The sequence below is a fragment of the Molossus molossus genome, unplaced genomic scaffold (genome assembly GCF_014108415.1).
Source record: "Molossus molossus isolate mMolMol1 unplaced genomic scaffold, mMolMol1.p scaffold_m16_p_13, whole genome shotgun sequence".
Lineage (NCBI taxonomy): Eukaryota > Metazoa > Chordata > Mammalia > Chiroptera > Molossidae > Molossus > Molossus molossus.
Window position 1 is genome coordinate 20,367,469 of NW_023425348.1, and position 144,179 is coordinate 20,511,647.

At 37.6% G+C, this 144,179-nt stretch overlaps 1 pseudogene; it reads right to left on the reverse strand.

The window, feature by feature from the left end:
* Positions 1 to 40,236: 40,236 nt before the first annotated feature.
* Positions 40,237 to 41,353, reverse strand: LOC118628232 (annotated as a pseudogene).
* Between the last annotated feature and the right edge of the window lie 102,826 nt (positions 41,354 to 144,179).

Sequence of the window (144,179 nt, forward strand, 5' to 3'; positions counted from 1 at the left end):
TTATAACTAGAAGTTTGTACCCTTTGATCAACTTCTTATTCTCAGCCCCTGGTAACTACCGATCTATAATCTGTTCTTTGAATTTGACCTTGTTTTTAGATTCCATATATAAATGAGATCATGCAGTATTTGCATTTGACTTATTTCACTCAAGCAGAATCTCCTCAAGATTCATCCTGCAAATGGCAGGATTTCTTTTATTTTTTTTTATGGCTGAATAATATTCCACTATGTGTACACACACACACACACACACACACACCATAATTTCTTTATCCACTCATCTGTTTATGAACACTTAGGTTGCTGCAACAGACATGTGAGTGCAGATCTGGATAGTGATTTCATTTCCTTCCAATATATTGTTTGAGGAACGTCCATACTGTTTTTCATAGTAACTGTACCAATTTACATTCCCACCAAAAAAGAGGGTTCCCCTCTTCTCCACATCCTCTCCAGCATTTGTTGTCTTTTTGATAATAGCTGTTCTTAGCCATTGATTCTCAATTTCAAAAGCTTCCCTGGGACTTTTAAGCCTTGTTTAATTGAAGTCAGAATCCCTGTTTCTCCCTGATGGTTGGCACGTGTCTCATTTCCTCAATTCAGTACTTCAAAAGAACAAAGCACTAAAATTTGTGAGCTCTGAAGCCTGTCCCTTGTTGTATTGAGTAATATTCTGTTATTGTAGTGGGGATGAGATTGCAAAAAGAGTTCTGATCTCCAGTTATTCTTAGGCCTCCTCTGGTTCCTCTTTCTTTCTGTCCTTCTTTGTTTTTCTTCCTGGGTTTCCATTACAGTGGTTCTGCATGAACCCCCTTCTCCTGGGTGTCCATTCCCTTTGGTCTGGAGGGAGAATTCCTTTATGACCCTGTGTCATATCTGCCTACTGTTCTAAGGCGATGGTTTATTTTGGGTGGTGGACTGGTGGTCAATTATGGCTTCTGTGAGCTGCCAGATTCCCCGCTGCACTGATTCTCTCTCTCCAGGCCGGAACCTCTGCAGAGAGGCCATTCCTCGAGCTGTGGGCAGGGACAGAGGCCTGTGTGGGAGACTCCTATTCAAACATGGGATCTGGAGGCCATTTAATTTTAAACATCTTCCACCAGCATATCTGATCTACAGAGAATCACTCATCTAGTACTTTTAAAATGCTGGCAAATTTCTCCCCTATGTACTGATGGAGACAATGTGCCTTCTGAATTCTCTAATAGAATATAATTGAGGACAGATAGTGATCATCTAATTTCTGTTATAAATCCACTCAGAATTTTTATCCTGTGAAGTCCTTAATTGAAAAAAAATTCTTGTTTACAATAAAGAAGCCAGAAGTTAGATGGGGCCACCTTGGAGTTTAAATTTCTATCAATTAGCTGAGAAAAAAGAAAGCAGCAGCTACTTGCTTTGGCTTTCTTTAGTTGAATTCATAATCTGGTAATTATACCCACATCACTACATAAACCTTGAGATAAAAATTAGTACTTGCATGGTCTAGCAGCTTCACATTTTTCAGTCCAATCTTATACACATTTCCCATATTTTGCCAACTTCAGGTAGAAATAATCCTTCAATTATCTTGGCAGATAAATTTTCCTTTCATAATCTCAGTTCAGTTCTTCCTCTACTGCCACCATGTGGTAGACATAGAGATGTGCGCCCCCCCATCACTATGTAAGGATTTACAGGCCAGTTGTGGGGAGTGCTGGACACAGAAAGCTTCACCAGCTCCTTCAGAGTTTGCATTTGTGATCTCTCAAGTCACACCTTGGGTCATTCCTCACCCAAGGTCACTCATTTGTTGGGGAAACTCACACCCATTGACTGAATAGGGCAGGGTATAAAGATCATTGCAATAAAGATCATTGCAGTTTGATCACACATGTAGGCTCTCTTCTTGGGATAACAAGGGTTACTATAAACATAAAAATAAAACCTAATTCATAATTTATTAAATAACAGTATTCTCGGCTCAAAGTTTATTTAGGCTTTGTCTTTATGTAACTTACATTAATACTTATAAATATTAAGTATCCCAATTTGTATCAATCAATACATGTGAACTTCATCACTGAACATATACCTAAAAATTGGCCCAAAACACTAGTAGCTGCCCATGTTTTATTTCTAAAGATAATAAACGGTTCATAAAGTTATACTGGTGGCATCTAATCTGTGATGTAGTCTGTGTGAGTGTCTTTAGAGCAGTAGCAATGCTGTAAGTGCCTTGTCAGAATTCTAAGAGGGTGGTACTACTTTTTGAAAGCTGGGACACATGTCAGCCCCTTCTATGGGTTCCACATGATTATTTCCTTAGGAATAGGAATCCAACCACATCCAGAGGGCTATAATGATCTCTCTCTCTCTCTCTCTCTCTCTCTCTCTATATATATATATATATATATATATAATTTTTAAATCTTTATTGTTGAATGTAGAATGTATTACAGATGTTCCTCATTTTTCCCCCATTGACCCCCTCCTCCCCACTCCTGCCCCCCTCCCGCCTTTTCCCACACTATTGTCTATGTCCATTGGTTATGCATATAAGTTCTTTGGTTTATTTCTTCCCACCCCCCAACCCCCTTCCCTTTGAGGTTTGTCAGTCTAGCAACAAATTTGTACTTCTTAATCCCTTCACTTTTTTCACCCATTCCCCCAACCCTCCTCCCATCTGGCAACCAACAAAATGTTCTCTGTATCTATGAGAATGTTTCTGTTATGCCTGATCATTTTGTTTGTAGATTCCATTGTCGATAGATATGTATTCATTGCCATTTTGTTTGTTCATATATTTTATCTTTTTCTTCAAAAAGACCTTTCATCATTTCATATAACAACAGTTTGGTGGTGATGAACTCCTTTAACTTTTTCTTGTCTGGGAAAGTTTTTATATGTCCATCGATTCCAAATGACAGCTTTGCAGGATAGAGTAATCTTGGTTGTAGGTTCTTGCTTTTCATCACTCTGAATATTTCTTGCCACTCCCTTCTGGCCTGCAAAGTTTCTTTTGAGAAATCAGCTGACAGCCTTATGGGAACTCCCTTGTAGGTAACTAGCTGCCTTTCTCTTGCTGCTTTTAAGATTCTCTCTTTGTCTTGATGATGATGTGTCTTGGTGTGGGCCTCTTGGGATTCATCTTGTTTGGGACTCTCTGTGCTTCCTGGACTTGTATATTTGTTTCCTTCACCAAGTTAGGAAAGTTTTCTGCCATTATTGTTTCACACAGGTTTTCAATTTCTTGTTCTCGCTCTTCTCCTTCTGGCACCACCAAGGTGCGAATGTTGGCACGCTTGAAGTTGTCCCAGAGGCTCCTTACACTATCCTCATTATTTTGGATTCTTTTTTCTTTTTGCTGTTCTGATTGGGCGTTTTTTGCTTCCTTATATTCCAAATCGATGGTTTGCTTCTTGGCTTTACCTACTCTACTATTGAATCTGTGTAAATTATTCTTTATTTCAGTTAATGCCTCCTTCATTTCAATTAGTGCCTCCATCATTTCTGACTGGTCCTTGTTTATGCTCTTGAGGCCCTCACTAAGTTCACTGAGGTTCTCACTGAGTTCATTGAGCATCCTTATTAGCAGTATTTTGAACTCAGCATCTTTTAGGTTGCTTATCTCCATTTTGCTTAGTTCTTTTCTTGGGGTTTTGTTCTGTTCTTTCATTTGGAACCTGTTTCTTTGTCTCCTCATTTTGGCTGCCTCCCTGTGTTTGTTTCTGTGTATTACTTAACAAGAAATATGGGGCTAGCTGAGACCAGATGCTGCTTGTTTGAAAGAATTTAGGAAAAACCTGAAGCAGGATCCAAGACAGCCCAATCCTATGGTTAAGCAAGTGGCAACAACTTGGGTGGGCCTGAAAGTTGGGTGGGGCGGGGCCTCAGGGAATCACCAGGGTGGGGCTACCTGTGTGAGCCAGGTTGCTGGAGTCCCAGATATGGCGGCTGTCTGCTGCCCCAGGGAAGGGCTCACCAAGGAACAAAGGCCTCTGACAGCACGTTTGTCCCTGAGAAAGCCCCCTCTCCAGCCCTCGCTTCAGTGCCAAACAACTCAGTTCTTCCCTGTGTGTCTCTGGTGCCCCTCGAGCTGCCTCCCCTCCAAGCTTAGAGGGAGTGAGTCCAATAAGTCTGTGCATGGGCTCTTTAAGGAGCTGCCTGGGGCTCCAGCTGCGTCAGCTTCCCTGAGCCTCAGTTTCCCTGAGCCTCAGTTCCTGCTGGTTTTTCCAGCCAGAAGTTATGGGGACCTCTCTTCCTGGCACTGGAACCCTGAGCGGGGTACCTGGTGTGGGACGGGGACCCCCTCAGTCCTCAAGGAGGACCTTCCCAGCCGAGGTACCCTCCTGATTTTTATCCGCCACACTTGGGTGTGGGACCAGCCCATCCCCTCCGCCCCTCTACCAGTCTGGATGTGGCTACTGCTTTAATTCCGTAGTCGTAGGACTTCCATTCAGCTTGATTTCAGGCCGTTTTGAATGATGGCTGTTCTGTAGTTTAGTTGTAACTTTGATGTGGTTGTGGAAGGACGCGATACTGCGTTTACCTACGCCGCCATCTTGACCGGAAGTTGATCTACCTTTTTCTATACAAGTCCTAACCTTCATATATGTATGCACACATATTTTCATTTTTATGTGAACAGAAAGGCAGAAAGACATAGAATTTATATATGTGTATACAAAACAACATATACACTACTATAAAGCCATATATATATTTCCATATATATATACATATATATATATATATATATAACTTTCTCTTTCTCTCTGCCTTTCTTTCTGTTCTGCCACTAGATGTTTTCAAGTGAGCAGTACACTTTTATGATTCCCAAGAATCCTGACTTGTCTGCTTCCTCTGCTTCAATACCTTTGCCAAAGAATACATCTGTCTGTGGTTGCTGACAACTGTAGCTTTAGTGACATAGCTAAGTATCCTGTAGTCTTAGAGCCGAGGACGACAAGGGTCAAATGCTGCATGCAAATGAATACTCCATACAAACTCCAGTTTGTGTATTTTCCCAAAGAATATTTTGTAATATACCTTAACTATGTTCCAGATTTATATGATGGAACACTATTTCTTTCTTATTAGTTAAAAAATTTAATATGTGGAGAAAAGGGGACTCTAGTACACTGCTGGTGGGAATGCAGACTGGTGCAGCCACTATGGAAAACAATATGGTGTTACCTCAAAAAATTAAAAATTGACTTGCCATTTGACCCAGTGATCCCACTTCTAGGAATATACCCTAAGAAGCCTGAAACACCAATCAGAAAGAACATATGTACCCCCATGTTCATAGCAGCACTATTTACAATAGCTAAGACCTGGAAACAGCCCAACTGTCCATCAGTAGACGAATGGATAAAAAAGTGGTGGTACATATACACAATGGAGTACTATGCAGCTATAAGGAAGAAAGATCTCTTATCCTCTGAGACAACACGGAGAGACCTGGAAAGTATTATCCTAAGCAAAACAAGCCAAACAGAGAAAGACAAGTATATGATCTCACTTATTTGTGGAATATAATGAACATAACAGTCTGAGGAATGGGGTAGTCCCAGAGACGTGGAAGTGGGGTACAGACTGACAATCCCCAGAAGAAGGGGTGGTGGTGGGGAGATAAACCTCAGAACTTATATGCATGTGTGCATGAACAATGGACATGGACAACAAAGGGGGACAGGGCGGGGAGAGAGGAGGAGGGGGTATCAGTGGGGGAAAAAGGAGAAACATCTGTAACAAAAATAAATAAATTAATTAATTTAAAAATAAATAAAAAAAATTTAATACGAAACATACTTTCATTGAAACCAGTGGAAAAAAGTAGTTTAACTTAAAATAAGCATCACATCAATATATCATAATCTTAAAACATCCACCAGCAGGTGGCAACATAATCTTAAATATTACTGGTAATAGATGATTAAATATGGAAGATGGAAATAGTATATTAAATTGATTGATTCAACTCAATTTTACCCATATAGTTTTCCGGCACCAAGACATTTATTGTCTTTTCTTTTAATGTCTATGTAAAAGCTATAAAAAGTCATTAATTTTAAGACTTTAAAAATATATAGTGTCACTAGAATACATCATTAGAATACCAAGTCAAACTTAATTATATATACTAGCTCTGAATTCACACAGTTCAGATATGGTCTGTATGAAAGTATTGATTTATAAATTTCCAATATCCTGTTTTAAATGTCATGACCTTATTGGTTAAGGAAATCCTTCTAATATCAGGTGCTTTCTCAACTAATTACAACCAGCTGCCAAATTTGAGATATGAACACTTCTATAACATGAAGAACTTGCTATATTGTTAAATTCTATTGCTTCTTTCTATAATATATATTATAAACTAAGCATGTGCACATGTATACAAAATGAAGTAAATTAGCAAAAAGATTAATTTATTGTAAAACTCTATAATTTACCTCAAATTTCTTCAATTACATTTAAAAATTTTGGGGATCTAGTTAAAAGTTATCAAGGAGTCCATATTACTTTAGTGTGTCAGGAACACCTGGAATTTTCTTAGAACAGTGATTTGCAAACTTTATTGCCTATTATAATTACCTAGGAAGCTTTTAAAACTCCCACATGCAGGCCGCATCATACAAATTAAATAAGAATCTGAGGTTGAGATTCAGGTATCAGTAATATTTAAAGTTCCTCACGTCATTCTAATGTGAAAGTATGGTTAAGAGTCATTGGTTTAGATCTGTTTTTCTAAAATTAAATGTCCATATGAATCACACGAGGGTCTTATTAATCCACAGATTTTCATCCAGTAGTTCTGCTGTGGGTTTTGATTCCCCACATTTATAACCAGCTCTCAGGCAATGATGCTGGTGGGTATGAGCCACACTCTGAAAACAATTGGTTTAGCTCTTTTAAGGCAGTGGCTCTCAATATTTTGTGTGTATCAGAATCACCCGGGACATTTGGTAAAAATAGTTTTAGACCTTAGTACACTTCAAGTTAACATTGTTAACATTGTCTTCCTTTCCTTTGAAAGGTCCCTCAATAAGATTTGATCCCCCTTTTCATCTTTGTCTCTATTGTTGCCCCTACTTGAAGGCAGAAAAATTTATGCTTCCATAAGTGGGGTAAAGAAATAGATGAATAAACATTCTGGAGAAGACTTCCGGTCAAGATGGCGGGTAGGTAAACGCAGTATTGCGTCCTCCCACAACCACATCAAAGTTACAACTAAACTACAGAACAACCATCATTCAAAACCACCTGATATTGAACTGAGTGAAAGTCCTACAACTATGCAATTAAAGAAGAAGCAACATGGAGACTGGTAGGAGGGGCGGAGGCAGAGGGGCTGGTCCCACACCCACATGTGTTGGATAAAATCAGGAGGACACCTCAGCTGGGAAGGTCTTTCCTGAGGTCTGAGGGTTCCCCATCCCACACCAGGCACCCAGCTCATGGTTCCAGTGCCAGGAAGAGAATCCCCATAACTTCTGGCTGGAAGAACCAGCGGGAACTCAGGCTCAGGGAGGCTGAGGCAGCCAGAGCCCCAGGCAGCTCCTCTTAAAAGGCCCGTGCACGAACTTACTAGGACTCATACCCTCCAGACTCCAGCATGGGGGAAGCAGCTTGAAAGGCACCAAAGTCATATGGGGAAGAACTGAGTTGTTTGGCACTGGAGCAAGGGCTGAAGAGGCAGATTTCTCTTGGACGGAAGTGCTGTCAGAGGCCTTTGTTCCTTTGGTGAGCCATTCCCTGAGGTGGCAGAAAGCCACCATATCTGGGACTCCAGCAACCTGGCTCACACTGGTAGCCCAGCCCTGGTGATTTCCTGAGGCCCCGCCCCACCCAACTTTCAGGCCCACCCAAGCTGTTGCCAGTTGCTTTACCATAGGATTGGCCTGTCTTGATCCTGCTTCAGGTTTTCCTAAATTCTTTCAAACAAGCAGCATTTGGTCTCAGCGAGCCCCATACCTCTCGTTAAGTAATACACAGACACAAACACAGGGCAACAGCCAAAATGAGGAGACAAAGAAACAGGTTCCAAATGAAAGAACAGAACAAAACCCCAAGAAAAGAACTAAGCGAAATAGAGACAAGCAACCTAACAGATGTAGAGTTCAAAACACTGTTTATAAGGATGCTCAATGGACTTGGTGAGAACCTCAGTGAACTTAGTGAGGGCCTCAAGAGCATAAAGAAGGACCAGTCAGAAATGAAGGAGGCACTAACTGAAATAAAGAATAATTTACACAGATTCAATAGTAGAGTAGGTAAAGCCAAGAAGCAAACCTTCGATTTGGAATATAAGGAAGCAAAAAAATGCCCAATCAGAACAGCAAAAAGACAAAAGAATAAAAAAAAAATGAGGATAGTGTAAGGGGCCTCTGGGACAACTTCCAGTGTGCCAACATTCACATCTTGGGGGTGCCAGAAGAAGAGAGAGAACAAAAAATAAAAAACCTGTTTGAAACAATAATGGCAGAAAACTTCCCTGACTTGGTGAAGGAAACAGATATACTAGTCCAGGAAGCATAGAGAGTCCCAAACAAGATGAATCCCAAGAGGCCCACACCAAGACACATCATCATCAAAGTGCAAAAGGTTCAAGACAAAGAGAGAATCTTTTTTTTTTATCCTCACCGAAGACATTTTTCCATATTTTGTTCAGATAGAGTGGGAGGGAGGGAAGGAGGGGGAGAAAGAGAGAGAGAGAGAGAGAGAGAGAGAGAGAGAGAGAGAGAGAGAGAGAGGGAAGCATCGATGTGAAAGGGACACATCGAGTGGTTGCCACCCGCACGACCCAACCAGGGCCGGGGACAAACTCTAACTGAGGTATGTGCACTTAGCGGGAACCGATCCCAGGTTTCTCTGGACCGCAGGCTGACGCTCTAATTGCTGAGCCAAACCGACCAGGGCCAAAGAGAGAATCTTAAAAGCAGCAAGAGAAAAGCAGTTAGTTACCTACAAGAGAGTTCCCATAAGACTGCCAGCTGATTCAAAGAAACTTTGCAGGTCAGAAGGGAGTGGCAAGAAATATTCAGTGATGAAAAGCAAGAACCTACAACTAAGATTACTCTATCCTGCAAAGTTATCATTTAGTACCAATGGCCATATAAGGAGTTTCCCAGACAAGAAAAAGCTAAAGGAGTTCATCACCACCAAACCATTATTATATGAAATATTGAAGGGTTTTCTTGAAGAAAAAGATGAAAAATATGAACAAATAAAATGGCAATGAATACACATCTATTGACAATTGAATCTACAAAAAAAAAAAAAAAATGAACAAGCAGAACAGAAACATTCTCATAGATACAGAGAAATTTTGTTGGTTGCCAGATGGAAGAGGGTTTGGGGGAATGGGTAAAAAAGGTGAAGGGATTAACCAGTACAAATTGGTTGATAGACTGACAAACCTCAAAGGGAAGGGGGGGTAGGGGGTGGGAAGAAATAAACCAAAGGAGTTATATGTATACATGCATAACCAATGGACACAGACAACAGTGTGGGGAAAGGCAGGAGGGCAGTGGGAGTGGGGAGGAGGGGGTCAATGGGGGAAAAATGAGGAACATCTGTAATACATTCAACAATAAAGATAAGTTAAAACAAAAAACATTCTGTCCAGGAAAGAGTTAGTGCTCGATAGTAACTGCGGCTTGTTGCATAGGCTCCATGAACATGGGTGATGTGAGTCTTGCTTACTACCATGTCTACTCTCCCTGGTGTGTAGTGGATATGCAAATGCGGCTTTTGGCTTAATGAATGAGAGGAAGGGAAAGAAATGAGTGTCGAGTTATATAGGCATTTTATGGTGAGATAAGGATCTGTGAGTTGATGTAATAAGTACTGTGATATAATGTTTCAATAGGGAAATGATGTAATTAGTTTGTTTTTGTTTTTGAAATATAGGAGCTTTGGATTGAAGAGAGAAGTGACAGAAGACAGAATCCCATTAGGAGAATGTCATATAATCAAGTTTAGATTAGACGTTAAATATGAAACACAAGTTAACCACCACTTTATTGAGCAACTACTTTTTTTTTTACTACTTATAATGCTAAGTATTTTCTCTGCATTACCTTTTATCTTTATAAATATGCCATATAGTAGATATCATTTTAATAGTTAAGTCACTTGTAAAAGTCACACTTGAGAATTTGAATCCAAGACTACCAAGTTTTATACTGCAGTCATATTAATGATAGGGATGGAACAAAGAAGGCAGGTTCTGGAGACACTTATTTTGGGGAGAATTGGTTCACTGGGATTACTAATTTAAGCTTGTAAAAATCAGGATGAGGCAGGAAGAAATGAGATTGTGTAACATCACATAGTTATTTGTCCTTTGGTGTCAGCTGTGATAACAAACGCCATTATGCAGTGAACGCTGATGTAACACAGTTTGGCTGCTCAAGATCTTGGTCACAAGCCGCTAGATCCAGGAGAAACACAGAGCATTTGATGATTATATACAATTCTAGCTCAGATCCTCCTGTTCTTTTTCTAGTTTTCTTAGTGCAATTTTCTGGTAGCTTGGACATAAAGAATAAAGCTGAGTGGCTGGAAAAAAGAGCTTCTGCTGGTATTGGGTGCGGGAGGTGGGTACAGAGGTCATCTCTCATGACACCTCCACTTTTACTAAACCTATTAAATGCAGTGCTTTAAGAAAAATGTAGTCAATACTTGTGCCTACTAGGATGTATTCAAATCATGAAATTAGAGTTGCAGTTTGAAAGACTAATCAATAACAGGGAATTTGTTCATACTGCATAAAATTGAAAAAGCTCTACTTACTTTCTGCTTGCACAGTCCAAATCAAGCTAGTCCTGTTAAAGCAGAAGGCACGATATATTTCCCGATGTGAATGAAAACAGATGGAATTTTATGAGCATTATAGTCTGGCTCTAATTTACGATATACTACTTTAATTTCATGGGCTTTTATATATTCAGCTCTTATAGAACAGGACTACAAATGGTCTCCTAGGGATTTTTTTTTTTACATCTATTGTATTATGCCCATTAGCTGTTTCAGTATAGTACTTCTGTATAGTAACTGGAGCTTTATATAGTCATAGAAACTAACAATAGGAAGAAATGTTTCATGCTGCTTAAGGGTATTGTGTATCCTTTCCAATGTGCTTATCTGTCATCACTTTTATTTTTATTTCTTTCAATTTTTTTCTTTATTGATTTTAGGGAGAGAGGAAGGGAGAGAGAGAGAGAGAGATAGAAACATCAATGAGAGAGTACATTGACTAGGCACCTCCTACATGCCACCCTCCCCACACTGGGGATTGGCCCACAATCTGGGCATGTGCCCTGACCAGGAATCAAACTGGCGACCTCTTGGTGCATGTGTCAACACTCAACCACTGAGCCACACTGGCTGGACATCACTTCTATTTTTTTAAAATTATTTTACTTATTATAAATAAAAGGTCTCAGAACATATTTAAAATCATAAAGAAAAAGTCTCCTATAATCTCATTGCTCAGTGCCAACCACAGGTAACATACTCTAAGTAGCTTTGGAGTGCAAATATATGCACCTGCTCACTCAATTTTGTAATGGAGTACATAATATCAAATTTTGTAATTGACAATTTTTAGGAAAGTATTAAAAGATGCAGGAAATGGGGCATGCTGAAATGGGTGTGTTTTGTGGGGCCAGAAGACTCAACAGGGAATTTTATAATTTCACTGGAGGGCCCGAGGGATGCATTCACTATGAGAAATGCACCAGTGAAAGGTAAATGAGCGTTCCCTACAAATGTGATGACTCTTCTCTGCAGGCCAAGGTTGACAGTTGGAAAAGCAGTCATAGAGCTAGCTTGTTGATTGCAATGGAAATGATGGGACCACAAAGCAATAGAATTTGGTGGTGCCTAACTTCCAGGAGCCAGATGGTTCAATTACTGGGAGGGTAAGATAGGTTGGAAAGGCAGTCATAAAAGTGGCTTGACCTTGAGGAAATTGTGGAAATGGTTAAAGAACATGGTATCTTCAGGGGCAAAGCAGGTTTTCCCCTACATGTTAAAAGCAGAAGAAAGCAAGAATACCTGGGCAGGAGACTGAGGTCAGTCACCCCCAAGCCCAATCACATATCTTACTCAGCACCCAGACCTAATTTATTTCTTAGACCCAGAACCTGTTGACTGAAGAGGTGGCCAGAGCAGGGTTGTTCCCTAAGATACTGGACACCCAAGTCAATATGAACTTCATATAAATAACAAGTAATGCTTTAGCATAAGTATGTCCCATGCAGTGCTAGAAAAACACATGCTAAGAAATTATTTGTTGTTGATCTGAATTTTGAGTGTCCTGTATTTTTATTTGCTAAATTTGGCCACTTTATCCCTGAAGAAAAGATCCTGCAATAACACAATAAATATATATTGTGATGATTCTTTGAATTTCTTTTCCCAAAGGAACCTATGGCTATTTACTTGGGTGATGGTGCACTAGATGTTCTCAGGAATACTGGACACAGGATTTGAGTTGACATTGTAGCTGGAGAGCAGAAGCATTACTGTGGTTCTTAATGGGTAATAAATGGAGCAGTGGCCAAGTTTCAGCTTATGGTGGGTTTACTGAGTCCTAAACTGAGTACTGTGATGATCATTTCCTTGGTTCAGGAATATATAAATGGGATTGATATACATAGCAGTTGGAGTAACTACCATCCTGGGCCTTGGCCTGTAGTGGGTAAGGCCAAGCTAAAAGTGCATTCATTCTTCACCACTCTATTTTGCCAAGATAGCACATAAAAAACAGTATTACATCTCACATCTTAAGAGATATGGCAGAGATTAGCCCCACCCTTAAGGATCATAAAGATGTAGTGGTGGTGTTCTCTATCATCTGTCTAATTCACCTGTTTCTCTCCTGCAGAAGCTGGATGGATCCTCAAAAGAGATCTAGATTACTACAAACTCAAATAAGTATTAGTTCCTGTGATGGCTACTGTGCTGGGTATGGAATCATTGCTACAGTATGTTAATAAGATCTTGGGCACATGGTATACAGACATTAATTTAGTAAATGTGTTTTTTTCTGTCACAATCAGGAAAAGATATCAGAAATTGTTTTCATCCATGTGGAATGGGCAAAAATATACATGACAGGTTTGCCCTAGAGCTGTCTGTCATAATGCAGTCAGAAGAGAGCTGGACCATCTGAACAACCCATAGAATGTCCCATTGATCCATCAGATTGATTAAATCATGTTGATTAAGTCAGATGAACAAGATGTGGCCAGTATGCTGGAGACCATGGTAAGAAACTTATATTCTAGAACATGGGAAATACACCTTTCAAAGATTCAGTAACCCTGCCACTCAAGAAAATCTTTTATGGGTCAGTGGTCAGGGTCATGCTGGAACATCAATTCCAACATGAAAGATAATTTGCTGTGTCTTGCCTGCTCTACCACAAAGAAAGCCACACAGAATCTTTTAGGTCTCTGGGTTTTGAAAGCAACATATTTCATACCTAGACCATATACTAGGTGATCAGAAGGACCCTAGGTTGAGTAAGGCCTGAGAAGGAAACTGCACAAGGACCAGGCTGTGGTGCTATTAGCTATGTTGCTTAGTCAGTAAGATTTAGCTGACACTGTAGTATTGGAGATGTACGCTGTGGGAAAAGATGCATTATGGAGTTTATGGCATACCCTAGTGGGACAATTACAATGCAATTCTCTGGAGCAGGACCGTGCTTTCTCCAGCAGAGATTTATATGCCTTTTAAGAAACAGCTCCTGGGGTGTTGCTGCACCCTCATAAAGGAGAAATACTTGACTCTTTGCCAAATGACCATACTTCCACAACTGGCCATTATAATTTTATTCTCTTGGATCCACCAAGTGGTAATATTGAGTGGGTCTAGCAGCAGTCCCTCTTAAAATGGATAATGGCACATCTGGGATTGAGCCTAAAAAGAACATGACTCAGTTGCACAAGCAAGTCACTGTTGAAAGAGGCCATCAAAAAGACACAACCTCAGGTTAACCCATGAGCTGAACCCAGGTAATCAGCCTCTCCTTATCCCCTTCCCTGTCTTTGGGATGTACTTTTCAGCTACTGCTATTCTTATGCAAGCAACTGTTTCAAGGATGTAGCCTTGAGAGTGTTAGGCATCCTTGAGAACATCTGGACTGATTATGTGACTGAATCCAGCAAAGGCTTCTATATAAATTTTTAAGATTCTGATGCAGGTGCAGAGATCTACTTGTCTTGTGTAGAATAAGTGGCTTGAGGTGAGAATAGAAATGTGTATGTGTGCGTGTGTGTATGCATGTATACATACATACATACTTTTGGACAATGGTTTGGCTGGTTGGTCAGAGCCTAAAAGGAAAAGAACTAAAAGAGTGTGTACAAGGAAGTTTGTGACAGACTTGTGAATGAGCATATGAGAGTGGGTATGAAGTGTGAAGATTATATACAATGCCCCCATGGAAAAGACACTGAAAATAAAGTAGATACAGGTACCCCTTGTTTTATTGTTTCATTTTGTTGTGCTTCACAGATGTTGCATTTTTTACAAATTAAAATCAAGACCCTCCACCAGCAAAAACATTATGATCCAATTTGTTGTGGTAATCTGGAACCACACCTGCAATATCTCTGAGGTATGCCTGTAAAATGTTTTGATACGTTACATCAGCCAGCCTTGCCATTGGTCACCCTGAACTGGATGAAGTGGTCATGGGGGCAGGGATGGTTGCAGATGGGATAAATAGCATGACTCCTATTTACCAGTTTCTCCATGAGTGAAGTAGATGGTGGTGGCCACAGAGTTCTACTGCTTAGATCAGCCTTTAAGCAAAATTTGTTGATCAGTTGTGAGGAGTTCAGTTAGCTCACAGTTTCCAAAGGTAGCATCTTCTGGGTCTAGCACAGCACTTGAACGGCAGTCACTCCCTCTTCAGGTAGCCCCAGGCAATGACTGATGCCTGTAGGGGTAGCAGGGCTTGACCATTTTCACTCTACACGCAGCTCTTTTACCAGCAGTCTTTGCTCTAGGGCTCCTAGTGGACAAAGTGAGACCCTCACAGAGCTGAACCACAGTCTGAGGCTTTTCCTACTCATTGTTCCTTCCTCCTTCCTCTCTTTTCACAAGTTTCACAATAGCATCAGTCTGAAGACTTTCCTTGCTTACTCCAGCTCCCTTCCCCCTTTATTTTAATAGACACTATAGCCAGTAAGTCTCTTGATCTTCTACCTGCTCCTGGGCATCTGCTTTGTAGAGAACCCAACAGAATTTCATGTGTGAATAAGTCTGTTTCCTGTTGTTTGCCTCTTTGCATTAAGTATTTTATTACACAGTACTTATTTCATCCTAAACCTGAAATGTACTTGAGTACTTACACAAATCATTTATAGAATATTTAGTGTGTAAATATTAAGTGGTCAAAATATCCAGGAATTGCAGAGTGCCCTGTGGAAACTTTAAATGCAGTCTCAATGTAGTTGGAATACATTTATAAATCTTTGGCTATCTGTATGCCTAGTATAGTAGCTATTCAGTAAATTATTTGCTGAATGAACTAGTGAATAAAATAATTAGTATACAACTATTAGCTAAGTAATTGCTTAGAAGTGTTAATGTAGAAATAGGTTTAGAAATTATTTTACTGAAATTATGTAATAATTATAATTTATTATTAAAAAGTACAATAATTCTCAGCATAATTATCTCAGCAGCTCTTTTCACGCATATCTATTTGTCTCTGGTTCCAATTACCTCTTTTTCACACTTTCAGGCCTCTGGGGGTTTCGTATAATTTCCTGTTGATTTTAGACTCAGGGTACTGAATTACCCTTCATTGATTTACTTACAGCCAGCCCAGCCTTTATACAAAGCCTTTATTTTTCTTTTTCCTAATTACCCAGTTTGAGTGTGCCATCTATTTCTTGCTAGCTTGGTTTGATTTACCACTGAAAGAAAGCAGAGCAGCCAGAAAAAATTCCACCATGCTGTCAGGAAAGATAGAAAGGTGTGCATCAGTTTTCAGGAAGTCCAGGTGGAAGGAATTCACATTCTGCCAAGGTAGGATAGGTAGAATGTACCCAAGATTTTTAAAAAATATGTTTTTATTGATTTTTTTAGAGAGAGGAAGTGAGAGAGAGATAGAAACATCGTTGTGTGAGAGAAACATTGATCAATTGCCTCTTGCACAACCCCCACTGGGGATCAAGCCTGCAACCCAGGCATGTGCCCTGATGGGGAATCAGACCAGGACCTCTCAGTCCTTGGGATGACGCTCAATCCACTGAGCCACACCTGCCAGCCAGGCCCAAGGCAAGGATTTTGAGGTATGTGGCAAAGAAAGTTCCTGAAGAAACTATGGGATTGTAATTCTACAGTGTCACAGTTGGGTTCTCTGCAAGTATACATGGAAACAGAGTGTTGGGTGTAGATATATATTAGGGGTCAACACATCTGAAAGGAAGAAAGAGGAAGCAGAATTGGGTGGAAGGAAAAATAAAGCCTACATTACAATTCAGCACAGCTGTGGTCAGTGCAGAGCGGAGGGAGGGGTGGGGCTAGGGGTGGGATGGGAGTGCTGGAACAGGTTCTCGATCGAGTGCTGTTCCTCAGTATGACCAGGTCAGGTCAAAATGGTTGGGCCTTTGCACTCCAGCCTTAGTCATGGAATGTGGGTTGCTCCAGGAGGAACCAAACCAGTTCAAATTTATATGTATAAGTTTGCTTTTTATTTTCGTAATGGTTTCTCGAAAAATTCCTTAAGGTTCTCTCTAATTTCGATCTGCAATGGTTTCTAGATTTTAGAGTAGATATTTTGCACATTTTGGGGGGTTAAGTTTATTCCTATATATATCATGTTTTTTGATGTGTTGTAATTATATTGTTTAACATTTATTTTCCGGTGTTTGTTGCTAGTACATATATAGAAATGCAATTGATTTTTGCCTATTGATCTTACATCCTAAAGCATTCCTTAATTCACCCATTAGTTCTAGCAGTTTTTTTGTTGTTGATTCCTTAGAATTTTCTACATAAACAATATCTTTTATAAATAATTAGAGGTTAACTTTTTATTTCTAATCTTTATTTTTTATTTCTTTCTCTTGCTTTATAAAGAAGCTCAGACTTTCTTTCTATACAGTACTAGATAGAAATGGTGATAGCAGCCATCCTTGCCTTGTTCCTGATTTTAGGGGAACTACATCCAATATTTTACCTTTAAGAATGATGTTAGTTATAGGTTTTCATAGAAGTCTTTAATTATGTTTAGCTGAATTTTTATCATGAAGGTTTTTTTTTCTCGTCTGAATCTACTGAAATGATCATTTTTATGTATTTTTCTCCTTTATTTTTTCTTTTTTAAACTTTATTGTTAAGAGTATTATAGATGTGCCCTCCTTTTTTCCCCCCATTACTCCCCCTTCCTGCCCCAGGCCTTTTACCACCTTATTGTCTGTGTCCATGGGCAATGTATGTATGCATATAAGTTATTTGGTTAATCTCTTCCTACTCCCTCCCCTTCCCTCTGAATTTGTCAGTCTGTTCCATGTTTCCATGCCTCTGCTTCTATTTTTATTTATCATTTTATTTTGTTCATTAGATTCCACATATAAGTGGGGTCATGTGATATTTGTCTTTCTCTGACTGGCTTATTTCGATTAGCATAATCATCTCCAGGTCCCTCCATGCTGTCTCAAAGGGTAATAGATTCTTCTTTTTGACTGCATAGTATTCCATTGTGTAAATGTACTACAGCTTTTTTATCCACTCATCTACTGATGTGCACGTAGGCTTATTCCAGATCTTAGCGATTGTAAATAATGTCGCTATGAACACAGGGTGCATCTATTCTTTCTGGTTGGTGTTTTGTGATTCTTAGGATATGTTCCTAGAAGTGGGATCACTGGGTCAAATGGCAGCTCCATTCTTAACTTTTTGAGGAAACTCCACACTGTCTTCCATAGTGGCTGCACCAGTCTGCATTACCATCAGCAGTGTATTAGGACTCATTTTTCTTCACATCCTCACCAGCACTTGTTCGTTGATTTACTGAAGGCCGCCATTCTGGCAGGTGTGAGGTGGTATCTCATTATTGTTTTAATTTGCCTCTCTCTGATGATTAGTGACATTAAGAATTTTTTTCATATGTCTCTTGGCCATTTTTTTTTTTTTCATCCTTACCCGAGGACATTTTTCCATGGACATTTTTCCTTTTTTTTTTGGTTCAGATGGAGTGGGAGGGAGAGAGAGAGAGAAACATCAATGTGAAAGGGACACATTGAGTGGCTGCCACCCACACGACCCAACCAGGGCCGGGGACAAACTGCAACCGAGGTACATGCCCTTAGCGGGAACCGAACCCGGGTCTCTCCGGAACACAAGCCAACCTCTAACCGCTAAGCCAAACTGGCCAGGGCGCTCTTGGCCATTTGTATGTCCCCTTTGGAGAAGTGTCTATTCAGGTCTTCTGCTCATTTTTAAATTGGATTGTTTGTCTTCCTTTTGTTGAGTTGTATGAGTATTTTATGTATTTTGGAAATTAACCTCTTATCAGATTAACCATTGGTAAATCACTTTGAATAATTTTTGAGTATTAAAGTAGCCCTGTACTCCTAATACATATCTCATTTTATTTTGATACATTGTCCTTTATATGTATTGCTGGAATTGATTTGGTCATATTTTGTTAAGATTTTTTCTTATATCTTTCTGAGGGATATTGTTCTGTAAAATTCTTTCTAAATGTCCTTTTCAGGTTTTTGTATTGAGATTCTGCTGATCTCAGAAAATGAGTTGGAAAGTGTTCCTTTTTCTTCAATTTTCTTAAAGAATTTATTTAAGATTGACATTTCTTTAAATATTAGATAGAGTTTATCAGTGAATTTACTCATGGTTGGTGTTTTCTTTGTGATAAGGTTGTATTTACAAATTTATATTTTATTGGTAGAATGTTCAGATAGATTTAGTATTTGTTTTTGTATATTTGTCTTTTTCCTTTAGAATGTTCAATTAAAGTTATTTTTACTTTCTATTTAATATCTGCAGGATCTGTAGTTTTGTCCCTCTTTTATTTCTAATACTGGAAATTTTTTTTCTTTCTTTTTACTTTTATCAGTTTTATAAGAGGTGTATCAATTTTATTCCTTTTTTCCAAGGAACAACTTTCATCTTTATTTATTTTCTCTGTTGCTTCTTTGTTTTCTATTTTATTTATTTTCAGTGTTTTTATTCCTTTGCTCCTGTTTTGAATTTGATTGTTATAACCTTTTAGGGTAGAAGCTTAGTTCATTAATATTAAACTTTCTTTTCTATAATGTAGCTTTTAAAGCTTTAAATTCCCTTCTCAGGATTATGATGTGACTTAGTTTAATTTTTTTCATGTTTCTTGAAATTTGCTAAACTTCCTAGATTTGTGAATTTATAGTTTTCATCCAATTTGGAAACTTTGGTCATATTTTGTCAACTTTTATACCCATCCCCACTTTGGAAACTCCAATTACACAGCAGTATATAAGTCCACTCTAAGTTGTCCAGGACTCTGTGATGCTCTGTTCATTTTCTTTCAGTGTTTTTTTTTTTTTTTCCCTTTTCTGTTTCATGTTAGTTACCATCCAGGACTATATCTCCAAACTCATTAATCTTTTTCTTCAATGTCTAATCTAGTATTAATTAATTCCATCCACTGTACTTTCTCTCACAGATATTAGAATTATCATCTTCAGAAGTTCAAATTTGTTCCCATGTCTTGACAATTGTAAATACTGCTTCAGTGAACATTGGGGTACATGTATCTTTTCGAGAGAGTGTTTTTGTTTTCTTCAGATGAATACCCATAAGTGGAATTAATTGCTGGATCATATGGTAGTTCTACTTTCAATTTTTTGAAGAACATCCATACTGTTTTCCATCATGGCTGCACCAGTTTACACTCCCACCAACAGTGCACAAATGCTTCTTTTGTTCCATATCTTCCCCAACACGTTTATCTCTTGTCATTATGATACTCATTCTAACATGTATGAAGAGATATCTTACTGTCGTTTGACTTTGTATTTTCCTGATGATTAGTGATGTTGACCATCTTTTAATGTACCCATTGGCCATCTGTATGTACTACTTAGCAAATGTCTATTAAGATCCTCTGCCCATTTTTAAATTAATTTTTGAGTTACATGAGTTATTTATATATTTTGGAAAGTAAGCCCTTATCATAGGTTGCCTTTTTATTTTGTTGTTGGTCTCCTTTGTTGCACAGAAGCTTTTTAGTTTGATGTAGCCCCAGTTATTTATTTTTGCTTTTGCTGACTTTGATTTTGGTGTCAAATCCAAAAAATCATCATGAAGACCCATGTCAAGCAGTTTACTGCCTATGTTTTCTTTTAGGAGTTTTATGGTTTAGGTCTTAAATTAGGTACTCTCAGGTCTGTAATCTATTTAAGTTAATTTTTGTGTATGGTGTAAGATAGTGGTCTAATTTCATTCTATGGCATGTGGCTGTCCAGTTTTTCCAACAACATTTATTGAAGAGACTGTCCTTTCCCTGTTGTATATTTTTGGCTCCTGTATCTTAAATTAATTGTCCATATATATGTGCATTTATTTCTGGGCTCTCTATTCCGTTCCCTTGACCTACTTGTTTGCTTTATGCCAATAGCTTACTGCTTTGGTTATTATAGCTTTCTATCATTATTTAAAATCAGGCAGTGTGATGCCTCTAGCTTTGTCTTTCTTTCTTTCTTTCTTCTTCTTTCTTTCTTTCTTTCTTTCTTTCTTTCTTCTTTCTTTCTTTCTTTCTTTCTTTCTTTCTTTCTTTCTTTCTTCTTCTTTCTTTCTTTCTTTCTTTCTTTCTTTCTTTCTTTCTTCTTTCTTTCTTTCTTTCTTTCTTTCTTTCTTTCTTTCTTTCTTTCTTTCTTCTTTCTTCTTCTTTCTTTCTTTCTTCTTTCTTTCTTTCTTTCTTTCTTTCTTTCTTTCTTTCTTTCTTTCTTGTGGTACATGCCCCTAGTGGGAACCGAACCCGGAACTCTCTGGTCCACAGGCCGATGCTCAACCACTGAGCCAAATCGGCTAGGGCTGTTTTTCTTTCTTAAGACTGTTTTGGCTATTTGGGGTTCTTTTGTGATACCATACAAGTTTTAGAATTATTTATCCTATTTCTGTGAAAAATGGCATTGACGTTTTGATAAGGATTGCATTGAATCTGTGGATGGCTTCAGGTAGTATGAACATTAATCCAAGAGCACAAAATATCTTTCCATTTATTTGTGTCTTTTTCAATTTCTTTCATCAGTGTCTTACAGTTTTCAGAGTATAGGTCTTTTATCCCCTTGGTTAAATTTATTTGAGGTATTTTATTTTTTCAATGCAATTATAATGGGATTGTTTTTTAAATTTCTCTTTCTGATAGCTTCTTATTACTGTATAGCAATGCAACAGATTTTTTTTTGTATTTTGATTTTGTATCCTGCAACTTTATTGAGTTCACTTAATACTTCTAATAGTTTTTTAATGAAGTCTTTAGGATATTCTGTATATAATACATGTCATCTGCAAAGAGAGACAGTTTTACTTCTTCCTTTCCAATTTAGATGCCTTTTATTTCTTTATCTTGCCTATTTTTCTTTGGCCCTGATTATATCTGGGACTTTCTTTAATCCATCTCTAGTCTAAGGTTTTGGCAGATGGGGGAAATGAAGAAGATTTGATTTCTTACTTTCTTATTTTTATAACAGGGGAAATTGAGACATGGACAAGGTTAAGCAATTTTCCCAAAGAAGACAGATATACTCTTAATCTCTCATGATTTGTGTCTTGTTCCTATACCAAATTTAGTTTATTTGGGTTTGAATTACTTATGTTTTTGTTTTAAAAATGGGAATGACCTAGTACAAACTGGGTCATTTATAAAAATAGGCTATAAATGATGATGCACAGCTTGAGAATCCATGGCTGGAAAGCAGCATTTTAGTGTGTGAAGGGGTGATGTGGCCTTCCTGGATGGAGCACGTTTGCAGGTTGTGCTACACTGCTCTCTACTGTAATATACATTTCATTCAGTCTCTGAGCTCTAAAACGCAGTGATCCAAAGCCAGAAAAGAAAAATATTTATTTTAGCATTTTCTTAAAAATAGTAGTTAATTTCTTTCTTTCTGAAGTTTAAAATAGTATGTATTACATTTCAATCCATGTTAATTATGAAATATTTGACCACAAAATTTAGCTATTTATAATTAGCAGATTTAATCATAGAATTTTAGAATGGAAGGAGATTAATAGATCAATTATATCAATGGTTCTTACTCTTTTTTAGGATTTGGGGTTACTATGTGTATCTTAAAATGTTGGATCCTATTTTTCAAGAGATATTCATATGTTCGCATTTTTTATTGTATGTTTGTGTGTGCATGTGTATTTATGTATTTTAGTCATCTTACAGATAGCTGAATTTTATTAGTAGGTCTCCTTCTTTGACTTCTAAGAATATCTGATATATTTTTTATTTTGGAAATTCATTAACACACAGGTAGTCCTGTCCTTGAACCATTCAAATAACTTTTAATCTTTACTTTCTTTCTTCTTCTCTTCTCCTTCCTCCTCCTCCTCCTCTTCCTCCTCCTCCTCCTCTTCTTCTTCTTTCTCTCTCTCTCTCTCTCTCTCTTTTTCGTTTTTTTTTTACCAATATGGTGTAAGAGAAAGAATATAAGAATAAAAGTCAGAATCAATTGATCCTGCAAATAACTAGTTGTTTGGTTTTGATCTTATCACCACTTCTGATCCTTGTTTTTTTTTGTCAATAAACGGAAAGGCTTGTGCAGCTAGAAGACATGTTGAAAATCAAGTTCAAGTGCTCAGAACTAGTAACTTCCTGTTGTTATATAAGCATATCTTTGAAATCTCAAATATTAATTTACATATTGATTTTTCAATAAAATTTAACAATATTCATCATTTACTTCAGAATTTTGTCAGATGCAAAATCTATCATTTAGCTAAGGGGCAAAATTAACACATGAACATGTAACAATGTGGAAAACACTGCTTTGTTAAATTGTGTGGGTATATGAGTTCCCTCATAAATGCAGACTGAGTCTTGTTCTAAGCTCATGAAGCTCATAAATAGTAGAACTGGATGTGAACTCAGCTAGCTGGGCTTCAGTGTCTGTGCTCTTCACCATTATATAACTGACTCTTAAAGACAAGATCAGTGGGAGCAGAGTGGCTGGCGAAGCTCTTTGCTGGTGCTGGTGCTTGAGGTGCCCCTTAAAGGACAGAGGTTAGTGGGGAAAAGTGGACTTTTCAGGTGACTCAAGATCATGGGATGATTTCACGAGGAACTTAACACTGATCACATTAACACAGGCAGTATAACAACAGATACTTAGAGTCTCTTTCTGACATTCAGTTTTCTCTCATAGGAGTTGTGTTAATTCAAGCCATCAAACCACTGTCTGGATCTGGGCTCTCCCTAGTATCCATTTCCAACAATATGCTGATACCTCCTCTATTCTCCATCTAGCATAGCAAGTCCCAACTCGAGTCTCAAGTAAAACTCTATGCCCTTTTGGCTCCACTTAAGTCCCTAACTTTTGTGGAGATCTAGAGGAGGGTGGTGTTGTTAAGGCTCCTTCCAGCTCTAAAAGTCTACAAGCATATAAAATTGGAAAGAGCAATGGTCACAACACGTTCTTCTTTTTGAATGATGTTCCTTATCCAAGTTACAAAAAATATAGTGCAATCTTTGACTTTTTGTGGCAAACATTCTATGTCTGGTCCTATCACTGGCTGTGAAAAATTGCATCACCATGGGTTTCCTATTTGGGTAAATTTCATGTGACTATGTCATTTTTAATATCAATTCTATTTCTTTTTATCACTTTATATGGAATCTTTTTATAATATTACATAAAGTCCACTTATGGAAAACACTAAAAACCACTGTATTGTTCATTGGAAATACACAATGGCAATATTGGTGCTTTGTCCAGAATTTTAAACAGTACTTCAAATGTCAAATTTAAAAATGAAAAAGGACTGGCAAAAGTACATTAAATATATAAATAAATGTTTATAGTGACTTCTTTTTGTAGGTTCTAAGCTCTTTGCTCACATTCTGTAACATTTTTTTCAAATTATGTTACTTTTCTCTGAGTCTCCTCCCCTGTGCATGAGCCCCTAGGGAGTAGGGAGTGTCTTAGCTGTCTCAGCCCTTGATTTGGTCACAGCCTATAGTCAGGAGGCAGGGATGGATGAATGAGTAAATAAATAAAGAATATGAAAGGTGAGAGGAAAAAATTAATTTGCTTAGCAAAATTAACTTTTAGGTAAACTTATTTTAATAATATATACACACAAATATGTAATGTTTTGCATATTGCAGTTTTCCATGTTGACTAAATGAGTATTAAAATAAATTATTTAAGACACAGTTTGCAAGGTACAAACATATATTTGAATTACCTTATGGAGAAGGATGTTTATTTTCAGAATATTAAGTGGAAAATTTCCATTTATCTAAAATAAGGAGTTATAATACCTTTTACCCTGAAATTTAAAAACACCCAAATAAATGTAGTTATAAATTATAGACCTTTTAATATATTTAACTAATGGTTACCCCAAACCCAGTATTATTTAATATTCAGTCTTTTTTTTTTTAATCCTAACACAAGGATATTTTTTCATTGATTTCCAGATAGAGTGGGAGGGAGGGATGGAGAGAGAGAGAGGAGAACATTGATGTGAGAAAGACACATGGGTTGTTGCCTCCCCCATGACCCTGACCAGGGTCAGGGATCAAATTGCAACTGAGATACGTGCCCTTGACCAGAATCGAACCTGAGATTCTTTGGTCTGCAAGCCGATGCTCTAACCACTGAGAAAAACCGGCCAAGGCGATTATTCAGTATTGGACAACTTTTAAAAATTCTTGAGCTTCTGTTTCCTCATTTAGAGATTATGTATATACTTCATTTTTGTTGTGAGATTTAAATAAGAACTTAAAAAATAAAATAAAAGCTCAGTTACTTGCTAATAGGTGCTAAATTATATTATTAATTTCTCCATACCTCTACTTAAAAAATGAGAATAATTATGTTTTGCCTGTGCAACATTAGTTTTTTTTCTCACAGTAATAAATTATGTGAATAGATTGTGAAACTTAAAAGAGCTTCACAGCCTGGCCGGTGTGGCTCAGTGGTTGAGCGTTGTCCCATGCACCAAGATCACCAGTTTGATTCCTGGTCTGGGCACATGCCAGTGAGGGGCATGCAGGAGGCAGCCAATTGGTGTTCTCTCTCATCGATGTTTCTATCTCTCTTTCCCTCTCCCTTCTTCTCTCTCTAAAAATTAATAAAGGAAAAATTTTTAAAAGAGCTTCACAAATATTTACTTGGTATTGATATCAACCACTCAAAATAATAGTTAAAAAAGTAGGACCCAGAAACATTCAGTAGTGCCCACCCCCCCTTTTAAATCAAGTTAAGGATATAAATTAATTTGAGTGCCCAAAGGTAGAGATTAAATTCAGTCACACAATGAAATGTAAATACAATCTAGAATCAAATATTTAAAACAAGTCATTAATGAATTTTAAAAATAGATGAAAAGTTGTTATTTATGTTTGCGGCTATTTCTGTAACAGTTCACTTAGTTTTTGATTTCTCAAAAGGAAGTTGTCTTTCTTTGCTTACTTCAGAGCAAACAGAAAATTCCATTTCCAATAGTGAGTCTTTATAAATAGCTTCATAATTGTTTCCAGTTTATATTTTTAAAAAGGGTCCACTAGAATAATGTGAATTATTTCTATAATTATTTCATGTTGTTGGAGTTTGTGCAAAGTGAAGAATATTTAATGAGCAAGGAGGAGTGCCTAGAATAAAAATAGTAGAGCTAGAAATAATCTTATGCTTTAGAGATCATTTTTTTCAAACTTCTTTTTGAAATATCTTTTCCAATTGTAGCTGAGGTATCTTACAATCGAGAATTGTTTGAGTAATTAAACCATGACCACATGACCACAGTTCATAAGAAATTTGGAACTAGAACTCAGCTAGTAGGCTCCAGTTCTGAGGCAGTCTTTAAATCAAGAAGAATCTATCATTAGTATTTTGGTCACTGTCAGAAGTCGGCACATGTACTGATTAGTGTAGCAGGCAAACCACTGATTTTTGAGCAGGAAAAAAAAAAGCCACCATTCAGAAATATCTTCATGTTTCTGAGCAGGTTGTAGTTTCCATGCTATAAACAATTGTATGAGCCATACTTGATGCAGAACATTTTAGAACACAGTAACTAAAGGAAATTAAATTTATATTCTTTAAAGAGTAGATATTGGAATATTGGCCTTTTCATGAACAGAAACATTGTCTACTAAACCCCAAATAAAAGCAGACAAAATCCCACACATATTTTGTTCATTTATTTTTAGTAAGCAAGTATTATATCTAATAGCACCCTAATAGCCAAAAAGTTTCTTTTAATAAAATAATGTGTCTCTCTTGACAAAGTGGTCAGTCCCTATTCACCATAGATAATTTTCATGGAAAAAATGTTTTTGTGAAAAGGAGTTGAATTATTATTATTATTTTTTTAATTGATTTTTAGAGAAAGAGGAAGGGAAAGGAAGAGAGAGAGATAGAAACATCTATGAGAAAGAACATTGATTGGCCACCTCCTCCATGCCCTGACTAGGAATTGAACTGGCTACCTGTTGGTGCATGGGTTGATGCTAAACCACTGAGCCACATCGGCTGGGTGAATTAAATTATTTTATTGAGTATTTCCAGTTATCAATTCAGATAATATTTTTTATTGTTTGTGGACTAAGTGAGATCTTACTATCCTGTGAACACCTGGCCTAAACAATTTATTTTTATGTAAAAATAAAATGAACTTTTATTAAATTATCAAATGTTTTCATGATCTTTTATGGAATAAAATTTATCTTTATAACTATTTAAAAATATTAAAATTATTTAAATTTTGTTTATATTATAAAATTTATACAATTTATTAAAAATCTGGACAAATAAACATTAAATAATTTTTAGTTTGTAGATAGTGAAATTATAGTTTAATATTTTGGTGTTTCTTACCTTTCACATGTTCTTTTTTTAATTAAATTATTCTTGTTACAGATATTTCTCTTTTTTTCCCCATTGACACCCTCCTCCTCATCCCCTCACCCCGTCCCCAGCTTTGTTGTCCATGTCCATTGATTATGAGTACGTGCATATAAGTTCTGTGGTTTATCTCTTCCCTCCACCCGTCCCCCTCTTCTGAGTGTTGTCAGTCTGTATCCTACTTCCATGTCTCTGGGTCTACCCCATTCCTCAGACTGTTATGTTCATTATAATCCACAAATAAATGAGATCATGTGATATTTGTCTTTCTTTGCTTGGCTTGTTTCACTTAGAATAACATTCTCCAGGTCCCTCCATGTCATCTCAAAGAATAAGAGATTTTTCTTTCTTACAGCTGCGTAGTACTCCATTGTGTATATGTACCACTGCTTTTTTATCCATTCGTTTACTGGTGGACACTTGGGCTGTTTCCAGATCTTAGCTTTTGTCAATAGTGCTGCTACAAACATGGGGGTACATATATTCTTTCTGACTGGTGTTTCAAGCTTCTTAGGGTATATTCCTAGAAGTGGAATCACTGGGTCAAATGACAATTCAATTTTTAATTTTTTGAGGTAACATCATAGTGTTTTCCATAGTGGCTGTACCAGTCTGCATTCCCACCAGCAGTGTACTAGAGTCCCCTTTTCTCCACACCCTCGCCAACACTTGTTGTTTGATGATTTGTTAATAATGGCAGCCATTCTGACAGGTGTGAGGTGATACCTCATTGTTGTTTTAATTTGCATCTCTCTGATGATTATCAAGTTGAGCATTTCTTCATTTGTCTCTTGGCCATTTGTATATCCCGTTTGGAGAGGTGTCTATTTAGTTCCTTTGCCCATTTTTTATTTGGGTACTTTGTCTTCCTTTTGTTGAGGTGTATGAGCACTCTATATATATTGGAAATTAACCCCTTATCTGATGTATCATTGGCAATGATGCAATCCTATACAGTGGGTTGCCTTTCCATTTTGATGGTGGTTTCTTTTGCTGTGCAGAAGCTTTTGAGTTTGATGTAGTCCCATGTGTTCATTTTCTCCTTTGTTTCTGTTGCCTTAGGTGATGTATCAGTGAAAATTCTGCTGCGTATGATGTCCGAAATTTTGTTGCCTACATTTTTCTAGGATTTTTATGGATTCACAAGTCACATTTAAGTCTTTTATCCATCTTGAGTTTATTCTTGTGCATGGTGTAAGTTGATGGTCTATTTTCATTTTTTTGGCATGTTGCTTTCAATTTTCCCAACACCATTTATTATAGAGGCTGTCTTTATGTCTTTACTCCATTTTATGCTCTTGCCACCTTTGTCAAAAATTAATTGAGCATATGTGTTTCTAGAAATTTCTCCATTTTGCTTAGATTGTCGAATTTGTTGCCGTATAATTGTTCGTAATATTTGTTAATGATCCTTTGTATTTCTGTGGTGTCAGTTATTATTTCTCTTCTTTCATTTCTGATTTTGTGTATTTGGGTTCTCTCTCTTTGTTTCTTGGTGAGTCTAAGGGTCCATCAATCTTCTTTATCTTTTCAAAGGACAAACTTGTTGTTTCATTGATCCTTTGAATTAGTTTTTTGGTCTCCATGTCATTTATTTCTGCTCTGATCTTTACTATTTCCTTCCTTCTAACTTCTCTGGGGTTTTCTTTCTGTTTGCTTTCTAGTTCTTTTTTTTTTTTAATCCTCACCCGAGGACATTTTTCCATTTTTTGTACAGATAGAGTGGGAGGGAGAGAGAGGAAGAGAGAGAGAGAGAAACATCTATGCGAAAGGGACACATCGAGTGGCTGCCACCCGCACGACCATCCAGGGCCGGGGACAAACTGCAACCGAGGTACATGCCCTTAGCGGGAACCGAACCCGGGTCTCTCTGGAACGCAGGCAGACGCTCTAACCGCTGAGCCACACCGGCCAGGGCTGCTTTCTAGTTCTTTAAGTTGTGAGGTTAAATAGTCTATTAGAGATTTTTCTTGCTTCTTGAGGTAGGCCTGTAGTGCTATGAACTTCCCTCTCAAAACTGCTTTCGCTGCATCCCATAGGTTTTGTGTTGTTGTGTGTTCATTTTCAATGGTTTCCAGGAAGTTTTTAATTTCTTCCTTGATCTGCTTGGTAACTCATTCATTGTTTAATAACGTGCTATTTAGCCTCCATGTTTTCAAATGTCTGCATGTTCTTGTTGTAATTGATTTTTGGTTTCATGCCATTGTGATCTGAGAAGATGCTTGATATGATTTCAATCTTCTTGAACTTAGTTTGTGTCCTAACATGTGGTCTATCTTTGAGAATGTCCCATGTGCACTTGAGAAGAGTGTGAATTCTGCAGTTTTGGGGTGTAAGTCTCTGTAGATAATCTATGAAATTCATTGATCTAGCGCTCCACTTAGAGTCTTTGTTTCCTTGTTAATTTTTTGTCTAGATGATATATCCAGTGATGTCAGTGGGGTATTGAAGTCTTCTGCTATGATTGTATTGCTGTTGATTTCTCCTTTGAAGTCTTCCAGAAGATTTTTAATATATTTTGGTGCTCCTATATTGGGTGCATATATGTTTATCAAGGTTATATCTTCCTGTTGGATAGATTCTTTCAATATTATGTAGTGGCCTTCTTTGTCTCTAGTTATGGCCTTCATTTTGAAATCTACTTTATCAGATATGAGTATTGCTACCCCAGCTATTTTTTGTTTTCGTTGCTTGAAAGAGTGGTTTTCCACCCATTCACTTTCAACCTATGTGAGTCTTTTGTTGTGAGGTGGGTTTCTTGTAAACAACATATATGTCAGTGATGCTTTCTTATCTAGTCAGCTACTCTGTGTCTTTTTATCGAAGCATTCAAACCATTCACATTTAAGGTGATATTGATATGTACTTATTTATTGCCATTTTTGTTTAGTGTGGTTCTATGTTTCTTTCTATTTCTTCTACTAATTACAGCAGTCCTTTTAGCATATCTTGCAGTGCTTGTTAGGTGTTAATATATTCCCTTAACCTTTTTTTGTCTGGAAAACTCTTTATTTGACCTTCTATTTTGAATGATAGCCTTGCTGGATAGAGTAGTCTTGGATTCAGATCCTTGTTTTTCATGACCTTGATTACTTCACTCCCTTCTGGACTGTAGTGTTTCTGTTGAGAAGTCAGCTGAGAGCCTTATGGGGTTTCCTTTGTAGGTAACCTGTTGCTTATCTCTTGGTGCCTTTAGGATTCTCTCTTTGTCTTTAATTTTTGGCACTTTGATTACTATGTGTCTTGGTGTGGGCCTGTTTGGGCTCTTGTTACATGGGGCTCTCTGTGCTTCTTGAACTTGAATGCCTTCTTCTTTCACCAAATTAGGGAAGTTTTCTGTCACTGTTTCTTCAAATATATTCTCTAACACTTCCCCATTTTCTTCCTGTTTGGGGACTCCAATTTTGTGAAAGTCATTATGTTTCCAGTTGTCCCACAGTTCTCTTAAGCTGTCTTCCTGCTTTTTAATTATTTGTTCCTTTTGTTTTTCTGATTGGTTGATTTTTTCTACCCTGTCTTCTAACTCACCGATTTGGTCCTAAGCTTCCTCTATTCTGCTGGTTAGTCCTTTCAATGTGTTCTTTATATCTGCTATGTCTTTCTTCATTTCCTCTTGGTGGTTTTTTATTTCCAATATCTTTATTTTTAATGTTTCTATATCTTTACTCATGGTGTTGATGTCCTTACTTATGCTGTTTAGCTTCCTCAAGATCATGGCTCTGAACTCTACCTCTGATAACTCTATTAACTGCATTTTATTTATCTCATCTTCAGTAGAGGTCTCTTGTTCTTTCATTTGGGATTTGTTTCTTTGTTTTATCATTTTGGCTATCTCAATGGGCTTTGGAGCCTGCCAAATTTTCCCTGTGGGTGTTGGCGTTCTTCTGTTTGTGGCTCCCTCTACTGAGTTTGTATGAGTGTGGTAGGACCCACATGCAACACCACTGTCAGCTCCTATTTTCCTGGGTAGAGTTGCAAGCCCAGGAATGGTTCAGTTATCCTCTAGCTTTTTGCCTGGAGGCTAGTAGTCTCAGTTACTTGAAGAGCTCTGGGTTCTTAGTTGAATGAAAAACTTCTTTAGGTGTTCAGTGTATGAGGATTTCCTGAGGATGTGTCCCATGCTGGTTGTTAATGAGCCTCAATTTGCATTTCAATGGCCCACCTGGGTGGGGTTGAATCTCTGAGGGAGTGGCCATTGCCTCTCCCCAGAGCCCTGGGTTGGAGTAAGTTGGCCACCTTCCTGCATGGCCACAACTCAACAAAAGCTCTGAGTGCCCTCCAAATCCAAATGTCCCCACACAATTCTAGTTTTGTTCGCCCTCCCTTTGCAGGAGCCCAAGGTGAGTGACTGTGGCTATTTTAGTGCCCTGTCCTGGCTCTCTGTGCTGTGTAGTGGGCTTGGGGTTTCAACCTTGAGGGCACTGCTCACAACTAACACCACTGCTGTCTGTGGGCTCCCAGCCCATCTCTAATGCCTCAGCAATCCTATCAGGATTGATTCAGTGTCCCTGGTTATGTGGTCCTCGCAAGCTGCTTTTTTGTTGGTTTTTCCTGATGATTAATGTTTATTTTAGTTGTAATTTCAGTATTGTCCTGGGAGATGGTGTGCATAGCTTCCATTCACTCTGCCGCCATTTTAGAAGTCCTCACATGTTCTTAGACACATTTTTCCAAAATAATAATTTAGAATATTTTATTAGGACTTTTAAAAAAATATAATACTATATATCTTGAATATATGCCAATTAGAATTTTTCTATGCCAGTTAAAATTTTGTCTATAATATTAAAGTGGCTTATATTAATGTACCATAGATTTAAAAAGATTACATAACTAGACAAGTTTTTTTCAATGTTTTAAAAACAAGCACTTCTCTGATGCATGTTTATCCTAGTAAGTGTTTGAAGATACATTATTGCTAATTTCCCTCAGGATAAATGGTAAGAGATGGATTTGCTGGGTCAAAAAGAATATACTTTTTAGAAAGCTTTTGGTTTATACAGTCAAATCGCCCTCCAGAAATGTTATAACATGAATTCTCTTCATATCAAATTCTATGAAAGCTATTACTTTTTGTGGCCTGGATGGTGGTCTTATTTAATTAAAAACACCTACCTGAAGTTTCCACTATTGGGCAGGGGAAAGAAAGGAAGGAATAAGATGATGGTCACAAAGCAAAGACTGCAAAGATTATTTTCAATATCAAGCCAAGATCTACTCTTATAGTTTGGAAAAGACATTCTTTAGCAGACTAGGCAAATTGTCATAATAACATACATTGCTTGTCTTTTCTAAACCTCACTCACTCATAGTCCTCCTTTCCCCCCACTTTTCTCAATTTGTACTCCCAGTCACTCCTGTTCAGATATTATTCCCCCGAAGTGCCAGTAGTGATATTTGGTGGGTTATCCTCTGAGGATCTTTTCACTGTGAAGTTCATGCCCTAGTTCAGATCATAGGTCAGGCACAGGGAAAACTAACTTGCCACCTTGGGACAGTACAGTGCATGGCATCATACTATTTCATTAGCTGATCAGGTATAGAAATTATACATCATTTTGTATTTTGAAAGAGCTAATTTTTTAGTCGCTGAATACAATTTTTTCTTATATGAGGACATAATAGGAAATATTTCTCTTCTCCACTTAACTGTTAACTTCTTATCACAAAAAATGATCAGTTTTAGAGAATGATTTCGTAAATGTACTAGCCTATTATTTAAGCCTTCTGTCATCTCAAAGTGTGATCCCTGAATCAGCAGCAGCTGCGTCACTTGACACTTGGTAGGAATGTAGACTCCCAGGTCCCATTGCCCTCTGACTAAATCAGAAACTCTGGGTGTAGGGCCCAGCACTATGCTTGTTTTTTTTTTTTTTTTTTTTTTTGTAAATCTTCACCCAAGAATGTTTTTTCATTTATCTTCAGATAGAGTGGGAGAGAGAGAAACATAGATGTGAGAGAGACATATTGACTGGTTGCCTCCAGCATTACCCTGACCAGGCCCTGGGACTGAACTACAACCAAGGTACATGCCCTTGACTGGAATTGAACCTGTGACTCTCTGGTCCGCGAGCCGATGCCCTAACCACTGAGAAAAACCGGCCAGGGCCCAGCATCATGTTTTAACAAGCCCTCCGGGTGATTTTGAAGCATGCTAAAGATGGAGAGACACTGATCTAAGACAGTATACTGGAGTTTTCAGGAGCCGTTGTTAAGTCAAGAAATATCTTAGAAGAATGTAATATTATAGTGGGAAAGACTTCTTTTCTCATCTCTCCAAGTATTTGAATTAGTTGTGGTATACAAACCTTAAAAAGATAACTTTAAAATATATGTAGGATCAACCACTTTTCCCAGGAAAATAACAGAAAAATTGTTACTTCTAAAATTACTGAGACTGGAAAGTCCCGTTTCTTAGGAACGTTTTGATGAGTTATTCCTTATTTAGCTGGGTACAGCTGGAAGGTTGTTTCCTGTTAGTTGTCCTTATTTTCCCCAGGGGTTAGATGTAATTTCCCAATCAGATTTCTGGTTGGAATGAGTAAAAGCTTTGACATCATCATTAATTCAAGTGATTTCACTCCCAAAAACGTACAATGTCACGAGTATTATCCAATTAAGGCAATGGGATGATTCATTATTTTTGTTTTTTGAGAGAATCTTCGCTTGGGTTAAGAAACCCAGTGGTTAATAAAGATTTTAAATCTTTAAAAATCTCATGGAAAAATGAAGTTACTGCTATGTAGCTTAGACTGTAAAGATAAAAAAACTTAATGTATATGAGACATAAAATGTATGTGGCTGCTGCTTCTTATTAGTCAAGCATGGATTCTATTATCAGGGCTGATTTTTATAATCAGAACACAGTGCGGTCATACATTCAACAAAAATGTAACAAGTGTGGACATGTAGAGAAAGAAATGCATTTAAAACTAAGGGTTCTTTACAATATTTAATTGTTTTACCGAAAAAAAAAAGAGATTGATTATTTTTTAAAATTATGAATCCCAAACTTGGAGTCAACTTTACCAGTCAGAAAAGGACCGAAAACAAGTGACATAAATCACTCACACTGTAGTAAACCACTAACTGTTAAGAGTTGTGAGTAGAGTTAGTTCAGGAAGAGCAGCAGTCTCTAAATAATACTTGACTTGTGGCTACCACTATATTTCATTTTAAGCATAATCTACATTGGGGAAAATCATTGATAGAATTATATAGAAATCATTAGATAATGAAAAGGATACATTAAGTATTACACTTCAGAGAATAGAAAAACACATTTGAAAATAATGTTAAGAGAAAAATCATATTTCTGAGAGGACATTAATGATAATATTCAAAATAGATCTTGATACACTGATGTTGGGACTGATTCTGGTATCAAATTAGAAATTTCCAGTTACTCTATTAAAGTGTTTCTATTTGCTGAAGAACTGCTTAATTTTATATTTTTTAGGGTGAAAATATGCAAATAGAGCTTAACCCTGTTATATTATTCTTTCTGAATACCAAGTAATAGTTATATAAAACTCTATGGTTGATTTTAATAATTATTTACTGGAATTTAGCTGATCAGGAGTAAAGGGAAAGAAGATGAATATTTATAGAAAAAAGCTTCCCAATATGTTTTCCCACCACATTTAGCTCTTAAACCAGTATTATGTCCGTGTTTATTTGTGGTGTAGGAAGTTGCCTTGCAGGATGCATTAAAATTGTTTGACTGTCTACAGTAAGTTGGGAATTTTTTTTTTTTTTTTTTAATCCTCACTCGAGGATATTTTTCCATTTTTTTGTACAGATAGAGCGGGAGGGAGAGAGAGGAAGGGAGAGAGAGAGAAATATCGATGTGAAGGGACACATCGAGTGGCTGCCACCTGCACGACCAACCAGGGCCGGGGACAAACTGCAACCGAAGTACGTGCCCTTAGCGGGAACCGAACCCGGGTCTCTGGACCGCAGGCTGACGCTCTAACCGCTGAGCCAAACTGGCCAGGGCAAGTTGGGAATTTTATTTATTCTGAAAGATGAGTATTTTTTTAGCTTTTATTTCTTTATTTATTTTTAATTAATTTATTTTTGTTACAAATGTTTTTCCTTTTCCTCTCTTTGACACCTTTTTCCCGATCTAGTGCCCCTCCTCCAGCATTGTTGTCTATGTCCATTCGTTCTGCATTTATGCATATAAGTTCTTTGTATTATCTCATCCCTTCTCTCCTCCCCACTTCCTCTAAGGTTTGTCAGTCTGTTCCCTACTTCTATGACTCTGGATCTGTTTTGTTTGTCAGCTTATTTTATTCATTATATTCCACAAATAAGTGAGATCATGTGATACTTGTCTTTCTCGGATTGGCTTATTTCGCTTAGCATAGTACTCTCCAGGTCCCTCCATGTCATCTCAAAGGATAAAAAAATCTTTCTTTCTTACAGCTGCATAATATTTTATTGTGTATATGTACCACACCTTTTTTACCCACTCATCTATTGATGGACACTTGGGCTGTTTGTTTCCAGATCTTAGGTATTGAAATAGTGCTGCTATGAACATAGGAGTATATTCTTTCTGATTGGTGTTTCAGGATTCTAAGGATACATTCCTAAAAGTGGGATTACTGGGTCAAATGGCAGATCAATTTTTAATTTTTTGAGGAAACACCATATTGTTTTCCATAGTGTCTGCACCAGTCTGCATTCCCACCCTCAGTGTACTAGAGTTCGCATTTCTCCACACCTTCTCCAGGACTTGTTGTTTGAAGATTTGTTGATGGCAGCCATTCTGGAAGGTGTAAGGTGATACCTCAAAGTCATTTTAATTTGCATCTCTCTGATGATTAGTGACGTTGAACATTTTTTCTGAAAGATGAGTATTAAGATGAGCATTTTTTCTTCTCAGTAATTTTGAGATGCAACCCTTTCTATTAAATAATTAATAATTTATGAATATATGGACTAACAATATCCTTGGAGGATAATAACACAACAGTTATTTTTAGAACTGTCATGAAGATAAAAGTGAGAAGGCATGTACAATGTCTAGAATAATGCCTGTCATGCAATAAAGGCACAATAAATTCTTCCCTTTGACATCGCTCCTTCCTTCCCCTTGAGGGGCAGATACCACTCCTTCTATGACTTTCGTCTTGTGCATTTTGGAAATTATATGAAAATTTGTTATTGATGGTGACATTATTAAAGAGTTTTGCATTCTAAGTTATTCAAAAAGGAATCACAAGGGCCTAAAATCATGCAGAGCCTGAAGTAAAATGATTGCATGTGTAGTTTTGGCAACTTAGATGGTTTAGATATTTGGGTAACTATTTAGCATCTGAAGCTTTGGCCAAAAACAAATTCCATAAACTCATGGGATTCTGGCAGTTATATTAGTCATTTTTGGGGCTGTGGGAATAAAATGTTTTCCCCAACCCCTCCCCTATCTTTAATATAGTCTCATGATCTTCTCTTCCTATTTTCTACTGAGAAAACTCCTAATCCACATACCCTAATGACACAAATATAAGCACACATGTATAAATAAAATATATTTATGAATTATATATAAATTATGTATATAAATGATATATATAAATTAAGTATATTTCTAAATACATAAACTAAATGTATACTACATATATATTAAATATTTAGAATTATACATATAAACTCTAATATACCTGATAAAGGGTTAATATAAAAAATTTATAACAAACTTGTAGATGTCAACCCCAAAAAAACCCAAACAATCCAATTAAAAAATGGGCAAAAGACCTAAATAGACACTTCTCCAAAGAGGACATACAGATGATCAAAAGACACGTGAAAATATGCTCAATGTCACTAATTATCAGAGAAATGCAAATTAAGACAACAGTGAAATATCACCTCACACCTGTCAGAATGGCTTTCATCAGTAAATCAACAAACAACAAGTGCTGGCGAGGACGTGGAGAAAAGGGAACCTTTGTATACTATTGGTAGGAATGCAGATTGGCACAGTCACTGTGGAAAGCAGCATGGAGTTACTTCAAAAAATTAAAAATAGAACTGCCTTATGACCCAGTGATTCCACTTCTGGGAATTTATCCAGAGAAACCTGAAACACTAATTCAAAAGAATATATGTACCCCTGTGTTCATTGCAGCGTTATTTATAGTAGTCAAGATTTGGAAGCAGCCCAAGTGTCCATCAGTCGATGATGGATAAAAAAGCTATGGTACATTTACATAATGACATACTACCCTGTCATAAAAAGGAAGAAAATTTTACCCTTTGTGACAGTACGGATGGACCTGGAGAACATTATACTAGGTGAAATAAGCCAGTCAGAGACAGACAAGTACCATATGATTTTAGTCATATGTGGAATTTAATGAACAAACTGAATTACCAGCAAAATAGAGACAGACTCATAGTTAGAGAGCAGGTAGCTACATTGGGAGTTGCAGGGGGGTGGAGGGATTGAGCAAAAAAGAAAAAAAGAGAGAGAGAACTCATGGACATGGACAAGAGTATGGTGATTACTGCAGGGGAGGGAGATGGGCGAAGGTGGAAGAGGGTGTGAGGGATAAATGGTAATGGAAAAAATAAAATAAAATATACCTAAATAAGTGATGTATACAATATAAAAGTATCAATATCTATATCCATATTCATATTTATATCTCAATTATAACCATGTCTTGACTAGGTGCTAGAAATTATGCTAGGGATATAAAATGAATAGAATACAGTTTGTGTCCTTATGAAGTTAATATTTTATTTGGTGAAGTAGATAAAGAAATATATATTGTAGTGTTTATATCTGAACAAGACTTTTTAGGTCAGATGACAACTGACTTTTTTTTTTTTAATCCTCACCCGAGGACATTTTTCCAGTTTTTGTTCAGATAGAGTTGGAGGGAGAGAGAGAGAGAGAAACATTGACGTGAAAGGGATACATTGAGTGGTTGCCACCCACATGACCCAACCAGGGCCAGGGACAAACTACAACTGAGGTACGTGCCCTTAGTGGGAACCGATCCCAGGTCTCTCTGGACCACAGGCTGATGCTCCAACTGCTGAGCCAAACCGGCCAGAGCGACAACTGACATTTATGATGATTCAACAGGAGGAAAAGAATTGGGAGAAATCAGAGGAACAGTATGACAAAGTCAAAGTAGCACGGCAGCGTTTGGTTTCATCTGGAGCGAGGTGCGTAAGTGTGGGTAGAACCAAGGACTTTGGGTTGAGAGAGTTGTTAAAAGCAGAAGATGAACCTGAAAGTGAATTCAAAAATTGCCTACACTGAATGAAGGGAGTTTGGAACTATATTCCGAGGTAAATGTGCTATAGAAAACATAAATGAGAAATTATCTCTTCCTTTGGAAGTTTAAATTGGAAATTGAAGGAGATAAAAACGAGCAAATTTAAAGTTAAGACACATGGTGAACAGAATTCTAAACTGTTGCTTCTCAAACTCTAATGTGTACACAGTCAGCTGGGGATCTTGATACAATGCAGATTCTGACTAGGGAAGTCTGGGGAGGCCCCAGACTCTCCCAGGTATGGCCTAGGCTTCTGGTTTGCAGACTCCCTTTGAGTAGTGAGGGGCCACGCCTGAGAGGACTGAGTAGAGGAAGGGTCTGGGGTGGGTCCACTGGGGGCTGTCTCTGCGTAGACCAGCAGAACCTTCTAGACTGCTTGGGAGGTGGAGCTGGACTGGCAGGAAGCATAGGCACAGAGGCCTGCTGGGCTGTTTGAAGAAAAGTTAATTTGGAAAAAAATATTAAAATGTCACGGTGGGAACAGTTCCATGTAACCAACGACTCACCATAATTTTGTGTGTCTTAAAATAACATAGTGAGGATTAATACATTTATTTCCCCAAATACATAAATGTTCTGTGGGATAAAGCAATGTTTACATGTTGTACTTCCCCAAATGAAAAACGATTACTAATCTTATTACAAATGCCCAGTGTTCTGAAAGTCAAGCTTTGATCTGTTTTTTGTTGAGATTTTCTTATCCTTTGAACGTCAAAGTCTTCCCATGGCCCTGCATGCTCAGATAACTCTACCACTCATCATTCCTCTTCTTCACTTATTAAAGTCAACTGATATCTTAGCACTTTGCATTTCATTCTACTTCAATCACGCCCCGCGGCCCTCCCCCCCTTTTTTTAAGTCCTCACTCGAGGATATTTTCCTCAGATAAAGTGGGAGGGACAGAGAGGGAGAGAGAGGGAAACATTGACATGAGAGAGACACATCAACTGGTTACCTCCTCAGCACTCCAACCAGGGCTGGGGTCAGAACTGCAATCGAAGTATGTGCCCTTGACCTGAATGGAGCCTGTGACTCTTTGGTCTGTGGGCTGATGCTCTAACCGCTGAGCCAAACTGGCCAGGGTTCAATCCTCTTCTTGATATAGCAAATGTCTTGAAATGGCTGGCCTCTTTCTGTCTAAGGCAAATCCTCCCCAGGGGTACTGTGACTTCCATCTTTCTTCCCCCCTTTCAGGGATTTAATTTCTTTAGTACCTCATCTTCTTATAACTTAAATCTCTCTTTACATAGGAACTTTGCCATCTCCATTTAAACATGCTCAAATGTCTTTTTTTTTCTTAGTTCACAAGTTTATTATGATAAACACTGCAGTGCTCTTGTGCAGTTAACATTGTCTTACAGGTGGGGGATAAAAACAGCTCTGTTCAAAACAACTCACCAGGTTCTGATAATAACAAAGAACAACATGGGGCTGAGATTTGAGAAGGGGGGGGAAATGAGTGCAGACAAATCATACAATTAAACAGTATCCCTGAAAATAAACAGAACAATTTCAAAACTCACAAGTAGAGAGGAAGCCTTGGTATTTATTTTTAAAAATGTTCATTAAGCTCCAATGATTGTTTGTTGCTATCCTTATCTACAGTCATGCTGAGTAAAGCTATAGCTAAATGGAAGTTAAATTGTATTCATGAGGTGTTAATGTTTACATCTTATTATCTGTAGTCTTTCAGAGAAAGCAAAAGTAACTACAAATAATGTCATGCCAGAAACTGGTTTCTTGACCAACAATGTCGCATGCAATGAACTGGTTCATTCTGAAGTGGTCACGGCTGTTGATGACAAGAGGCTTTGTATTTTTATCTGGCACATCTTTTGGTCCATGTGAAAACAAGTTTTTTGAACATTAACTATTCTCTGACACTTTGGAGTTACTGTTGCTCTTCCCATTTCCATTAGGTCAATATATATATATTTACCTAATATATACACACACACATATATATACAAAATTTTCATATATGGTTCATGGCAATACTGTACAAGTTTAAAATTTCATTACAGGAAATAGTCTGGGGTACGACGGGTAACATGTGGCTCGCCCCTGCGAGGTGCTGGGTCAAATTGCAAGAAAGAGTATTTCAGAGTATCGTCAAGTTCCATGATTGCAGCCTGGTTACCACAAAGATAACAATAGTTTAGAGCACTGAAAATCGTCACTGCATTCCTGTCATGGCACCAATTATATCCCTCCATCACCAGCTGGTGAGCTCTAGACACCAACATGAGGCCATTGGCATGATTTAAATGTATCAGAAATATCTTGCCAAAAGGTGTAACCAGCTCCTCGAGGAGATATACCACAACCACCACGTTCATCTGGATCTGACCACAGCAAGTCACACATTGGACTCTCATGGGGAACTTCTTGTAGGCGATCAAGTGCTCTGATGTGATCCAGTGTATCTATGGATGGTGAGAGGCCACCATGTAGACAGAAGATCTGCCCATCCACCAAAGCAGTGAGAGGAAGATAGTCAAAAAGATCTGTAAAATATTTCCAAACATTTGCATTTCCGTATTTCCTTAAACACTCATCATAGAAACCATATACTTGTGTGATCTGTCTTCTCTCGTGATTTCCTCGAAGAATAGTGATGTGTTCACGGTAACGAACCTTAAGAGCTACAAGCAGAATAACTGTTTCAACTGAATAGTATCCTCTGTCAATATAATCTTCCATAAACAAATAATTTGTATCTGGTGACTTGCCACCAATTCTAAACAGTTCCACGAGGTCATGAAATTGCCCATGCACATCTCCACAGACGGTGACTGGACAGCGAACCTCCTGCACATTGGATTCTTTTGTCAGGGTTTCTTAAGCCTTCTCGCAGAGGCTCTTGACCTGCAGCTTGGAGAGCTGTTTGCACTCATTCAGCTGCTCGATCCACTGGTCTAATTCCTTGGTGAACATCTTCCTGTCCATGACGCCACCCACCCAAATAGGCTGCCACTCCGCGCTACTCCCGCGCTGCCGCCGCCTTCCCGGGGTACTTGTGTGGTTACTGGCAGTTGCTAGGCACTAGCTCTGCCCTGTTGACAGTGCTCCTCAAATGTCTTTATGTTAGAAATAATATCTTAATTTATGTTCCCCTCTAGCTGCTGCCCTCTTATCTTCATTTACACTATACTTCACACTTCACATTCATTCACTAAGCTATGGCAGTCTAATTTCTCTCCCCTCCCCAAAATGGTTTAACTGAAAAGACCCTTGCCAAGTCACAGATGAGCTATTAAATGAATACCTTATTTAATTTAATTTAATTTAAATATCTTATTTACCTGATGAGTGCATTATTTTCATGCCAATGCTCTTTTCCTCTCTTCTACGAGGCTCCTTTTTTTGGTTCCTGTGAGACTATTTTCTCCTGTTCCTCTTTTGACTTTGACAAAAGTTCTTTCTCAGGCTTTTAAAAAAACTTCCCACTTAGTCTTTAAAAATTGGCTTCCCAGTTTAAAGTATACTATTATATCTTTTCTATGATTCTTAGGAATAGTAAGAATTGTGTGTTATAGAGTGATCCAGCGTCTTGACACAGTTTGGATTCAGTAACTAGTGGTTAGTAGAGGTAGTGTGGTGGCTAAGACTTTAGTGTCTGGACTCTGCCACTTTTCAGCTTTATGACTTTGGGAAATTCCTCAATCTTTCTCTTTCTTTTTTTTCTTTTTTCCTCACCTGAGGACATTTTTCCATTTTTTGTTCAGAGAGAGCGGGGGGGGGGGGGGGGGGGGAGGGGGAGAGAGAAACATCGACATGAAAGGGACACATCAAATGGCCACCACCCAGGGCCGGGGACAAACTGCAACTGAGGTACGTGCCCTTAGTGGGAACCTAACCCGGGTTTCTGGACTGCAGGCTCACACTGTAATCACTGAGCCAAACCAGCCAGGGCTCTCTTTCTTTTTTTTTTTAATATATTTTATTGATTTTTTTTAGAGAGAGAGAGGAAGGGACAGAGAGAAACATTGATGTGTGAGAGAAATATCAATCAGCTGCCTCCTGCATGCCCTCATTGGAGACTGAGCTTGCAACCTGGGCATGTACATGACCGGGAATTGAAATGGGACCTCACAGTCCATGGGACAACGCTCAATCCACTGAGCCACACCAGCCTGGCAGCCTCCCTGCTTCTTTATTTCCTCATCTGTAAGATGGAGACCATAACTGTACCTGCTTAAAGTACTTAGTACAGTACAGTGCCTTGTAAACAATAAGCCCTCATTATTATTACCTATTAATAAAAGAAATCTAATTTTATTAATTCAACTTGGTCATAAAATGTCCCTAAACAAGCGTTAACTTTCTGTTTGTCATACAGTGACCTCTAGCCTTTCCAACGTTTCTTTAATTTTAATTTTTTTTCCTTTGAGGAGTTTTAATTGATCTTCTGAAAAGAATTAAAATTACATGAACATATTTGCTTCTAGCGTTTCTAATTCACATGCTGAATGAAGGCCATCTCTTTATTCTACTGCTTAGCTTGGTAAAGAGGCCAGGTATACTATCATTTTTGAAATTTTGAATCCACTCAGGTGGGACTGGGAACTGGAAGTCAGAGATTCACATCCTGGCTCCTGCACCAACTTTTTATATGACTTTGACCTACGCCTTTGAGCTTTAGTTTCTACATCTGAAAATGAAAATATCTGCTTTAAATTGAAGAACATATAAAACATCCAAAATTATGAATTGTAAACATTTCAAGTGCAAAATTATAAAGCCTTATGTAAATATAAAATGTAACTAAATTGTTTTATTTATAATATCCCTTAGTTTCTCAATAATCTAAAATTTGGTTATTGTCACAAAACGAGTTTAGATGATTTATAGCTCATTTAATGAGGCTGAGGTAGTTTTCTGTCTCACTTAACCTGGGCTCCTGTTTTCAAGTCTATGATTGTCCCTATTTCTCTACTCCCGGTGGTTTTGGGGTTTTTAATCTCAAGTTTTCAAAATGTTTCAAATAAATGATTTGCTCTTCTATCATAATGGCATAGTGAAAGAAAAATAAACAAATACTAACTGTTCCTAGAGACATGTAACTAAAACAAAAACAAAAAGCAATAAAAACCATACCTAATAGCTACAACCATTACCTTTTGAAAACAAAACCAGGTCTCTTCTTGGTTCCAGTGTAATCTTTAAAATTGGAAGAAAACTTGACATGAAAAGCAAACAGACTAGTTGATGTAAATACTCTGTTGGTGAACACATCAGTATTAATAGGACAGCATGGTTTGATGAGTTTCTGCCTGGTGTGCAAGTCAAGCATATAACCATAATTGCATTGACACTAAGGATAGGTTGATAGTCGATTCAAATTTGGATTGTTCATGACTGTACCACTTTTTTTTTGGTGTGTTATGTATAGTCAGAGGCAACAAAATATCAAATCCGCTTAACACATGCAGTTTAACCAGGAGGAATACAATTCTGTCAGCACTGACTAAGATTGATCTCTGATGGGTTTTCAGTCAGTTATCATGGTAAACTTATAATTTTCTATCAATTTAGACTAAATTTTTTTCCAATGGGAGTGTGTTGGGGTGGATAGATGGGGATCCTCTATTAACAGCATCTACAGCTTGCCAGCATAGGGATTTATGCACATATATTTTATGTTCAATTTTTTTTTTTTTATCCTCACCGGAGGACATTTTTCCATTTTTTGTTCAGATAGAGTGGAAGGGAAAGAGAGGGAGAGAGAGAGAGAGAGAGAAACATCGACTTGAAAGGGACACATCGAGTGGCTGCCACCCGCATGACCCAATCAGGGCCGAGGACAAACTGCAACCGAGGTATGCGCCCTTAGCGGGAACCGAACCCGGGTCTCTCTGGACCGTAGGCCAACGCTCTAACCGCTGAGCCAAACCGGCCAGGGCTCAATTTTTTTTGTGTGTGTGATTGCAAGAATAATGTTATCAGCTTTAAATAGGTCATAGTTTTCTTTTATCTTTTCCTTAGGCTGTAATTCACCAAAATAATGAGATGTTTTGCACAGGTCATTAAATTAAATTTTTTTATATTTTAGTCATATATTCCTAATGTCTTATTTCCAGAAAATCTAACTTGCTCTTTCCCTAGCTGCAAGTGATCTCTCTAACATACTTTTATTTTTTGATGTCTTTAATGGCATAATTCACTTTCTGTTTTAGCTTATAGAAATATCTGTGGTTTATTTTTCCCATTAGAATGCAAAACAGCCTTGAGAAAAGGTGCTTTATACACTGTATTTTCAGTATCTTGAAGAAATGAGGTGCTTAAAAAATAAACACATAAATAAATTAATAAATAGCTGCCTTAAACAATAACAGCAAAAAACTTTAGAGTTCCTGAAAGTAGACAGAGAGATCCAGTAGAAAGTGTCCCTGACTTGGGTAAAAGAACAATTATTAATGTTTTCTGGCTATCAAAGAGTGTAGGAGATGGTGAGACCTTAGGCAACATGCTTATTCTCTCTAAGCCTGAGTTTTTTCATCTGTGAAATGCAAATATTTTATGTCTACTTTACAAAGTGATGAGAAACTTCAAGTTAGAGAATCGATGTCAAGGTGTATTTTGAACTACAAAGTGCTATCTAAATGTATGAAATCAAACTATATGTGCTAGGGAATCTGGACCTTTTGCTAATTCCCACATTTAACTGAGTCTGAAGTTCTTAGGAGAAATTTATGAGGATTAAGTATCTGGAAGAGTACCTGCCTCATTGTAGGTACTCAGTACATGTTTGATAAACTGATTGACTGATAACTTCAACCATTGAAAGGGTTTCCTTGGAGAATCAAGAGCCTGTGCTCTGAGCTGGCACACAGAAAGAAAAAACTGACAGCTAGCCATGTGACTTTGTGACTGACCTTTGTTGGATTTGTGCTCAGATTACAGTTCTATAGCACTTTGGATCTATTCCTTATGATAGCTGTATAAAAGTGCTGTGAAGGTTTTACTTCGAGGGCTCAATAGGAGCTATTTCTTGAATTGCTCAGCAGAAGTAGTGCTCAGAAGTTACCCTTGAGCCATACAACTACTGGAAATCTAAGAGCTGTTCCAGAGGCAAGAATTACCTGATACTGAGTGGTTGAGGCAAGCAGATGTTGAAGGCAATTTTCATTAGTCATTGCTGCCAAATATTCACAGCAAGTTGCTAAGATCTAACCCATCATTTAATTTATTTAAAAAACTATTTATTGAATGCCTGCTTTATGCCAGCCACTGTTTAGATACAAAAATTCAGGTGAGGAAAGGAGAGATGAAAATTTCAGCCATCATGGGTAGAACTATTCAGGAATAGCTATGCTTTTTGATGCGCAATATTATTTTATCTTAGTTTCAGGTGTATAACAGTGGTTAGACAATTTTATAAATTACAAAGTGATCCCCTCAATAATTCAAGTACCCATATGGCACCATACATAGTTATTACAATATTATTGACTATATTCCCTATGTTGAAATTTACATTTCCATGACTATTTTGTACCTACCAATTTGTACTTCTTAATCTCGTCACCTTTTTCACCCCCTCCCCCCAAGCCACCTCCCCTCTGGCAACTATCAGTTTATTCTCTGCATCTATGAGTCTATTTATGCTTTTTTTGTTCATTTATTTTGAACTTTAGATTCCACATATAGGTGAAATCATATGGCATTTGTCTTTATCTGTCTGACTTATTTTACTCTGCATAGTACTCTCTAGTTTCACCCGTTATTGCCAAATTCAGATTTTATTCTTATTTATGGTCCAGTAATATTCTATTGCATATATTTACCACAACTTTTTTATCCACTCATCTATTGATGTGCACTTGTGTTGCTTCCATATCTTGGCTATTGTAAATAAATGTAGTGGTGCAATAAATGTAGTGGTGAATATATCTTTTCATATTAGTGTTTTGGGTTTCTTCAGATAGACACCCATAGTGGAATTGCTGGGTCATAAGGCAGTTCCATTTTTAATTTTTGAAGAACCTTCATACTATTTCACACAGTGGCTGCACCAATTTGCATTCCCACTAACACAAAGGTTTCTTTTTCTCCACATCCCTAATCATCAGAGAAATGCAAATTAAAACTACAGAGAGATATCACCTCACACCTGTCAAAATGTCTGTCATCAAGAACAGCTTTTGAAGGTACTGTTACCAGAAGCTGGTGTCAATAGATAACTCACGAATGGCAGCAGCTATGACCCTGGGATTGATGGATGTTGCACACTGACAGAAGTTTCTCCACCATCCTAATATGAAACATCCTGATATTCAGGGAAAGAATGGAAGTCATTGATTTTTAAAAAAGAAACATTTTTCTATAAGAAAAGTTATGGCTTGATTCCCATGTCTACTCTTACTAATTCCTTATATCTGTGTACAAGTCTCCTCTCTAGTACTTATCACTTTCTAGCTTATATTATGGTTAACTTTTCTTAAAGAGAAGATAGATTAAAAATAAGCAAAATTTTCATCACTGCTGGAAAATCTATATACAAATATAGCCATGCTTTAATAAGAAGTCTAAAATAGTTTTTAAAAAGTTGGGTGACTCATTATTAACATTCTCTCCCATGGCCTCTTGACAAATTATTTTGACCTATGGTTGACTCTCTAGTACTTTTAGACATCATCTTCTAGTATTCACTAAAGTACTTTAAAGTAATGCCAAAAATTTAAAGAGAGCATAGACATTTTTATGAGATGAAAACACAGTATATATACTTTAGAATGTCATTGAGAGAAGTTGAATATTTAGACCTTCAGAATGATTGCCTACATCTTACAGATTTATTGGCAATAGCTTCAGATTAAAAGCATGGCCCTGGCCAGGTTGACTCAGTAGTTAGAGTGTTGGCTCACCAGAGTGTCCAGGGTTTGGTTCCCACTAAGGGCACATACCTCAGTTACAGTTTGTCCCTGGCCCCAGTTGGGGTTGTGTGGGTTGCAATCACTCGGTGTGTCTCTCTCATATCCATGTTTCTTTCTCTCTCTTTCCCCTCTCCCCTTCACAGTCTATTGTTTTAAGTTGATTAATTTATTTTTGTTACAGATGTTTCTCCTTTTCCCCCCATTGACAACCTCCTCCCCCTCCCTCCCCACCCTGTCCCCAGCTTTATTGCCCATGTCCATTGTTCATGCATACATGCATATAAATTCTGTGGTTTATCTCCCACCCCCCATCCCATCCTCTGGGGATTGTCAGTCTGTAATCTATTTCTACGTCTCTGGGACTACCCTGTGCTTCAGACTGTTATGTTCATTATATTTCACAAATAAGTGAGATCATATGATACTTGTCTTTCTCTGTTTGGCTTGTTTCACTTAAGAAAATAATTTCCAGGTCCCTATATGTCATCTCAAAGGATAAGAACTCTTTCTTTCTTATAGCTGCATAGTACTCTATTGTGTATATGTACCACAGCTTTTTTATCTATTTGTCTACTGATGGATTTTGGGCTGTTTCCAGATCTTAGCTATTGTAAATAGTGCTGCTACGAACATGGGGGTACATATATTCTGATTGGTGTTTCAGGTTTCTTAGGATATATTCCTAGAAGTGGGATCACTGGGTCAAATGGCAATTCAATTTTTATTTTTGAATTAACAACATATTATTTTCCATAGTGGCTGCACCAGTCTGCTTTCCCACCAGCAGTGTACTAGAGTCTCCTTTTCTCCACACCCTCACCAACACTTGTTGTTTGATGATTTGCTGATGGCAGCCATTATGACAGGTATGGGGTGATACCTCATTGTTGTTTTAATTTGCATCTCTTTGATGATTAGTGATGTTCAGCATTTCTTCATATGTCTCTTGGCCATTTGTATGTCCTGTTTGGAGAGGTGTCTATTTAGGTCCTCTGCCCATTTTTTAATTGGGTTCTTTTTCTTCCCTTTGTTGAGCTATATATTTTGGAAATTAACTGCTTATCTGATGTATCAATGGCATTTATGCTTTCCCATAGAGTGGGTTGCCTTTCCATTTTGGTGGTTGTTTCTTTTGCTGTGCAGAAGCGTTTTAGTTTGATGTAGTCCCGTGTGTTCATTTTTCCCTTTGTTTCTGTTGCCTTAGGTGATTTATTAGTAAAAATTCTGCATATGATGTCTGAAATTTTGTTTCCTAAATTTTCTTTTAGAATTGTTATGGATTAATGAGTCATATTTAAGTCTTTTATCCATTTTGAGTTTATTCTTCTGTAGGGTGTAAGTTGATGGTCTAGTTTCATTTTTTTTTTTGCATGTAGCTGTCCAATTTTCCCAACACCATTTATTAAAGAGGCTGTCTTTACTCCACTGTATACTCTTGCCCCTTTTGTCAAATATTAATTGAGCGTATTGCTTTGGGTCCTTTTCTGGGTTCTCAATTCTGTTTCATTGATCTACCTGCCTGTTCTTGTGCCAGTACCAGGCTGTTTTGATTACAGTGGCTTTGTAGTACAACCTGAAATTTGGTAATGTGATTCCTTTTTTTGTTCTTTTGTTCTTTTTTTTCAAGATTGCTGTGGCTATTCGAGGTCTTTTTTGGTTTCATATAAACTTTTGAAGTATTTGTTCTAATTCTGTGAAGTATGTCGTTGGTATTTTGATGGAGATTGCATTGAATCTATAGATAGCTTTGGGTAGTATGGACATTTTAATGATGTTAATTATTCCAACCCATGAACAAGGTATGTGCTTCCACTTTTTTATATCTTCCTCTATTTCTTTTATCAATGTCCTGTAGTTTTCTGTGAATATGTCCTTTATTTCTTTGGTTCAATTTATTCCTAGGTATCTTAATTTTGTTGCTGCGATAGTAAATGGGATTTTTTTTAAAGTTTCTCTTTCTGTGAGTTCATCATTGGTGTATAAGAATGCCATCAATTTCTTGATGTTGATTTTGTATCCAGCTACTTTGCCAAATTCATTTATTACGTCTAGTAAAATTTGATGGAGTCTTGGGGATTATCTATGTATAATATCATGTCATCTGCGAATAATAACAGGTTCACTTCCTCCTTCCCAATTTGGACTCCTTTTATATTTTCTTCCTGTCTGATTTCTGTGGCTAAGACTTCCAGTACTATGTTAAATAAAAGTGGTGAAAGTGGCCATCCTTGTCTTGTTCCTGTTCTTAAGGGGAATGCTTTTAGTTTTTGCCCATTGAGTATGATGTTGGTTGTAGGTCTTTCATATATGGCCTTTATTATGTCTAGATATGATTCCTCGATTCCCACATTGCTGAGCCTTTTTATCAGAAATGGATGCTGGATTTTGTCAAATGCTTTTCCAGCATCTATTGATATGATCATATGATTTTTATTTCATTTTGTTTATGTGGTGTATCACATTTATTGATTTGCAAATATTGTACCAGCCTTGCATACCTGGCATGAATCCCATGTGGTCATGGTGAATAATTTTTTTGATGTATTGCTGGATTCGATTTGCTAGTATTTTGTTCAGGATTTTGGCATCTATGTTCATCAGAGATATTGGCCTGTAGTTTTCTTTTTTTTTGTAGTGTCATTTTCTGGTTTTGGAATTGGAATTATGCTGGCCTCATTAAATGAGTTTGTTAGTCTTCCTTCTTCTTGAATTTTTTGAAATAGTTTGAGGAGAATTGGTATTAGTTCTTCTTTGAATGTTCGGTAAAATTCACCTTGAAATTGTCTGGGCCTGGGCTTTTGTTTGCTGGGAAACTCTTGATTACATCTTCAATTTATTTTGTTGTTATTGGTCTGTTCAAGTTTTCTATCTCTTCCCTGTTCAGTTTTGGGAGACTATGTGTTTCTAGAAATTTGTCTATTTAGCTCAGATCTTCGAATTTGTTTCGGTATAATTGTTGATAATATTTGTTAACAATCCTTTGTATTTCTGTCATGTCAGTTATTATTTCTCCTCTTTCATTTCTGATTTTGTGTATTTGGGTTCTCTCTTTGTTTCTTGGTGAGTCTAGCTAAGGGTCCATCAATCTTGTTTATCTTAAAAAAAAACAGCTCTTTGTTTCACTGATCCTTTCAATTGTCCTTTTGGTCTCCATGTAATTTATTTCTGCTGTGATAATTACTACTTCCTTCCTTCTACTTGCCCCGTGGATTTTCTTTTTGTTTGCTTTCTAGTTCTTTAAGTTGTGAGGTTAGATAGTCTATTAGAGATTTTTCTTGTTTCTTGAGGTAGGCCTGTAGGGCTATGAACTTCCCTCTCAGAACTGCTTTTGCTGCATCCCATAGATTTTGTGTTGTTGTGTGTTCATTTTCATTGGTTCCCAGGAAATTTTTAATTTTTTCCTTGATCTCCATGGTAACTCATTCATTGTTCAATAACGTGCTATTTAGCCTCCATGTTTTCAAGTGTCTTTGCATGTTCTTGTTGCGATTGATTTGTAGTTTCATGCCATTGTGATCTGAGAAGATGCTTGATATGATTTCAATCTTCTTGAACTTGTAGAGACTTAGTCTGTGCCATAACATGTGTTCTATCTTTGAGAATGTCTCTTATGCACTTGAGAAGAATGTAAATTCTGCAGTTTTGGTGTGTAATTTTCTGTGGATATCTATTTAATCCATTTGATCTAGTGCATCATTTAGAGTCTGTGTTTCCTTGTTAATTTTTTGTCTAGAAGATGTATCCAGTGATGCTAGCAGGGTGCTGAAGTCCCCTGCTATGATTGTATTGCTGTTGATTTTTCCTTTGAAGTCCTCCAGAAGATTTTTAATATATGTTGGTGCTCCTATATTGGGTGTATATATGTTTACCAATGTTATATCTTCCTGTTGGATAGATTCTTTCAGTATTATGTAGGGGCCTTCTTTGTCTCTATTTATGGCCTTCATTTTGAAATCTATTTTATCAGATATGAGTATTGGTACCCCAGCTTGTTTTTTTCCTTTTTGTTTGCTGGAAGATTTTTTTCATCGCTTCACTTTCAAGCCATGTGAGTCTTCTGTTGTGAGGTGGATCTCTTGTAAACAACATATATGTAAGTCATGCTTTCTTATCCAGTCAGCTACTCTGTGTCTTTTTATTGGAGCATTTAAACCATTTACATTTAAGGTGATAATTGATATGTACTTATTTATTGCCATTTTTTTTTAGTGTGGTTTTATTTTTATTTCTATTTCCTCTACTAATTACCGCAGTTATTGTAGCATATCTTGCAGTGCTGGTTTGGTGCTAATATATTTCTTTAGCCTTTTTTTTTGGTCTGGGAACCTCTTTATTTGACCTTCTATTTAGAATGATAGCCATGCTGGATAGAGTAGTCTTGGATTCAGATCTTTGTTTTTCATGACCATGATTACTTCATGCCATTCCCTTCTGGTCTGTAGTGTTTCTGTTGAGAAGTCAGCTGATAGCTTATGGGGTTTTCTTTGTAGGTAACCTGTTGCTTATCTCTTGCTGCCTTTAGGATTCTCTCTTAGTCTTTAATTTTGGCATTTTAATTATGTGTCTTGGTTTGGGCCTATTTGGGTTCTTCTTACTTGGGGCTCTCTGTGCTTCTTGAACTTGAATGCCTTCTTCTTTCACCAAGTTAGGAAAGTTTTCTGTCATTATTTCTTCAAATATATTCTCTCACCCTTGCCCATTTTCTTCCTCTTCTGGGACTCCTATGATGCTAATGTTATTACGTTTCCAGTTGTCCCACAGTAGTTCTCTTAAAGTGTCTTCCTGTTTTTTAATAGTTTTTTCCTTTTGTTTTTCTGATTGGTTGATTGTTTCTACCCTGTCTTCTAATTGACTGATCTGGTCCTGAGCTCCCTCTACTCTGCTGGTTAGTCGTTCCAATGTGTTCTTAATTTCTGCTATGTAATTCTTTATTTCTACTTGGTTGGTTTTCAGTGTTTTATATCTTTACTTATGGTGCTGATGTCCTTACTTATGCTGTTGAGGTTCCTCAAGATCGTGGCTCTGAACTCTACCTCTGATAATTTGCTTAACTAACTGTATTTCATTTATCTCATCTTTGATAGCGTTTTCTTGTTCTTTCATTTGGGATTTGTTTCTTTGTTTCACTCTTTTGGCTATGTCAGTGGGTTTTGGAGCCTGCCAAATTTTCCCTGTGGGTGTAGGTGTTATGCTGTTAGTGGCTCCCTCTACTGGGTTTGAATGAACCTGGGTGGGCCCACATTAAACACCACTGTCAAGTCTTACTTTCCTGGTAGATTTGCAAGCTCAGGAAAGGTTCAGTTGTCCTCTAGCTTTTTCCTGGAGTTAGTGGTCTCAGTTAGTCAGGGTCTTGGAATGAAGCCCTGGTGTTCTGTAAAAGAGGATTTCCAGAGGATGGGATGCATGCTGGTTGTCAATGATCCTCAATTTGCATTTCTTTGCCTCACCTGGAATAGGCTGAATCTCTGAGGGAGATGCTGTTGCTTTTCTCCACAGCTCTGGGAAGAGCACACTTGCCACTGTCCTTTGTGGCTGAGACTCAGCAAAAACTCTGAGTGCCCTCCAAATCTCATGTCCCTTAGAGTTCCAGACCAGTCTGCCCTCCCTCTGCTGGAACCCCAGGTGAGTGGCTGTTGCTATTTTAGCGCTCTGTTCTGTCCCTCTGTGGCTGTGGAGTGTGCTTGGGAGTTTAACCCCGAGGATGCTGCTCACAGCTGAGAACTTTGCTCTCTGTGGTCTCCCTGTCCTCCAACCTCTTATGCCTCCGCAGATGCTACCAGTGTCCCTGGTTATATGGTTCTGTTCCACTGCTTTTCTGTTGCTTTTTTCTGAAGGTTTGTCTATATTTTAATTGTAATTCCTGTTTGGTCCTTGAAGATCATCTGTGAGGCTCCCATTCATTCTGCCGCCATTTTACCATCCCCCCTTCCTGGTCTATCTGATGATAAATGCAAAAATGTCCTTGGGCGAGGATTAGAAAAAAAATGCATGGACTTTGAAGTCAGCTTGCTTGGATTTCAACATTTACTGGTTAAATGATCTTGAAAAATTGCATATCTCTCTTCTACTTATGAAGGATCTGAGGCTCAGAACAATCATTTTTGGTGCCTACCTTATAGGTTGTTAAGAGAATCAAATAAAATAATGCATGTAAAGCCCTTAATATAGTGCCTACATCTTAACAAGCATATATAGATATTTGGTAATAGCTATATTATTCCTAATAATTTATATTTAATCATTCATTGATTAATTCCCTGCCATACCAGTTTTATTATACTATATTTTAGCTCATATACAATTTAAATGATTATGAACAGTGGTGTTTTAAATCTAAACTTTAAAAAAACTATTTAAAATCTTTTAATGGCTTATTTAAAGGGCTTCTGATTCAAATGAAGACCTATTATGTGTTAAATATTTTTATAGACTTTTGAAAGAAAAAGGTGAAAGTGAAGTTAAGCTTGCAAAAGACATTTCTTTTAATGGTACTCAGTAAACCAATTTGACTATCAATCTTAACTTTCATATAACATTGTAAATATAAATCCTTACATATAATATGTTGATCAACTTTTAGAGTGTTCTCTGCATGCTAAACATGGTTATGTACACAGCAGAGATGTTCTTAATTTAGCAGTGGACAAAAAAATTGGCCCCAGGTTCAAAATTAGTTGATGGTTGCAGAATACAAATAGTAAGCTTTTTCTTCATTTTAGTGGCACCCCAAAAGTAAGAACACATCTATTTGATGTGCCAGTTAGCTGACTTCTATTTGCAAGTTACAGGAAAACCAACACTCATTGGCTAAAGCCAAAGCAAAAACAAAACCACAATAAAAATTAAGAAAATTATGGTCTCACTCAACAGAAAATTCCAAGTGTAGCATAATTCAAAGGGTCAAATTATGTCCTTGAAATCTGTTTTTCTCCATCTGTCATTTCTGCTTTCCATTTTATTGGCTTTATTCCCTGTCCCACAGTATATAAAGAAGGTTTTAAATAGCCACCAGTAGCCCAGATCTATATTTTCCCAAGTATAAGTTGGTAGAAAAGGGGAGCTCTCTTCCCAGTATTCTTGAAGAAGTCAGTTGCTGTTACTGTGCCTAGGGGTATTTGATATCCAGAAGAATTAGTCCTAGATTATTATTGTTATTTTTAAAATTTTTTAATTTATTTTTTTGTTACAGATATTTTACCTTTTTTACCCCATTGGCACCCCCCTCCCCACCCCCACCCTGCCCCGTCCCCGGCTTAGTTGTCCAAGTCCATTGATCATGCATACATGCATATAAGTTCTGTGGTTTATCTCTTCCCACCCCCCCACTCCTCTACCGAGGAATGACAGTCTGTACCCTACTTCCATGTTTCTGGGTCTACTGTATTCCTCAGACTGTTATGTTCATTAAATTCCGTATATAAGTGAGATCATGTGGTATTTTCCTTTTTCTGCTTGGCTTATTTCACTTAGGATAATACTTTCCAGATCCCTCCATGTCGTCTCAAAGGATAAGAGATCTTTCTTTCTTACTGCTGCATAGTACTCCATTGTGTATATATACCACAACTTTTTTATCCATTCCTCTACTGATGGACACTTGGGCTGTTTCCAGATTTTAGCTATTGTAAATAGTGCTGCTATGAACATGGGGGTACATATATTCTTCCTGATTGGTGTTTCAGGCTTCTTAGGGTATATTCCTAGAACTGGGATCACTGGGTCAAATGGAAGTTCAATTTTTAATTTTTTGAGGTAACACCATATTGTTTTACATAGTCGCTGCACCAGTCTGCATTCCCACCAGCTGTGTATTAGAGTCCCCTTTTCTCCACACCCTTGCCAACACTTGTTGTTTGATGATTTGTTGATGGCGGCCATTCTGACAGGTGTGAGGTGACACCTCATTGTTGTTTTAATTTGCATCTCTCTGATAATTAGTGATGTTGAGCATTTCTTCATATGTCTCTTGGCCATTTGTATGTCCTGTTTGGAGAGGTGTCTATTTAGGTCCTCTGCCCATTTTTTAATTGGGTTCTTTGTCTTCCTTTTGTTGAATTGTATGAGTACTCTCTATATATTGGAAATTAACCCCTTATCTGATACATCATTGGCAATGATGTTCTCCCATACAGTTGGTTGCCTTTCCATTTTGATGATTGTTTCTTTTGCTGTGCAGAAGCTTTTTAGTTTGATGTAGTCCCATGTGTTCATTTTTTCCTTTGTTTCTGTTGCCTTAGGTGATGTATCAGTGAAAATTCTGCTCCGTATGATGTCCGAAATTTTGTTGCCTACATTTTCTTCTAGAATTTTTATGGATTCACGGGTCACATTTAAGTCTTTTATCCATTTTGAGTTTATTTTTGTGTATGGTGTAAGTTGATGGTCTAGTTTAATTTTTTTGCATGTAGCTGTCCAATTTTCCCAACACCATTTATTAAAGAGGCTCTCTTTACTCCACTGTATGCTCTTGCCACCTTTGTCAAATATTAATTGAGTGTATTGATTTGGGTCCATTTCTGGATTTTCAGTTCTGTTCCACTTGTCTATATGCCTGTTCTTGTGCCAGTACCCGGCTGTTTTGGTTACAGTCACTTTGTAGTATAATGTGATATCTGGTATTGTGATCCCACCTACTTTGTTCTTATTTTTCAAGATTGCTGTGGCTATTCAGGGTCTTTTTTGGTTCCATATGAACTTTTGAAATATTTGCTCTAGTTCTATGAATTATGTCGTTGGTATTTTGATGGGGATTGCATTGAATCTATAGATTGCTTTGGGTAGTATGGACATTTTAACTATGTTAATTCTTCCAATCCATGAACAGGGTATGTGCTTCCACTTTTTTATATCTTCCTCTATTTCTTTTTTCAATGACCTGTAGTTTTCTGCAAATAGGTGCTTTACTTCTTTGGTTAAGTTTATTTCTAGGTATCTTAATTTTTTTGGCGCGATGGTAAATGGGATTGTTTTTTCAGTTTCTCTTTCTGTGAGTTCATCATTGGTGTACAAGAATGCCATCGATTTCTTGACGTTAATTTTGTATCCTGCTACTTTGCCAAATTCATTTATTAAGTCTAGTAGATTTTTGATGGAGTCTTTAGGGTTTTCTATGTATAATATCATGTCATCTGCAAATAATGACAGTTTCACTTCCTCCTTTCCAATTTGGATCCCTTTTATTTTTTCTTCATGTCTGATTGCTGTTGCTAAGACTTCCAGTACAATGTTAAATAAGAGTGGCGAAAGTGGACATTCCTGTCTTGTTCCTGTTCTTAATGGAAATGTTTTTAGTTTCTGCCCATTGAGTATGATGTTGGCTGTAGGTCTTTCATATATGGCCTTTATTATGTCGAGATATGATCCCTCTATTCCCACACTGCTGAGCGTTTTTATCAGAAATGGATGCTGGATTTTTTCGAATGCTTTTCAGCATCTACTGATATGATCATGTGGTTTTTATTCTTCATTTTGTTTATGTGGTGTATCACATTTATTGATTTGCGAATATTGTAACAGCTTTGCATCCCTGGAATGAATCCCACTTGGTCATGGTGAATAATTTTTTTGATGTATTTCTGGATCCGATTTGCTAATATTTTGTTCAGGATTTTGGTGTCTATGTTCATCAGGGATATTGGCCTGTAGTTTTCTTTCTTCGTAGTGTCTTTTTCTGGTTTTGGAATTAGAATTATGCTGGCCTCATAGAATGTGTTTGGAAGTCTTCCTTCTTCTTGAATTTTTTGAAATAGTTTGAGGAGAATGGGTGTTAGTTCTTTTTTGAATGTTCGGTAAAACTCCCCCATGAAGCCATCTAGGCCTGGGCTTTTGTTTGCTGGGAGAGTCTTGATTACCTCTTCAATTTTCTTATTTGTTATTGGTCTGTTCAAGTTTTCTGTCTCTTCCGGGTCCAGTTTTGGGAGTCTGTGTGTTTCTAGAAATTTGTCCATTTCGCTTAGATTGTCAAATTTGTTGCCATATAGTTGTTCATAGTAGTTGTTAACGATCTTTTGTATTTTCGTAGTGTTGGTTGTTACTTCTCCTCTTTGATTTCTGATTTTGTGTATTTGGGTTCTCTCTCTTTGTTTCTTGGTGAGTCTAGCTAAGGGTCCATCAGTCTTGTTTATTTTTTCAAAAAACCAGCTCTTTGTTTCATTGATCCTTTGAATTGTTTTTTTGGTCTCTATGTCATTTATTTCTGCTCTGATCTTTACTATTTCCTTCCTTCTACTTGCTCTGGGGTTTTCTTTTTGTTTGCTTTCTAATTCTTTAAGTTGTGAGGTTAGACAGTCAATTAGAAATTTTTCTTGTTTTTTGAGGTAGGCCTGTAGTGCTATGAACTTCCCTCTCAGAACTGCTTTTGCTGCATCCCATAGATTTTGTGTTGTTGTGTGTTCATTTTCATTGGTTGCCAGGAAGTTTTTAATTTCTTCCTTGGTCTCCATGGTAAGTCATTCATTGTTCAATAACATGCTATTTAGCCTTTATGTTTTCAAATGTCTTTGCATGTTCTTGTTGTAATTGATTTCTAGTTTCATGCCATTGTGATCTGAGAAGATGCTTGATATGATTTCAATCTTCTTTAACTTGTAGAGATTTAGTTTGTGTCCTGTCATTTGGTCTATCTTTGAGAATGTCCTATGTGTACCTGAGAAGAATGTGTATTCTGTAGTTTTGGGGTGTAATTCTCTGTAGCGATCTATTAAATCCATTTGGTCTAGTGCTTCATTTAGAGTCTTTGTTTCCTTGCTAATTTTTTGCCTAGAGGATCTATCCAGTGCTGTCAACGGGGTGTTGAAGTCCCCTGCTATGATTGTATTGTTGTCGATTTCTCCTTGAAAGTCCTCCAGAAGATTTTTAATATATTTTGGTGCTCCTATATTGGGTGCATATATGTTTATCAAGGTTATATCTTCCTGTTGGATAGATCCTTTCAATATTATGTAGTGGCCTTCTTTGTCTCCAGTTATGATCTTTGTTTTGAAATCTATTTGATCAGATATGAGAATTGCTATGCCAGCTTTTTTTTGCTTTCCATTTGCTTGGAAAATTTTTTTCCATCCCTTCACTTTCAACCTATGTGAGTCTTTTGTTGTGAGGTGGGTCTCTTGTAAACAACATACAGATGAGTCATGCTTTCTTATCCAATCAGCTACTCTGTGTCCTTTTATGGGAGAATTCAATCCATTTACATTTAAAGTGATTATTGATATGTACTTATTTATTGCCATTTTTGTTTAGTGTGGTTCCATTTTTATTCCCATTTCTACTGCTAATTACAGCAGTCCTTTTAACATTATTTGCAGTGCTGCTTTGGTGCTAATGTATTCCCTTAGCCTTTTTTTTTTTTTTGTCTGGGAAGCTCTTTATTTGACCTTCTATTTTGAATGATAGAGTAGTCTTGGATTCAGATTTTTGTTTTTCATGACTTTGATTACTTCATGCCATTCCCTTCTGGCCTGTAGTGTTTCTTGTGAGAAGTCAGCTGAGAGCCTTATGGGGTTCCCTTTGTAGGTAACCTGTTGCTTATCTCTTGCTGCTTTTAGGATTCTCTCTTTGTCTTTAATTTTTGGCATTTTAATTACTATGTGTCTTGGTGTGGGCCTGTTTGGGTTCTTCTTACTTGGGACTCTCTGTGCTTCTTGAACTTGAATGCCTTCTTCCTTCACCAAATTAGGGACGTTTTCTGTCAGTATTTTTTTGAATATATTCTCTATCCCTTGCTCATTTTCTTTTTCTTCGCGGACTCCTATGATGCGAATATTATTACGTTTCCAGTTGTCCCACAGTTCTCTTAAGCTGTTTTCCTGTTTTTTAATAGTTTTTTTCTTTTGTTTTTCTGATTGGTTGATTTTTTCTACCCTGACTTCTAATTCACTGATTCGGTCCTCAGCTTCCTCTACTCTGCTTTTTAAACCTTCCAATGTGTTTTTCATTTCTGATATGTCATTTTTTATCTCTTCTTGATGGTTTTTAATTTACAGTTGGCTTATTTTCAGTGTCTCTATGTCCTTACTCATGCTGTTCAGCTTCTTCAAGGTCATGGCTCTGAATTCTAGCTGTTAACATGCCTAATTGCTCCACATTGATCTCATCTTCAGTGGAGGTCTCTAGCTCTTTCATTTGGCTTCTGTTTCTGTGTTTCACCATTTTGGCTATCACTGTAGGCTTTGGAGCCTCTCAAGTTTTCTCTGTGGGTGTTGGTGTTCTGCTGTTTGTGGCTCCCTCTCCTATGTTTAGATGAGCGAGGGAGGACCCACGTTAAACACCACTGTCAAGTCTTACTTTCCTGGTTAAAGTTGCCAGCCCAGGAAAGGCACTGTTATCCTCTAGCTTTTGCCTGAGGCTAGCAGTCCAGGTTACTTGAAGAGTTTTGGGTTGTCAGTTGATTGCAAATCTCCCTCAGGTGCTCAGCACAGGGGGCTTTCACAAGCTGGGGCAGATGCTGATTGTTAATGAGCCTTAATTAGCACTTCAATGGCCCACAGAGTGGGGTTGGATCTCTGAGGGAGGGGCTGCTGCCTCTCCTCAGAGCCCTGGGAAGGAGCAATGTGGCCACTGTCCTGGGTGGCTGGCACTCCGCAAACGCTCTGGGTGCCCTACAAATCCCGAGTGTCCCCACACAGTTACAATCCAGTCTGCCCTCCCTCTGCCGGAGCCCAAGGTGAGTGGCTGTGGCTGTTTTAGCCTCTGTTCTGCTCTGTGCTTTGGAGCAGCCTGGGAGTGTAACCCGAGGGCGCTGCTCCCAGCTAAGGCCGCTGCCGAGCTGCCCACCGTGGGCTCCCAGCCCCCGACTCGCGCCTTCGCTAGCCTACTGGGATGGAGTCAGTGTCCCTTGTTATATGGTCCTCGCAAGCTGCTTTTCTGTTGCTTTTTCCCGTCAATTTGTCTGTGTTATAGTTGTAATTCCAGTTTGGCTCTGGGAGACAGTCTGTGTAGCTCCGTTCACTCCGCCACCATTTTTCGATCGCTGTCCTAGATTATTTATTTTACCACTGGGACAGGGTCCTTCCCAAGAGGCACACAAGGTGAGAAGAGTTAGAAGAGGACCCTGGAAGAAAAGTATGGGCACTTTTGCCAAACCAGAGAGGATATATGCTCAACAGGCAAAATTATAAAAGTCCGTCACATGGGAGGCATTTAAATTGAGGATGAATCTACCATGGATATTATACTACAATGTAGAGTTAATTCTGCCCTGAATGGGACTTGAATTATATGACTGTGAATGCCCTTTTCCACTCTAAAATCTGAGTTTGTGATTCCATGATGAGATAGTGTTCATAAATGGATACCTGTAAGGAAAAGGAAATCATTTAAAATGGTAGCAAGATTCTGGCAGATTAAAAAATCTATTCTTAAATTTATCAAATCACACTATAAATGTGATTGGAAAAGTATTTTGCCATATTATTCCCATAAGAACAAAAAGAGAAAACCGTACACTAGTTTGTCATAATGAGTAAGTTATGATAGTCACATTAGTTATTGGCAAATCATAGCCTATATGTAAAACATACAATATCAGCGTTGAAGATAAACTGCTGTAACTCTGTCCTCAAGCATCTTTGAATGTGTCTTTACTGTTAGTGAGAACAAAACAGTAATAACTAACATTTACTGTGTACTTCCTATGTGGTAGCCACTGTCCTTAGAGGTTCACATATGTTACTCAGTGAATCCTAACTACAACCCTATGAATAGAGTAGTATGATTATTCTTGTTTCATGGATGAAAAAACTAAGGGATAGACAGATTAAGTAATAAGTAATGTGGCTTGAAAATTACATAATAATGTGATATATATATATTTTTACCTATTTATACTGATATTTAATATAATAGTAGTTTATTGACCAAGAATAAATAGAAATGTGACTTATGATTTAATCAAGATTAACAATTAATGTTTTATCTATTATTTTGATTAACATTTTTATCAATAGAAGAATATATTAATATATGTTGTCATTTTTTAAAACTTTATTTTACACCTGTTTAATTACTTTGTATTTAACAGCTTCACACCAAGAATGCCACAACATGTATCTGTAGTCTTCAGGGACTCATAAATAGTTTTAAGAGAAAACGGTTGGCAAATCAGTTCCTGAATTTTACAAATTGTGCTAAATATTTTTGATGACAGTATATTTTTAACTATGAGATACAAATGATGTTGAGATAAGATGGCTTGAAAATAACAGTCTTGTTACTTTTCTGTACATTGCCATTCGGTTCTTTATTCTTTGTATGCATTCCTTCAGTTTGATTTCATAATATTCTAAAAATTAATATATAGAAAAAAGTTAGGACTTTGAGATTCTTTTGAAAACAAAATCAGGGAGCACACACAGATGTGGGCCAAGTTGTAAAGCCCTGGAAGTTATGACCTAAATGGTTTTAATTTGGTAATTGGGTCAAGGGAGGTGTGTGTGCATGTGTGGCCATGTGCTTACATCTTGGTGTTTTAAGATGTCAGATTCTGAGCATTCTATGTTTAGAGAAAATAACCAGTGAAATAAGAGAAGTTGACAGTCCAGGAAAACAGGTGGAACCAGTGTCATTGAACACCTGTGCGATTCTCATAAAAATGTATGTGATTTAAAACCACAAACCAAAGGATAATTTACTTTATATTTGTGGTATAGAGCCTCAAATACTTTAATGCTTCCAATCCTCCTGGATAGATAATAATGATAATTTTCTGGAAAATGGATGAACAGGACCTTAAAAAAATAATAGGTTGCTGATTGCCTGTTGTGTGCCATATAAAATGTCTTTCCTGTTGCTAGGTTTCAGATGTGATAAACTACATGGCAAATGATGTCTGCTATTTTAGGAGTTTACAATTATTTAAAAGCAAATGGATAATGTAGTCAAATTGGGAAGGATAAGGCAACAAAAATCTGGATATGCAAAAAAAGGACTAGATGAGAATTTGAATGCTTAAAATTCATTTAATGTAAACTCATAAGCAGTCTACATGTGGTAGGTGCTACTAAAAAGTTTAGACAATGAGCTCTCTCCCAATGACACTGTCATTCTTATATAATTGAAATCCTTATCTTAAGGTCTAAAAGTTATTTATAGCAGTGCAGGCTCATCATGTAAATGCTTCCTTCTCATTTTTTTAAAAAAGTCTACAATTGCCAACTGTTCATAGTGATCACTCATCTTATTCTCTATCTTCTCCTTTTTATTTTTCAGAGTCTGTACTCTTAGATTTGGGAACTTTTGGCTATTTGCACACTTTCATTTGTTGGCTGAATTCAAGAAATTTGCAGATTGACAATTCTTCATCATGCTGAGCTCCTCCTATTTGCAACAATAAATGCAAGTAGATGATTAAGCACTGGCTCCGAGGCCAAGAATGAGGTACCATCATCCAGTCTGAAATGTGGCAAGAATGATTAACTTCATGAGGATTCCTCCTGTAATCTTTATACCCCAGGATGTCAATTCACTTTTGTTTTGTCCTTGGTACTTCCATTACGTTTTATTTAGAGGAGCAAGTGTGAGGAGTTAAAAGGCATCTGGTTCGCAAGCTCCTGGCAATGGCTTGATCTGAAATGCAAGTTTTGTACTTTGCTTTGTGGGTCAACTGATTCTGACTCTATAAGGCCCCATTGGGTTAGTCATTTAAAAGGCCACATTCTATCTGTGAAGACTGTTATCCTTTTCTGCTATCATCTCAATACAGAGGCCATTCAGTGTGGCCTGTATTAGAGATGATCTTTCTATGACAGTCAAGTCTGGTAATTGTTTCCCTTATTCTTTATAATAAAAATAATGATTAGTGAGTATGAACCTTTGTGAAGATACTATTTCTATTATACATTCAGCCATGAACCTTTTGTTGCTAAATGTTTTTACTCAAAGTGTGATAGCCAAGAATAGCTAATGCTCTGTCACCAACTCTGTGGTCCCTTTCTAAATCCCTTGCTTTCCAGAAGTCATTACTTGTTATCTTCAAATATCTGTAGGAGTAAAAACCTTCCATGTGTAAACAAGCCTCATCGGAGGTGCCATATAAATGCATACCACGATGTCAGGAATTCTAGATTTTTGGCTTGCCAGAAAAGCAGACATATCTTCAGAGTTACTCAAAACATTAATGAGAATGTATGTTAAAACTACAGTATAACTAATTCTGGTAGATATGGTCACCAAATAGCCAACCAAGAAGCTATAATAATTTGGCAAAACCAGTTTATCTTTTGCACTTCTCCCTTTTCCCTATCCTCAACCCTCCCTCTTTTCTCATCAATTGTATTTCTGCTTGAACCAGCCTGTGGTTTCTGACACAGAGTTGAATGAGAGGTCATTCTGCTCTGGCCGTTGTGGCTCAGTTGGTTAGAGCATCATTCCACACACCAAAAGGTTGAAGTCTTGATTCCTGTTCAGGGCACATACCTAGGTTGTGGGTTTGTTCCTGACTGAGGCATATATGTTTTTATCTCTCTTGCCACCTCTCTCCCTTTGACTTTTAAAAGGAAGCAATGAAAACATATCCTCAGGGGAGAATTAAAACAAAAGTTTTCTTCCTCATCTTCAGAGACCTAGATATATTGTGAAGATGTATTTTGTAAATAAATAACCTAAATGACCACAGGCCAATGTATTAAATGTACTGAAACAGTAAGTGTATGGTGCTCCATACTGAGACTGAGACCATCAAAGAAGAGAAATAAAGTCACTAGTGATGAGGTGGGGGCATTCTCTTCCTGAATTTAAAACTCAACTGTTCACTGAGTCATTCAAATGGCAGTAGACCCACTTTATCTGTGGTTTCACTTTTCGTGGTGTCGCCTTCCATGGCTTCATTTATCTGCAGTCAACTGTCATTGGAAAATATTAAATAGAAACTCCAGAAATAAACAATTCATAAGTTTTGAGTTGCATGTTGTTCCAAGTAGTATGATTAAATCTCGGAGTCCTATTCCATCCAACTGGTGGAGACCCATCCATTTGTCCAGCATCTCTATACACTCCCACCTCATTCTTAGCAGTCGATTTGGTTATCAGATCAACTGTGGCAGTATTGCAGGGCTTGTGTTCAAGCCAGCCTTATTTTATTTAATAATGATTTAAAAGTGCAAGAATAGTGATGTTGGAAGTTCGGATAGGCCAAAGAGAAGCCATCAAGGGCTTCCTTTCAGTGAAAATGTGGAAGTTCTTGACGTAAGAAAGCATTATACCTTGACACAGCATCACAAGGAGAAGAAGGGTGAATACAGTGCAGTAAGATTTTTAGAGAGACCACATTCACATAACTTTTCTTACATAGAGCAGGTCTTACACAGTGTCATTTGTTCAATGTTATTTTGTTATAATGTTGATGAGAAAAAAGAATCGATTCCTAACCAGGGCCACTGTCTGTGTGGTGTTTCCACATTCTCCCCATGTCTGCATGGGCTTCTCTGGGTGCTCCAGTTTCCTCCCACATCCCAAAGGTGTGCACGGAAAGTGAACTGGCCTGTCTAAATGTTCCCGTCTGAGTGAGTGTGGGCGGGTGGGGATGCACCCTGCAATGGCAAGACGTCCTGTCCAGGGTGGGTTTCCACCTTTCACCCGGTGCTGCCAGGACAGGCTCTCAGGACCCTGAACTGGAACAAGAAGGTTAAAAACAACTGTTTTGCTTTTATTAATACTTCTTAAATGTATGTACAGCTCACGTTTATTTCAATGTTCAATATTAGAAGTGTTACTGGGTCTTTTTTAAATTTTATTAAATTACTTAATTTATTTCTGTTACAGATGTTTCTCCTTTCCCCCCCACTGATTCCCCCCTCCCTCTCCCTCCCCGCCCAGTCCCCAGCTTTGTTGTCCATGTCCATTGTTCAGGCATACATGCATATAAGTTCTGTGGTTTATTGTTCCCCCACCACCCCCTCTTCTGGGAATTGTGAGTCTGTACCCCACTTCCACGTCTCTGGGACTACCTCATTCCTCAGACCACTATGTACATTATATTGCACAAATAAGTGAGGTCATATGATACTTGTCTTTCTCTGTTTGGCTTACTTTGCTTAGGATAATACTTTCCAGGTCCCTCCATGTTGTCTCAAAGGATAAGAGATCTTTCTTTCTTACAGCTGCATAGTACTCCACTGTGTATATGTACCACACCTTTTGCATTCATTCATCGGCTGATCGACATTTGGGCTGTTTTCAGATCTTAGATGTAAATAGCACTGCTACAAACATGGGGGTACATATATTCTTTCTGATTGGTGTTTCAGGCTTCTTAGGGTATATTCCTAGAAGTGGGATCACTGGGTCAAATGGAAGTTCAATTTTTAATTTTTTGAGGTAACACCATAGTGTTTTCCATAGTGGCTGCACCAGTCTGCATTCCCCCCAGCAGTGTAGTAGAGTCCCCCTTTCTCCACACCCTCGCCAACACTTGTTGTTTGATGATTTGTTGATGGCGGCCATTCTGACAAGTGTGAGGTGATAACCTCATTGTTGTTTTAATTTGCATCTCTTTGATGATGAGTGATGTTGAGCATTTCTTCACATGTCTCTTAGCCATTTGTATGTCCTGTTTGGAGAGGTGTCTATTCAGTTCCTCTGCCCATTTTTTAATTGGGTTCTTTGTCTTCCTTTTGTTGAGCTGTATGAGCTCTTTCTATATATTGGAAATTAACCCCTTATCTGATATATCATTGGCAATTATGCTCTCCCATACAGTGTGTAGCCTTTTTGTTTTGATGATTGTATCTTTTGCTGTGCAGAAGCTTTTGAGTTTGATGTAGTCCCATGTGTTCATTTTCTCTTTTGTTTCTGTTGCCTTAGATGATGTATCATTGAAAATTCTGCTGCGTATGATGTCGGAAATTTTGTTGCCTACATTTTCTTCTAGGATTTTTATGGATTCATGAGTCACATTTAAGTCTTTTATCCATTTTGAGTTTATTCTTGTGCACGGTGTAAGTTGATGGTCTTGTTTCATTTTTTTTTTGCATGTCTCAGTCCAGTCTGCCCGAGCCCATGGTGAGTGGCTGTGGCTATTTTAGCCTCTGTACTGACTCTGCGTTCTGGAGCTGCTTGAGAGTTTAACCTGAGGGTGCTGCTCACAGCGAAGGCTGCTCCTGACCGGGGGCTTCCAGCCTCCCTCTCACATCTCCGCAAGCCTACTGGGATTGAGTCAGTGTCCCTGGTTATGTGGTCCTCCAAGCTGCTTTTCTGTTGCTTTTTCCTGATGATTTGTCTTTATTTTCGTTTTAATTCCAGTTTGGTCCTGGGAGATGGTCTGTGTAGCTTCCATTCACTCCACCGCCATTTTTCAGTATACTGGGTCTTTATTTAGAAATTCAGTGATGTTTTTGTGACCAGAAATATGCTGTGGGAACTTAACTCTTGTTTATATCCATTATCTTATGGTACATTGGTTTCATTATGCCTTGTTTTGCTTAAAGTCACAGTTTTCAAGAACCTATCAATGAAAAGTGAGGACTTACTCTATACTTTTATAGTTATTTTACCCTAGGTATGTATGTATAGGAAAATAACATAGTATGTATGGGATTCAGTACTATTCATGGTTTCAGACATCCACTGGGGGTCTTGGAATGCATCCCCAGGAATAAGGGAGATTATGGGAAAGAGAAAAGAGACATGATTGGAGAACAGCAAGTAGCTCTGTATATAGTCTAGGTTGGGGAAATAACAAATAAAGGTGGAGTTGATTTTGTAATCACTTATGCCATGCCAAACACTTGGACTTTTCCTACTTAGAAATCAGTGTTTCACCCATTGTCTTTAGCTGTGTTTCTTAATCTTGAGTAACATAGAAATTCCATTTTTAGGAAAATGTTTTTCAAGGATTTACTGTGTTGATTTAAATACTATTTTTGTGATAGTTCTTAAAAGTAGTTCTAATTCCTTTATACTTGAGCTCTTTTATGACTACCAAATACAAAATTATAAATTAAATAAAAAAACTATAAGCCTTATTAAACTCAAATTAATGATAGGAATTTAAAGCAACAAGTGGTAGTTGGTAGAATTAAATTACTTTTCATTTTAATAGTAGAAAGATGTACTTGCTGGTATCTATTTATTTTCCTATCTATCTATCTAATCATCTATCCATTCATACATTTTATGTAAATCCCAATGGACTATCATTAGAGTTACTAAAATTATCATTGTAATTTATATCTTTTTTAGCAAGGCTTTGGCTATTGATATTGTTTTGTTGGGTTAATCAATTGAATAGTCCACACTAAAAATACTCCAAACAAATGAAAAAGAAAATTTGAAAAATAAAATAATTTAAATAATCATTTAGAGAAAAATTTTTCCGGCATATTTAACCATGAGTTATTTTGAACAAAATAGGATTTGCATAAGCAACTGATCTAAGTGATTATGCCACTCAGTGCAGGGGGCAAGTACATTTGTGTTCAGAAATCTCTATTATCACAGGTCACATAATAATCAGTTTTTCTAAGAGTTTCTGTATTTGAACCACAGTGAACCTTTGTTCACACCCTGTAACATAATTTAGTCTTTACTTGGTGTCAATGCATCAAAACATTTTTTGCCAATTTTTTTCGCATTAGATCATAATAATTAAATATAGTACCATGACATATATATTATTTTCTTTCTAATGTATACATTTACTAAAAATTTTAGTTAAGAAACCCACCTCACAACAAAAGACTCACATAGGTTGAAAGTGAATGGATGGAAAAAAATCTTTCAAGCAAATGAGAAGCAAAAAAAAGCTGGGGTAGCAATACTCATATCTAATAAAGTAGATTTCAAAATGAAGGCCATAACTAGAGACAAAGCAGGCCACTACATAATATTGAAAGGATCTATCCAACAGGAAGATATAACCTTAGTAAACATGTATGCACCCAATATTGGAGCACTAAAATATATCAAAAATCTTCTGGAGGACTTCAAAGGAGAAATTGATAGCAATACAATCTTAGCAGGGGACTTCAACACCCCGCTGAAATTACTGGATAGATCCTCTAGACAAAAAATTAGCAAGGAAACAGAGACTCTAAATGAAACACTAGATCAAGTGGATTTAATAGATATCTACAGAGAATTACACCCCAAATCTACAGAATTCACATTCTTCTCAAGTGCACATGTGATATTCTCAAAGATAGACCACATGTTAGGACACAAACTAAGTTTCTACAAGTTTAAGAAGACTGAAATCATATCAAGCACCTTCTCAGATCACAATGGCATAAAACTAGAAATCAATTGCCACAAGAACATGCAAAGACATTTGAACACATGGAAGCTAAATAGCATGTTATTAAACAATGAATGGGTCACCGAGGAGATCAAGGAAGAAATTAAAAACTTCCTGGAAACCAATGAAAATGAACACACAACAACACAAAATCTATGGGATGCAGCAAAAGCAGTTCTGAGAGGGAAATTCATAGCACTACAGGCCTACTTCAAAAAACAAGAAAAATCTCTAATAGACTATCTAACCTCACAACGTAACGAACTAGAGAGCAAAAACCCAGAGCAAGTAGAAGGAAGGAAATAGTTAAGATCAGGGCAGAAATAAATGACATGGAGACCAAAAAAACAATTCAAAGGATTAATGAACAAAGAACTGGTTTTTCGAAAAGATAAACCAGATTGATGGACTCTTAGCTAGACTCACCAAGAAACAAAGAGAGAGAACCCAAACACACAGAATCAGAAATGAAAGAGAGGTAACAACTAACACCACGGAAATACAAAAGATCGTTAACAACTACAATGAACAATTATGTAGCAATAAATTTGACAATCTAAGTGAAATGGACAAATTTCTAGAAACACACAGTCTCCCAAAACTGGACCAGGAAGAGATAGAAAACTTGAACAGACCAATAACAATAGAAGAAATTGAAGATGTAATCAAGACTCTCCCAGCAAACAAAAGCCCAGGCCTGGATGGCTTCATGGGGGAGTGTGACCGAACATTCAAAGAAGAACTAACACCCATTCTCCTCAAACTATTTCAAAAAATTCAAGAAGAAGGAAGACATCCAAACTTGTTTAATGAGGCCAGCATAATTCTAATTCCAAAACCAGAAAAAGACACTACAAAGGAAGATAACTACAGGCCAATATCCCTGACGAACATAGACACCAAAATCCTGAACAAAATACTAGCAAATCGGATCCAGCAATACACCAAAAAAATTATTCACCATGACTAAGTGGGATTCATGCCAGGGATGCAAGGCTGGTATAATATTCGCAAATCAATAAACATGATACACCACATAAATAAAATGAAGAATAAAAATCACATGATCGTATCAATAGATGCCGAAAAAGCCTTCGACAAAATCCAGCATCCATTTCTGATAAAAACACTCAGCAATGTGGGAATAGAGGGATCATATCTCAACATAATAAAGGCCATGTATGAAAGACCTACAGCCAACATCATACTCAATGGGCAAAAACTAAAAGCATTTCCCTTAAGAACAGGAACAAGGCAAGAATGCCCACTTTCACCAATCTTATTTAACATAGTACTGGAAGTCTTAGCCATAGCAATCAGACAGGAAGAAAAAATAAAAGGGATGCAAATTGGAAAGGAGAAAATGAACACATGCGACTACATCAAACTAAAAAGCTTCTGCACAGCGAAAGATACAATCATCAAAACAAAAAGGCTACCCATTGTATGGGAGAGCATAATCGCCAATGATATATCAGATAAGGGGTTAATTTCCAATATATATAGAGCTCAAAAAAAGGAAGACAAAGAACCCAATTAAAAAATGGACGGAGGAACTGAATAGACACCTCTCCAAACAGGACATACAAATGGCTAAGAGACATGTGAAGAAATGCTCAACATCACTCATCATCAAAGAGATGCAAATTAAAACAACAATGAGGTTATCACCTCACACCTGTCAGAATGGCCGCCATCAACAAATCATCAAACAACAAGTGTTGGCGAGGGTGTGGAGAAAGGGGGACTCTACTACACTGCTGGGGGGAATCCAGACTGGTGCAGCCACTATGGAAAACACTATGGTGTTACCTCAAAAAATTAAAAATTGAACTTCCATTTGACCCAGTGATCCCACTTCTAGGAATATACCCTAAGAAGCCTGAAACACCAATCAGAAAGAATATATGTACCCCCATGTTTGTAGCAGCGCTATTTATATCTAAGATCTGAAAACAGCCCAAATGTCGATCAGCCGATGAATGAATGCAAAAGGTGTGGTACATATACACAGTGGAGTACTATGCAGCTGTAAGAAAGAAAGATCTCTTATCCTTTGAGACAACATGGAGGGACCTGGAAAGTATTATCCTAAGCAAAGTAAGCCAAACAGAGAAAGACAAGTATCATATGACCTCACTTATTTGTGCAATATAATGTACATAGTGGTCTGAGGAATGAGGTAGTCCCAGAGACGTGGAAGTGGGGTACTGACTCACAATTCTCAGAAGAGGGGGTGATTTATCCAATTTTTATCACTCTAGACTCTACAGATATTTAGAGAGTGCTAATTTATATTATAGGAATATAACCCTAAAACATTGTCTAAAGTTAGATTTGCAAGACTGAAAAATTGGTGAATTGCCAAGACCACTGATCTGTTTAAGAAATGAGAAATGAACTAAGGGAAATCAGTGGGTGGAGGAGCAAATGTTTAGAAAGCAAAATATTGCATAAATCAGAGATCTGAGAGTTATTCTAGACTTCTTTTATTCCAAAATTCACCAGAGTAGATTTCAATTAGTGAGAGCAAAATTATGGCATAATTTTTTATTGTGGGAGGAGAAGAGAGATGAATGCGTTTAGGATTTTTTAAGGTGTCCATGAGACTTTAAGATGAAGATACTGTCCTCTGGGTTCTATCATCCATGTACAAATCATAGAGGAGGAGTGGGGATGCCTGGCTTTATTTCCTTAATTCTTAGGATAAATTGCAGATCCAAAAGGTATTATGTAGAGAGTTTGCTTAACGAATTTTACCCCTTTGGAAATGAAAACTTTCCTTAACATGTGTATCTTTAATTGCCTTTCAGAATTCAACTTTGAGCAAGTTTTTTGAAAAGGAGACAACCCTTGTAGAATTAGAATTTGTTGCTGCAAATTTGCTGATTGAAACAAGAGGAAAAACATGTTTATCAGCAGAATATACATACAGTAGGAAGGTAGAAGCATTAGGAATGGAACTCGGGGAATTCCATTCTTTTCTTAAAACATTTTTTATCCTAGTTATTTTATTTGTTCAGTAAGGAAAATATGTAAGATAAAAGTAGAAAAATTACCTGTATATTTACCACTTAAACTCAACCATTATTAAAACAGCTTTGTATAGATTCTTCTTTTACCCCTCCACATACATTTATAGATTTTCTTTGAAATTTAACTGTGTTTGGAATGTGGGCAATAATATGTAAGGGACATAGGGAGGAAAGGATTCTCTGAAGACAATTAGAAGCATATGGGAGCAGAAGCAGGTAAAAACTGGAAGAGAACATTACAGAGAAGCTAAGTAAAACATTGCTTTTGACTGGTCAGTACTGCCAACATGACTGCTATTGAAAAACCTTATATATGATAATTAGGAAGTCTTTGGTGATCTTAGATAGAGCCTTTTTATGCAAAAGTTGATTGTAAGGCTCAGTTTGGAGTTAATGAAATCTGCAGGCCCTTTCCTTAAAATATGTTCTTAAGCATATGGCTATGTTTGGACATAAAATACATGAATATCCTTAAATATTAAAAGCCTGTGGAAGAACTCATACAATAAAGACTACAGAGAAGATGAACAAATTACAAATCCTTTCCAGAAAAGCTTCCCAAATAACCCATAATACTAGTTAACCATTTCATGCCTACCAGTGCCTCAGTTTTTCTGGATATTACTTTAAGTCTCTGTATATGTTCTCATGGGAACAACACCATTTTGCTAACATAGTGGTTCTGAAGGAGAGCTGTGGGAATTCTTTATTCAGTCTGGCTGATGTGGTTCAATGGTTGAACATCGACCATGCACCAAGACGTCGCCAGTTCGATTCCTGGTCAGGGCACATACCCAGGTTGTGGGCCAGATCCCCATTGGGGGCATGCAGGAGGCAGCCTATCACTGTTCTCTCTCATTGATGTTTCTATCTCTCTCTCCCTTTCCCTTCCTCCCTCTGTAAAATCAATAAAGGAAAAGACTAAAAAAAAAAAAAAAAGAAATCCGTCTTCAGATAAATTACGCAAAAACAGGAATAATGTATTTCATGTAAATTTGAACTGTCAGATTGAAAACGAATGTGCAGTTTTAAGGTATATGAGCATACAGGAATTTTGTTACAAAGCACAGATTGATGGGGCTTTTGATCCTGTTTTTCAAAGTATAAATAACTTTAATTTCTGAATTTAGCTAATGTTCTAATCTTTTTGGATTGAAAAAACCCTTGATACCAAGCTAAGAATCTCAAATTTAACATTTCATTACCTCCTTGACTCTTGCTTTGAAGAAGTACTAATCACATCTTATCATTTCTTTGTTAAAAAAGTAAGAACAAAGGAGGCTTTTAAAAGTGAATAAATTTTACTCATTTTAATTATATCTCATATTTTATTATTATGTGCATTGTACAGATGGAGTCCCCTGGCCAACACCTTGTGCATGCTGATGAACTTTTCTACCTTCCTATTTCTATTACCCCCAACATGCTGCTCAAAGGAAAGAGGACAAGTTGGCAGATTATTAATTGTGCATGACTTAAGAACAAAGCAAAAACCAAAAGAAGTTGTGACGCTTGATACTTCTCCCTCAATAATGTTTTCTTGGTATATATGTTTTTCTGTTTGTTTGTTTTGTTACATATTTTGGAAATATTTTAGCTATTTGAAGGAAGCTTGGAACACACGTTGCTTTCTCAGATCTAGGTTTGTGAGTCTAAGATGCCTGGGATTTTTAATTGGCTAAAATGGAGAAAAATGATATGTAGTATGAACTTGGTTTTTTATGAGTTTGATGTCTTCTTGCTTGGATGAAATACTTATTTTGTTATTTATTTTTAGAAAATAGTGGGAGTTGGAAAATATTAAGAATATGTTGACTCATGACGGAGGTAGTGGGCCTCCGTCATGACAATGGAGCCTATCTGACAATGAAGATAATGTCAGTATGTTTTTGGACTGTACCCCAATTATCTAGCATTGAAATAGGTACAAAAATAATATGTTTAGTTTCTCCTTTGCCTTCAATGACTTTCAATCTTTAATGTATTATCCTACTGTCACTTAAGAGTTTTAGTGTATTATCCTACTATCGAGTTAAAGTGGGGAAAGTATCTTTCTCTCATTATCCTAAACCCTGACTTTGGGTATTTGTTCTAAGAATGTGGTGGGTTTTGACTCTGGAATTGATGCTAGCTTATATTTAGAGATTGACTAAAAGAAGTGAAAACTCATTGTATTAAAATTGCTTTTGCTCTTCAGGTGTGTACAATTTTTACAAGTGATGCTGATATCTATTACAAACATTTTAATTTATGTATATAGAAACCTATTTTATATATATGATCAAGAAATCCTCATAAAAGTTATTACCGGCTAGTAATTATACTTCTTATCAGTTTTCTCCCCTTTGAAAATTCCCGAGTTGAAGATGAAATTCAAAAGTATTATCAGAAAAAGTGATGCCAGCAGATGAGGTGAAGTGGTTAAATCCAAAGGCCCATCCTCCATAGAAACACCAAAAAAAAAAAGCAAAAACTGTCAGAAGCAATTTTGTCAGAACTCTGGAAAACAGCCAAATATTTATATAAAACAGATACATGTTTTGTTTTATAAAGAACAACTTAAAAGTAGTGCAAAAGCTCTGTGGCATGTTGCTTGTTCTTGCCTCCCCCTCTGCATGGTATGGAGCTGGTCTTGCAGCCTGCAGCCCTGCTTCCATTGTGAGACCCACAGAGAATCATGTTTCATCTGTTTGACCTCTCCGGGGGCCACCAGGACTGATGTGCTTGTTTCTGTGTCACCTGACTGGGAACTCTGTCAGGGTGGAGAAGTGGCTATGCAGAGGCCTTTCCTTGAAAATATTATCAGGCAAATGAACAACTGGGGAAAAGATTACAGGTGAGGCAAAACGACACTCCCACAGCCTGGGAGGAAAAGCTTGGCACTCACTTCTCCCAAAATGGAAAATAAGTACTCAAACGAATACTTATACAGGATCTTCACAACAATACTATTCACAATAGCCAAATGATGTAAACAATCAATATGTCCACTAATGGGTGAATGGCTAAGCAAGTGTGGTATATACATACAGTGTATTATTATTCAGCAATAAAAAGGAATGAAGTATCAATAGCTACTATAATGTGAATGAGTCTCAAAAACAATGTGCTAAGTGAAAGAAGCCAGATGCAGAAGGTAACATAATATTTCTTCCATGTACGTGAAATATCTGGAATACGTAAATTTGTAGAGACAGAAAGAAGATTGATGGTTGCTGGGGGGCTGGGAGAAGGGAAGAGGCATGCCTGCTTACGGGGTATGAGGTTTTCTTTTGGGTGAATGAAATGTTTTGGAACTTGATGTGGGTGGTAGTTGCACAGCATTAGGAATGTACTAAAGGCCATTGTACACTCTAAAATACTTAATTTTGAAAAGTATCAAGATGGCGGCGGGCAGGACCAGAGGGAGGGTGAGTGTGTGAGAGAGTGAGCTAGTGTGTGAGAGAGTGTGAATGGACGTAAAGGTGGATGACCAAACCCTAGCAGTGCAGAGATGTTGAGCAGAAGCTTCCTGTGTTGTAGACTGGAGCAGCCGGCTACCACAGGAAGTGGCACTTCAGGGCAGTTCTCCCTGCGCCATGGGAAGGTTCCACCATTTTAGAAGATCCCAGGTCTTCCCTGAGAGGAGGCAGTGGGAGCAGCTAGGGCCCAGCAACATTAGCCCATGAGCGCAGCTGGCACCATTGGACCACTGGACACTCTGTGTCAACACAGACCAGTGCACAGTAATGGAGCTGTCAAGGTGCTGGTTGCAGAAGCCGCAGATAGCCCAGAGCCCAGCACCATCACCCACGGTAGCAGCTCCATCAGAGTCAAGTTATAATGCCTGGAACAGAGGCTGGGGAGCAGACATCTATCCCCAGGCAACAGAAACACAGACCAGCAGCTGAGACCCATCACCAAAAACTACAGCAAAAGCTGAGCAGGAGTTGAGCCCCATGGGGCAGCAGCACTTCCCAGCAGCCAGTGGCAAGACCTGGGGCTCCACAGAGGCCTGTGTGGTCCAGAATCTCCAAAGAGTGGTGGGAAGCTGGAGCCCTAGAGAGACTGGTGCGATCCAGCTGCCTGTGGGTCCTGTGGGGGTGCTGGGGCACCAGAGAGGCCTGTGCGGTCCAGCAGCTCACAAGAGTGGTGGGAAGCCAGAGCCCAAGAGGGACTGGTGCAATCCAGCTGACCGCCTGTGGGACCTGCAGGGTGCGGGGACCCCAGAGAGGCCTCTGCAACCCAGTAGCCCACGAGAGCATTGGGAAGTTGGAGCCCCAGAGGGACTGGTGCAATCCAGCTGCCGGCTCATGGGACCTGCAGGGTGCGGGATACCAGAGAGGCCTGTGTGACCAAGCGGCCCATAATATAGGGATAGAGCCGGGTCTCCAAAGGAACAGTGCAATCCAGTTACGTGCAGGATGTTCAGGGTGTGGGGCATCAGAGAGACATGTGCCACCCAGCTGTGCACAAGCTAGGCATAAAGGATGTGAAAATGGAGGTGGAGTAAATGGAGCTACACAGATGATCTCCCAGGACCAAATGGGAATTAAAACTAAAATAAAGAAAAATCCTCAGAAAAAAGCAACAGAAAACTGTAAGACAGGACCATATAACCAGGGACACTGGTAGGATCTGCAGAGGCATGAGAGAGTGGCGGGCTGGGAGCCCATGGATAGCAGCAGTCTTAGCTGTGAGCAGCATCCTTGGGGAATAAAGACCAAGCCCACTCCACAGCACAGAGAGCCAGGACAGAGCGCCAAAATAGCCTGGGGGCTCGGGCAGAGGGAGGGCAGACTGGTCTGGAACTCTGTGGGAAAACCTGGATTTGGAGGGCACTCAAGGTTTTTGCTGAGTTGCAGCCACAGAGGACAGTGGCCAGTCTGCTGCTTCCCAGAGCTGTGGAAAAGAGCACCAGCCCCCACTTCAGAGATTCAACCTTTTCCAGGTGAGGCAAAGAAATGCAAATTGAGGCTCATTAACAACCAGCATCTATCCCACCCTCTGGAAATCCTCTTATGTAGAATACCAGGGCTTTTTCCAAGGCATTGAGTAACTGAGACCACTAGCCTCTAGGAAAAAGCTAGAGGAAAACTGAACCTTTCCTGGGCTTGCAAATTTACCCAGGGAAGTAAGACTTGACAGTGGTGTTTAATGTGGGCCCACCCAGGCTCATCCAAACTCAGTAGATGAAGCCACAAACAGCAGAACACCAACATCCACAGGGAAAATTTGGCAGGCTCCAAAACCCACTGAGATAGCCAAATGGTGAAACAAAGAAACAAATGCCAAATGAAAGAACAAGAGAACTCTTTCTTTTTTTTTTTTATGAATTTTTTATTTATTTTTTTCTTACAGATATTTTACCTTTTTACCCCATTGGCACCCCCCACCCCACCCCACCTCCGCCCCGTCCCCGGCTTAGTTGTCCATGTCCATTGGTCATGCATACATGCATATAAGTTCTGTGGTTTATCTCTCCCCCACCCTCTTCTGAGGGATGACAAGAGAACTCTTTCAAAGATGAGATAAATGAAATGCAGATAAGCAAATTATCAGAGGTAGAGTTCAGAGGCAAGATCTTGAGGAAGCTCAACAGCATAAGTAAGGACATCAGCACCATTAGTAAAGATATAGAAACACTGAAAACCAACCAAGTGGAAATGAAGAATGACATTGGAAGGACTAACCAGCAGAGTAGAGGGAGCTGAGGACCAGATCAGTCAATTAGAAGACGGGGTAGAAACAATCAACCAATCAGAAAAACAAAAGGAAAAAACTATTAAAAAACAAGAAGACAGCTTAAGAGGACTACTATGAGACAACTGGAAACGTAATAACATTTGCATCATAGGAGTCCTGGAAGAGGAAGAAAATGGGCAAGGGTGAGAGAATATATTTGAAGAAATAGTGACAGAAAACTTTCCTAACTTGGTGAAGGAAGAAGGCATTCAAATTCAAGAAGCACAGAGAGCCCCAAGTAAGAACCCAAACAAGCCCAAACCAAGACACATAATAATTAAAATGCCAAAAATTAAAGACTAAGAGAGAATCCTAAAGGCAGCAAGAGATAAGCAACAGGTGACCTACAAAGGAAACCCCATAAGCTATCAGCTGACTTCTCAACAGAAACACTACAGGCCAGAGGAAGTGGCATGAACTAATCAAGGTCATGAAAAACACGGATCTGAATCCAAGACTACTCTATCCAGCAAGGCTATCATTCAAAATAGAAGGTCAAATAAAGAGCTTCCCAGACAAAAAAAGGCTAGAGGGTATATTAACACCAAACCAGTACTACAGGATATGCTAAAAGTACTGCTGAAATTAGTAGAAGAAATAGGAATAAAAACAAAACCACACTAAACAAAAATGGCAATAAATAAGTACATATCAATTATCACCTTAAATGTGAATAGTTTGAATGCTCCAATAAGAAGACAGAGAGTACCTGACTGAATAAAAAAGCATGACTCACATAAATGGTGTTTAAAAGAGACCTACCTCACAACAAAAGACTCACATAGGTTGAAAGTGAAGGGATGGAAAAAAATCTTCCAAGCAAACAGAAAGGAAAAAAGCTGGGGTAGCAATACTCATATCTGATAAAGTAGATTTCAAAATGAAGGCCATAACTAGAGACAAAGAAGGCCACTACATAATATTGAAATGATGTTTCCAATAGGAAGATATAACGTTGATACACATATATGCACCCAATATAGGAGCACCAACGTATATCAGAAATTATCTGGAGGACTTCAAAGGAGAAATCAACAACAATACAATCATAGCAGGGGACTTCAACACCCTGCTGACATCACTGGATACATCTTCTAGACAAAAAATTAACAAGGAAACACAGACTCTAAATGATGCGCTAGATCAAATGGATTTCACAAATGTCTGCAGAATTCACATTCTTCTCAAGTGCACATGGGACATTCTCAAAGATAGACCGCATGTTAGGGCACAAACTAAGTCTCTACAAGTTCAACAAGATTGACATCATGTCAAGCATCTTCTCAGATCACAATGGCATGCAACTAGAAATCAATTGCAACATGAACATGCAAAGACATTTGAAAATATGAAGGATAAAGAGGATGTTATTGAACAATGAATAGGTTACCATGGGGATCAAGGAAGAGATTAAAAACTTCCTGGAAACCAATGAAAATGAACAGACAACAACACAATATCTATGGGATGCAGTGAAAGCTGTTCTGAGAGGGAAGTTCATAGCACTACAGGCCTCTCTCAAGAAGCAAGAAAAATTTCTAATAGGCTATCTAACCTCACAACTTAAAGAACTAGAAAACAAACAAAAAGAAAACCCCAAAGTAAGTAGAAGGAAGGAAATAGTAAAGATCAGAGCAGAATTAATTGACATGGAGACCAAACAACAATTCAAAGGATCAGTGAAACAAAGAGCTGGTTTTTCGAAAAGATAAACAAGATTGATGGACCCTTAGCTAGACTCACCAAGAAACAAAGAGAGAGAAAGAACCCAAATACACAAAATCAGAAATGAAAGAGGAAAAATAATAACTGACACTACAGAAATACAAAGGATCATGAACAAATATTATGAACAATTATACGGCAACAAATTTGACAATCTAAGCAAAATGGACAAGTTTCTAGAAACACATCCTCTCCCAAAACTGAAATGGGAAGAGATCGAAACTTGGAACGACCAATAACAACAAAAGAAATTGAAGATGTAATCAAGAGTCTCCCATCAAACAACAGCCCAGGCTCGGATGGCTTTATGGGGGAATTTTACCGAACATTCAAAGAAGAACTAACACCAATCTTGAAAAAGAATAACAAAGTTGGAGGGATCACATTATCAAATTTCAGGTTATACTACAAATCCACTGTAATCAAAACAGCCTGGTACTGGCACAAGAACAGGCAGATAGATCAATGAAACACAATAGAGAACTCAGAAATGGACCCAAGACAATATGCTCAATTAATATTTGATGAAAATGGCAAGAGCATATAGTGGAGTAAAGACAGCCTCTTTAATAAATGGTGTTGGAGAAATTGGACAGCTACATGAAAAAAAATGAAACTAGATCATCAACTTACACCATACACAGCAATAAACTCAAAGTGGATAAAAGACTTAATTGTGACTCATTTAGAAGAAAATGCAGGCAACAAAATTTCAGACATCATATGAAGGACATACCAATGGCTTTGAGACATATGAAGAAATGCTCAACATCACTAATTATCAGAGAGATGCAAATTAAAACAACAATGAGGCATCACCTCACACCTGTCAGAATGGCAGCCATCAACAAATCATCAAACAACAAGTGTTGATGAGGGTGTGGAGAAAAGGGAACTCTAGTACTCTGCTGGTGGGAATGCAGACTGGTGTAGCCAGTATGGAAAACATTATGGTGTTACCTCAAAAAATTAAAAATTGAACTTCCATTTGATCCAGTGATCCCACTTCTAGGAATATACCCTAAGAAGCTTGAAACACCAATCAGAAAGAATATATGTACCCCCATGTTTGTAGCAGCACTATTGACAATAGCTAAGATTTGGAAACAGCCAAAATGTCCATCAGTAGACAAATGGATGCAAAAGGTGTGGTACATATATATACACAATGGAGTACTATGCATCTGTAAGAAAGAAAGATCTCTTATCCTTTGAGACGACATGGAGGGACCTGGAAAGTATTAATCTAAGCGAAACAAGCCAGACAGAGAAAGACAAGTATCATATGATCTCACTTATTTGTGGAATATAATGAACATAACAGCCTGAGGAATGGGGTAGTCCCAGAGACGTGGAAGTGGGGTACAGACTGACAATCCCAAGAAGAGGGGATGGTGGGGGAGAGATAAACCACAGAACTTATATGCATGTATGCATGAACAATGGACATGAACAGCAAAACTGGGGACAGGGTGGGGAGGAAAGAGAAGGCGGGAATCAGTGGGGAAAAAAGAAGAAATATCTGTAACAGAAATGAATTAATTAATTAAAAAAAATAAAAGTTGTATTATTTGCATGGTAAGTAAAATAATAAAATACTTAAATTTATGTTATAAAATGTATACCTCAATGAAAAAGCACTAGACACGACTTTCCAGGCCAAAGAACATAGAAATTGATTTGAATTATTTAAATTAGCACTAGAATTAAAATTAAGATACTCAGATGAAGGGCACATGGGATTTTTCTGTATTATTTCTTACAACTGCATTGAATCTATGATTATCTCAAAAAGAAAAGTTTAATTAAAAGGGAGGCAAAATGGGGACATATGTAATAATGCCTACAATAAAAATAAATTTAAAAAAATAAAAACTATCAGGTTTAACTGCAAAGCTGAGAGATGGTTTAAATGTTGAGATATAATCAATAGATACTTAAGATTTAATAAATTTATCTAGTTTCTATTTGTTTAATGGACACATACCACTTAATATATATCAGGCACTGCCTTAAGCACTTTACAAATATTAACTCAGCAAATTGCTATTTTGTTTTTTTTGTTTGTTTACCTTCACCCAAGGATATTTTTTCCATTGATCTTTAGTGGAAGGAAGGAGGGGGAGAGACAGAGAGAGAGAGAGAGACATCGATATGAGACAGACACATCAATTGTTTGCCTCCCATGAGCTTGGGCCAGGGATCAAACCTGCAGCCCAGGTACGTGCCCTTGACCAGGAATCAAACACAAAATTGGTGTGCAGGTCGACGCTCTGACAGCTGAGCCACACCAACCATGGCAGTAAATTGCTATTTTTAATAGCCAGTTCCTTGAGCAGTGTCTTCAGTACCTAGACAGTGCTTGACACTTAGTAATTGCTAAACAGATGTTTTTTTAATGATTAGATGATACTTTTCCTAAATTGCTCTCACTGCTGGGTAAATTTCTACTGTCTTGATTTCTCTAGATTTTAAGCTATTTGATATCTTTGTTTGGGTTTTCCTAAAAGAGGAGCCTCAGATTAGAAGCTGGAAGCAGGTACTTCAATTGGGTGGGGAGCACAGGAAGGAGCACATGCAATGATGGATGAAAAGAGAAGCCTGTCTTATGATGAATCATTGAAGTTGAGGCTGGCAAATTTGCAAAACATCTGAGAAACATCAGAATGCCTCTTAAAATTGTTGATCTAAAGGACAAGAGGTCAGGGCACTTCTCTGCTAGCTCTCTTGCCACATAGTTTGTGTGCCTCTGGGCTTCTGACTCCCTCCATGCTCCTGGGCTGTGTGTTTGCAGGGCTGAACAAACTCCTTGGCTTTAGAAAGGCCTTGGTTAAAAACACGCATGCTTAACATGGGATGTTGGCAGCTTGCACTGACCAGTCCATCCCAACTGAAGCTGGAATCAGAGGTTGGCTGTGGGGATGAAAAGCAGCCAGCAAATGTATTTGCTACACCCAATGAATACAATGAATAGACTGTTTAATTTAGTAAACTTTTTTTTTTTTTTTTTTGGTCAATCCTCACCCAAGGATCTTTTTCCATTGGTTTTTAGATAAAGTGGAAAGGAAGGAAGGAGGGAGAGAGAGAGAGAGAGAGAGAGAGAGAGAGAGAGAGAGAGAGAGAGAGAGAGAGAGAGAGAGAGAGAGTGTCTGACCACCCCGACTGGGGCTGGGGATCAAACCAGCAATCCAGGTATGTGCCCTTGACCATGAATCAAACCTGAGACCCTTTGGTCCCAGGGCCGATGCTCTAACAGCTGAGTCAAGCTGGCAGGGCAATAAACAATTTTTAAATGATGATCAAAGGAAACACCATAAATTAAATGCACAATTTTAGTTATTACAAACTGAGTTGTTAAATACCTACAAGTCAGTGTTTGTTTTCAGAAATGAGATAGCCTCAATAGATTGTAGAAATATTTATGATGATAGACAAAACATGTATAAGTGGTCTACAATTAGGTCATAAAAACCTTCTGCAACTCTCCTTGTTGTCTTTTTCCACCCACTCCCTCACACTCAGGCTTTTCAGTTTATAGCTGACTCTTCTCAAGTGTCTGTTTACTGAATAGCAATTCAAACATTCCCATAAATGGTCTTTGCTTTGCTAGAAAAATATTTTTCTTTCAGAATCATCAGTGGTGGGTATTGTGATTGCTTACATTTTAATGAAAGGGTTATGACTGATTTATACTCTGATATCATTGGTGGGTCTGTAACCCACCTGCAGCCTGTAATACAGCATTTTCTCAGAAATCAGTCAGAGGAGTGGAGTTACTAAAAGAAAGTCAACTCACATCTTTACCAAACAGCATGTTAATGCCGATGTAAAGCTGTGTCTGTTTTGAAAACATTAGTCATAATTCATTTATTTTTAATCACAGAGTACTGTTCTCTGAATATAAAATGTAGAAAGTAATAACATTTCCAGTAGAAAGATCCCTGCATATCTCTCTCATTGTTTTTTGTAATCTTCCAAATTTCAGAGGAGCTTGATTGCACGTTGGAGGAAGAGGTGCTGGTGGTTCATCTGGGGTCAATGTATCTATTATGGCTTACAGGGGTGGGTGGGGAGTTGTCTCAGTTGGGGATAAAATCATGAGGGTAATTTGGGGATAGGAAGTGGTGATCTGGAGAGAGTAAAGTAATTTTGGATATGGCATCATCATAGGAATAGGTGTTTTGTCCTGCTGGGTGGGAAAGGGCATTCAGGTATCTTAGTGGTTTGGGGAACCTCTGAAGATTTTGTACCTATAGACTGTACAGACTAGAAGACTACCTTGAGATGGGAAGATGGATGTCTTATTTCTAAGAGTAAGAGTAATTTTGATTTGTAGTATTTCAAGTAGAGCTTACCCATCCAGGAATGTTGGGAGAGCTGCATGCCAACACCTATTATCCTAATTGAATTTAGAACATTTTCTTGATTAATTACAGGACAATCTGGCCTATTAGGACCAAGTGGAACCATAGGAACACAGAAGCATCCTACTATATTCTCAAAGGGTAAAGGGAAAGAATCCGTTACTAGTGTCTGCTTCCCCAAATCGAGACAGTGGGATCAGTTTGTGCTTCTTTTTAAACAACTTTATATAAATGATGTCACTTATATGCAGAATAAAATAGTCAGACTCATAGGAGTGAGAGCAGAATGGTGGTCGCTAGGATGGGGAGGTGGGGGAGTGGAATAGGAGATGGTCAGGGTGCAAAGTCTCAGTTATACAAAGTAAATGAGCTCTGGACATCTAACATGCAGCACGGTGATGAGATGGTTCACAGTACTCTAGTGTATACTTGAAATTTGCTAAGAGGACAGACTGTGCTTCTTAAACTTGAAATTTCAATCTCAGCTTGTCACAGAGCATGGCTGAGACCAGTGAGGCTCACTCTTCATTACCTCAGTTTACCGTTGTCCCTTCCTGGTCCCTCTCTTCCCCTCTGTTGCTTCTTTGCTTAGGTCAAGTTTACTGAGTTTACATGTTACCTGACCTAGTCTACATTTCCTTGTAGTCCAAGCGATGGGGGCCCTGATTTGTCACGTGTTTGATAAAAACAACAGCACATAGTATCTTCTTGTAGATTGAATGCTCTCACCCAAACACACGTATTTCACTGCTTTTATTTTATGTACATTTTTACATTCACACACTGAAATGATCCAGCTGTGAAAATGTCATTCCCTACAAGAGAGTAACAATGTTGTTCAGGTGCTTAGATCTGCTTTCCTCTAATTCAACCCTATCCTATTCTTAATGTTACCTGGAATCGCTTTAGTCTTTCAGACCCCCTCTGAGGCTGCAACTCAATCTAGGGCCTGCCTGGGCAGGGGCCTTGACGCACCCTGGGGCTATCTTTTTGTTATGACTCTTGGTTGTGAAAGCCGAAATGGGGGAATATTCCCATAAAGTATTTTAGTACATAGTAAAGAGAGACATTCTTCTTTGGAGGAGCTTAGTATGTTCTTCACTTCACTTATAATTAAGATGCTGAAGAAAGTGTACAGTGTATTTCAGTTATCTACTCTATACGGGATCACTAAAGAGCTCTTGTATATGTTTCTCCATCCTGCTGCGTCATATTTTTTATTGCACATATAATACAGCAATTATAGCAACAATAATGATTAATATTTGTTGAGGGCTTACTATTTTTTAGGTACTATGTTCAATATTTTATACCTGACGTCTCATTTAATAATCAAACTTCTCCCATGGGTTAGATTATGTCTGAAATTTAGGAAAGTGAAGAAACTAAAACAAAAGCAAGTAAAAGGTAATAGCTAGAAGGACTTTGGTGGGAAAGATGAAGTTAATGGACACAATATGCTTCATATAAAACATATTATTTAGCCCAACCAGTTTGGCTCAGTGGATTGAGCATTGTCCCATGGACTGAGAGGTCCCAGTTTGATTCCCCATCAGGGCTCATGCCGGGGTTGGGAGGATGCCCAGTAGGGGGTGTGCAGGAGGCATCTGATCCATGTTTTCCTCTCTCATTGATGTTTCTATCTCTCTCCCTTTCTCTCTCTCTCTAAAAAAAAAAAAAATCAATGAAAAAACATATAAAAAGAAATAAAACATGTAATTTATAAACTCCATCGATGCATGCATTATAGAATAATACTTAATCTTATTATTGATCCATATACAGAAATAAATGTATTGTCAAAATGGTCCTAATTTACAGTAAATGTGTTTCATCATTAGATATAGCCTTTCCCAAAATTATTTTTCTATAGTCTCCTTCTTACTGTGCAATGCTCTATACTTCTAAATTGTTACTACATCTTGAATACAGGTGTTTGTTTCAATTGATGTCAGGCACCATGCTAGGTGCTGAAGACACTGAGATAAATAATATAAATAAAAAAAACGTTTTGTTCAAGAGGAACTTATAGGCTATTAAGGAGGAGAACAGAAAACAGATAAATGATAATACAATGTCTTAAAAACTTTAACATAAACAAATTCATTTACACAGGAATATATCCTAAGAAGCCTGAAATACCAACAGAAAGAATATATGCCCCATGTTCATAGCAGCACTATTTACAGTAGCTAAGATCTGGAAACAGCCCAAATGTCCATCAGTAGACAAATGGATAAAAAAGCTGTGGTACATATACCTAGAGACGTGGAAGTAGGGTACAGACTGACAAACCTCAGAAGAGGAGGAGGGGAGGGAGGGAAGAGATAAACCACAGAACTTATATGCATGTATGCATAACCAATGGACATGGACAACAAAGCTGGGGATGGGGTGGGGGGGATGGGGAGGAGGGTGTCAATGGGGAAAAAAGGAGAAACATCTGTAACAAAAATAAATTAATAAAAAAATAAAAAATAAAATAAACTGATGCCTACCAACATTATCAGCAGCTAATGTTGGTTATATTAGATTCCTTCTAAAATCAATAACAGCAAAGGAGAAATACTGGTAATGCCACCTAGAACCAAGGCTTAGGGGAACCTAATGCCAGAACCTGGGTACAAGTTTAACTGACTCTGAGGGAGAAGGTGCTGGAAAGACAAGATACACACAGGCTTGACTTAGGGAGCAGAGGCTGCCAGAAGAATGCAGGAAGACACTTTCCGCCCCTTCAGTTTGTGCACCCTCACTCAGAGACCTTGATTTGTACCAGTGAGAAAATATGGTAGCTGCCTTCTCTAAGGGACTAGACTAACTCTTTTTCATTCTCCTTCTCACACCAATTTTTAATTTTTTAAAATAAGTTTTATTTTTCAATTTCATTTATCATACAATATTATATTTGTTTCAGGGGTACAACATAGTAATTCGACATTTATATAACTTACAAAATGATAACCCTGATAAATCTAGTACCTATCTGGTACTGTACATAGTTATTACAATATTGTTGGCTATGTTCCCTTTCCTATGGCTTACATTCTCATGACTATTTTGTAACTACCAATTTGTACTTTTTAATCCCTTCCCCTTTTCCTCATCCCTCCGAGCCCTCTTCTATCTGACAACTATCGAAATTCTCTCTGTATCTATGAATTTGTTTCTGTTTTGTTTGTTCATTTATTTTGTTCATTAGATTCCACATATAAGTGAAACCATATGGCATTTGTTTTTTTTTATTTATTTATTTATTTATTTATTTTTTATCCTCACCCGAGGACATTTTTCCATTTTTTGTTCAGATAGAGCGGAAGGGAGAGAGAGGAAGAGAGAGAGAGAGAAACATCGATGTGAAGGGACACATCAAGTGGCTGCCACCTGCATGACCAACCAGGGCCGGGGACAAACTGCAACCGAAGTACGTGCCCTTAGCGGGAACCGAACCCGGGTCTCTCCGGACCGCAGGCCGATGCTCTAACCGCTGAGCCAAACCGGCCAGGGCTGGCATTTGTTTTTGTCTGACTTATTTCACTCATGCTAGCACCCTCTAGGTCCATCCATGTTGTTACAGATGGCAAGATTTTATTCTTTTTTATGGCTGAGCAACATTTTATTGTATATGCACTACTGTGTCTATAAGTTAGTATTTTTTTCAAATAGATTTTCAATCCCTTGCTCTCTTTTTTCTCCTTCTGGTACCCCTATAATATAAATGTTGTTATGCTTGATGTTGTCCCAGAGGTCCCTTATATACATATTATCCTTATTATTTTTGGATTCTTTTTTTTTTTTTTTTCTATTCTGATTGGATGCTTTCTGCATCTTATTTTTCAAATTTCTGACTCTATTTTTTGCTTCATCTAATCTACTGTTGACTCCCTATAATAGTATTCTTTATTTCAATTATTGTATTCTTCATTGTTGATTAGTTCTTTTTTATGTTTTCTATCTCCATTTTTATGTTTTCAATCGTTTTGTTTTAGTTCTTACTGAGATCACTGAGCATTCTTATAACCAGAGTTTTGAACTCTGCGTCTGGTAGATTGCTCTTCTCCAGTTTGTTTAGTTCTTTTTCTGAATTTGTCCCTTCTTTCATTTGCAACATGCTTTTTTGTCTCCTCATTTTGCAGTCTCCCTGTGTTTGTTTCTATGTATCAGGTAGAACTGCTGTGTCTCCTGGTCTTCGTATAATGGCCTTATGTAGTAGGTATCCTGTGGGGCCCAGTGTTACAGTCTCCCGGTCACCTAAGCTGAGTGCTCCAGGTGTGTTCTTGTGTGGGTTGTGTGCCCTCCTGTTGTAGTTGAGCATTGATTGTTGATGGCATGTCAATGAGAGAGATTGACTTTTAGACAGATTGGCCGTGAGGCCTGGCTGTTACTACAGTGGAGGGGCTGTGTGCAGAGGCTGATTCCATGGAGCAGGATTCACACTCTGATGTCTGGAGTCTGCCTTTTGAGTATGTCATTTGTAGAGGTGATTGGATAATGCTCTGGCGTTGTCTGAAGCTGGCCTCTTGGTAGGTTTAGGACAAGGTCAGCCGTTGCCCGTGCCCTGCCTGGGGTCATGTGGTATGAGCTGCTAAGTGATCTGCAGATGGCTACCACTTGTGCTGGGCTTGTTGGTGTATGGGAGAGGCTAAGGTACAAACTGAGGTCTCTGCTCTAGCGCCAGGCTTGGGGCTACTTAGCAAGAGGTATGGGGCAGGCTGAGGCCAGATGCTGCTTGTTTGAGAGATTTTAGGAAAGTCTGAGCATGAGCCAAGACAGGCCATTTGTATGGAAAAGCCAATGGAAGTGTCTTGGGTGGGCCCACAAGTGGGGTGGCCTCAGGGAATACCAGGACAGGGCAAGCTGTGAGCCAGGTTGATGGGGACGCTGACATTGTGCTCACCTGCCAGCTCTGTGTAAGGAGGGCTCAGTAAAGGAACAATGGCCTCTGCCAGCACTTCTGTGTGGGAGAAAGCTGCCCCTTCAACTCTCCCCTTGAAAACGAGACAAGTCACTCCCTTCCCTATGTCCCTTTTGAGCTGCTTCCCCAGTGTTGGAGCTCAGAGTGAGTGAGTTCAAGTAAGTTCATGTGTGGGCCCTTCAAGAGGAACACCTGGGACTCTACAAGTTCTCTGTCTCACTCAGCCATAATCCCTACTGGTTTTCACAGCCAGAAGAGAAGCTGGGACTTCTCTTCCCAGCACTGGAACCTTGGGCTGGGGAGCCTGGTGTGGATCTGGGACTCCTTATTCCTTATGAGGAACCTCTGCAGCTGAGATATCCCTCCTAATTTTAACTGCCACAGGTGGGTGTAGGACTAGTATGTTCCACATCTCCAACCCTCCTACAGCCTCAATGTGGCTTCTTCTGTATACCCTTAGTTATGGGACTTCTGCTCAGCTACACTTCAGGTGGTTCTCAATGATGGCTGTTCTGTAGTTAGTTATAATTTTGATGTGGTTGTGGGAGGAAGCAAGTATAGTGTTTATTTACTCTGCCATCTTGACTGGAAGCCCCTAATTTTTAATTTTATAGTTCATTATAAAATATTTTAAACATACAGAAAAGTAAAGAGAAAGTATAGCAGAATATTATGTATCCATGGCCTACATTTTAGAAAGTATCAAATCTCTTTTTTTAATTTAATAAAAATAAAATAGAAGTGGAAGCCTTCTCATTCCCATGGGTTGTACTCTCTCCCTTCCCAGAGGTAACTCTGAAATTAGTATATATTTTTCCTTTCTATGTTTTTACTCTCAGATATTTTTAAATAAGGTTTATGTACATGAAATACACATTTTTGCTGTCTGTGTTTCCAATAAATATATATGACTTGAATAATCCTGAACTTATATTTTTTAACCTGTTTTTGGTTACTCAATATTTTCAGTATTTATCATTGTCAACATGTGTAAATCTTTCTTTTTTACAGATGCATAAGTTTCAATTCTATTAAAAAGTCTTGCTTTGTCTATTCCCCGTATCTATTTGATTCTTGAGAGCCCTTCTTTGTCTTTTCTGCAGTTTTATTCTTGGTAGGGAAATTGAGCTCTAAATATATCACCTGGGTTCCTCTGCTCTATGCCTTTGGGTTGGCTTCAGCAGATGGGAGACACCAGCTGGAGAGTAATGTGTAGAAGCAGAATAAAATCATGGTATTGATTTTCTGTTTACTTCCTGTTTGGCCATGGATTTGTCCAGGCGACCTTTTCCCATAGCTTCAGCTCTCACTGGGTTCTAGAAACACAGAACAACACCCTGCCCTTGGCCCTTGCAGGCTGGGCAAGGTAATGGCTTCCCATCATTGCCAGTCCCTAGTGCTTTATCACCTCTGATGGATTCCTAACCCTGCTCATGCCTCTGTCAATAGACTTCTGAAATTCTTATCAGTTTTCCATTTGAATGTGTTGTCTTTATGCCATGATCCCAACTATTGAAACTGGTTATAAATAAGTATACATAAAATGATAGGTTTCCAATATACCAGGAATGACTAGCAAGTAATATGGAAAGACATCCCACATGTAGGAGCATATCTTTATTATTATTTAGGTATATATATGTTGTGAATTGTGAGTGTGTGTATTTATACACACCTATTTGCTTTACTACATTGGTTTTCTGTATTATATTCCTTAATATTATGTTAGCAAGATCTATTTAAAAAAAAATATATATATATATTATGTGCCATAAAAGTTAGAAATGACTAAATTATGCTGCATCTGCATTACTGAACAGAAAAACTAAATGTTATTTAAAAAACAAATGTATAAATTAATTTATGATGCTATGCTTAATATATCCAATTAGAATACTTTTGAAATTTGATAGTAATTTTAAAGTTCTCTTAAAGAATAAGTAAGAATAGCTAACAAAATTTTGAAGTTCATTTGAAGAATAAGCAAATAAGATAGCTAATAAAACTTTGTAAATGGATTTAAATGTGGGGCTTTTTGATATACCAGATATTTAATAAAACAACGTGATATTAACATAAGGATTTAGACATGAATGGTACAATAAGGTAACCTACAAAGGTATTGTTATATGCATATATTTGACTTTATTAAGCAATACACTGCAAGTAACTGGGAGAAAGGGGGAGTCAACTTGCATTTTGGGGACAATTGAATAACAATTTGAAAAACTATCATATTTATATATCAAATTAAATTTCATGCATATTAAGGTATTATATGTAGAAAAGTCATTAAAATCTAGAAAAAAAAACCCAAGTGTATATTTCTGATGTATAGATGGATATACTTTTGAACTTAAGATAATAAAATAGAACTAGTTTAAAAAACATGATAATTTGAAAATTTATTTTTAAATGGATAGACTTGCCTCTATTATTTTGTATCTTTGGTGTGTCTTATATAAAGATATTTCAAAGGCAAGTGGAAAGTTTTAGAAAATATAATGTGAATAACAGCTGCTAGTTTAATATACAGAGATCTCTCACCAATTTACACACACACAGATATACACAGATACATACACAATGTAAATGAATAATAAGTCTACAGAATTACTCAAAATCATTAGAATAAAGCATAAATGAGATAGTATGGCACTCTGTGTCTTGTTAAAGGTTAATAGGAAATCAAAACACTTATCATTGGAGAAGGTTTATAGAAACTACCCTTTTATATACTACTGTAAGAACGAGGTGGAACGAGGCGGTGCAGGGTCTCCAGAAGTGCATGTTTATTGAGAATCAACCTGCCGGACTACCTTTAAGGAGAGAGTAGCAATTGGCTTGTACAGACCAGGGATTTTTAAACTTAGGGTTGGGGGGGTGGTTGTTTAGCTGAGGAGATGTGGTCATCTTTGATGTATCGGGCCTGGTGTTGTCTCTTGAGTTCTTGATTGGTCGGGGGCTGGGGTCTCCTGAAACTTGTTTTTCTTGACGAGTGACCTTTTGCAGTTTTGGGTGGGTTAGGATGGTTCCATCATTCGTTCTGGTTTCATCATTCCCTTCTGCCTGACTGGAGTGATGGGTTTTGGTTTTCTGAAATGAGAGGTCCAGTAATATGGAAGTTAAGAGCTAGCAACTACTGGTTGGAGTTTAAAGTGAATTAACCTTTTTATAAAATTAATTAATTAATTTATTTTTGTTACGAATAAACTACCTTAACAGCATTTTTACAATAGTTTTTGAAAGGTAAATGCCCTTTGACACAAAAGTTCCACATCAATAAATATAACTTGGAATAGTCATGTGTAAAATGTATACATATAGGAATCTTATACTACTCTTATTTAAATTGATAGTTGTACAAAATGAACAAAGAAACAAAATTGAAACAGACTCAAAGATATAGAGAACATTTTGATGGTTGCCAGAGGGGAGAGAGTTTGGGGGACTAGGTGAAAAAAGTGAAGGGATTGAGAAGTACAGATTGGTAGTTAAAAAATAGTTACAGGGCTGTAAAGTACAGCATAGGAAATATAGTCAATAATATTGTAATAACTGTGTATGGTGTCAGGTGGGTACTGGAAATGTCAGGGAAACACTTTGTAAAGTTTATGATTGTCTAACTTTATGATTATGATTATACACCTGAAACTAATTCAAAATAATATTGAATGTAAACTGTATTTGAAAAATAAAATAAAAAAAATTGATAGTTCTAGTCAGTGCTAACCTTCTTTGCTCAAATTTAATTTCTTGCATTCAGGGCCATTGATTAGATCTGGAGCGGCTTGCTAACCACTAGGATTTTTTTGTCTTGTCCACGGGATCAAGAGTTACTTTCCTCTATTTGGTCTCCAGTTGGAAGTTACTGTAGTTAATTCTATTGTCACTAATCACGGCTTTATATATCAGAGCCCCAAAGTGTAGCTTCACCCAGAGGAAAGTTATATATTTCTTCAATGAACAGATAAAGAAAATGGGAGTCATTATTTTAAATAAAATATGCTAACTTTTTGGTTGAGAAATAATAAAATGAAATACGTCAGACTAAGTTGACAATTTAAAAAGCTTAGAATATTCCATGTCTACAAATCAGCTTTGTTCAGGGACTCAAGAGGAAACAGATTAAACAAAACATATTTTGTTTTTATTATCCTTTGGATATATATCTATGCTCTATCTTGTTTCAAGAGGGCTGGAAAATACAGACAAAAATATAAACTATGGCTTAGTTAACACTGCATCCTCAATGTGATAGGCATATAGTAGGAACTCAGTAAATACTGGCTGAATGAATACTTTAATGAGTTAATGAGTGTGTGGATAATGAATGGATCAATCAATCCAAGGTAGTACAGTAGGAAAAATCATGTCAAGCAGGAAATAGTAAGCACTTAGGTCCATAGTAGAAATTTGGGTCAATGCTGACAAATTTAGCTAAAGGCAAGGCATAAATTCTAGAGCAGATTTATATATATATATATATATATATATATATATATATATATAACCAATATTTAAAAAGCTAGTATTTTTATTGGAATGTAATATTGAAAATTTTTGTAGCTATAAAAGTTATTGTATTATTTAAAAATTTTTACTTGAAAACTTTAAAAGTAAATATGTTGTTTATAAGGCCACCCTTGTGAATTTTGAAGATTTAAAATATAGATGTTTTGAAAATATATGGGATTAAATTATTTCTTTCAATTGATTTATAAACACTTTATTATATTTTATGAACTAATGAACTTACATAAAATTCATTTCACCACACTAAAGGATTGCGTTTGAGAGAAATCAAATTTTCTCTAAATTGGAATTTTATAACAGGAGTTATTATTTGATTGTTTAAGAAATGAGAGAATGAAAAGAGACGGGCTCTGGAGTCAGAAAGACATACATTGAAATCCCAACTCTGCTACTTCTCAGCCAGAGAGCCTTGGCTACATTATATATCTTCACCTGGCCTAGTTTTCTTTTTTTAAAAAATCACTTATAAAATGAGGATAACGCTCCTATGCTAGCACTCTTGTGATTAAACAGGATTAGAGATGCCAAAAATTTAGTGGTGTCTGACACTTTGCTGGTTCTTGGAAAAGAAAAATAAGATAATTTTAGCATCTTATTCCTCCTCCTCTTTCCATATGTAACAGCATTCTTCAAACAGAAGTAGCGTAGTCATTTAGGGATGCCCTGCCATTGCCCTCTGATAGGCAGCATGGCCTTGGGATGGTAAATGAATTTAGTTTACTGGTGTGATGGAGGGGTGATGAGAAGCCTGCCAGCTTGTTCCAGGTCCAGTGCAAAAGACCACACACGTTTTTGGCCAACTGAAGTTCTCTCTTCAATTTCCTGCATAAATCCTACTGATCATGCAGTAGCTGCATCTCCTATTTCTGCTTTCACATAAGTGAAGTAAGCATTTAGCAATGCATTGTGAAGGTAAAATTTCCTAGATTCCCTCCCCACCCCTTTTTTTTTTCTTTTGTCGTCGTTAATTCTCACTCAGGGACGTTTTTTCATTGATTTTTAGATAAAGTGGAAGGGGGGAGAGAGAGAGAGAGAGACAGAGAGAAACATTGATGTGAGAGAGACTCATTGATTGGTTGCCTCCCACATGATCCCAGCTGCAACCCAGGAATCGAACCCTTGACCCTTTTGTCCAAGGGCCAATGATCTAACTGCTGAGCCAAACTGGCCAGGGCCCTCCTATCTTTTAAAGTTCTTTTTTCCATGACCAAATCAACAATAATTTTACACTTGATTCTTATAGTTTTTTCAAAGTAGTCAATGAGTTGTTTAGAGAACAACATTTTTTTACACTATTTTTCCACACTGATTTTTCTTTAGTTTATATAATATTTAATCAAATTATATGTTAGTTATGTAGTAAATACAACTGGCTTAAACAGTTTTGAGAAGGAACACGATTTATTCTTGTTTGGTGTATAGCTTGAGTGGACAGAAGGGCAGGCACACATCACAGAATGCTTCCTACCACAGCTGGCACCAGTACGTTTTAAAGCAGAAAAGCAAACTTTTGATTAGTCCAGTGAGTTGGTTGAGTAGAAGTTGATTAAAAGAGCTTATACAAACTGAATTATAGAACACTACGTGACCTTTTCTTGCAGAAAATATAAAGTGAATATAAATAGGAAATGTGGCTACTTTGTGTAATACTAAACAGTCTGAACAAAATTGTAAATTAACATCAACCACCCAGATGTTTTAGTTTGTAAAGACATAATTTTAATGATTGAATATTTTGTTTTTTATCTGAATGTTCCTATTTTTTGAATATGCCACTTTATTTTAAGTGCTCACTAAATACTTGTTCAGTTTTTAAAGAACTCCAAAAAGTATCTATCAGTATCACAGTTTTTGAATCTTCAGTGGCTGTGTAACCTTGGCATTTTACTCATAAAACAACTAGGTGACATGGTAAATAAGGGAGCCCTATGTAGTGTGCTCCTATGTGTAGGCTGAACAGTACTCTCAGTTTATCAGGGTTAATAGTGTACAAAGTAAGTGAAAAAAAAATGTTTGATGAAAAAAGAAAAAAATTATTGAAGAAGCTCAGTTGATTCAAAAGTATACTCCAAAGACACAGAGTTGTTTCAGTGAAAAAACCTTGGTGGTGAAAGGTGAAGAAAACATTAAAATGGAGATTGAATTTTAAGGGCCTATCTAGAACCTTCTGGCCCAGCATGAATGCTCCCCTGTCTTCATTAAAAAACACAAAAACAAAACAAAAAGGAAGCTGCAGTGTAAGCCAGAGGCCATGAGAGGCAAAGCAAAGACAGAAGAGTGGGATATATATGCGGGTTATTTGCCTCTGTTGGTAGCCAGGGGTTTCTACTGACCAGAGAACACTTTACCCCCCTGCAGGGTCCTGGCCATATTTGGGAGTGTTAGGCCGCAAATCCCCCTCCAGTGTTGTCATTTGCCCAGGAAAATGCAGACTTGCCTTCACGTTTTCCAGGTTTCAACTCACTGTTTTTACTTTGTTTTTCTCTCTTGCCCTTGAAGATTTAACTCACTTTCTTATGATCCCAGCAATGCATCCAAAAACATAAGTGTAATTCATCCAGGGCAGGAACTTGTATTGCAGTAGTTTGTCAGTGGATCTTGTTATTCATATTGGGGAAAACTTTCCTGATAATTTCTTAGGAACATAAAAATGAGAATGAAGCAGATATCTAATTAGAATACATTTATAAATCTCAGTTCCCACTAAATAAAAATAACTCTTTCTGTATTTGCTTCAGCCTTTTCTTCAAATGTTCTCCAGCGTGTTTCTCCTTGGGACTCCTTAGTGAGTGTCAGTGTAATGTATTTTCTCATTGACACCTATTTGACATGGTCCATATAAAGTAATCATCACACAATAAAATATTCCAATATTTACCTGATTGCAATTGTTCCTGTTTACAAAATGGCAGTTGTGGTTGGTAAGGATAAAACAAGTTGAGCTCAATGCTGCTAAATTTGAGATAACTGAAATTTTCTAAAGCTCTCTGGTAAACTTACTGCAATTTCTGAGATAGAATATAATTGTATCTTTTAAATGGCACTTCTCAAAATTTTATACAGTGTGTAATTTAAAATAAATGACAACTTTTGTTTAAAAAGAAGTTAAAATGATAGATGAATGAATAAAAAAGCTGTGGTAGATATACACAATGAAGTACAATGCAGCTGTAATCAAGAAAGATCTCATCCTTTGAGACAACATGGAGGGACCTGGAAAGTGTCATCCTCAGCGAAACAAGCCAAACAGAGAAAAACAAGTATCATTTGATCTCACTTATTTGTGGAATATAATGAACATAACAGTCTGAGGAATGAGGTAATCCCAGAGACACGGAAGTGGAGTACAGACTGACAATCCCCAGAAGAGGAGGTGGTGGGGGAGAGATAAATCACAGAATTTTTATGCATGTATGCATGAACAATGGACATGGACAACAGAGCTGGAGACAGGGCAGGGAGGGAGGGTGAGGGGAGAGTCAGTGGAGGGAAAAGGAGAAACATGTGTAACAAAAATAAATAAATTAATTAATAAAAAAAGAAAAAGAAAAAAAAAGAAAATGATATAATAAAGCATTTAGACTTCGCCTAAGTAATAGTTGTTGGGTTATAGTCCTTTGACCCAAATAAATTTCTCATGGGTTTCAGATAAATAAGGTAAATAGTAACATATGCATAAAACAATTCAAGTAACATATTAATGTATATTAATTTGATATAGGATGGGGAAGACCTCTTGAGATAATAGAAAGACATTAAAAAACAATTGTGTCGACTACATAAAATTAAATATTTCTGTACATAAAAGTACTATGTTCAAACAAAACATGAACCACTAATTATGAAAAGGACAAATTACAACAAAAACTAAGGCAAGCCCTGGCCAGGTAGTTCAGTTGGTTAGAGCATTGCCCCGAAATGCCAAGGTTGCAGGTTTGATCCCTGGTCAGGGCACATACAAGAATCAACCAATGATGCATAAATAAGGTGAACAACAGTTAATGTTTTTCTCTTTCTCCATTCCCCCCTTTCTAAAATTAATACAAATTTAAAAATTAACAAAAAACTAAGGCAAATATGTAATGTATTCTTATAAAGAAAAATATCCTTGATACCTCACTATAAAAGGGTTTAAAAATACAATTCTAATTTACTAATAGTTGAAGCTATAGTACTTTACATAATGTCACCACATTTTTATTATTGAATTGGTATAAAGATAAAAAAATTATAATGCCCAGAGCTGGGAAGATGAAGTAAAGTTTATAGTCTATGAACTGTTGGGTCACCTTATATTAGTACGTGATTTCTATAGGCAATAGGGTGACAAGTTTCAGAAATATTAAAAATATTCATACTTTTGATCCAGTAATTTTATTTTAAGAAGTTGTGTTTAAGAAATAATCAGAAATATACACAATATTTAGTTAAACTAATGTTTACTTCAGTATTGCTTACTTATTATATAAAGTTGGAATCAATCCAATAAGAGAGTAATGATTAAATTAATTGTGATATATCTATATAATGAAATATACCATTTATTTAATTTAATAGACTAAAATGTTTATGGTATGCTTTTACAGAATAGAAAGTTTTAAAAATATTTACATTGCACCTCCATTTTATACATGTAAATTATAAAAGATGAGGAAAACATGAATTATAAGTAGCGATGCTTTTGGATACTGAGATTATAGGTGAACTTATTTTTATCTATATTTTTTTCTATAACACAACATTTGCTATGCTACACTTACCACATTCACTTCTATATTTACATAATTTGTAATATCAATCTACTAATACTTTTGTAAAGAACGCTTCTCAGTTGCATCAGGAAGAATTTTAATTTTAGTTAAAGAAAAGGTGAGAGGGGGAGGTGCAGCAGGGACAGACAAGAGAAAATGCAAAATAATTTTTTTCTTTGCTTTATAATTTCAAAAAATGCCTTGTCCCATGTTTCAGTGGCAGAAGATGGGAATGAAAAAGAAAATAGAAGAATAATAGCTAATTATATGGGTTTGATGATCCACTTAAATATATTACTGAGATCTGTGATGGTTCTTTGCATCATCTATCCATGGATAGAAATAACTTATTATTTTAGTAAATATGCCAAGAACATTTTATCTTTTTATACATTTGCACCACAGTGTAATGGTGACAAAATATAATTACTATTTTATAGGGGCTCTGTATATTTTTTATCCTGATATAGTTTACATTCCAATATCTGTAAGGGAAAACCTTGAGTTTTTTTCTTCTTCTGTATAGGGACAATCCTTATTATTTCCTATGGTGGGTCTTTATCCTATGAGTCTCCTTTACTCCTCACACAGAACACGTCACTTCTGGTCACCAAATGTGTCCCTATGCCAAGTAATTCTCTGTGACACCAGCTGGGTGTTCTACAACTTAACTCAGTTCTGACACAATCTACCTGGAGATGGCGTCCGATCCTACAGGTTAAGGGCTCAGTCCCAGGAAATTACAAGGGTAAATTAACAATAGTAGAACAAGAGATGCCCCTAGTATTCTTACTGCTTAGGCAATCACAAGGGTTTTAGGAGCTGTGTGCCAGGAACCAGGGGCGGAGACTAGTATGTATTTTCTATGATCTCACAATATCTAAAAGATTCAATTCTATAGGTTATTAAGTCATTAAGTCATTGGCATTGATGAGTTAGAATTCACAAGGAATTCAGCTAACGTGAGAAAGCAATGGTGATTACATGGAAGAATTCTTTGGCTTTGGGAACTATGTTCTTTTTCTCTGTTTCAAGTAAAATTGTTACATCAGTTTTTGTTGGGCATTTTAATTACTGTTTCATCTGATTGCTGAGGATGTATCGTTTGAATTAAGTATGTTTTGAGAGTCCTTGCATTTCTCAAAGTTTAAAATGTGAGACATTTGCTTAGGAGAACTTTTTATTCTCATGTACAACTGTGGTCAGCAAAGAGAAAGCCAAAAACTTGAGTTTAGTCTTCCGTGAAAGGTCACAGAGATTGCATATTATTATCCCATGTAGCTGAGTTGCCTTGTTTTGTCATAAATACACTGGAATAAATGTTTCTTTTTTCTGTGTATTAACTCCCCACAAACTATCACTCTCTTTCCTGTCTTCACTAGGATCAGAGCACCCAGGTATTCATCATTCCCTTGGTTAGAATATCATTTACAAATTTCTGTGTAAGACTTAGCTTTCTATTTCTGAGTTCCTGTCTCAAATGCTGTTTTAGATACACTGGGTTTTCTCAGTTTCATGCTCCTAATTGTGTTATCCGGGTTTCTAGATCGTCAATATATCCTCGATGATGGTAAACCACTGAGCCCACCTCGGGCTGTCTTGTTCTCATCGCTTCCAGATTTTTGGCTTTTTACAGCTAGTGGCTCACTGAGGTATTTCTAATCCTTATTCTTGCCCCAGGACCTTGTTATCTACCCTACTATCAGATGAGTATAACTCCTGTTTCATGAGTCTTTTCTTTCGCTTGTCCTATCTTAATGTAGTTTTGGTTTTCAACTAAAATAGAAAAAGGTTGCTTGGCAATTTGTTTTACACCTAACAGTATGATTTCTTCATCTTTTCATGCTGATGCGTATAAATATATTTTCTTATTTTGAACTGCTGCAGAGTAGCCTCCCAGTATGATGCCATAAAATTTATTTAACTATCCTCCTGTTGGCAAATAAATACCAGGTTTCTATTTATTGTTATCATAAACAATGCTGTAGTGACAATCCTTAGATGTACATTTTTGTTCTTGTGTTAAAAATAAAAAGTTATGGATACATCAATTTGAATGGCTGGATTGAGGGTATATACTTTTGAAATTTTAATAATAATTACTTTTAATCAATACTGCCAAATTGTCCATTAATAATGGATATGTTGGTTTATAGTCTACCGACCATATTTAACAGTGTCTGTTTCCTCACATCTCTATCGACCCTGGATATACTCAGTCTCCTTTGGTTGAATGATGGAAAAACCCTCTTTAAAAATTACACCTTTTTTGTGTTGTTGTTATTAATCCTTACTCTCAAGGATATTTTTCTGTTGATTTTCAGACAGAGTGGAAAGGAGGGAGAAAGAGAGAGAGAGAGAGAAACATTGATGTGAGAGGTACTAGGAATTGAACCTGCAACTCTTTGGTCTGCGGTTGACACTCTAACCCCTGAGCCAGACTGACATGGAGGGAGCTGGAGAGTATTATGCTAAGTGAAATAAGCCAGTCAGAAAAAGACAAGTACCACATGATGTCATTTATTTATGGAATATCATGAACAAAATAAGCTGACAATCAAAATAGATCCAGAGACATGGAAGGAGGAAACAGTCTAACAAACCTCTGAGGGAAGAGGAATGGGGCGGGATGAAATAAACCACAGAACTTCTATGCATATATGCATGACCAATGGACACAGACAATAGTGTGGGGAAGGCAGGAGGAAGGTGGAAATGCGGAGGAGGGGGTCAATGAGGGAGAAAAGAAGGGACATCCGTAATACTTTCAACAATAAAGATAAAAAAATGACATCTTTTGATTATTAGTGAAGGTGATCATATTTTCAACAGCTATTGACCTTGTTTCTTTGCTGCCATATTCCTGTTATAATTCTGTGCTCATTTTTATATTTTTAAAAGTTAATTATTAAAGTTCTTTATATATTAAGGGATTGATTTGTTCTTTTGATATATTAAACTATACTTTTGTTGTATGCTATAGTCACACACAGAAAATTCATATCAAGCTACTATTAAACAACCATTTTTCTCCTCAGATCAAAACATGCCTTTTAATATATATATTTTTTATTGATTTAAGAGAAAGAGGAAGAGAGAGGAAGAGATAGAAACATGATGAGAGAGAACATCGATTGGCTGCCTACTGCATGCCCCCCAGTGGGGATCGGGCCCACAACCTGGACATGAGCCCTGACCAGATATCAAACCAATGAACTATTGGTGCATGGGTTGATGTTCAAACACTGAGCCACAGCCACTGGGCAACATGCTTTTTATTTAATTTTATTTTTAATTTTTTAAATTAATTATTTTTGTTACAGATATTTCTCCTTTTCCCCCCACTGATTCCCACCGCCCCCTCCCTCCCCATCCTGTCCCCAGTTTTGTTGTCCATGTCCATTGTTCATGTATACATGCATATAAGTTCTGTGGTTTATCTCTCCCCCACCACCCCATTTCTGGGGATTGTCAGTCTGTACCCCACTTCCACGTCTCTGGGACTACCCCATTCCTCAGACTGTTATGTTCATTATATTCCACAAATAAGTTAGATCTTATGATATTTGTGTTTCTCTGTTTGGCTTGTTTTGCTTAGGATAATACTTTCCAGGTCCCTCCATGCCCTCTCAAAGGGTAAGAGATCTTTCTTTCTTACAGCTGCATAGTACTCCACTGTGTATATGTACCATCGCTTTTTTATCCATTCCTATACTGATGGACTTTTGGGCTGTTTCCAGATCTTAGCTATTGACAGTAGTGCTGCTATGAACATGGGGGTACATATATTCTTTCTGATTGGTGTTTCAGGCTTCTCAGGGTATATTCCTAGAAGTGGGATCACTGGGTCAAATGGCAGTTCAATTTTTAATTTTTTGAGGTAACACCACATTGTTTTCCATAGGGGCTGCACCAGTCTGCATTCCCACCAGCAGTGTACTAGAGTTCCCTTTTCTCCACACCCTCGCCAACACTTGTTGTTTGATGATTTATTGATGGCAGCCATTCTGTCAGGTGTGAGGTGATACCTCATTGTTGTTTTAATTTGCATCTCTCTGATGATTAGTGATGTTGAGCATTCCTTCATATGTCTCTTAGCCACTGGTATGTCCTGTTTGGAGAGGTTTCTATTTGGTTAGTCTGCCAATTTTTAAATTGGGTTCTTTGTCTTTCTTTTGTTGAGGTGTATGAGCACTCTCTATATATTGGATGTTAACCCTTTATCTGATATATCATTGGCAATGATGCTCTCCCAAAGAGTGGGTTACCTTTCCATTTTGATGATTGTATCTTTTGCTGTGCAGAAGCTTTTGAGTTTGATGTAGTCCCATGAGTTCATTTTCTCCTCTGTTTCTGTTGACTGAGGTGAAGTATCAGTGAAAATTCTGCTGCGTATGATGCCTGAATTTTGTTGCCTACAGTTTCTTCTAGGATTTTTATGGATTCATGAATCACATTTAAGTCTTTTATCCATTTTGAGTTTATTCCTGTGTGTGGTGTCAATTGATGGTCTAGTTTCTTTTATTTTTATTTTTTAAGTAGCTGTCCAATTTTCCCAACACCATTTATTAAAGAGGCTGTCTTTCCTCCACTGATGCTTTTGCCCCCTTTTTCAAATATTAATTGAGCATATTGCCTTGAGTACATTTCTGGGTTCTCTATTCTTCCATTGATCTATCTACCTGTTCTTGTGCCAGTACCAGGATGTTTTGATTACAGTGGCTTTGTAGTATAACCTGAAATCTGGAAATGTGATCCCTCCAACTTTGTTATTTTTTTTTCAAGATTACTGTGGCTATTCGGGGTCTTTTTTGGTTTTATATGAACTTTTGAAGTATTTGTTCTAGTTCTGTGAAATATGTCAATGGGGATTGTATTGAATCTATAGATTGCTTTGGGTAGTATGGACATTTTAATGACGTTAATTCTTCCAATCCATGAATAAGGTATGTGCATCCACTTCTTTATAACTTCCTCTATTATTATTATTATTTTTTCAATGACCTGTAGTTTTCTGCGAATAGGTACTATATTTCTTTGGTTAAGTTTATTCCTAAGTATGTTAATTTTTTGCTGTGGTGGCAAATGGGACTATTTTTTTAGTTTCTCTTTCTGTGAGTTCATCATTGGTGTATAAGAATGCCATTGATTTTTTTTTTTTTTTTTAATCCTCACCAGAGGACATTTTTCAACATTTTGTTGAGATAGAGTGGGAGGAAGAGAGAGAGAGAGAGAGAGAGAAACATCGATGTGAAAGGGACACATCGAGTGGCTGCCACCCACACGACCCAACCAGGGCCGGGGACAAACTGCAACCGAGGTGCATGCCCTTAGTGGGAACCGAACCCGGGTCTCTCCAGACCACAGGCCAATGATCTAACCGCTGAGCCAAACCGGCCAGGGCAGAATGCCATTTTTTGACATTAATTTTGTATCCTGCTAAATTGCCAAATGAATTTATTAAGTCTAGTAAATTTTTGATGGAGTCTTTGGGGTTTTCTATGTATAGTATCATGTCATCTGCTAATAATGATAGTTTCACTTCCTCCTCAATTTGGACCCCTTTTATTTTTTCTACCTGTCCGATTGCTGTGGCTAAGACTTCCAGTACTAAGTTCAATAAGAGTGGTGAAAGTGGGCATCCTTGTCTTGTATCTGTTCTTAAGGAAAATGCTTTTAGTTTTTGCCTATTCAGTATGATGTTGGCTGTAGGTCTTTCATATATGGCCTTTATTATGTTGAGATATGATCCCTCTATTCCAAGACTGCTGAGCATTTTTTATCAGAAATGGATGCTGGATGTTGTCAAATGCTTTTCCAGCATCTATTGATATGATCATATGATTTTTATCTTTCATTTTGTTTATGTGGTGTATTACATTTATTGATTTGCAAATATTGTACCAGCCTTGCATCCCTAAAATGAATCCGACTTGGTCATGGTGAATAATTTTTTTGATGTATTGCTGGATTCGATTTGCTAGTATTTTGTTCAGGATTTTGGCATCTATGTTCAACAGGAATATTGGTCTGTAGTTTTCTTTCTTTGTAGTGTCTTTCTGGTTTTGGAATTAGTATTATGCTGGCCTCATAAAACAAGTTTGGAAGTCTTCCTTCTTCTTGAATTTGTAAAAATAGTTTGAGGAGAATGGGTATTAGTTCTTTTAGAATGTTCAGTAAAATTCCCCCTTGAAGCCCTCCCGGTCTGGGCTTTTGTTTCCTAGGAGAGTCTTGATTTCATCTTTATTTCTTTTGTTGTTATTGGTCTGTACAAACTTTCTGTCTCTTCCTGTTCAGTTTTGGGAGACTATGTGTTTCTGGAAATTTGTCCATTTCTCTTAGATTGTCAAATTTGTTGCCGTATAATTGTTCATAATATTTGTTAACAATCCTTTGTATTTCTATGGTGTCATTTATTATTTCTCCTCTTTCATTTCTGATTTTGTGTATTTGATTCTCTCTCTTTGTTTCTTGGTGAGTCTAGCTGAGCATTCCATCAATCTTGTTTATCTTTTCAAAGAACCAGCTCTTTGTTTCATTGATCCTTTGAATTGTTTTTTTTTTTTTTTTGGTATCCATGTCATTTGTTTATGCTCTGATCTTTACTATTTCCTTCCTTCTACTTGCTCTGGGGTTTTCTTTTTGTTTGCTTGCTCGATCTTTACGTAGTGAGGTTAGATAGTCTATTAGAAACTTTTCTTGTTTCTTGAGGTAGGCCTGTAGTGCTATGAACTTCCCTCTCAGAACTGCTTTCGCTGCATCCCAAAGATTTTGTGTTGTTGTGTGTTCATTTTCATTGGTTTCCAGGAAGTTTTTAATTTCTCCCTGGATATCCATGGTAACCCATTCATTGTTCAATAACATGCTATTTACCCACCATGTTTTCAAATGTCTTTGCATGTTCTTGTTGCCGTTGATTTCTAGTTTCATGCCGTTGTGATCTGAGAAGATGCTTGATATGATTTCAATCCTCTTGAACTTGTAGAGACTTAGTTTGTGCCCTAATAATGTGGTCTACCTTTGAGAATGTCCCCATGTGCACTTGAATTCTGCAGTTTGGGGGTGTAATTCTTTGTAGATATTTATTTGATATCTATTTGAGATCCATTTGATCTAGCACATCATTTCGAGTCTGTGTTTCCTTGTTAATTTCTTTTTCGAGAAGATCTATCCAGTGATGTCAGTAGGGTATTGAAGTCCCCTGCTATAATTGTATTGCTGTTGATTTCTCCTTTGAAGTCCTCCAGAAGATTTTTTTTTTTTTTTATCCTCACCCGAGGACATTTTTCCATTTTTTGTTCAGGTAGAGTGGGAGGGAGAGAGAGGAACAGAGAGAGAGAGAGAGAGCGAGAGAGAGAGAGAAACATCGATGTGAAAGGAACACATCGAATGGCTGCCACCCGCACGACCGACCAGGGCCGGGGAAAAACTGCAACCAAGGTATGTGCCCTTAGCGGGAACCGAACCCGGGTCTCTCTGGACCGCAGGCCGACACTCTAACCGCTGAGCCAAACCGGCCAGGGCCAGAAGATTTTAAATGTATGTTGGTGCTCCTATATTGGGTGCATATATATTTACCAATGTTATATCTTCCTGTTGGATAGATCCTTTCAATATTTTGTAGTGGCCTTCTTTGTCTCTAGTTATGGCCTTCATTTTGAAATTTATTTTATCAGATATGAGTATTGCTACCCCAGCTATTTTTTGCTTTCTGTTTGCTTGAAATATTTTTTTCTATCCCTTCATTTTCAACCTATGTTAGTTTTTTGTCATGAGGTGGGTCCCTTGTAAATAACATATATGTGAGTCATGCTTTATTATACAGTCATCTACTCTGTGTCTTTTTATTGGAGCATTCAAAACATTCACATTTAAAGTGATAATGGATATGTTCTTATATATTGCCATTTTTGTTTTGTGTGGTTCTATTTTTCTTCCTATTTATTCTACTAATTACAGCAGTCCTGTTAGCATATCTAGCAGTGCTGGTTTGGTGTTAATATATTTCCTTAGCCATTTTTTTTTTTTTTTCCCTGGGAAGCTCTTTATTTGACCTTCTATTTTGAATGATAGCCTTGCTGGGTAGAGTAGTTGGATTCAGATCTTTGTTTTTCATAACCTTGGTTACTTCATGCCATTCCCTTCTGGCCTGTAGTGGTTCTGTTGAGACGTCCGCTGAGAGCCTTATGGGGTTTCCTTTGTAGGTAACCTGTTGCTCATCTCTTCCTGATTTTAGGATTCTCTCTTTGTCTTAAATTTTTGGCATTTTAATTACTATGTGTCTTGGTGTGGGCCTGTTTGGGTTGTTCTTACTTGGGGCTCTCTGTGCTTCTTGAACTTGAATGCCTTCTTCCTTCACTTAGTTAGGAAAGTTTTCTGTCACTATTTCTTCAAATATATTCTCTAACCCTTGCCCATTTTCTTCTCCTTCAGGGATTCCTATGATGCGAATGTTATTACATTTCCCATTGTCCCACAGTTCTCTTAAGGTGTCTTCCTGTTTTTTAATTGTTTTTTCCTTTTGGTTTTCCGATTAGTTGATTTTTTCTACCTTGTCTTCTAATTCACTGATCCGGTCCTCAGGTTCCTCTACTCTGCTGGTTATTCCTTCCAATGTGTTCTTCATTTCTGCTATGTCACTCTTCATTTCCACTTTGTTGGTTTTCAATGTTTGTATATCTTTACTCATGGTACTGATGTCCTTACTCATGTTGTTGAGCTTCCTCAAGATCATGCCTCTGAACTCTATCTCTGATAATTTGCTTAACTGCATTTCATTGATCTCATCTTTGATAGAGTTCTCTTATTCTTTTATTTGGGATTTGTTTCTTCATTTTACCATTTCAGCTATGACAATGGGTTTTGGAGCTTGCCAAATTTTCCCTGTGGGTGTTGGTGTTCTGCTGTTTGTGGCTCCCTCTACTGGGTTTGGATGAGCCTGGGTGGGCCCACGTTAAACACCACTCTTCAGTCTTTCTTGCCTGGGTAGATTTGCAAGCCCAGGAAAGGTTCATTTATTCTCTAGCTTTTTCCTAGAGGCTATTAGTCTCAGTTACTCAGTGCCTTGGAATGTAGGCCTGGTGTTCTGCATAAGAGGATTTGCAGAGGGTGGGATAGATACTGGTTGTTAATGAGCCTCAATTTGCATTTCTTTGCCTCACCTGGGAAAGGCTGAATCCCCGAGGGCGGTGGGGGCTGCTGCTTTTCCCTACGGTTCAAGGAAAGAGCACACTGGCACTGTCCTTTATGGCCACAACTTAGCAAAAACTCTGAGTGCCCTCCAAATCCCGGGTGTTCCTACTGAGTTCCAGCCTAGTCTTCTCTCCTTCTGTTGGTGCCCCCATGTGTGTGGCTGTGGCTACTTTAGTGCTCTATCCTGGTTCTCTGAGCTGTGGAGCATGCTTGGTCTTTATTCCCCAAGGGCGCTGCTCACAGCTAAGACTGCTGCTGGCCCCTGGGTTCCCAGCCTGACACCCTCTCACGCCTCTGCAGATCCTACCAGTGTCCCTGGTTATATGGTCCTGTCCTGCTGCTTTTCTGTTGCCTTTTTCTGAGGATTTCTCTTTATTTTTGTTATAATTCCCATTTGGTCCTGGGAGATCATCTGTGTAGCTTCTATTCACTCAGCCTCCAATTTCACATCCTCTATGCCTATCTTGTGTGCAGCTGGGTCGCACAGGCCTTTCTTGTGCCCCTGCACCATGCAGGTCCTGCGGGTAACTGGATTGCACAGTCCCTTTGGGGACCTGGCTCTCTGCCTATCCTATCACTTCTGGGTGGCACATGCCTCTCTGGTGCTTCAGCACCCTGCAGGTCCCGCAGGTAGCTGTATGGCACAGTCCCTGCTGGGTCGCACAGTACTCTCTGGTGCTTCAGCACTCCGCAGGTCCCACAGGTAATTGGATGGCACAGTCTCTGCTGGGTTGCACAGGCTTCTCTGATGCACCTGTATCCTGCAGTTCCCAAGAGTGGGTGGCTGGATGGCACCGGTCTCTATAGGGCTCAGGCTCCCCACTGACTTGTGAGCTGCTGGACTGCACAGGCCTCTTTGGAGCCCCAGGTCCCGCTGCTGGTGGCTGGGGAGTGCTGTTGCCCTGTGGGGCTCAACTCCTGCTCAGCTTTTCTGTAGTTTTTGGGGATGGGTCTCAGCTGCTGGTCTGTGCTTCTGTTGTGTGAGGATGGATGTCTGCTCCCCATGGATGTCTGTTGCCTGGGGTATATCTCGACTCTGATCAGGCTGCTACTATGGGGGATGGTGCTGGGCTCTTGGCTGTCTGCAGCTTCTGCGACCGGCACCTTGGGAACTCCACTTCTCTGCACTGGTCTGTGTTGACACAGAGTGTCCACTGGTCTCATGGTGCCAGGTGCACTGGTTGGCTCAGGTTTCTGGGCCCTAGCCACTCCCACTGCCTCCTCCCAGGGATGACCCGGGATCTTTGAAAATGGTGGGACCTCCATGTGGCACAGGGAGAAGTGCCCTGAAGGGCTGCTTACTGAGGAAGCAGGCTGCTCCTGTCCACAGCACAGGAACTTTCTGCCCCAAGGTTCTGTACTGCTTGGGTTTGGTCATCAACCTTCACGTCCACTCACACTCTCTCACATCCTCGCTCACTCTCTCACACACTCACGCTCCCTCTGGTCCTGCCAGCCACCATCTTCTCCCCGTTTTCTCAACATGCCTTTTAATATTAAAAAAATATTTTTTCCTGCTTTAGTTGTGTGAAGTGAAAAGGATAATCCAAATCAGCTAGTTTGCTAAAGCCATATATCTTTTATTCCTTGTTTTGCATAGTGTTTTATATTTTTGTAGAGCCGATTATAGTTTTAATCATACAATTTTCAGACCTAAAGAACATACAGATGAAATTTAAATGAGGGTAGTCAGGGTTGTCTCAATAGTGGAGCTAATATTTTGTTTTCCCATCTCCTTCACCTTCTGGGAATAGTAAGAACCCTGCCATCTGGCCACCAAGGAAAAGGGGGATAGATCTGAGATATGACAATATGAGGTCATTCTCTTTCCATGGCTGAAAGTGCAACCAAGAAGCTGAGTGAAACAAACATGAAAGAGAAGAAGGGAGATTTAGAGAAGGAATAATATTTGAGTCAGATTTTCAAGTTTTATTCTGAAAGTCATATACCAATTCAGTGCTTGGATTCCATAACAATGTTGTTAGGATGATTTTCTTTTATAGTTAAGCTAGCTCAGGATGGTATTTTTTGTGACATCCAACAGAAAGCATCCTAATGAATACAGAATCCCTGCCCAGTTTTTGATGCTGGGTATTTTCTTTTCCTTCCAATAAAGAATTTGGATGTAAATTTCTATGAAGGGCATTAACAAACCACTGATCAAGAAGCTATGTGCAGATAAATTTACTGATGACATATCAATACCCCGGTTCCTTCTGTTCCCAGATTCCATACTTTAGTAACATTGGGGGGTGGGGAGGAATTAGTGGATAGAATAATGAGGAGAAAGAATGAGAATTTGTGAAAGGTTGCCAAAAACAGTGGATACAATTCATAGTAGGAATTTAAATTTTAGTTGCTATTTTCCTGCTTTAGAAGTGCTAGCTAGTTCTCTTTATAATTTGTCTTATTATTTATGGTTTTCAATTTCTTTCTAGTATTTTCAAGATCGAACACATTTCTTTAAACTTACTTAGCATAGTTTCACAGTATATGTATGATAATTCCATACATGAAGTCTTTATGAGTCTGCTTCAATTGTCTCTTTTTTTCCTCCTGTTTTTTGCTCACATTGTCTTGTTTCCTTGTATGTTGTATGTTGGTGATCTTATATGTCTAGCTATCCACGTTCAAAGATTATGCTTCCTTGTAATACTTGGGCTGCAAATTTGAGAAAGTGTTAGCTTACTTCTGAGGGCCCAGTTTAAGGAACAGATGGTGACATTTGTCAGCTTCCTACTTAGGTAGGCTTTTGCTGTAGTTACCCTCATTCTGAGAAGCCACTTAAACTCCGGTCCTATTCACAACTATCTTTTCACATGAGCAAATGCCTTCAGGGTAAAAGCAGTTTTGTAAATTATTCTTATTTAATTGGGTTCCTACATTTTCCTAGATTTTGATCTGGTAATTTTTATACAAACTATCATTGATATGAAGCCATACATTATGCATATAAATTGATTTTTAGCTGTCCCTGATAAAGTTGGTCTTAATTACGTGGCCCAACATACTAGAAGTGAACACCCTTTCTCCCAGAAGAGGAAACAGACCAATGGTTGCTGAAATCCAGGACTGACTATAAATGGACATATGGGAATATTTTAGGGTGATACAAGTGTTCTAAAACTGCATTGTGACAATGGTTGTAAAACTCTATAAATTTACTAAAATGCATTGATCTGTACACTTAAAGTGGCTGAGTTTTATGGCATGTGAATTATACCACACTAAAGCTGTTTAAACAAGAAACTCTGGAGGTAATTATTGAAGAATAGAAGAAATCTAAGATGGATTGAGGGGGGATGTGAAAACAGAGAGAGCTTGAACCCTCATTTCCTGTTAGGTTCTCGGGAAGGAGACCCCTTCACAGGGAGCCCCCAGGCCAACATGCACTGGCCACAACAGAGGAGAAATGATTGGGTGTGTTGGGCAGAGAGAGTGCTGGAGGTTGCTTCTACCTCTTAAAGACTGCCTTAGATGGGTGGCATGGAGGAAGACCCAGAATTTTTCTTGTGCTCTTGTGGAGGACTCAGAAGTAGCTGATGGAGACCAATGGCATTGCTGTGGTGAGGACTGTTAGCCATAGCACAGGCCACAGCATGGCCAGGCGAGGAAGAGGCCAAATGGAGAAAGAGGAGGAAATCCAGAGGTCTGAAGCACCTGCAGGAGCTGGGGTAGGGAAGTTTGGGGGTAAAGTTCAAGAAGCACTTGATATGCTGAAAAAATAGACCACAAGTTACACATGTTGAATATTCTTGAAACATGTAGTAATGACAGAAGGTGACAGTCCTGGCTAGATGAAGTTGCTGTGGTATATATTCTATACCTCCTCTCGGTCTGGACCTCAACCAGAGATGGATTGGAGCCCCCAGACCTCCTGCTCCCTGGGTGTGCATGAGCTTTGCTCTGTTCCCAGAAACTGTCTTGTGAAGGAGGAATACAGAGTCCTTTTGAGAGAGTAATGACAGCCCTGATAGATAGTTTGAACTTCGAATTAGCTTAATATTTTCCTGAAAGGAACTTTTATATTAAAAAAACAAAGATCATTTTAGATCAGAAAAGAATGATTCACCTCTAGTTGGCATTTTAATGGTGTGTCTTCATCCTACCCCTGGTCATATGCCAGAACAGTGCTTGGCAGAGAGCTTAGTGTATTTGTAGAAAAATGAAGACACTTGCTTTTGTTAAACATCTGAGATATAGTATGTACATTTTTACACATTACAACTACCACAGCATCAGCTATGACCTGTCAATAACCCAAGCTAGACTTTCCCATGGTGAGAGGTGACTGTCAGATAATATATATTTGAATATAAATAAACAAAAGGTGTTTCGTTTTCTTTTAGTTGAGAAAGTCTCATGGCTCTGTGTGAAAATTTAGTCTGTATATTCTCTTTGTCAATACTAGTATATAGTTCACTTCTGCTTAAATAAATCATTAGACAAAACTGGTTAAGATAGCAGAGGTTTTCAATAGTGTGGGCATTGCTTGCTTCTGCCAGTCTCAGCCAAGTTGGTCAACTCTGTCCTAGAAATGTCATGCTCACTTCTAAATAAATCTAGGATCTATTTTTATTGTTGCTGTTGCTTTATATCTTCATTTTACAATAATGTACATGTAGTTCTCTGTTCATTTTATAAAATAAAAAATTTAACAGAATTTAATAGAAAAAAGCTATATTATCTAAATATGTTAGCAATCCAGGATGGAGTGCTCAGTTGGTTGAGCATCATCCTGCGCACTGAAAGGTTGCCTGTTTGATTCCCAGTCAGGGCACGTACCTGGGTTTCAGGCTCGATCCCCAGTTGGAGCATGTACAGACGGCAAATGATCAATGTCTCTCTCTCTCTCTCTTTTCCTCTTACCCTCCCTTCTTCTCTTTAAACGTGTCCTAGGGTGAGAATTAAAATATAAAAATAAATAAATAAAATAAATATGTTAGCAATAGAAATGATGAGGTTTTTTAATGCACAAGCTTACTCTATAACCTTCTAAGTTTCAGCATATTTTCAAACTAAACTCTAATATTCTATGAATTTTGATTATGTCATGGTGGCCATATTCATTGTATACCATGCATTGTACCTTTCATTTTTTTGGGGGAATATAATGTCATTCACTATGTGGTGATCATGGGATTTCTATTTTGAGCTCAGTCAGACTCTGCTGCCATAATTGTTGGACTCCATTAATTGTAATGTTACCAGATTATTTTAGATAAATAATAACTAATATTTTAGTGTGAGTATATCCCAAATATTGCACAGGCATACATGAGCTTTGCATGGGTGATATTTATACTAAAAAAATTCATTATTTCAAGTTTGACCAAACATCTGTATTTTATTTGGTGACTATGAATACTAGCATGAATTTTGTTTCTGCCTTTCTCACAGCTCTGAATGTTTTCTACCTTTCCCAAGTCAAAACTGGGCAACTTGAGCCGGGCCACCTTGCCCTGTGCTTTGCTCGTGATCTATTTGTCCATGACAGGGATTATTCAGTTTTGTTTTTGGCTATTTGTAGCAAGTAGAGTCAAAAGATTAGACTGATTAAATAAAAGCCCATTCTTTCCCCTGATTCTACGACGACAGAGTATAGAGCACACATAGTTAAATTAGAACTTCATTCTGTGAAGGAGCAGTGAGTAATGAGTTGCTCTCTGTAGTGAAATTAATCACTTGTTTCAATTGGCTTTTAATTTAACATCATGAAACAACAGATGTCCTGTGTGGAGGAGTGTGTCCACAGGGCTCTGTTTATGGGGGGAAACTATGCCAACGGCTATGTTTGTTTCTCTTTTCTAATTACCCATTTGGTGGAGACATTTTTCGAATTTCCAGTGGTGAGCATTACTAGATTTAAAATTTGATTAGAAACCTGAGTGACTTGTGTGGGACATCTAGCATTTAAGCTCCTGGTTTTGTAGGCTTTCAGGCTTTGTGTACTGTTTTCCACTGAGACCTGAATAAAACAATCTGGCCATGAATAAAGATTCCATGATTTACTTTCAAGTTTGTATAATGACAGTGATTATTCTGCTGAAGAATGTACCAAAAATGTTTATTTCTTGTTCACTTTAATATTCCTTAGTTAATAGATTGTACTTATACTTCCAATTTAATCCCAAACTGAAGCGTCATCAGTCAATGTGTGTCACTTCATCTGACAAGGCATTTGACTTGACCCTCAGTGCCTTAAGAGGCAGCTACTAGATTTCAAAGCCAATTGACTCAATAAGCAGAAAGCTGGTTATGTCTTGCCTTTCAGTTTTCCTATTTGGCAAATAAACTATTCCTACTTTTGGTTTTCTAAAGATGACTAGAACTCTTTGAGAAAATCGTATTCTTGGAATTATTAGACTAAAGCTAAGGGCAAACATTGATAAAGAGAGCAAATATTAAAGGAATGGGCATTGTGGCACAGAGCTTAGGTTAAATAGTATTTGGTTTGCTTTGTTCTCTTACCTTTCGATTCTGTTTACTCAGAGGCGCAGTATGAAACAGGAACATCCATTATTGTGTACACATGGGGTTTGTAAGAAAGAAAATATACCTCTTGAAGAATATCAAGTGCTCAGTGTCTATGTCCTCAAGGCTATTTTTTTCCCAGCTCAACATAGTAATAGTAATAATAAGTGTTAGGAATAATAGTTTAAGTACTCACTATGTGTAAGGCATTTTTATACAGCATTTGATCTATCCTTGTATTCATGGAGAACTGCAACCATGTGGTTAAAATTCTACCAGATTGTAAGATCTTCAAGGACACTGAATTCCTAGTAACTTTCATAGCGCCTGACTCACTGTACTTATTAAGTAAGTGGAGAATGAAGAAATAACTTCTTAAAATGTTAAAGGAGAACAATATTTACTGGCATATTCATAGTCTTTAGTCATTTTTAAAAATCATATTTTAAAAATATTTTTATTTATTTTACTTTTTAAAAAAAATATAATGTTTGCTATCTACTAAAGAACATAGCCATAAAACAAAGCCTGAAAAAGTTACTAATCACAATTTATAATCCCAATCAGATTCTAGGTCATTATCAAAGCTCTTATCTACTTACATAATCCTCCCCTCATCTAGCCCCATCATAAGTAATGACTGAAATTTTGGTTTATCATCTATCACTTTTATTGTTTTACTTTTATTACAAACATACATGTGCCTAAAGAATATATTGCTTAGCTTTACTTGTTTTTGTGCTTTATGAAATTTGGTATCATATGAAGTCTGCAGAAATGTGCTTTTTTCCCACTCAACATTATGCTCCTAAGATTCATCTATGTCATTGCATACAGCTGTATTTCATTGATTTCTATTACTATATAATATTCCATTGTGCAATCAAATCACAACTTATTTCTTCCCCAGTCAATGGACTTTGGTTTTTCATCTTTTGCTTGTAAGAAAATTGATGCAATCAACATTCTTGGACATGTCTTCTTGGACATGGGCTAGAATTTCCTTCAAACATACCTATAATTAGAATTCCTGGGATGCATTAGTGTGATTGTTCAACATTACAAGATAATGCCAAATGATTTAAGAAGGCCATCACCTTATTTTCTTGGGTGAACCATAATTGAGAATTCAAAATTAATTTCAAACTATTTACCTTGTTTTCTATTTAGAGTTATGTCTCAAACCATATATCTTGTTAAAGAGAAAATTCTTGTTAAGATGATTATCTTACTATCCAGAATTGAGTGTTTCTGATGACAGTATATTGTCTACCAAGTACACGTATTTGGTAGTGTCTTTGAGTGGTAGCTCTGTAAACTAAAATTCTAAACTCTGTGGTGGTTGCAAAAATATAGAATGTTATTAGAATGGTCCTGAAGATTTTGTAATTTCCAAGAAGCATTCATCTAAATCCCCTTGAGAGAAGAAGCATTATTCTGAGAAAATAAAATGTCGATAGTATTTCCACTCCTGCTTATGTGGATAGCACCTTGATACAGAATGGACTGAATGTACCTGGTTAGGTTTTTTTTTAATATTTTAGAGAAAGACAGGGAAAGGGAGAGAGAAGGAAACATCACACCCTGACTGGGACCAAACTCGCAACCTGGGCATGTACCCTAACTAGGAATTTAACTGGCAATTTTTTGGTGCACAGGACGACTCTCTACTGGCTAGGGCTCTAGGGCTTTTTAAAAAATAACTTATCCTTCTCAGATGGTAGGCAGGTTTATAGTTATATTACAAAAAATATAAAAGAAATATCAGTTTAGTGTAATTGATTGCCAAAAGAGTCTTTATCCACATATGCTCTAAGAAGAAAGTATTCATAGAGTTAAATAAATACATATGGTTATATCTGTATCAGACATCTTGATACATCTGCTACACATTGGAACTCTCTGACTAGAGAAGAATCCATGTATTATAAGTAAGCTTTCATAGGACCTAGAAGTATTCTGATCCATTTGCAGATTGTTTCCCTAATGGATTCCATTTGTAATCAAGATTCTTAAATTGACTATATTGTCCATATTCACACAAAACAGCAACACAGTGTAAATGTTACTAGAAAATAGACCTACTATGTAAGAAACTACCGGTTTTCTTCTTGTATACAGAGATTACTTCCCAAGGTGTGTTTATACTTTTGAATTGATGAAATCATTGGTCTTTTGCTTGAAATTTGTAATTAAATTTTATATCCCCATCATTTAAAAAAAGGTAAGAGGGCTAAATAGATGACAATTAGCCTATTCTGCAAAATAATATTATTGAGTACATACCAATGTGCCACATTCTGCACCAGACATTATAGGAGCTAGCAGAAGAGAATGCAGCTGACCCTGTTCTGTGGAGCAGAGGATGAAATTTATATTGTAATAAATCATGAGCTCTGTAGGGTAGAACACTAAATGCCAAGTGAAAACCGTAATAATTTGGCTGGGGGCGGGGGGGGGGGGAGCCATCTGCTGAATAACTTATTTCTGTATTTGTAAGTATAAATAGAAGATCCAAAGACTTCTTTCATTTTGCAGTTTCTTGTTTTGAATAGTTAGATTTGCTAATATAAAATCTATTCATATGTAGGTGTGTAATTAGTAGAAATAATTTTTTTTTGGTGTGGTTCACACCTTATCTTTATTGCTTACAAAAGCGTTTACTCCCCAGTAACTGCCCAATTACTATTAATTCTATGAACTACCATTATTTAAAATAATACCTATAAAAACAATTGTAAAATATATTAAACCAATACAAGAGGGTTCAGAATCTAGTTCCCAGAATAAATGGGAAAAGCTTAGTCAAGTTTCTGAAAAAATTGCTTATGTGATAATCAAGAGTCTAGTTGATAGAGTCTAATTCCTTATCATAAACATGCTCAAGATATTTATTGTAAATTCTGGTCTCTAACATAATATTGGGAATATGAATTTAATGACATGCAGATTATGACACTGGATTAGTTCATTGAGTTGTTATTGGGTATCCTTAAAACAGCTTTGCTGTATTTCCACTTGGTAGCAAGGTTATGATTAAACCTAAACCCAGTTTTGAAATTTATTATTGTATACAGTCATGCCGAATTATTCTGAATTAGAAAAAATTTTTTTCTTATTTTTTTTTTTTTTTTTTTTTTTTGAGAGAGAGGAAGGGAGAGACAGAAACATCATTGAGAGATAACTTATCCAAAGTAACACAACCAAAAAATAAGGAAATTACTAAAATCCTCAATTTAGGTTTCCAGGTTCTTTCCATTGCAGATGCCATCTTTCAAAATTCAGAGTATGAAAGATAATTAGAGAGACATGTGCTATATAAGAATAGGAAAGTGAAATGTTAAAGTATACATGATTTTGTGCCTCCTTGCATGCAATACTTTCATTGGTTTCTACGTTAAGGATTTGGATAAGTTGAACTTACTTAAAGTGTTTGAAATTGATTTTACTCACAATGTGTTTTTCTGTGCCTCTTCAGTTTTATGTCTAAATTTAGATCTCAATACTTACTAATCATCTGGTTGACTGACTTCCTTTTGATTGGCATTTTATATAAAACATGACTTGGTGATAGGGATATTTGGGGCACTTTCTCTCAGAACATGTGAACTAGTTTATATGGAATATTTTTAATCCTCTATTGTGTATATGTAATTCAGCAGGATGTGGAGACTTTTAAAGAAATTAGGAATTTTAATTGCAGTTCCCTGGGCCACTTGTTTTCAAGTTGTCTCACTGTGTTATGAAAGTGTCTTTAGTGGATTTCAGAGGTCTATCAGAGCTGATTTATTCATGGATTTGTAATTGTTTGATCCTTGTGGAAGAACAAGGTTATAGTCTCCTACATCACCATTTTGATCATATTTTGCTACTGGTTGGTTTAAATACACCATCTACTTTTCAAAATTAAGAGGATTTGAGAATGCCGAAAAGAGAATTGTGCAAGGGTGAGGGTGGGAACGTTGAAAAACCACGCCAAGTAGTTAGCATCAACTGGGATCTGAGAATTTGATAATTTAAATGTTAGTGAAACTGAGGTAGGTTATCATGAGGGGCCAGACACTGTGACTAAAGACATTCTTTTTGCCCTGGTCAGTGTGATTCAGTTGATTGGTTTTTGTCCCCTGCACCAAAAGGTTGTGGGTTTGATTCCTGGTCACGGCACATACCCAGGTTGCTGGATCCATCACTGGTAGGAAGTGTGCTGGAGGCAGCTGATTGATGTTTAGCTGTCACATCGATGTTTCTCTCTCTCTTCCTAACCCTGCCTCTCTTTTTAAAAATCAAGAAAAGAGGAGCATACATCCATCCCCAGGCAACTGAAGCACAGACCAGCAGCTGAGCTACACCTACTATAGCAAAAGTTGAGCAGGAGTTGAGCTGCATGGGACAGCAGCATTTCCCAGCCACCAGCAGTGGGACCTGGGGCTCCACAGAGGCCTGTACGATCTAGCAGCTCACAAGAGCAGTGGGAAGCCGGAGCCCAAGAGGGAATGGTACAATTGAGCTGCCCAAGGGTCCTATGGGGGTGCTGGGGCACCAGAGAAGCTTGTGCGACCCAGCAGCTCACAAGAACAGTGAGAAGCCGGAGCCCAAGCGGGACTGGTATGATCCAGCTGCCTGCCCATGAAACCTGCAAGGTGCAGGGGCACCAGAGAGGCCTGTGCAACCCAGCAGGGACTGTGCCATCCAGTTACCCCCATGACCTGCAGGGTGCTGTCATGAGGTACCAGAGAGGCCTGTGTGACACAGAAGCCCATAAGATAGGCACAGAGCCGGATCCCCAAAGGGACTGTGTGATCTAGTTACCCATGAGACATGCATGGTGTGGGGGCACCAGAAAGGCCTGCGCAACCCAGCTGTGCACAAGATTGGCATAGATGATGTGAAAATGGAGGCAGAGTGAATAGAAGATACGTACACGATCTCCTAGGATGAAAGAAAAATTACAACTAAAATAAAGAAAAATCCTCATAAAAAAGCAACAGAAAAGCAGCAGGACAGGACCATATAACCAGGGACACTGGTAGGATCTGCAGAGGCACGAGATGGTGGTAGGCTGGGAGCCCAAGGACAGCAGCAGTTTTAGCTGTGAGCAGCACCCTTGGGGAATAGAGAACAAACCGCTCCACAGCGCAGAGAGCCTGGAGAGAGTGATAAAATAGCCACAGCCACTCACCTGAGGGCTATGGCAGAGGGAGGGTAGACTGGTCTGGAATTCTGTGGGGACACCCGGGCATTCAGAGTTTTTGCTGAGTTGCAGCCACAGAGGACAGTGGCCAGTGTGCTCCTTCCCAGAGCTGTGGAAAAAGCAGCAGGCCCCCCACCCTCGTGGATTCAGCCTTTCCCAGGTGAGGCAAAGAAATGCAAATTGAGGCTCATTAACAACCAGCATCTATCCCACCCTCTGGAAATCCTCTTATGCAGAACACCAGGCCTACATTCCAAGGTACTGAGTAACTGAGACCACTAGCCACCAGGAAAAAGCTAGAGGATAACTGAACCTTTCCTGGGCTTGCAAATCTACCCAGAAAAGTAAGACTTGACAGTGGTGTTTAACGTGGGCCCCTCCAGGCTCATACAAACCCAGTAGAGGGAGCCACAAACAGCAGGACAGCAACACCCATGGGGAAAATTTGGCAGGCTCCAAACCCCGCTGAAATAGCCAAAATGGTGAAACAAAGAAACAAATGCCAAACAAAAGAACAAAAGAACTCTATTGAAGATGAGATAAATGAAATGCAGTCAAGTAAATTATCAGAGGTAGAGTTCAGAGGCATGATCTTGAGAAAGCTCAACAGCATGAGAAAAGACATCAGCACCATGAGTAAAGATATAGAAACATTGAAAACCAACCAAGTGGAAATGAAGAATGACATAGCAGAAATTAAGAACACATTGGAAGGACTAACCAGCAGAGTAGAAGAAGCTGAGGACCAGATCAGTCAATTAGAAGACAAGGTAGAAAAAAATCAACTAATCAGAAAAACAAAAGGAAAAAACAAGAGAGAACTTAAGAGAACTACTGTGGGACAACTGGAAACATAATAACATTTGCATCATAGGAGTCCTTGAGGAGGAAGAAAATGGGCAAGGGTGAGAGAACATATTTAAAGAAACAGTGGCAGAAAACGTTCCTAACTTGGTGAAGGAAGAAGGCATTCAAGTTCAAGAAGCACAGAGAGCCCCAAGTAAAAAGAATCATATCAGGCCCACACCAAGGCACATAGTAATCAAAATGCCAAAAATTAAAGACAAAGAGAGAATCCTAAAGGCACCAAAAGATAAGCAACAGGTGACCTACAAAGGAAACCACATAAGGCTCTCAGCTGACTTCTCAACAGAAACACTACAGGCCAGAAGGGAGTGGCATGAAGTAATCAAGGTTATGAAAAACAAGGATCTGAATCCAAAACTACTCTACCCAGCAAGGCTATCATTGAAAATAGAAGGTCAAATAAAGAGCTTTCCAGACAAAAAAAGACTAAGGGAATATATTAACACCAAACCAGCACTGCAAGATATGCCAAAAAGACTGGTATAATTGGTAAAAGAAATAGGGGAAATAATAGAACCACACTAAACAAAAATTGCAATAAATAAGTACATATCAATAATAACCTTAAATGTGAATGATTTGAATGCTCCAATAAAAAGACAGAGTAGGTGACTGGATAAGAAAGCATGACTCACATATATGTTGTTTACAAGAGACCCACCTCATAACAAAAGACTCACATAGGTCAAAAGTGAAGGGAGCAAAAATAATCTTTCAAACAAATGAAGAGGAAAAAAAGCTGGGGTAGCAAAACTCATATCTGATAAAGTAGATTTCAAAATGAAGGCCATAACTAGAGACAAAGAAGGCCACTACATAATATTGAAAGGATCTATCCAACAGGAAGATATAACCTTGGTAAACATATATGCACCCAATCTAGGAGCACCAAAATATATTAAAAATCTTCTGGAGGACTTTAAAGGGGAAATCAATAGCAATACAATCATAGCAGAGGACTTCAACACCATGCTGCATCACTGGATGGATCTTCCAGACAAAAAATTAACAAGGAGACAGAGACCCTAAATGAAGCACTAGATCAAGTGGATTTAATAGATATCTACAGAGAATTACACCCCAAAACTATAGAATACACATTCTTCTCAAGTGAACATGGGACGTTCTCAAAGATAGACCACATGTTAGGGCACAAACTAAGTCTCTACAAGTTTAAGAAGACTGAAATCATATCAAGCATCTTCTCAGATCACAATGGCATGAAAGTAGAAATCAATTGCAACAAGAACATGCAAAGACATTTGAAAACATAAAGGCTAAATAGCATGTTATTGAACAACGAATGAGTTACCACGGAGATCAAGGAAGAAATTAAAAACTTCCTGGAACCCAAGAAAGTGAACACACAACAACATAATATCTATGGGATGCAGCGAAAACAGTTCTGAGAGGGAAGTTCATAGCACTACAGGCCTACCTCAGGAAACAAGAAAAATTTCTAATAGACTATCTAACCTTACAACTTAAAGAACTAGAAAGCAAACAAAAAGGAAATCCCAGAGCAAGTATAAGGAAGGAAATAGTAAAGATCAGGGCAGAAATTAATGATATGAAGACAAAAACAAACTAACAAAAAGCCCCCAAAAAACCAATTCAAAGGATCAATAAAACAAAGAGCTGGTTCTTTGAAAAGATAAACAAGATTGATGGGCCCTTAGGTAGACTCACCAAGAAACAAAGACAGAGAACCAAAATACACAAAATCTTCAATGAAAGAGGAGAAATAATAAGTGCCACCACAAAAATACAAAGGGTTGTTAACAAATATTATGAACAGTTATACGGCAATAAATTTGACAATTTAAGCAAAATGGACAAATTTCTAGAAACACACAGTCTCCCAAAATGAACCGGGAAGAGATAGAAAACTTGAACATACCAATAACCACAAAAGAAATTGAAGATGTAATCAAGACTCTCTTAGGAAACAAAAGCCCAGGCCTGAATAGCTTCATGGGGGAATTATATTGAACATTCAAAGAAGGACTAATACCCATTCTTCTCAAATGATTTCAAAAAATTCAAGAAGAAGAAAGACTTGCAAACTTGTTTTATGAGGCCAGTATAATTCTAATTCCAAAACCAGAAAAAGACACTACAAAGAAAGAAAACTACAGGTGAATATCTCTGATGAACATAGATGCTAAAATCCTGAACAAAAAACTAGCAAATTGAATCCAGCAATACATCAAAAAAATTAGTCACCATGCCCAAGTGGGATTCATCCCAGGGATGCAAGGCTGGTACAATATTCGCAAATCAATAAATGTGATACACCACATAAACAAAATGAAAGATAAAAATCATATATCAATGGACATGGAAAAAGCATTCGACAAAATCCAGCACCCATTTCTGATAAAAACGCTCAGCAATGTGAGAATAGAGGGATCATATCTCGGCATAATAAAGGCCATATATGAAAGGCCTACAGCCAACATCATACTCAATGGGAAAAAACTAAAAGCATTTTCCTTAAGAACAGGAACAAGGCAAGGATGCCCACTTTTGCCCCTCTTATTTAACATAGTATTGGAACTCTTAGCCACAGCAATCAGATAGGAAGAAAAAAAATAAAAGGGATACAAATTAGAAAGGGGGAAGTGAAACTGTCATTTGCAGGTGACATGATACTATACATAGAAAACCCCAAAGCCTCCATCAAAAATTTACTAGATTTAATAAATGAATTTGGCAAAGTAGCTGGATACAAAATTAACGTCAAGAAATGGATGGCATTTTGGTGTTAAATGATGAAATCACAGAAAGAGAAACTTAAAAAAAAAAAAATCCCATTTACCATTGTAGCAAAAAAAATTAAGATACCTTGGAATAAACTTAACCAAAGAAATAAAAGACCTATTCACAGAAAATTACAGGTCATTGAAAAAAGAAATAAAGGAAGATATAAAAAAGTGGAAGCACATCCCTTGTACATGGATTGGAAGAATTAACATCAGTAAAATGTCCATACTATCCAAAGCAATCTATAGATTCAATGCAATCCCCATCAAAATACCAATGACATACTTCACAAAACCAGAACAAATGCTTCAAAAGTTCATATAAAAACCAAAAAAGACCCCAAATAACTACAGCAATCTTGAAAAAGAAGAACAAAGTTGGAGGGATCACATTACCAGATTTCAGGTTATACTACAACGCCACTGTAATCAAAACAGCCTGGTACTGGCACAAGAACAGGCAGATAGATCAATGGAACAGAATAGAGAACCCAGAAATGCACCCTAGACAATATGCTCAATTAATATTTGACAAGGTGGCAAGAGCATACAGTGGAGTAAGGACAGCCTCTTTAATAAATGGTGTTGGGAAAATTGGACAGCTACATGCAAAAAATGAAACTTGACCATCAGCTTACAACATACACAAGAATAAACTCAAAATGGTTAAAAGACTTAAATGTGACTCATGAATCCATAAAAATCCAAAAAGAACATGTAGGCAACCAAATTTCAGACATTGTATGCAGGACATACAAATGGCTGAGAGATACATGAAGAAATGCTCAACATCACTAATCACCAGAGAGATGCAAATTAAAACGTCAATGAGGAATCACCTCACACCTGTCAGAATGGCTGCCATCAACAAATCATCAAACAACAAGTGTTGGCAAGGGTGTGGGGAAAAGGAGACTCTACTCAAGACTGGTGCAGCCACTATGGAAAACATGGTGTTACCTCAAAAAATTAAAAATTGAACTTCCATTTAACCCATTGATCTCACTTCTAGGAATATACCCTAAGAAGCCTGAAACACCAATTTGAAATAATATATGTACCCCCATGTTCGCAGCAGCACTATTTACTATAGCTAAGATCTAGAAACAGCCTAAATCTCCATCAGTAGACAAATGGATAAAAAAGCAGTGGTACATATACAAAATGGAGTACTATGCAGCTGTAAGAAAGAAAGATCTCTTATCCTTTGAGATGACATGGAGGGACCTGGAAAGTATTATCCTAAGCAAAACAAGCCAAACAAAGAAAGAAAAGTATCATATGATCTCACTTATTTGTGGAATATAATGAACATAGCAGTCTGAGGAAGGGGTAGTGCCAGAGACTCGGAAGTGGGGTACAGATTGACAATCCCCTGAAGAGGGGTGGGGGGGAGGGATAAACCACAGAACTTATATGCATGTAAGCATGACCAATGGAAATAAACAACAAAGCTGGGGACAGGGCAGGGAGGGAAGGGGAGGTGGAAATCAGTGGGGGAAAAAGGAGAAATATTTGTAACATAAATAAATGAATTAATTTTAAAAAGTCATAGAGATGTGAAGTATAACATAGGAAATAAAGTCAATAATATTGTAATAACTATGTTTGGTGCCAGGTGGGTAGTCAAAATATCAGGAGGAACACTTTGTAAATTATATGATTGTCTAACCATTGTGTTGTACACCTGAAAGTAATAAAATAGTTTTGAATGCCAATATTAAAAAAATAAAAATAAAGATTAATAAAATAAAAAACCTTAAAAAAAGATATTCCTCTCGGTGTACAATGATAGTGCTCTTATTATTTGTGAAGGCAACTTTCTGTCTAAGCTTGACAATGTCATTTTTCAAAACCTTCTCCTCAGAACATATGCACCTAAAGAGGTTCACAGAAGTTTAGTTAATCAAGTTTTACTTCCTTTTACCCTTGTGAAGGCTCAGCTGAAAAAATATACAAAGGTTGAGATAGATTCAAGTATTTGCTTTAATTTTGGGAAAAAACTAGATTAGATATTGTGTCATCAAAACCCTGTTAGCCTTCTTCAAACCTTCTTCCCACAAGTATTGCTTGTGGGATTGCCAATCTGATGGCATGTTAGGCCAGCACAGCAGATACAGTCTCCAGAGACACCAGCCTTTGAATCTGCCTCTAAAAAGCCTGCCTGGGCTCTAATCTGTTTTCTGCAGAGATGAGGCAGGCAACACTTCCTGAAAGGAGGATGATATGGAGGCAGAGAAAGAGAGAGAGAGAGAGAGAGAGAGAGAGGCTGAGAACTGAGCTTTGCATGCTCACTCTTTTCTCCTGAAGTCACTCATCAGATAGCCATTCTTCTTTCCTTAAGGGAAACAAAGAAATCACAGAAGTGCTCCTCCAGTAGAAAGCTACTCTTGGTAACTTGAGGACAGGAAAACAGTTGCCTCTAAATGTTCCTACCATACACCACATTGCATCTTACCTCTGTGTCCTTACCCATGCTGTTATTTCTGCCTGAAACTGTTTTCTCTGCCTTCTTTCCTGGAACATCTGCTACTTAACTTTCCTCTGAGCCCCCATCACCAATTTCTTACTGCATCCAACTCTGGGTCAGGTGTTCCCTGGGATCTCCGTCATAGCACATGCTGCTGGATTATAACTGTTTGCTCCCTCGTCTGTATTCTTTACTACTTTTCTCTAGATCGAAAGTTTAATCAGGTTTATGTAGTTTATCATCATATGCCTAGTAACTACCATAATGTTGGTATGTGGCGGGCAATCAATAAACATTTGTAGAAATGAAACCTGAAAGTGAAAATGTCATGCAATTATGGACTTGTTAGCACAAAGGTAAGTTAAATTAATGTTCCTTATGACAAATGTTTCATCTTGTGGTGTTGAAGCTGTTCTCAGTTTGAATCTTTGATCCACCTTAGAAGCAGCTTAAGTGAATCTATTAGAAAAGAAGAGGATATTAATATTAATGATCTAAGCTTTCATTCATTATTAGGATAAGCTCCTCTCTACTTTCAAGCTTGAAGGTGTGTCAAACAGAGATATAATGGAGACCAGCTCTCTCCAATCTTTTAAGTCTTTAAAGATAGCACTAAAGACAACACTGCTTACCTCCAAGTGTGGCTTATTATCTTGGCTGAGGAGGGAGTAGTAGTTTTAAAGCTTTAATTGGTTTTTCCCTGTATGATAGTTCTCACCCCATAGGTCAAGGAACCAATGTGGGGTTTGTGCCAGTTACCAAGTAGGACTCATTTTATATTTGATGAGTAGGCAAATGACCACTGTATGGGTCCATAGACCCAGAGGGCTCTGTTTTATTATCTGGTTTCCATATGCTGTCACTTTAACAGTGGGACTATGCTTTGGGTCTCCAGGTATCAATGTCAACTTAAGCCCTCTGTCCAATAGTCTTAAAGTAAATGGCTGTAGATACCCTGGGAAGAACTGTGAGGAAAATAACTGTACACTTGCCATGACATTAGTGGATTATTCCTTTTGGAGATACAGCCTCAATTTTGGTCAACACGTTCTGGTTTTGAAAAATAGCTCAGGTCTGGAAGTCTTGTGACTTTTCATTGTGATGACTACCTTCAGCATTCTGATAATTTATTTTGCCTATAGCTGCATCTATAACTGCATCTATTACTCTCTCTAGCTCAGGCACCCCTGAGCCATTCATTAGGATAATTGCATCTACCTATCTTACAATTATTAAGTATCATCATCTGGTGAGTGTTGTCTTGGTTCTTATCTTCCCCATTGCTAATAGTGAGCTCAGATCTCTAATGGCCTTTTCTACCATCAGCCCTGGCCTATAGAGAAGACCACCACTGAACCTCTCAGTCATGCTGGCACCTTTCTCACTAGTGCATCCCTTATTGCTTTGGTAGACTATGTATTCTCTGGACAGAAAAAGAAAATCTGGTGGAATCTGGAGGAGCTGTGCTCCCAGATGCTGCCCCATGTCAACAGGTGAGCAACGTGAATTTGAGCTGCAACATGCCTGGCCCTAGACCAGCTTTCAGAGCATAGAACAACTGCCTCTTGACTTCTGCCTTTCAAATCTCATGAAAATTTCTCTTGAAGCCAATCCTGACCTGGAACCAAACAAAAAAAGAATTCTGGAAAACATGGTTTCAACTCAATTACCTTGACACACTTCAAAGTCACAATTTCCATTGCCCCTGAGTCAAATTGTCTTGTTAAAAGGAATTTTAATCTTCAGTGAAAATAGTTTAAAAACAATATCGAGCATGATGGAAGGTATAGTTTTGTTGGAACCTTATCCTGCAAGCTGCTGCTTCCCACTATCACCACTTTATTTATTTAAACATTTTTCTCTTTTCCTCTCTTTTCTTTTTCTCTTTTCCTCTCTTTTCTTTGTATTACTCATTCTATCAGAAATTACTAGAAAAGCATAGGTAAAAGCTTCCTAATCTTATCTTTATTATCAGTTGAAACTCCAACTACCTCTGCAGTGTTCATTACCTAATGACATATAATGTTTAAGTAAAATATACTCATTTGTATGCCTTTTTATATCTAAAAATTATAGGAAATTACATTTGGTCAGAAGACTTTCTTAAGTCAGGATGCAACAGCCTTCCCATTTTTCTTAGGTCTGGTGTGAAGCTGTCCTGTTTCCAGGGTCAGTCCCACTGGAAAACAAAACAAAACAAAACAAAACAAAACAAAACAAAACAAAACAAAACAAAACAAAAAACAGCCCACAAATAAAGACAATACAAATACCCATCAACTGATGAATAGATAAACAAGCATGGTATATCTATATAAGGGAATATTATTCAGCCATATATAGAATGAAGTACAACATGGACAAAACTTGAAATATTGTATCATGCCAAAGAAGCCAGACAGAAAATGTCTTATATTATTTCATTTACAGGTACAGTAATGTCAAGGATATGCAAATTAATAAAGACAGAAGGTGTATTCATTTTTAATAAAGAATGGTGGGGGCAGGTATTTGGAAATGCCTACTAAAGTGTATGGGGATTCTTTTGGGGGTGATATATGTGTTCTGGAAAACAATAGTTGTGATGGTTGCACAACATTGTACGTATGCTAAAAACCACTTTAAAATGGCTAAAATGGTGACCTTTGTGTTGTGTGAATTGTATCTTAAATTAAAAATTTCAAAAAAATGCCAGAACTAGGAATGTAGCCCTAGCCTGTGTGGCTCAGTTGGTTGGAACATCATCCTGTACACCAAAAGATGGCGGGTTTAATTCCTAGTCAGGGCACATACCCAGGTTGTGGGTTCAATCCCCAGAGGGGGCACATATAAGGAGGCAACTGATTGATGTTACTCTCACACATCAATGTTTCTCAAAACAAAACAAAACAAAAAACAGGAATGTGGAAGAAAACTGGTGATTTCACGTTCATTAGTTTGTGTAATTCTGTATGTAAATGGTTACTACCCTCAATTTCTCTAGGGAAGCTATTCAGAGCTTTTGTATATATGGTTCTTTGGAAGGCATTTTCATCAATTCTAACAGATAAAATGCAGTGAATCAGAAGGTGCAGAAAATGTCCTTTGTTATGTATACTAGGAGAAAAAAAGGAATATGACTAATAACAAGAATGATGAACCAGGTACAGACTTTCTGAGCATTTTTTCTCTCTTCTCTCAATATCTCTCCCCACCTCTCTCTGATACGTACAGATATGGTGTTAAGAACTTTACATAGCTTATATACTTAGAATCTTCATTGAGATATTAGATATATTATGCTAACTCATTATGCTTTAAATATTAAACATAAAATTTTTAATACAATAAATTTAACTCTGTAAGCCAATGAATTGAAAGTGATTGTGGGAGTAATTAGTTTTCAAAATTTTCATTTAGATGAAAAAAATAACTGCCTGGAAGAAATTCTTAGGAGATCAATTTAATTAACTTGGCTCTTGCTGGTCAATTTCTTTCTACTTCCCTCATAAATAACCTCAGCTTGATAGGACCAGACCACCTGTTCTTTGTGTCTGTTACAGGGCCCAACTTCAGCTGATGAAAACCAGCCAGGTTGCTTTGCCAGGAGTCCCAGGTTTCATTCCTGAAAATGTTCCTGCCTCTGTACCAGCTGGCCCTTGATTTCCTAGACTTTCTACCTTAGAAGTGCTAGTGACAAGTCCTAGTGAGCCACTTTGACCCCTTCATCTGCCCTACTTGGATGAATTTTCTTCAGTTTGGGACCTTCTGCTACACTTGCCTGGAAATCTACAAAGAGTAAGTCAGTCAAGTCTTGCTGTCTTTGGTCTTGGCATCCAGTTATATTACTAGGGTGCTTTAGGCTCCAATGAACAGAAACCAAAATTTAAACTGGGTAAATAAAAGCATTGGCTATATCATAAAGGGAAATCCAGGGATATAGCAGACTCTAGGGTGACTTAATTGATCAGTTCCAAGGTCCTTTTGTTCCTCTGCTCTGTCCTCTTTGGCAGAGGCTGTTTTCTCAGGTTGGTACCAAGTTTTGGAAGTAATTCTAGGTATCATTTCCAGGCATAACCATACCCCAAAGATGGAGACAATTGTTTCCTGTTTGTTTTTCTCTAAAGAAAGAGAAAAAATTCCCCCCAAAGCATTTCTACTCCTTGCCCTGCTAGTGGAGGATTTCCTCTAATATGTCATTGGTCAGAATTGAGTTGTAGTCCTAGCCTACATGTAGTCATTGCAAGGGGAATAGTGATGACCATTCAATCAGGTACCCTTGGAGTGGGGGATGACGTTTGCCTTTGAACTACATGGTGATGTGGGGAAAGGTGGACACCTTAACAACATTTGGGCTTTATTAAGAAGGATGAAGAGAAAATGGATGCTGGGTAGGCAACCTATGTGCTACTCTTCATGCATAAATAAGCCCCGGACTGTGGAGTCACAGGGTTCTGTATTCATGCCCTGAATGAACTTTGGTATGTACAGGTGACCTTGGTTAAAGCACTAAAGCTTTATTCGTTTTTTTCCTCCAATATTTAAAGTAGATATAACTATCTTTTAGGGTTATTGATATTATTAAGTAAGAATAGCAACAACAACCATAAAACAAAAAAGATTTATAGGATTCTGATCTTAGTAAGCTCACAATTTAGTTTTTACTTTTTCACATTCTTAAACCTGTTAACTCTCCTACCCTGGCAAAAACACTCGAATTCTCTGAATTTTATTCATGTCTATGCTGGCACAGATTTTGCTTGAGAAACACAATATCAAAGCTTTCCCCATCCTACTATATAGCATCCCATTTTATTTCCTTTGTATGGCATATGGAAGTGTTCACTGAGTTGGAATGTGAGCACAATTTTTACTAACAAAATAAAATATCAATGGTTATGTAACCTGCTTAGCACAAAGACAGTGCCGTGTTGTTCTGACTGAAGAATCTGTAAATTATGCAAAAGAATGACTGTCAGATACTAGACATAAAACGTGTGCCAACTTGTCACAAACCCTAAAACAGACAAGTAGAGACCAACCCCATCACCACAAAATCTCTTCTGATCTAGTTTCAAACAATGTTTTGAATTGAAGCTAGTCTCAGGCCAGTAATACCCAAATTGGAATTGAGTGGTAGCCATGGAATAAAATCTTATGCCAATTTACCATTGCAAATGCATTTGATTATTATCTTTAAAATATTTGAATTCTTCTTGATGAGTTCAAGTTTGCTAGGTGGAAGAATGTAATATGTGATGAATTATGAGGGTATATTTAGAGCAGGAAATTTACCAAGATTAAGTAAGAGCTGTATTACTTGTGTTGGTAAATTCACTAGCTATTCCTTTAAGTATTTCTAGCAAATCTATCTTGAGGGTGTCACTTTCCCTCCTTTCTCGGGCTATAAGTTTTACCTTTTCACTTTCTGTTTTTATCCAAACAGAAAAACAAATCCAACTTTCAACTTTTCCTGTTTGGAGAGTTGAGAGTCTCAAGACTGTGAAGGCAAATGCTTTTTCCTAAGGACGCCCATGTGGGGTAGCCACAGCAGAGGGAGGAAGCAGCTTAGCTGAGCTTTAGCTGGTCCTGCCAACCACCTCCTCACTTCCTGTAACAAAAAGAAGGAATTAAGCAAAAACATCAGCAACAACAAAACAAAACAAAAACCCTCACAGACACAGACAACAGTATGGTGATTACCAGAGGGAAAGATAGGTGGGTAAAAAGTGGGTAAAGGGGGATAAATGGTGTTGGAAGGAGACTTGACTTTGGGTGGTGAACACACAATACAATATACAGATGATGTATTATAGAATTGTACACCTGAAACCTATATAATTTTATTAACCAATGTCACCCCAATAAATTCAATACATTTTTTTCCTTTAAAGCCATGGTCTCCAAGCCAAAGATGTTCTCCAGGACTGGCCTCACGCACCATGCTTGTCTACTGATCTCATTTCTCCAGCTTTTGCCCTATTTCCTCTCTCTGCTGAACCCTTCGGACCAACAACTTGGCTGGATATTCTGCTTGTCTTTCACTCTCAGATTATCTTAATGGTGATCTCTTAATTCAATTTTAGCTCTCAGATGCTGACTTAATTTTGGGCTGGAGTGGAGAACCATGAAAAATACCCTACCACCATGCCCACCAGATTTCCCAGAGGAAGGTCTGGATGTTCCTATTTCTGGGTGAGGGGATTTAGCATAGCTACATTGCAATAAATCATAGATAATGGTGTTCGATCTAGGTTCTGGTTTCAATTCTGCAATTTTCTGTGTGATCTTGGACAGGTCACACCTCTTCTATAAACCTAGACTTCTTTATTGGTGAAATGCTAATAAATCAATTTACCTCACAAAGTACTCTCTATAGAGCTTTGGAAATATTTTCTTATTTAATCCTTAAAAATGAAATGGAATTAGAATATATAATATTACTTGACCCTTAGAATATGGACAAAGTGATACCTAGCCACTCTGACAATTCTGTTATCTTACAGTATAGGGATAAATGCTTAAAGATCTGGATGTGAAAACTGTTACTCTATTCTGAGTATAAGCATCTTTACTACTTGAAACTGCTATGACTTTATTTGTCAACATTTACCATACTCAAGTCTTCTGTATGAATCTACAGGGTGTAAAAGGAAAAAAAAGTCATTCAAATGTGCATTATAGTTTTTTAATGAACTCATATTTCATGATGTAGAACTAAGATACCTGAAGGTGACAATTTTCCATTTGTTTGTGTCATAAAAGACTCCTCTGTAATGTTCCTGAGAAGCAGTCACCCACGGTTCAGGAGATAAAGATGACACTGTTCAAAGCAAGTTGTAGACTTGCAGTGTCTGAAGTAGCATTTCTGACTTCTGGAGGAAGTAAAATTTTAAAGTCACTAATTCAGTTATTCAGCACTCATCTGTGAGCATCTACATTATCTCTGGCATTCTGGATACGAAGACATGGCTCCTGCATTTGAAGGTCCGGGCAGCCGAATGTTCCAGCATCATGTCCTGAAGTGGGGGATGCACACAGCAACCAGACTCTTGGCACATGGCTGTGACACAGAGCATGGAAGTCTCAAAAGTAACATAAAGGTAATATTCACTCAAGGGCAAGGACTAACAATTTGGGAGTTGTTAGACTCAGGCTCTCAGAAGGTATCTCAAAAAATCTGAGACAAGTGGAGCAACTGGTCACATGGGAGATAAAACAAAAGTTGTATAGGAGAGGAGCTTATCTTTTCCCTTTTTATAATACTTAATATGAGATCTAGCCTTCTAACAATTTTTAAGTGTACCTGCAGTATTTTTAACTGTAGACACGTGTTGTATGGCAGATCTCCAGGACTTAATCATCCTGCATCATTGAAACGGATGCCCCTCCCTCCGCCCCTGCAAGCCCTGTTCTACTCTCTGCTTCCATGTGTCTGACTACTCTGGGTACTCCGTATAAGTGGAATCACATGATATTTGTTCTCTGGATTGACTTATTTCATTTAGTATAATATCCTCAAGCTTATCTGTATTGTCACACATATGTAAGGATTTACCTCTTTCTTAAGGCTGAAAATATTTAATTGTATGTATATATATTACATTTTCTTTATCCATTTATTCACTGATGGCATTTAGGTTGTTTCCATATCTTAGCTGTTGTGAATAAAATTTTAGTAAATATGAGAGTGCAAATCTCTTCAAGATGCTGATTTCAATTCCTTTGGATAACTACCCAGGCATGGGATTGTTGGATCTTATGGAATTTCTATTTTTAATTTATTTGAGGAAGAAAAGGGCTTGTTTTTTGATTGGAGAAAAAAAAATGACAAGTTTATGACCCAGTAGTTCAGAAGCTACTTCTACAACATGTAATGCTGTATAATGCTTAGATTTATTTCTGAGCTCTCTCTGAAGATGCATACATCTATTGAAATCTAATAGAAAGTGATAATGCAGTTTAATGGTTAAGAGCATGGTCTCTAGAGACAGATTTCCTGGATTTTAATCCTGACTATGTCTAGGACCTATGTGAACTGGATCGAGTAACTCAGCTACTTTGTGCCTCAGTTTCTTTATCATCAGTCTAAGAGAAATACTAATGGTACCTACTTTATGACATAGCTGTGAGAATTAAATAAATTAATGTATGTAAAGCACACATATAAATATACAAATAAATCATATGTTAAATATTTGGTACTATTCTGTTTTCTATTTTTATTTACTTAGCTTTTTGCTAAATTACATTCTTTAAATTATTATAGCATTATAAAGATTTTATAAATAAATTAAGTATGTGGTAAAGCTATTTGCCTATCTTGTTCTTTTTGAAAATCGACTTAGATACAGAATTCTGCTTTTGGCTCTGATAGTTTTGGCTGTGGGATTGCCCTCCTGCTTTAAACAATTAAAATTTAAGAAACAATGATTTTTGAACATTGGGTAACAGGCAGCATGGAACAGTGATCCATGAGAGAAGGGAAACAGAAGAAGTAAGTTCTGTGAGTGCCTTAGTTTACTACCTGAAGTTTCCAAAGCCACAGAGTGAGAAGGAGGAACCCAAACAGAGTAAATGGTCTCCCCAAGTTGTGGAGATAGAGTTGAGAGGGCTGAAATTCTCAGGACAGAATACAAGGGAGGAGAGAACTGGAAAGAGAGAGAACTGAAGATCTGTAGAGGATTTCTCTCAGTCTCTAGCTTAGTACCAATCAATGCATGCACATGAGGAAAAGTACTGCTGTAAATGAGCAGGGGAAAATTCCCAGAGCTTACACAAGTCTGGATAGTAGTTCATGTTCCCAATAGCCAGAGCAGAGAAATCTCATAGTAGATCTGATGTTGGATTAAATACTCAGAGGTATTTTACCTCAGTAAGATCCAAATAGCCTTTAGACTTAAGTCTGCTCTACTCCCACCTAACAAAACTTAAAAGTAGACTTGAAATTTGTCTCCAAATAATTTTATTGGGTCCCAGAAGAAGGCTAAAAAGTATTTCAAGAAATAAAAACTTTTGCACCTAATAATGTAAAATTCCAAGGTCTGCCATTAAGTAGGAATTATCAGGTATGCAGAGAAACAGGAAAATACAATCCACAATGAGAAGTAAATTAAATCAATCGAAATAGATTCAGTAATGATGTAGATGATAGAATTATTAGACAAGGACATTAAAAAGTTATTGCAAACATACATACTATATCAAAAATGGTAGCAGAAAGCATGATCATGTTGCGAGACATAGAACATACCAAAAAAAAAGAGGACCAAAATCAAACTTCTAGAGATGATACATATAATATCTAATAAGAAAAACACACTGGATGATATTAACAGTAGATCAGACAATTCAGAAGAAAAGATCGGTAAAATTTCAATTCATAGTGATAGAAATGGTCTCAGATTGACCAGAGAAAGAAAAAGAACTGAAAGAAAATAAATAGAACATCAGAAAGCTGTGGGACAATTTTAATTTTAAGTTGCCTAAGATTTATGTAACTTGAGAATCCCAGAAGACTCCTTTTGGAGAGTGGCAGAAAAAAACAAACAAACAATGGAAAAAATAATGGCTGAAAATTTCAAAATTGATGTAACTATAAACCTAATCATGAGAGTGAAATTCCATCACACTTGCAAGTCCTGTTCACAGTCAAGAGGAAAAGATTATACATTGTGTGTAACCAGGGGTTAGCAATCTTGGGGGGCATCTTATGATTATGCCTACCACATGGAATTCCAGGAAGACTCAGTGAATACAGAAAGCAGAAAAAGAAAAGTGAACAGACACAAATATTTAGCACTTACTGTGTGCTAGACACTCTCCTAGGCACTGTGATTTCAGTATTGAAAACATCTAAAGTCAAAGATGTTATGGAGAAGACAGATGATGCATAGCCAATAAGTATTTAATAGGTAACAGACCCCATTCCAAAATGGTGGTGGAGTGAATGGAAGCTACACAGACTGTCTCCCAGAACCAAACTGGAATTACAACTATAACACAGACAAATCAATGGGAAAAACCAACAGAAAAGCAGCTTGTGAGGACCATATAACCAGGGAAAATGACTTGATCATGGTAGGCTTGCGAAGGCGCGAGACAGGGGCTGGGAGCTCACAGTCAGCAGCTTGGCAGCGGCCTTAGCTGGGAGAGGTGCCCTCGGGTTACACTCCCAAGCGGCTTCACAGCCAGGACAGAGGCTAAAAAAGCCACAGCCACTCACCTTGTGCTCTGGCAGAGGGAGGGCAGACTGGACTGGAACTGTGTGGGGACACTCGGGATTTGGAGGGCACTCAGAGCTTTTGCTGAGTTGCTGCCACGCAGGATGGTGGCCATATTGCTCCTTCCTAGGGCTCTGGGGGAGGCACAGCTCCTCCCTCGGAGATGCAACCCCACCCTGTGGGCCACTGAAGTGCTAATTGAAGCTCATTAACAACCAACATCTGCCCCACCCTCCTGAAATCCCCTTATGCTGAGTGCCTGAGGGAGTTTTTCAATCAACTGACAACCCAAAACCCATCAAGTAATGTCGACTGCTAGCCTCCAGGCAAAAAGCTAGAGGATAACAGTACCTTTCCTGGGCTAGCAACTTTAACCAGGAAAGTAAGACTTGACAGTGGTGTTCAACGTGGGTCCTCCCTTGCTCATCTAAACCCAGGAGAGGGAGCCACAAACAGCAGAACACCAACACCCACAGGGAAAACGTGACAGGCTCCAAAGGCCATGGTGATAGCCAAAATGGTGAAACACAGAAACAGAAGCCAAGTGAAAGAACAAGAGACCTCCACCGAAGATGAGATCAATGTGGAGCAGTTAGCAAGTTTACAGAGCTAAAATTCAGAGCCATGATCTTGAGGAAGCTCAACAGCAAGAGTAAGGACATAGAGATGCTGAATATAACACTATTGGAAATTAAAAACCACCAAGAAGAGAAAAAAAATGACATATCAGAAATGAAAAACACATTGGAAGGTCTAAAAACCAGAGTAGAAGAAGCTGAGGACCGGATCAGTGAATTAGACGACAGGATAGAAAAAATCAACCAATAAGAAAAACAAAAGGAAAAAATGATTAAAAAACAGGAAGACAGCTTAAGAGAAATTTGGGACAACTGGAAACATAATAATATTCTCATCATAGGAGTCCCCGAAGAAGAAGAAAATGAGCAAGGGTTAGAGACTATATTCAAAGAGATAGTGACAGAAAACTTCCCTAGTTTGGTGAAGAAAAAAGGCATTCAAGTTCAAGAAGCACAGAGAGCCCCAAGTAAGAAGAACCCAAACAGGCCCACACCAAGACACATAGTAATTAAAATGCCAAAAATTGAAGACAAAGAGAGAATCCTAAAAGCAGCAAGAGATAAGCAACAGATTACCTACAAAGGAAACCCTATAAGGCTCTCAGCTGACTTCTCACAAGAAACACTACAGGCCAGAAGGGAATGGCATGAAGTAATCACATCATGAAAAACAAGGATCTGAATCCAAGACTACTCTACCCAGAAAGGCTATCATTCAAAATAGAAGGTCAAATAAAGATCTTCCCAGGCAAAAAAAAAAAAAAAAAAAAAAAAAAAGGCTAAGGGAATACATTAGCACCAAACCAGCACTGCAAGAAATGTTAAAAGGACTACTGTAATTAGTAGAAGAAATAGGAAGAAAAATATAACCACATTAAACAAAAAGGGCAATAAACAGGAACATATCAATAATCACGTTAAAAGTAAATGGAATGAATGCTTTGATAAAGAGACAGAGTAGCTGATTGGATAAGAAAGCATGACTCATCTATATGTTGTTTACAAGAGACCCACCGCACAACAAAAGACTCACATAGGTTGAAAGTAAAGGGATGGAAAAAATTTTTCAAGCAAACAGAAAGCAAAAAAAAAAAAAAGCTGGGGTAGCAATACTCATATCTATTAAAGTAGATTTCAAAAGGCCATAACCTGAGACAAGGAAGGCCACTACATAATATTGAAAGGATCTATCCAATAGGAAGATATAACCTTGATAAACATATATGCACCCAATCTAGGAGCAATAAAATATATTAAAAATCTTCTGGAGGACTTCCAAGGAGAAATCAAGAGCAATACAATCATAGCAGGGGACTTCAACACCCCACTGACATCACTGGATAGATCCTCTAGACAAAAAAATTAGCAAGGAAACAGAGACTCTAAATGAAGTGCTAATGGATTTTATAGATATCTACAGGGAATTAAATCCCCAAACTACAGAATTCACATTCTTCTCAAGTGCACATGGGACATTCTCAAAGATAGACCACATGATAGGACACAAACTAAATCTCTACAAGTTCAAGAAGATTGAAATCATATCAAGCATCTTTTCAGATCACAATGGCATGAAACTAAAAATCAATTGCAACAAGAACATGCAAAGACATTTGAACACATGGAGGCTAAACAGGATGTTATTAAACAATGAGTGGGTTACCGAGGAAATCAAGGAAGAAATTAAAAACTTCCTGGAAACCAATGAAAATGAACATACAACAACACAAAATCTATGGGATGCAGCAAAAGCAGTTCTGAGAGGGAAGTTCATAGCACTACAGGCCTACCTCAAGAAACAAGAAAAATCTCTAATAGAGTATGTAACCTCAAAACTAAAGGAACTACAAAGCAAACAAAAAGAAAACCACAGAGCAAGTAGAAGGAAGAAAGTAGTAAAGATCAGAGCAGAAATAAATGACATAGAGACCAAAAAAAACAATTCAAAGGATCAATGAAACAAAGAGCTGGTTTTGCGAAAAGATAAACAAGATTGATGAACCCTTAGCTAGACTCACCAAGAAACAAAGAGAGAGAACCCAAATACACAAAATCAGAAATGAAAGAGGAGAAGTAACAACCGACACCACGGAAATACAAAAGATCATTAACAGCTACTCTGAACAACTATATGGCAAAAAATTCGACAATCTAAGCAAAATGAACAAATTTCTAGAAACACACAGTCTCCCAAAACTGGACCGGGAAGAGATAGAAAACTTCAACAGACCAATAACAACTAAGGAAATTGAAGATGTAATCAAGACTCTCCCAGCAAACAAAAGCTCAGGCCCAGATGGCTTCAGAGGGGAGTTTTACCGAACATTCAAAAAAGAACTAACACCCCTTCTCCACAAACTATTTAAAAAAATTCAAGAAGAAGGAACACTTCAAAACTCGTTCTATGAGGCCAGCATAATACTAATTCCAAAACCAGAAGAAGACACTACAAAGAAAGAAAACCACAGGCCAATATCCCTGATGAACATAGACGCCAAAACCCTGAACAAAATACTAGCAAATCGGAGCCAGCAATACATCAAAAAAATTATTCACCATGACCAAGTGGGATTCATTCCAGGGATGCAAGGCTGGTACAATATTTGCAAATCAATAAATATGATACACCACAAAAACAAGATGAAGAATAAAAACCACATGATCATATCAATAGACGCTGAAAAAGCATTCGACAAAATCCAGCATCCATTTCTGATAAAAATGTTCAGCAATGTGGGAATAGAGGGATCATATCTCGACATAATAAAGGCCATATATGAAAGACCTACAGTCAACATCATACTCAATGGGCAGAAACTAAAAACATTTCCATTAAGAACAGGAACAAGACAGGGATGTCCACTTTCGCCACTCTTATTTAACATAGTACTGGAAAGCTTAGAGACAGCAATCAGACAGGAAGAAAAAATAAAAGGGGTCCAAATTGAAAAGGAGGAAGTCAAACTGTCATTATTTGCAGATGGCATGATATTATATATAGAAAACCCTAAAGACTCCATCAAAAATCTACTAGATTTAATAAATGAATTTGGCAAATTTAATACAAAATTAACGTCAAGAAATCTATAGCATTCCTATACACCAATGATGAACTCACAGAAAGAGAAACTGAAAAAACAATCCAATTTACCATCCCAGCAAAAAAATTAAGATACCTAGGAATAAACTTAACCAAAGAAGTAAAAAACCTATTTGCAGAAAACTACAGGACATTAAAAAAAGAATTAGAGGGAGATATAAAAACGTGGAAGAACATACCTTGTTCATGGATTGGAAGAATTAACATCATCAAAATGTCCATACTACCCAAAGCAATCTATTGATTCAATGAAATCCCCATCAAAATATCAATGACATATTTCACGGAACTAGAAGAAATACTTCAAAAATTCATATGGAACCAAAAAGTCCCGAATAGTCACAGTAATTTTGAAAAAGAAGGACAAAGTAGGTGGGATCACAATACCAGATATCAGGTTATACTACAAAGCAACTGTAATCAAAACAGCCTGGTACTGGCACAAGAACTGGCATATAGACCAGTGAAGCAGAACTGAGAACCCAGAAGTGGACCCAAGGCAATACGCTCAATTAATATTTGACAAAGGTGGCAAGATCATACAGTGGAGTAAAGACAGCCTCTTTAATAAATGGTGTTGGGAAAATTGGACAGCTACATGCAAAGATATGAAACTAGACCATCAACTTATACCCTACACAAGAATAAACTCAAAATGGATAAAAAACTTAAATGTGACCCGTGAATCCATAAAAATTCTAGAAGAAAATGTAGGCAACAAACTTTCAGACATCATACATTGCAGAATTTTTACTGATACATCACCTAAGGCAACAGAAACAAAGGAAAGAAATGAACACATGGGACTACATCAAACTAAAAAGCTTCTGCACAGCAAAAGAAACAACCATCAAAATGGAAAGGCAACCCACTATATAAGAGAGCATCATTGCCAATGATACCTCAGATAAGGGGTTAATTTCCAAAATATATAGAGTACTCATACAACTCAACAAAAGGAAGACAAAGAACCCAATTAAAAATGGGCAGAGGAGCTCAATAGACACCTCTCCAAACAGGACATACTAATGGCTAAGAGACATATGAAGAAATGCTCAAGATCACTAATCATCAGAGAGATGCAAATTAAAACAACAATGAGGTATCACCTCACACCTGTCAGAATGGCCGCCATCAACAAATCATCAAACAACAAGTGTTGGCGAGGGTGTAGAGAAAAGGGAACTTTAATACACTGCTGGTGGGAGTGCAGCCACTATGGAAAACAATATGGTGTTACCTCAAAAAATTAAAAATTGATCTTCCATTTGACCCAGTTATCCTGCTTCTAGGAATATACCCTAAGAAGCCTGAAACACCAATCAGAAAGAATATATGTACCCCCATGTATAGCAGCACTGTTTAAAATAGCTATGATCTGGAAATAGCCCAAGTGTCCATCAGTAGCTGAATGGATAAAGAAAGCAGTGGTACAAATACACAATGGAATACTATGCAGCTGTAAGAAAGAAAGATCTCTTATCCTTTGAGACGACATGGAGGGACCTGGAAAGTATTATCCTAAGTAAAATAAGCCAAGCAGAAAAAGACAAATACCACATGATCTTACTTATATATGGAATGTAATGAACATAACAATCTGAGGAATACGGCAGACACAGAAACATGGAAGTAGGGCACAGACTGACATCCCTCAGAAGAGCGGATGGGGGTGGGGTGGGAAGAGATAAACCACAGAACTTATATGTATGTATCCATAACCAATGGACATGGACAACAAAGCCAAGGATGGGGTGGGGGTTGTGGGGAGGGGGGTGCCAATGGGGTAGAAAAGGAGAAACATCTGTAACAAAAAAAAAAAAAAAGGAAAAAATTAAAAAAAGAAAAGTGAACAAATGAGAGATGGGACAAACATGAAGCAAATAGCTGATGGTAGCTTTAAACCCAACCATATCAATAATCAGATTAAATACAAATGGTCTAAACACCCCAATTAAATGGCAGAGATTGTTAGATTGAATAAGGAAACAGATCTAAGTATATGCTGTTTATTGGAAATCTACTTTAAATATAAAGACACAAGAAGATCAAAAGTAAATGAATAGAAAATAATAAACTATCTTAACATTAATCAAAGGAAAGCTGAGGTGGCTATATTTATAAAAAAGTAAATTTTAGAATCTTGCTAATAATAAATTGGTATTTAAAAATTTTTTTCCTTCATTGATTTTTAGAGAGAGAAGAAGCGAGAGGGATAAATAGAAACATTGATGAAAGAGAACATCCACTGGCCACCTCCTGCATGCCCCACATTGGGGATTGGGTACATAACTTGGACATGTGCCATGACCGAGAATTGAACTGGTAATCATTTGGTGCATGGGTTGATGCTCAACCACTGAGCCACACTGGCTGGGCTAAATAGGGTGCTTTGATAATGACCAAAAAGTAACTTTACTTTGGGTACATAATCCTAAATGTTTATATATTAATAACAAAGTTTCAAAATACTTGAAACAAAAATAAAACTGAAAGGAGAAATAGATATCCAAATACAGCTGAAGAATTGAAACCTATATCTCAACTGATAGTACAAGTATAAAGAAAATCATAGGCATGTAGAAGCCTTGAACAAATATAATCTAACTGAAACTTAAAAAACACTCTACCCAACCAAAGCAGAATACACATTTTCTACCTTGGCACTATTGGCATTTTGGGTGGGATAATTACTTGTGGTGTCCTGCCTTGTGAATTGTAGGATGTTTAGCAGCATCGTTGGCCTTTACCCACTAGATGCTAGGAGCATCTTAACCCTAATTATAAAAAACAAAAACATCCCCAGGCATTACCAAACGCCCCTTTGAAACTACCTCCACTTGAAAATTTCTGATTTAGAAGATAACTCCGCATGAAATGTATGTTTGGGGGAAATACTAACTGGTTTTCTGATCAAGGCAGCCCCTCAGTCACAGATCAAATTACACATTGTCTTGATGAAATTAGTGGATCTTCTAAAATTTAGTAATAGTCTCCTTTTCATTTCAAAATGTGGGCTTGTGTTATGGTTTATTTATAAATATGCATTGATATGTTCATTAGAAATTAGCAAATAGTGAATCCAGCATTCCTAGTTTTGTGCCAGTGTTCATTTATTTAATTCAATCAAGTACCTGCTATCAGCTAATTACTGTTCTAACATTGGGACCATATTAGAGAACAAATCAGTGCTTTTGCCTAGATAGAGCAGGAATTAAATATGCAAATAAGTACATGTGTGGTGCATTTCATGGTCACAGAGCTATGGAGACAAAGCAGAATAGGAAAGACGGAATTGAGCTGGCGAGCGTTCAGGGACAGTGGCAGTAATAAAATGATAGTTGAGCAGAGGGCCCGTAAGAAGTAAGAGAGTGAGGAATGTGGGTATCTGCCTTTCTATTCAAGAAGAAGGGAAAATGGCAAAGGCTTTGAGGCAAGAGCTTGCTTGAGAGTGTTCTAGGAAGGTGCAGAGTGAATAAGTCAGTGAGTTGGAGGAGAGGTGGTTAGAGAAGTTGCCAAAGGTCCAGATCACAAAGAGACTCTGGGTCATTGTAAGATCATTGTAAGCCTGTTGAGTAAAATGGAAAACCATTAGGGGGTTCTAAGAGAAGTGATGTGACATCAACCAAAGAGAATCACTTTGGTTGCTGGGTTGAGCCTAGATTGTGGGGGACAAGGTTAGAAGCTGGAAGACCAATTAGGAGGCTGTTATAATATTCCAGGTGAGCCTTGATGGTGGCTCCATCCAGAGTTGAAGCAGAGAAGGTGGTAAGAAGTGTTAGGTTTTGGGTTTATTTTGGAGGCCCAGAAACAGGATTTCCTGACAGATAGAGTGTGGAGTGTGAGAAGAAGAGAGGTTTTGGCTTGTGAAACTGGAAAAATTGAGCTAAAGCTGTCATATAATGATGTAGAGAAGATGGCAGAAGGACCATACATTTTGGGGACATGTTAAATTTGAGATGCCTTTTAGATACTTAAGTGAAAATGTCAAATGGGCCGTTGGTTACAATAATCTGGAATTTAGGGAAGAAGTCTGATCCAGAGGAATAAATGGGGGAGTTATCAATGTATAGTTGGTATTTCATGTTTTTTCAGTTTTATTGAGATATAATTGACATATAACATTGTATTAGTTTAAGGTATGGATATATTGCAAAATGATTGTCATAATACGTTTAATTGACATCTGTCACCTCACATAGTTACAATTTTTTTTTTCTTGTGAGGAGAACCTTCATATCTACTCTTTTAGCAACTTTCAAATACACAATGCAGTAGGTCATTATAGTCGCCATGCTGTACCGCATAATCCCAGAGGATTATTTATCCTACAACTTATTTATCCTACAACTGGAGTTTGTAACTTTTGAACCCCTTCACCAATTTCACCTACTCTCACGACCCCCACCTCTGACAACCACCAATCGGTTCTCTGTTTCTATGAGTTCATTTTTTAAAGATTCTACTACAAATGAGATCACACAATATTTGTCTTTCTCTGTATGGCTATTTCAATTAGCATAGTGATTTTAAATTTCATTCATATTGCCACAAATGGTAGGATTTCCTTTTTTTTTAACGGATCAATAACACACACACACACAGATTGTTTTCATGGTTTGGCTATTGTAAATAATACTGCAATGAACTTGGAGGTACAAATAAATTTTTTCTTTTTTTTTTAATCCTCACATGTGGATATTTTAAAATTTAGCTTTAGATGGGGAGGGGGCAGAGAGAGAAAAATCAATGTGAGAGAGACACATCCATTGGCCGCCTCCTGCATGACCCCAACCAGGGCTGGGGACTGAACTGCAACCAAGGTATATGCCCTTGACCAGAATCTTTGGTCTGCAACTGATGCTCTAACCACTGAGCAAACTGGCTACGGCCAAATAAATTTTGAGATAATGATTTCATTTTATTCATATATATATAAAAATATATATGTGTATATATATATATACACACACACATACTCAGAAGTGGAATTGCTGGATCATATGGTAGTTCTAATCTTAGGTTTCTGAGGAATCTCCACATTCTTTCCCATAGTGGCTGTACCAATTCATATTCCCACCAACAATGCACAATGGTTCTCTTTTCTCCACATCCTAGTCAACGCTTCTTATCTCTTGCCTTTTTGATGATAGTCATTCTAAAGTGATATCTCATTGTGGTTTTATTTTGCAGTTTTGGTAGCTGGTTTAGAGCTTTGAAACTGGTTATTTTAAAGCTATTAGGGGATGAATATACACAGAGAAGGCAGGAGGTCCTAGAGGTGATCACTGGGGCAGGCCAATCTATAAAGGTTGGACTGATGCGGAGTATATTAGTATGCCATTACTGCTGCAACAAATTACCATAAATTCAGTGGCTTAAAACAACAGCAATTTATTTTCTTATAGTTTTGGAGATCAGAAGTTTAAAATCAAGTTCTTGTCAGGGTTTCAGAATTCCTTCTGGAGGCTTCAGGGGAGAATCTGTTTCATTGCTTTATTTTTTACCTTATAGAAACTTTCTGCTTTCCTTGGCTCATGCCCCTTCCTCACATCACTCCAACCTCTTGCTTCCATCATCACATCACTTACTACTGACTCTAGTTCTCCAGCCTCCCTCTTATAAGGACCCATGTTATTATATTGGGCCCCCCTGAATAATACAGGATACTCTATCCCCAGATCTTTAACTAAATCACGTCTACAAAGCCCTTTTACCATGAAAGGTAACATAGTTACAGGTTCCCGCTATTGAAACATGGACACCTTTGGGGGACCGATATGC